Source organism: Lytechinus variegatus, chromosome 3, assembly GCF_018143015.1.
Source record: "Lytechinus variegatus isolate NC3 chromosome 3, Lvar_3.0, whole genome shotgun sequence".
NCBI lineage: Eukaryota > Metazoa > Echinodermata > Echinoidea > Temnopleuroida > Toxopneustidae > Lytechinus > Lytechinus variegatus.
The window spans coordinates 61633432-61777610 of NC_054742.1; the positions used below are offsets into that span (position 1 = coordinate 61633432).

At 36.4% G+C, this 144179-nt stretch overlaps 5 protein-coding genes and 1 long non-coding RNA gene across 7 annotated transcripts; 5 read left to right on the forward strand and 1 right to left on the reverse strand.

Moving 5' to 3' along the window:
* The first annotated feature begins 2723 nt into the window (after positions 1 to 2723).
* LOC121411569 (rab GDP dissociation inhibitor beta-like) lies at positions 2724 to 27790 on the forward strand. The gene is made up of 9 exons (XM_041604363.1): positions 2724 to 2882; positions 9916 to 10023; positions 10514 to 10610; positions 14093 to 14227; positions 17346 to 17544; positions 18508 to 18639; positions 20649 to 20920; positions 24326 to 24525; positions 25327 to 27790. The coding sequence occupies exons 1-9, from the start codon at positions 2838 to 2840 to the stop codon at positions 25462 to 25464; spliced, it is 1326 nt and encodes a 441-aa protein (XP_041460297.1). The 5' UTR covers positions 2724 to 2837; the 3' UTR covers positions 25465 to 27790.
* Positions 27791 to 31761: 3971 nt separating this feature from the next.
* Positions 31762 to 57744, forward strand: LOC121411570. 2 transcript variants are annotated; one of them, XM_041604364.1, is made up of 4 exons: positions 31774 to 31826; positions 41763 to 41966; positions 52385 to 52537; positions 53621 to 57744. In XM_041604364.1, the coding sequence occupies exons 3-4, from the start codon at positions 52422 to 52424 to the stop codon at positions 54690 to 54692; spliced, it is 1188 nt and encodes a 395-aa protein (XP_041460298.1). In that variant the 5' UTR covers positions 31774 to 31826; positions 41763 to 41966; positions 52385 to 52421; the 3' UTR covers positions 54693 to 57744. The 2 variants fall into 2 exon arrangements, with proteins under 2 accessions (XP_041460299.1, XP_041460298.1); XM_041604365.1 differs by lacking the exon at positions 41763 to 41966 and having other exon boundaries at positions 31762 to 31826.
* Positions 57745 to 77113: 19369 nt separating this feature from the next.
* LOC121411571 (synaptophysin-like) lies at positions 77114 to 108275 on the forward strand. Its single transcript, XM_041604367.1, has 6 exons — positions 77114 to 77243; positions 77355 to 77447; positions 101094 to 101206; positions 101709 to 101898; positions 103530 to 103733; positions 107497 to 108275. The coding sequence occupies exons 1-6, from the start codon at positions 77181 to 77183 to the stop codon at positions 107632 to 107634; spliced, it is 801 nt and encodes a 266-aa protein (XP_041460301.1). The 5' UTR covers positions 77114 to 77180; the 3' UTR covers positions 107635 to 108275.
* Positions 108276 to 108856: 581 nt separating this feature from the next.
* Positions 108857 to 109797, reverse strand: LOC121411573. The gene is made up of 2 exons (XR_005969495.1): positions 109582 to 109797; positions 108857 to 109159 (listed from the first exon to the last, which is right to left on the reverse strand). It is a non-coding gene; the product is annotated as an uncharacterized LOC121411573 (long non-coding RNA).
* A 12100-nt stretch (positions 109798 to 121897) lies between these two features.
* LOC121411574 (beta-1,3-galactosyltransferase 5-like) lies at positions 121898 to 124597 on the forward strand. Its single transcript, XM_041604368.1, has one exon. It carries the CDS (start codon positions 122012 to 122014, stop codon positions 123122 to 123124), a length of 1113 nt encoding a protein of 370 aa, XP_041460302.1. The 5' UTR covers positions 121898 to 122011; the 3' UTR covers positions 123125 to 124597.
* A 9082-nt stretch (positions 124598 to 133679) lies between these two features.
* On the forward strand, positions 133680 to 135989 carry LOC121412254 (dopamine D2-like receptor). The gene has a single exon (XM_041605156.1). The coding sequence runs from the start codon at positions 134060 to 134062 to the stop codon at positions 135917 to 135919; it is 1860 nt and encodes a 619-aa protein (XP_041461090.1). The 5' UTR covers positions 133680 to 134059; the 3' UTR covers positions 135920 to 135989.
* The last annotated feature ends 8190 nt before the right edge of the window (positions 135990 to 144179 follow it).

The following is a 144179-nucleotide window of genomic DNA, read 5'->3' on the forward strand; positions in this document are numbered from 1 at the left end:
ATACGCATCTTGTTCATCACAAACAGTGCCCATAAATTTTCAGGACAAAATGCATGAAAGTTAAAAAAAAAATAGCTCGCGCTTTGCACTCGCACTTTTTATAGGACTCATATATGAATCAAGCTAAGAAGTTACTGCGAGGAGTACCCCTTCAAACAAAGAAAAATTAACTTTGAGCGGCTGATTGGCACCGCCCCCTTATTGGCGAAAGCCGGATCTGCCCCTGTGACAAAAACACACGGAGAACCAAATAATTGTTGCCCCCATTAAGGACACCCAGCGCCCCCAGAAAAAAAAACCGTATAGCTACGCCGATGTAGCCCCCCATAATAATATTATATATATATATATGAATTTCATCATTCACGACAAAGAAAGGAGAAGAGAAAGAAAATGAAAAGAAACAGGGTAAAATGGTATATTAAATAAAAGAAATATTATGTAAATATTATTTTGTATTAAAAGGTCAAAACATTGCTCTTTCGTTTTGTCCACCTTGCAGCTAATTTTTGCCCTTCACTTATGTCTGGTCATTTTTTTTACTCACTACGCCACTGACCACCCCCTCCCACAGAGAACAAAATTTGTGTCAGTCCCCCCCCCCCCCAAACCATGAACGCTGATCGACATCCATGATGGTGACAGTGGTGGCCACGGAAATGAAAATGCAAGTGGAATTTTTGGTGATGATCAAATCGGAGGAATTCGGATCTACTTAATATACTGATAACAATCATAACATAGATTTAACCCCGGGGGGGCCACTTCCATTCACGAGTGGATACCATGCGCGACCATGGGGTCTCGAAAAGCACCCTAAACACGTAATTTCCATATTCTGAAAATGCACCCCTTAACAAGTATTGGCGTGTGAAACCCTACCCTTAACAAGTAATGGAAACAAAACGATACTCTTGGCAAATATTCCCTGAAATGAACCCCTAAACAAGCACAGAAATGTTTTATTGTTACGGGTCCTTCGGTCGTCGGCTTTACCTTATTTGGTTTAGTACGTACGACCCCACCTTCTACACCTCGCGCAAATCGGACTCTAAACACGAAGTGTTGGGACAAAAAGGACATCCTTTATAAAACATTTTAATTTTGTTTTATCATCCCCGCAAATTCGACCCTAAACACGTAATCTTCCTAGCGAATTAGAAACCCTTTTTTCATTATTTTTGTGTTTTTGACACCCTTTTCACGTTACGTACGTAACGTGCCCTGTCGTGAAAAAGACATCCTATTTACGTGGTTTTTTGGTCGCGCATGGTATCCACTCGTCAATGTAAGTGGCCCCCCCCCCCCGGGGATTTAACGTTTGCTGGAAATAAGTGAAGAGACGAGAATCATTTACCAACTCTCAGTAAATGGTGTTCTGTGAATCTCTGCGTAAAAAGCAAAGTGGGATTGATTTATAAATGAAAATTTGAAGAGTTACCGTGCAGATGAATGTTCATTGTATGAAAATTAAGAGATCATGTTGTTTACGTTTACTTGAACATAAACAGTTAACTTTGAAGTGAATTGATGTCAAATATAATGAAAATTAGAAAAAAAAATGTTTGACAAGAAATCCCTGCTTTCAAGGGGAGGTGGGAGCACACTTGTGTTAGAATGGCATATTTACATTTTTATCATACCTCTCCGAAGGGGGGGGGGGCACAGACTGCCCCCCCCCCCTGGATCCGCCAATGCCCCGTGACCTTATATTTTTTTTATCGTCTACCTCCTCTTAGTTTTCCTCTTTTTTCCCTCTCCGTTCCATATTGTTTGCACCGCCATGGAGGGCCGTGGCCCCTACGCCCCCTGGATACGCGTATGATTTATTATTAGGCACATACTGGCTTTTGAAGCATTGTACGTTCGCTAAAGACCTCAACTTGCTTGCTTCTTTTCATTTTGACCCAAATGTAGCAGTCCTCCTCTTCCAAATCAGCTTATGCAGAATGCTAAACAATATTGATCCATGACAAGGACTGATTGAGATTGTTATAATTAATAATTATAGGTCACCACACTCTTTCAATATTCGGAACACACACACACAAAATGAAAAAAAAGTTATGTTTTTTTACTCACTGGTCATTTTTTTGGCAAAAATGTGGACAACAAACTTATTCAACCCCTTGCAGCTTTTATTATGTAAGGGACTGATCTCTCGAGTGGTCAGGATTGTACATTTGTATCTTTAAATCCAAATTTACAATCTAGACCATTTTTTTAAATTTTGAAAAAAGTGTAGCCCTTCCTTAGTTCCTTGACCCCCCCAAAAAAAAATTAAAAAATGAAAACATGTACAGTTTGCCAAAATATGGATAGAATGTGGAAATGAAAAAATATCAACAAAAAACCTTTCAGCCGCTTTAAGCTCTTATTATGAAAAAAAAAACTGATCTTACGAGTGGTCAAGATCATGAAGATTGTAAACTTGGAATTTAAATAAAAATCTTCAACCCTTTTCCGGGCTTACTTTCTAAAGTTCTTCCTCTACTGATATCTGTTTATATAGAGATCAGCGGGATTCTCTGATCATCACACTATCGTACTGATGGGAGGGGGCTTGAGGGCATCGACTCCCAAATTTTCACCACCATGCAGACAAAGAGGAAGAATAAAGGAAAATGGGGGGGGGGGGGGAAAATACCCCCGGGGAATGGGGAAAATGCATCTCTCTCTCCCTCTCTTGTCTTGCTTGTCGTGTGTTGCTGCCCTCTATGTTCGTTGGGTCAAAGGTTGTAGGTGACCGTCGACTCGACAAGACCCGGACAAAACCAGTCCAAATCTTAACACATTTTTGCTGTTTACTTCATTTTTTTGACCGAAATCACTCCAATATGGATGAAGAATATGATGCAATAATTCTAGGAACAGGCCTGAAGGTATTGTAACTTTGAACATTTGCAAGTTAGACATGTTTTTGACTTGTGAAATTATCAATGGGCGGATGCAGAGACTGAGAGTGAGACTGAGTGACAGAGCTTGAGGCTCACAGGCACTAACGTTAGCTAGTCGTCAGTGGACGAACACGAGCTTGATCATCCACTTGGTCCTTGGAAATCTTTGATTCTTGCTTTGCAATGGCTGTGGTGCTTGATTGGGCTTGAGCAGAGTGCTATGCTTAAGGTTACTCCATGTTCGCGCACCTGAAAATTTAATTTAAGTTATGATTAAACATGCTAGTAGTAAGGCTAGGCACGGCCGTAGGTAGTCACTGACACTAGATGGCGCTGTCGCGGAAGTGCTCAAAATTTGTACGTAAGTTACGTCCGCTTGTCAATGAGTGAAATCGCATAGCGATGCGATATCGTCAAAATTAAGCCCCTGTCAGTGCGGATGAATATGATATTTTCTCTTTGTGATTGTCCTCCCGTGCGATGAAAAATATGTCATCGTAATGCATAGGACTTTCGCGAGCTACCGAAGTCCTTTTCGTGCCCCAAATTCCATGAAATCTTCCAAAAATAACCATGAAAGTGTCGGTAAGTCAAAAGTGTCGTGAGTTGCTCTCAATTCTTACCTTATTTAGTTGTATTTCTTGCAAAATGGGTCTCGAAGTGTTCTGGATTTTCCGTTGATTGTGAAACTTGAATTGATTTCCTTTCTGTGTCTTGCAGTTAAATTGCAGCGCGGGGAATCGCAAGGGCTGTGGAAGCCCTTCTCAGTGAGGTTTACAAGCTGAGCTGCCCTTGAATTTGGTCGAATTTCGAGCCATTTTAATCGCGCGCACGGGATGATTAATTAACATAACAATTAGCAGATTAGAGATCAAGATTACGTCACGTACGTGCGTACGTGTGATACACAGAAATGAAATAGAACTTGAATCACACGGAATCACAGTCAAGAAATGCTTTGTTTTCTTTGTTTGCTAAATGATTTCCTGAATTTAGAATCATGAATAAACACCAGAGTAATGACATGAAGGAGATAATCATGGTCATATGAGGAATAACTAAATATTTTCTGAAAACGAGTGAATATGATGGGGCAATAATGTGCATGCACTGGAAAATGAACATTCACCTCACTGTCAGTGCCGTGGTGTCAGTCACTCAGACACAGTGCTTTACTGCCTTTTACTGGCATTTTCTTTGCACTGCCGCCGCCACTGGTTTTTCTTTTGCCAACTAGATTAAAACTCATTTATATATTAATATGTTTATTGCAATTTTTGAATAAATGGTAATACAAAGTGGAAAAAAATGAAGATAAAAATAATTTGGACTAAAATATGCCATCACCCCCCCCCCCTCTAAAAAATACACACTATCTTGAATGACTCGTTTATTTAATTTGCATTGAAAAAATAAATAATTGTATTTATGCACTTTTTTATTTCTCATTCTTTCTGCCAGAATATCAGATGCCATCATGAATAACCTCACCTCCAGATTGAACTCCTAAACATCTTGACAATGACTATCTACTGAGATATCTTGCCTTCTTGAGATTGGAAGTTTTAAGTTCAAGTCAGAGTGACCTAAGGCCCTACTAACAAGAAGAATCCAGATTTACATAAAAACAAATCCCACGAAAGATACAAACTGATTTTACTCTTCATGTGTAGTGTGTATGTGAGACTCTGTGTTTGTGTTTATTTTGAGGAGGACCTCCTGTCTCTGTTTTTATTATTTTATTGACTGAATGAATGATCAATACCTAAAAGTGAGAACTGATTTTTGAGGAGAGTACATTAGTGTATGGTTTTGAGTGAATTTGATTTGAGTAACTGTTTTTCTTTATTATTTTTCTCATAATTATTATTTTTGCCTTTTATTTTCTATTTTCAGTTATATATTGTCAGTTACATTAAGTTGAACTTCCAAATTTGATCAAAGTGTTCAATTCTTGGGATAGAATTTTATCAGGTAATAAAACTGAGTTTGATAAATCTAAAAAAGGACACTGAAAAAATATGAACACTTGGAGATGCTCACTAAGAAGAGGAAAAAACATGAAAGGAAATGGAACTTAAGTGGATGTTATAGCATGCCTTTCGCAGATCTCCAAGCACCAGGAATCATAGGCGGCGGAAGTGGGGGGGGGAGTATCCCCCTAAATTTGAGGTGGGGAGGGGACGATTCCATCCCCCTCAATTTTTTGTTGATAACCTTATTTTTTAATTTTTTTTGGCTTGTCAATTTTCAATTTTGTTTCCTGTGTCCCCCCCCAAGATATTATTTGGTCACTATCTTTTTTTTTTCGGGGGGGGGGTCAAAAGATTTTGGCTTCCCCCACCAATGCCAGGAATGTTGATGTTCACCTGAGAGTTGCTGAAGTGGAATCTCCGTTTGTCTGTGAACTTGTTATAGAGAATGATTATTCCAGGACAAGTTAGATGATATTACCCAGCCCATAGCATACATCCCAACAATGGAATGGAGGCAATATACCCCTGTAATACATGAAGTATCATATCTTTAGGTTGGTTTGGAAAGTAAGTCCTCTAGTCAATATTAATGTCTGCCCAACAAAATGGTACTATCTGGCAATTTGGTGGTTCAATCACAAGCAGAAAAAGTTTAGTAAATTGACACTAGTAAGACAAACAAATATAATACAGCCAAACTGTCTGACCCCTTACTTGACTACTGACTTAACTAATTATTGAAAAATGACAAGGGATGCTTAGGCCCTTTGTAAACATTTCATTCACAGACTGAAGCAGATGACTAGAGTTCATACATTCATGAAGATGAAGGAACATCAAAATGATTATTACAATTTAGCAAATATGAATTTATAACACTGTCATGGTTATAAAAAATAATGAATTTCTATCAAGTAAAATGACAATACAATGTAAGACATAACTGCAATAAAGTAATTTCATTTCCAAAAGATATCTTCCGTAATTTAATAACCAAATTTCTTAAGATAATATTTCTTCTGCACAAAGTGTATGAAATGCTCAGTGTAAATCATGCTGTTTATAAATCTCTAGGAATTTTTTTTTTTTCAAAATGAAAATACATGTAAACTTAATCAAAACCAGGGGTGGTGGATCCAGGATTTATCCTGGGGGGGGGCATTCTTTGATGAAAATTGCGTATTTTCATTACATCTTGACTGTAGCTCTCAAAGGGGGGGGGGGGATGAGCTAGATGTGCCCTCCCCCAGATCCACCAGTGATAAAAATCAACATTTATGAAAGATTGCATACCTTATATTCTGAATTGGTAAATTCAATGCATATGTCTACAAAATGAAACTGACATGTTTGGATTAATTGCTTATTTTTGTTTCAAGAAAGAATTCATCAATAACAGCTTAGAGTTATTGAGAAAACATGAAGAAAAAATAATATTCTGATATGCAATAACTATATCTATTTTATATATGCTTTTTTTCCCAAAAATTTAATCCTTGACATGGGGGGGGGGGCTGGTTTAGTAGTCAAATTCACCCCCCCCCCCCGTTAAGTAAAATGCTTTATCAAAATAAGATTATGCTATCATTTATAAATTACTGCATTTTGGAGCCCATTAAAATTCAAAATGAATCATAGAGGGCAGTGCCACACCTTATTCACTGAAATTAAGGAGGGGCATGCACAGCTGAAAAACTATCAGCAGGGGCAATAATTTTCACTGCAATGTTAGATATCCTAAAAAAAATCCTGAAAACACATAATTAAAATGAAATTAAACTCCCAGGAAGTGCCCCTGTATACTATTACAGCCCTTGACCTGTATATTCTCAAGGGGTTCAATAATTCCTTCTCTTCCCTTGTAGAGTCGGTTCGGGTGCGAATGTGTCTGAAAAAAAATAAGTAAAAAAAGGATTATTAGTAAACATTGTAGATAGAACAGAACATATAATTTTTAAAAAATTTAGCAAGCAAAAACAGATTGATCTGGCATTGGAAAATAAAAGGAAATTAATTAACACCGCCCCACCCCCCCCCCCCCCGCATCAACATTTTTTTGTTGTTTGCTTCTGCTTGCAACTTTATAAATTTACCCGATACACCTTTCAAAACTTTTGGCTCCATTATCATGATTATGCCACTGTTCAAGTATTATTTATTTGGAAACCAATGCTAAAACTATAAGGTGAAATGAAATTATATAAAGAAAAAAATATATATTTCACAAAGTATAAAATCATAATGAGGTAGGTCATGTTGAAATTAGACCCTGGACTGGACTAAAAAATAGATCAAGTGTAGTGTAGACCAAATGTAAATTAGACAAAGTGTAGACCAAATGGCAATTAGAATTTTTTTTAAACCAAATGGGTCAAGCCCATTTGGTATATGTATAAAGACTAAAATATATGTATATAAGTTAAAAAATATAATTAAGTAGCCTAGGTTGTGCTGAAATTAGACCAACTGGACATTTCACAAAATGAGAATTAGACCAAGTGTAGACCAAATGGGTTTAGCCCATTCGGCATTAGACTAAATGAGAAGTGGGCAAATTGCATGTGAACCAAATGAATATACATATTTACAATGTGGAACTGCATGATATAAAGCCAATTTTATGTACCAGTATTTGACAAAGTAAAAAAATATATAATTATGTAGGTAATATGCTGAAATTAGACCAACTGGACATTTCACTAAATGAGAATTAGACCAAGTGTAGACCAAATGGCAATTTAGTTGACCAAATGGGTTTAGCCCATTTGGCATTAGACCAAATGACAAGTGGGCAAACTGCATGTAGACCAAATGAAAATACACCAGAAAACACATTTCACAAGTTGGGACTGATATAGAGAGCCGTAGCAGACGACGGAGATGGGTACATGATCTGCGTCCGCAAAAAACGCGCACGCATCTATGTACTAACATGAAAAACAGCATATGGGACGATCTGACTAAAAATCGCACATGCGGGGCTATTTGAGAGTCACAGCAGAGGACGGCTAGCAGACGCCGACGGGCGTGCGCATTTAGCGAGCACATCGTGATCGTTTAAACTATCGATAGTAAGGACAGTGCATAAACAGGGACCCGCGATGTCTATGACTTTTTCGACCCATGTTGGTGCTATGAAATTGCTCTTTTTTGCAGTTTAAATGAATTTTACGTAAGTTTTAAGTGGTTTCACATGACAAATTAGATATTAAGAAATTTTTTGATATCATTCTTGGGGACAACAAACACATTTTGAAATTCTTGTTGTCCTGCCTAGTAAGGCAGCTAGTTAGCATGGTTAGGTTTTTTTCAATTCAACAAATTCTCTGTCTCGTGTTGAAAAATGATTCTTGTCGACTTGAGAGTTGAGTTGAGATGAAGTGCGATGTTGTTTTTTTTATGAGAGAGTAGTAAGGCCTAACGGGGCCTTTTTTAATTTCTTGGATTCGTAAATTTCAGTACTAAGCTAACTAGATCTAGATCTACGTATAGATTACCAAAAGCTTCGGTCTCTGTTATTTGTTCAGCTGAACTCCGTTGGCTTCACTCACCAAATACAGAGACCGAAGTTCTAGCGCGATCTGTACAGGGGACTTAATGGCCATATGTTTATGTACTTAAGATCGGATAAAACGGGGAAGTGAATTTGCGCGACAGCTGAGGTAAGTCACTGTTTTTGTTTCTTTTAACTTGATTTTTCTCCGTTTTTGGCTATTAATGCCAAGAGGGAATATTGTTTTGCATTTTGGTCGCATTAATTTTCAAAATTTTTATTCATTAAAGACAAAAATTGAACCCCGACGGGGGGATTTTGCATTGCAAGTCCCCTAATGGTGGGTGCACGATAGCGAGCCGTCTGTGTACGAGGAGAAATTTTAAAAAATGTTAAAAAACTCCTCGAAACAGACGGCTGCCAGCTGTGCTAAGTGAATTGGTGCACAGACATTTTTTTTTCAATCTGAAAATGACAGCCTGATGTTTTCTCAAGAAAATCGTATATTTCCTTTCATTATTTAAAGGGGAATCCAGCCTTGCTCATAAATGTAGTGGACATTGGAAAGGAGAAAAATAGATAAAACAGAATGGTGAAAGTTTGAAAGAAAGGAGAAAAATAGATAAAACAGAATGGTGAAAGTTTGAAAGAAATCGGACCAGCAATAAGAAAGTTATGGCTGCTTTAAAATTGAAATCCCTATGATTATGTAGATTTTAAATTGGCAACTGGGTTAGTAAATTATGACAAGAGGCAAGGACAACTTTCCCATAGGCCATGTACTTACATGTAATTATCAGGGATTTGTGGTTTTCTCCTAACTGCCCATTCCCCTGGGGCATTAATCTAAATATAACCCTGGTAGTATATTGTTTAATGTCCTCATGAAAGAAAAATAAAATTTGAAGTAAAACATTTGAAAAAATGACATATTGGCCATTTTATGTATTGGAGTACATGGAAGAGTAGTCCTTGCCTTACATCACTGTGACATCAAATATGTGGCCAGTTTGCAGTCTCCATGGATCTAGGGATTACCAATATTCACAACTTTTAAAAAATCATAACTTTCTTATTACTTGTCAGATAGTGTTCAAACTTTCACCTATCAACTTGTCTGATTTTTCTTATTCCCCTAAGAACAAGTGTTTATTTTGGTTGGATTCCCCTTTAATGAGAAATTTGGTACACTTTCTCAAAATAATATAAGGAACATTATTAACTGAAAGATTTTGTGAAATAAGAAAAAAAATTCATGTTCAATCTTAACTCAAATTGTTAGGTGCGCAGACTTGGGGCCCACAATCATGCTTGAAATATAATAAGGTTTCATGAGGTTCAGTCCTGGATGCAGGATCTTCTGTTCCTCTTATGTCCAGCTCCTTGTGATAAACAGTGACATCTGAAGAATTTGCACCGTGTGGGGGAGGAACCTTATAATCAAATTTAAATTCTGCATCACACCAACAAAAATCAAGTCTCTTTTCAACTTGTAATACATCCTTTGACTATATTTTTCTCATTGTAATTAATTATTTGTCTCATCTAGGAATGTGTGCTGAGTGGCATGTTATCTGTAAGTGGCAAGAAGGTACTGCACATGGACAGACAAAAGTACTACGGAGGAGCCAGTGCATCTATGTCACCTCTGTCTGAGGTAATCAGTTGTAAATTTTCCCATTCACAAGCCCATATTTTGAAGTCCAATTTAACTTAGGCCATGGTCTCAGTGCTAAAAAATAAGGGGGAAGCAAAAGATGTCAAAATTGTTTTTTACATTGTATGTTTAACTGTGGTCAATTTCTTCATTCTTTAAGTTAAGGAAACTGTCATGTTTGTCATCCCTAGACAGAGCTTAAAATTTACTTGAGTGTCGCACGAGCTGGTGACATTTAACCTTTACTTTGTACCGTGATTGGCAATCCATAGTTAAACCACAGTTTCAAATCATCGTTTGAATTAAACCCAAGTTTGGAATATATACCATAGAATTAACTGTATAATTGTTCCTGGACAAAGTGTAATGCAACTGACCAGAGATTTTCCATCTCCTATGAATGCTTGTTTAATTATTTAAGTATATTTCAAATATATTTGTACAGTCATATCTTTCATCATTTTTTTTTATGTGTGCTTTATACATGTAGCTGTTTAGCAAATTTGATAGGCCCGAACCAGGAGACAAATATGGTAGACAAAGAGACTGGAATGTTGATCTAATCCCCAAAATCTTGATGGCTTCAGGTAAGAGATAATATACAACACTGGGATAGTGAGCTGATTAAAATAATAAGGCAAATATCAATGAGCATGACATTGAAAATTCATTTGAAATTGCATGTTGAATGTAAAGGAAAGGAACCTTTTAAGATTTTAAAAGTTAGTGACGGTTTGACATAAAACCTCTTATTTGCATGAGGGTTTAATATGAAATTGAGCAAAGCTTTGAAATAAAGCCTAATAATTTTTGTGTCACCTGCATAGCAGAGCGAGACTATTTTCTGCGCCGCTTTTCTGATGGCGGTGGCAGCAGCGTCGACATTGAAATATTAACCTAAGGTTAAGTTTTTGAAATATCATCTTAAAGGACAAGTCCACCCCAACAAAAACTTGATTTGAATAAAAAGAGAAAAATTCAACAAGCACAATGCTGAAGATTTCATCAAAATCGGATGTAAAATAAGAAAGTTATGACATTTCAAAGTTTTGCTTATTTTTAACAAAATAGTTATATGAACGAGCAAGTTACATCCAAATCAGAGAGTTGATGATGTCACTCACTATTTTGTTTTTTATTGTTTGAATTGTACAATATTTCAATTTTTACGAATTTGACGATTGGGACCTCCTTGCCTGAAGCACAAAATGTTGAAATAATGGAATTCCACGTGTTCAGGGAGGAATGAAACTTCATTTCACATGGCAATGACAAGAAAATCAAAATATTTCATATTTCAAAGAATAAAAAAATAATTTTTTCTGTTCCACGTATTTCCATACACATGGTACCAAGTACGGAAAAAAAATCAATGCAACGCCCAACGGTCGGAAAACAGTTGCATACAGGGGTCCATTATGACTACCACCATGTGCAATTTCGAATGTACATGTGTCCCCTACAGATATCACAATTCTGTGATTAAATAATTCGAATTACACAGGAAATAAATCCCTGAGACTTGTCACCTAGCATTGGTGAGTTGTCATTCGGCTTTGCTTTTCAAAACGGCTTATTAACTTCCAAAATAAGTTACCTTATTTATTAATTATAACTAAAAAATCATTTATTTTCTTTTTCTAGGGGATGAGGTATTATATCAGACCATAAATCATCAAAAAAAGCTCAATCTATTTTACAAGGCTGGCGGCAGGCTCACGCATTGGCGCTTTTACTAGCTAGCCAGTTAGAGCTCTGTCTCTGCCAGAGCTCTGGGGACAATTCACTCAGTAAAGGCCTCGATGATGGTGATTTTCTGTTTCAGACAGAGTTTACATTTCATGAATATTATTATTCATATATATATGTATATTTAAGTTCTTAAAGAATACATTCTAACTGAATTTAGACTCCCCAATAGAGAAATGAAATTTTCATGGAGATCTGCGTTTTCAAAGAACTTCAGGAAAAGTTAAGGGATGTGGGCCTTTATTACATGTACATGGCTGAGTACAGGGTATTGTACTGGAATAGATGGAGTGGAAATTAAATATTGAATTCATTTATATCCAGGTCCAACTCACAGTCACACACACACCCACATCCACCCACACACACCCACATCCAAGATTCTAAGCATGAAAAATAACTTTAAAAATCATACAATATTGAACAAAAAGGATTAATTCATTAATAAGTTGTCATATCAGGGGGGAGCTTAAGAGAACACCCTTCCTGGTACGACTGTTACAACAACTTCATCAACAATACAAAACAGAAAAGAGAAGAAAATAGAGACAAAATTTGTCAAAATACAAAACAGTAGCATTTAAAAAGAGTCCCCAAAAATTTGCCCCAAAAATTTAAAATGGAGCCCCTGAAAAAAAAAATTGTCAGTGACTTAAGTTTAAGCCAAAGTCAAAACCTAACTCAAACAGGTTTTGATAACACACAATCTAATTACAAAACATTGTAAAACGATTACAAATACTTCCTTTGGTTGTTGATTGTAACTTTAAAGTACATACATTTCCTCCATCTGTTTTGTTAATTGGACAAAAAGCTCCCCTTGTATGTTGAAGAAGAGCTTTTTGCAGTGCTCCTCTACCGCTCTCCTTAAAAGATCTAGGAGAGCTATTTATTGCTCCCCTCATAATTATAAAACTGAGTCCCTGATTTCTGGTTCATGACTCCCTCTCGGAGACTACATTTACATGTATGCTCTGAAAAAGGGATGGTTAGAGCTTTGGAGCCTAGTTGTTCTTTGGGAGAAGTACCTCGAAGGGGAAGACAAAGTCTGAATGTCCTGGCTGTAGAGGAAGATCTTGTGCCAGGAAAGATCTACAATGGCTTTCATTTTCATGCCTCTGCCCACTGTAGATGTAGGTGGTGCCTGAGGCATTGCGTTTCTAGGTGGCCTGTCTGTCCCTCCGTCCTGTTTTTTGTTCCAAAGATAATGCAAGAACCTTTCAGCAGATTGACTACAAAATGTGGATCATGTATGCCTGTTTTAGGTGTGACAATGACCTGCTGGGTACTTTTTCATGAAAGATGTCAGCACTAACAAGTTGTCATTCTCCGACAGTTACCATAGTAACAGCCAGAGGCCAGTGCTTCTCTGTCAATCAAATACTGAAATAGTCAGCACTGACGATTAAGTCGGTGCTGACAACTTTCATGAAACACCCACCAGATTAGTTTTTAGGGTATGAAGGTCAAAGTTGCGTGGTCTCAGAGGTCATCATTTTCCTTAAAACTCTTGTTTTGGTGATATCTGTCAAAGAACCCTCTGACGTATCAACTTCATATTTGGATCGTAGGAGTGTTAATCTAGGTACTGTTGGATAATTTATTTTTTGTATTTTGAAACAGAAAAAGCAAAGGCAGAATATTGAGCAAAACTGATTCTGACTAAGACAGAAAATGGTCTTTTATCAATAAATTAATCAGGAATGAAATGTAAAATTATTTACGTATAATTTTTGGTTTGCTTTACAGTTAAAAATAATAGGCATTTGTATAGCGCCATCTATCTAGAAATATTCTATTCCGAGGCACGTTTAGGGTTGTTATACCCCGGCTTTAGCTCGAGCTGCCTTCCTTTCAGCGCTCATGCATTTAAGGAATAATCCTGCCGGGTTCCCATTCACCTCATCTGGGTTGATTGCGGCACAATGTGGATAAATTTCTTGCCGAAGGAAATTACGTCGTTCCTGGGATTCAAACCCACTACCCTTTGTTTCAAAGTCAGAAGACTATTCCACTGGGCCACTACGCTCCACAATATATATTTTTAGAATTTTAAATGTTTTTTCTGTGTAATGGTTATTAACAACCTGTGAGAAAACTAAAAATGAAAAGAATACTCTCACTCTCAGTAAGAATTTATTAGCATGAGTTATGCTGTCACTTGTTCCATTGCCGATGGAAACAAAATAATTGTGATCTGATCATGGTACTCCATTATGACAGACTTTTATAATAAGCGTAGAACAAGGGAAAAATCCTGCATGTTTGATCTTTTCCTAGAAAATGCATTTGATTTTCAAATTTTCGTCTCTCCTCATAGGTCAGCTGGTGAAGTTGTTAATTCATTCTGGAGTTACCCGATATCTAGAGTTCAAGCAGATAGAAGGCAGTTATGTGTACAAAGGGGGAAAGATCTTTAAAGTTCCAGCCAATGAAAAGGAGGCATTATCATCATGTAAGTACCATTTCAATTTCATATTTCTAACATATATGAAACATGAGTGATCGCAGCAAGCGATGATTTTGAGGAAAATGCTTGAAACTCCTGATTGTTATTAAGCCATCATACATGTAATTACAGATCTGACAAAGTGTACTTTCACCAAATGTTGTGAAACAAATGAATTTAGACTGAAGCCTGATCTATTATTGTATCCCCCGGAGGATACTATGGATTTGGCCTTGTCTCACCGCGTCCGCCGCTGCCGCAGAGATTTCCTTTCTATCAGCTGCATTTCTTCTCTGATCTTCTTCAAATTTGGCATGAAGGTTGAGTATGGTATAGCGAGGAAGCCTAACGATTTTGGTGTAGGCGGAGGTCACATGGTAAGGTCTAAGGTCATTTTGAGGTCAACATTAAAGTTTACATGCAAGACTCTTTAATATTACACCTTACTCCGCAACCGTAAGTCACTTTCAACCAAACTTGGTTGGTAGATGGACTTGGGGGACCTGCATGTTAGGCTGCAGTCGGAGGTCACATGGTAAGGTCAAAGGTCATTTTCAGGTCAACGTTAAAGTTTACATGCAAGACTCTCTTATGACACCTAACTCTGCAACCGTAAGTCACTTTTCAACCAAACTTGGATGGTGGATGGACTTTGGGGACTTGCATGTTATGCTGCAGTCGGAGGTCGCACAATAAGGTCAAAGGTCATTTTCAGGTCAACCTTACCTGCAACTCCGCAACCGTAAGGTGCTTTTCAACCAAACTTGGATGGTAGATTGACTTGGGGAACCTGCATGTTATGCTGCAGTCGGAGGTCACATGATATCGATTTTGGTGTAGGCGGAGGTCACATGGTAAGGTCTAAGGTCATTTTCAGGTCAACATTAAAATTTACGTGCAAGGTTCTTAAGGCAAGTGTTATTCCATCCCAGTCATATTACATTGAAGTTTCGATACAATTCTGTCGCATGCCCTCGCGAATCACGATATTTCTGGTTAAAGTCGCCCTCGAAATCACCCAAAATCAGGCTTTCGGGGGCGACATAACATAAATATCGCCCCCGAAATTATTGCAGAGCAATAACAACTCAGCGGCCCAAGAGCGCCATATGCTCGAGCTCTACTTAACATTTAAATGTAATAAAAAATCTGCACTCAAAATCATGAACAAGCCTTGGAAATAGCGAGGAGCACAGTTTCAAATTCCGAAATTGCGTCTTTTTTCCTGTACCACATTTTTCCATACACATGGTATGAAAAGAAAAAATAATTTCAACGGTCGGAAAACGGTTGCATGTATAGGGGTCCATTATGCTTACCACCATGTTTAATTTATTATGCACATTTTCCCCTACAGATATCACAATTCTGTGATAAAATCATTTGAATTACACAAGAAATAAATCCCAGAGTCTAGTAACCTCGCAGTGGTGAGTTGTCATTCGGCTTTGCTTTTCAAAACGGCCTAGTAACATCCAAAATAACTTATCGTATTTGCTAATTATAACTTAAAAATCAATTGTTTTATTTTTCTAGGGGATGAGGTAAATATCAGGCAATAAATCATCAAACAAAGCTCCATCTATTTTACAAGGCCGGCAGGAGGCTCACGCATTGGCGCTAGTTAGCTAGCCAGCCTGAGCTCTGTTTCTCTGCCGAGCTCTGTGGGACAATTCGCTCAGTAAAGGCCTCAATGATGGTGATTTTCTGTTTCAGACAGAGTTGACATTTCGGGTATATTATTCAAAACTGCCAACAAAGTTTGATGATTTCTTCATTGTCATGTATATTTAAGTTATTAATGAGTTCATTCTCACAAAATTTAGACTCCCCCATAGAGAAGTGCAATTTTCGTGGAGATCTGCGTTTTCAAAGAACTTCAGGAAAAGTTAGGGTATGTGGGCCTTAATCACATGGCCGGGTACAGGTTATTGAATTCATTTATATCCAAGTTCACCTCACAGTCACACGCACACAAACACACCCACATCCAAAATTCTAGGCATGAAAAAAAATAAATTAAAAAATCATACAATATTAAACAATAAGTAATAATTCATTAATAAGTGAACAGGTATTCCTCAAAATAAAAAAAATGTAGCATTTGAAAAGACCCCCCGAAATGCAAAAAGTAGCCCCCGAAAGGTAGAAATGGAGCCCCCAAAATTTTACAAAAAATTGAAAATGGAGCCCCCGAAAAAAAAAAAGTTAATTTTTTCCCTGGCTGCTCTGTCTTTGATGGCAAATCAGGCAAACTTCTACAGATTCAAATGATATGAGAGTTCTATTTAGGCAACTCAAAAGTAAGACCCAGCAATGCGTATTGTCCACTTTCTATGGTGTATTTTATCTGCTCATGTTCCTTAGGCCCTTTGTAATAGGTTATAGCCCCACAAGGAACTGGCCAGCATCTTGTCTCGGCCAGTACTATCTGTTCACCACATTCAAAGCAGTGGGGGAATGGCAGAAAGCCCCTGTCAAAGGACAAATAGCTCTATTTTGATGTTTGGCTGTAAACATAATTTGTATAAAAGTTTTTACAAACTCACATTTTTTTAAGCTATTTTGGTGCAACATACAAAATTATGCTTGTCTTCAGAACTGCCTACCCGAGCATTGCTTATTTCATCTCATAAGATGCCTGAGACTAGAAGGAAACAAGTGAAGAAACATTGTGGTGAGAGTATTGTGTAACACGAGGGGGGGGCTCATGTCCCCTCCCCCAGCCTAGTTAGCATGAAGAGTTACAGTTCTCACGAGCCCATTTCAGATAAAGATGCGTTTACGTTATACACGAAAACAATCAAATAGCCTGTGATTGTTTAAAATTCAATTTGCGTCAGATATTTTGGTTTGATTGCAAATATTTTTGCTACCTGCACCAGGGGGCCGTTTCATAAAGCTGTTCGTAAGCTAAGAGCGACTTTAAGAACGACTGGTGATCCTTTCTTACGCGCTAAACCGTCGCCAATGAATATACCATGTACTACAAGAAAGGATCACCAGTCGTTCTTAAAGTCGCTCTTAACTTACAAACAGTTTTATGAAACACCCACCAGAACAACTAATCATTCACTTCAGTTGCACCTTTTAAGATCTTTTTGCATTGAAATTACTATTACAGCCCTGATGGGAATCTTTGAAAAACGCCGCTTCAAGAGTTTCCTCAACTATGTGGTTGACTTTGAAGAGGAAAACCCTAGTACCTTTAAAGGAGTAGATCCGGATAAAACCACTATGACTGAGCTATATAAAAAGTATGGTTTGGATGAAAACACACAAGGTTTTGTAGGACATGCGATGGCTCTCCACCGTGACGATGAGTAAGTATATTCAGGGTTCCCATGGTCATGGAAAATCCTGGAAAAATTTTTGGTCCTGGAAAGTCAGGGAAAAGTCAGGGAATTCGGAAAATTTGTGAAAAGTCATGGAAAAGTCATGGAATTGCATAGTTTACCTCTTGGCTATGGCAGCTTTCCATTTTGTTGTGTCTCGCAAAGTTCTCACATACTTAATTATCATACTCTGCTGTGTCTGATTTTGGAAACCGTGCCAGAAAGCAAGTCGTGAAAACCAGCAATTTAGTCATGGAAAAGTCATGGAATTCTGTTTTCAAATTTCTGTGGGAACCCTGATATTTGATGTTTTGTTTTTCCAGTTTTCAATGAGGAACTGATGATTCTGATGAACTGATTCTAAAAGGTTGAATGATATGTCTATAATTCAGATATGTTGTACAGACATACAAAAACATGAATGTTATGGGTATTTGTAAGCATCACATAGTTGCGTCAATTAAATCAAAGGGTGCTTCCTAAAGTTGTGCAGATAGAAGTTTTACAACATATTTTGTACAAATGATTACTGCAGCTCACCGATGATATTTGGAGCCTGGCACACACAAAAATTGCTGCTGCCGCTATTTTTTTTTCTCATGTGATTGTTCTTGTGCACAACATGTAAATCCCCTTTCTCAATTGGTTGTGCGACTGCTTGTAACCGTTGCAATTTTCTTTGGCACAAAATATTTCAGGATTTTACGTATATTTCATTAAACATGTTTGGGAACCTTTGTTGCAAATTTAAAGAAATTTGAAGGGGATCGGATGTAGGATTGTGACAATAGTTGATAATTGGTTATGGATCGCCCCAGTACTCTTATAAAAATAAATACAATTTATGGAATGTTGGTCTTACACACATTGTCAGAATAATGCTGAAAGTTGAATGTTTGATACTGTTTGATGACTTTTTTTTCTTTTTTTTTTTTTGCCTTTTGTCAATAGATACATTAAACGGCCTTGCAAGGAGACAATATTGAGAATCAAGTTGTATATTGATTCTCTTGCTAGATATGGCAAATCTCCATATATATATCCTCTGTATGGATTGGGAGAACTCCCTCAGGGTTTTGCCAGGTGAGTATTACAGATAATTTACATTAAATGGACATTTGCATAACGCCATCTAATCTGTTCCAAGTAGGGCTGGGACTAAAACCCTGGTATCCGCGTCTCGCCTGGAAGCCTTGGGTACCCGGCTAGAAAATTCATTACCCGATGCCTGAAAACGAATACCAGTATAACGTACATGTTTTTTTATTTGTGTTGCGTAGTGTAAGACTTGATTGTAACTCATGACAAAAGTACACAAGTCTCATTTTGAATCTCACCAATTCCCCCTCAAAATATCCATTAATCTAGAAGTTTCTCAAGTGATGATGTGACTGAGATCGTTCAGTCGACGCCATGTTACTTTTGCAGCTTGAGCGTATGAAGCGCCAGCCAATCATGTTCATGTTCCTATTTTCAGTTCATCATAAACCGAAAATGGTAACACGATCGTGATTGGCTGGCTCATTCGATGCTCCAAAACCCGGAAATCAATTGACTTTGTGCATGTGGCGATAGATTCTACAAACTCATGTACACGATGCAATATTGACGCTACTTCGTAAGGTTTTGACGGAAAAGCAAGAAGTAATCAAAATTTGCTTACCTGTGTGGTATCGGTGAGAAAATAGATCCTCTGAGAATACCTTTCATAATTCATATTAGATATAGGAAAGTGGAATTCTAGTTGATTTTTGTACGACATGACAGAGTATTGCAGACTTGTTTGATGGAATACTGAATGGGGCACTAGGAGGCTTGCACTGCGCATGCTTACTATATTTTCATTCATAAATTGGCTTGCGGCAGTGGCTGGATGACATCACCTGTGGGTTTTTTCCACCAGTCATATTTCATGCAACATGATATTCGGGTAACAAGGTACCCGACCAAAAATTACCTTGGGTACCCGAAGACAAAAATACCCGAAAGTCTCAGGCCTAGTTCCAAGGCTCACTATTATTAAAGCCCTGGCGGGTGTTTTAAAAAGCTGTTCGTAGGTTAAGAGCAACTTTAAAGAACAACTGGTGAACCTTTCTTATGTAAATAATCACCAGTGAACATCTAATGGTGAATATCATTTGCCACAAGAAAGGATCACCAGTCTTTTTGTAGTTACTAATAACTTACGAACAGCTTCATGAAACAGCCCCCTGAGCCTTGATTCCAATACGTTTAGGGCAAGGCCCCTTTTCAAAAACTATATTTTGATGTTACAGCTCAAATGGGAAAAGTATCCAAGGCCATTTGAATGGGCATTGAGGCCAATTGAGGGGGAATTCAAGGCCATGAGCTTGGGTGGCCTTGAATGATCAAGCACTGATACTCTGGCTGTAGCTGCCTCTTTCAGTGCCCAATATTTGTTCATCCAATCTGGGACCCGTAACACAAAGGTTAGCAATTAATTGCTAAATAAAGTGGCCTATCAAGATCGTCGTTACGTGCACATTTTGCACCATAGACTGAGCAGGAATCAATCACAACCATGTTGGTTGCATTGTGACTTGGTTCATAACATCTGTATTTCTGCCGCTGGGTCCTGCATAATCACTTTTCAAAACCAAATTTTTCAGCATTTCATATTTGCTGCATTATCGAAGGACAGGTATATTTTCATGGTCAATGAAAAATTGGTCATTGAAATAGTCATCTCTGAAAAATGTGCCTCTAGGATATTAAAGAAGTTTATGGAATGCATTCCAAGACCATATTTTTGTCTCTGAAAGTACGTAGTCTGAATACCAGTGCAGTGAATGGCTTCACTTTGTCAGTGGTGCTCTAGTCATTTCTTAAAGTCACAAAAAACTCTGTTTTATGCCAAATTGGAAGTATTTGGGAGGACCACCTCGGACAATTAAACACCAAATGAGACCATTTTTTTATTTCCTTATTTTTAATGTTTACAGTTCACCATGTTTTGGATGTAGTCTTGGGGCAAGTTGATGTAACCACTTTTTTCATAATTTGTCATTGGTAACATGAAAATCTAAATCATCATTTCCTATATTTGTTTTTTCTGAAATTCTGTTAAATAGACTTTCAGCCATCTATGGAGGTACATACATGTTGGACAAACCAATAGAGGAGATCGTGATAGAAGAGGGTAAAGTCGTTGGCGTCAAATCTCAAGGAGAAACAGCTAAATGTAAGATGGTGATAGGCGACCCTTCCTATTTCCCTGACAGGGTTGAGAAGAGGGGCCAAGTAGTGAGAGCCATTTGTCTGCTCAACCATAGCATCAGTGAAATACAGGCAGTGAGTTCAGGGCAAATCATCATCCCACAGAACCAAGTTGGGCGAAAATCAGGTATTTTTCTTTTTTCTTACAAGCCTTTATCCATTATTCAAGTATTTTTTACTTAACCCTTAACCCTAAAAAGCCGGCTGTAAGACCCCCACCAAAGGTCTGTTCAGTCAGAGTCTCGTGCAATTTTTGATGCCAAGTTTGTAATACCCAAGTACGTGGTTCCAAAATTTTGCAATATTTTGTTAGTGCATGTCAAGCCCAAATTTTCCCCAAAACATGATATTTTGCAAATTCTGTTTCTAGCTAAAATTTATAAATGTATCATATTATTCTTACTAAGGAGCATTCATTCTTTTCATATTATGTACAATTAGAGGTCTTAGCCCCAGATCACGTGAGCAACACAAAAATTACAGAGGTAGAGTGGGATGTGATCTGCTTAATTTTTCCAAAATAATTAGAATTTTTCTATATGAATTGATTATGCTAATTTATGCATATGACAAAAGAAATTGCCCTTATTAATTAGATATGCCCAAAACTGTCAATTTTCTATTCAAAGACATTTTGTAGGATTCTGATTAGCTGTAAAAAAAAGAGAGAAAGTTGGTGTTTTTAATATCTGACACATTCTTGTTAGACTTTTATTTTTTTTACAATGGAAATCTTTGCTGACATTATTCTGATCATAAACCAGAAAGAATTAATTAAGTTTAGTCAGTAAAAGTAGAAATGATGATCATTTTATGTAACCCCAAAATACAGTTTGCATTGTATTTGGAAATGAATTCAATCTTTTTAGCAATTGGGTCTGACATATACTTGCATGATTTCAGAACGGTGTACTTGGGGGTCCAAAACTTGTTGTGGAAGGAGTTGCGCAAGACTTGGAAGAAAGACTCTTGGAATGACGTGGCACCAGATGCTTGGATTAAAGCTTTATCACAACAGGTGGAAGGTGGATTTGCCCCGGGCCTTTTTTTGGTTAAAGAGAAATGCCAGTAGTTGCAGTAAACACTGATTTCATGAGAAAGTCTGTAAAACCAAGCTTAATTGTCAGAATATCATCGAGGATCTAGATCTTGTACAGTTACATAAACTGAACTTTGTGAAATCTTGAAATCTACGCTGAAAAACGTTCACTCTGAAGATCACCAACACAGATAGGCACATGTGGGACAGTGTATTATTATTGCTGGAATAAAGCAAGCCTTAAAATAAGCACCTGTGAGCCGGGGGCAATTTTTTTTTTAAATTGCCCCCGGCTCACGGGCTTTTTACATGAACCGGGGGCAATTTTCTGGAACCAGGGGCAATTTAAAAAATACATATATATAACGGTGAACCACACCGCAAATTTGTTTATAGTAAGCGCAGCTCCTGCAATTTTTTAATTAGTAAATGAATAGCATATGCTAAGTATTAGGCTTATTCAAACATTTAAGAAATCAGATTTAAATGTTTAAGTGTTTTGACACCCTCACTCCACATCCCCTTTACAACCACACACACATGGGTTTATTTATTTTTTGTCTTTAATGAACCATGATCAATGAACCCCCCCCAAAAAAAATATATATATATTTATATATAAATAAATGAATAAAATAAAAAAGAGAGAGGGATGGTCCATCCCTCTCTCTTTTTTTATCATGGAGAAAGAGAGAATTCAGATCAAATAATAAATTTAGAAAAAAAAATAATTTTTAAGGTTTTTTTTATGGTTTGAATCATGGGAGTGGGTGAGTGTTTGTGTGTGATTGTGGCTGTGAGGTGCACTTGGATTGCATATAAATTATGTTAAAGAAATTAAGAAACAAAATCAATAAATAACTCAGTCTATTCAAATTCCAGCACATAGCCACAGGCTATGTACATGTATTGTAGGTTCACGTACCTTAAGTTTTTCACAAGTTATTTGAAAACGCAGATCTCCACAGAAAATGCCTTTCATTCTGGGAGAGTCTGAATTCGGTGAAAATGTATTCATTAATAACTTAAATATTCATCACAATGAAGAAATCATAAAGTTTTTTGACAGTTTTCAAAATTGAACATGAAATCTAAACTCTATCTCAAATGGAAAATCACCATCACTTAGGCCATTACTGATAGAATTCTCACCCAGAGCTCTGGCAGACATGAGCTCAAAACTGGCTTGCTAACACCACACTCAAGTGCACGCGGCGTCCTCTTATTTTTTTTTAGATGGAGCCTTGTTAGATTTATTGTCTGATATTTACCCCTCTCCAGGAAAGAAATTAAAAAGCTACAATTCACAACTATAAGCTAAGTTATTTTGGATTATTAAGGCTCCGTTTTGACAAGCAAGGTCGGCGACTGTGAGGATAAAAGACTTGCACATCGTATGTGCTGTGAACAGGGATTTATCTCCTGTGCAATTTGAATTACTATATCACAGAATTGTGATATCCCGACTGGAAATGTGTGCATTAGAAATTGCACATGGTGAAGTATGGAAAAACCGCTACCGGAAGAACGCGCGCACATGTATTACAGGAAAAAAAAAGACGGACGTAGCTCACTTTTTATGGTACAGAAAAAAGACGCACTTGGCAATTTTAAACTGTGTTTATCGTAAATTGAAAGTTATTTGATTTTGGCTTTACAGATATTTAAATTACATGTATGATATGGCTTCACTGCTCACTCACGGCGGGCGCAATTACCTGGAAAATATTTGCGCCCGGTCGTCAAAATTTTGATGATTTTGGGGCTTCATGGGCGCAATTGATGGCGTTATGAGCGCGAATTTGCGCTCAGCGCCCACTTATTTCAAGGCTTGGAATAAAGACCCGACGGAAGTGACCGAATCCACGCTTATTTGGCTTATTTCTCAGCAATTACACAATTTCTCCCAGAATCCTTTGGCACATATTTTTTATTTATACAAACAGACACTTGGGTGGTCATTATTTTAGATTCTGTAAAAAGTCATTTTGAGATCGTTACCAAAACTGGAATTTATCTTTAAATGACTGGGCTACTGTATGAGCTGTTATTTTGTGTACATAATTTATGATGGGGTCCCAAGTAACGTTTTCGCAAGCTGTTGAATTCACTCACAATCAATTACATGCTGTTAATGCTTCCCCAGCATTTAACAGCATGGAAAACATTACACAATATATGTTGAAATGTGCTTTACTCAATGCCCCCATGGTGACGTGTTTTCTTTTACATAAATATATCCATGTAAGAACAAGTTATTAAGTTTGAAAAGAGTGGCTTGAATTTTACTTTTTTTTTTAGCTTTAGCTATGTAAATTCATTATGTCACAGTTTGATCTGTAAAAGCAATATTGGGTTTAAAAAGTTGGTATAAATGCAAAAATGTAGAATAAAAACAACAAATAAAATGCACCCCCAGAAAAGCCCCCCCCCCCATTTCTAGATTGAATATCCTATAGTGACATAATGTATATTTGTATCGTTCCTCTGCAGACATCTATGTACTGGTGCTCTCCAAAACTCACAACGTTGCAACCGAGAATTGGTATATTGCTCTCGTAGCTACCACAGTGGAGACTTCTAACCCAGAAGCAGAACTGGAACCAGGTCTTAAACTTCTTGGCCCTATCGCAGAGAAGTTTGTATCAGTAGACGATCAGACGGTCCCTAAAGAAACAGGAGAAGAGAGCCAGGTTAGCATAGTTTCTTATGAACATTGGATGGTATTTTCCTCATTAGACCTGGGGAGCATTTCATCAATATTTTCATCCGACAAGTTGTCAGATCTGATATCTTTCCTTGATTGTGATTAGCTGAGAGGCACTGTTCCTATGGTAACTGTCGGATAAACTGGTACTTGTGGGATAAAAGACAAGTCCTTTCATGAAACGCCCCCCCCAGGTTTTAACTGCAGATTAAACATGAGTTTGGTCAGTGTTCTGCATAAAGGTCTGGAAGCCATGGCCTTGGACTAACTAGATGTCTAAGGACAGGGACAAGCATAATTTCTTATGAACATAGAGTGGAATTTTCCAAATTAAACTTGGGTTCACTTGCAGATTGAAGATTTTAGGGATTATCAAGGTCAGAGGTCACATTGGTCTTTATATTCACTAAATATATTCCTGTGTCAAGTCTTGTTTATGTTCCCTTTAAAAAATTCAGCTACCTAAACATTAATTTAAATGTCAAAGCCGCTTTACATCCATTCTGACAGCTATACCTGTCCCTCAGGTACAATTTCATCAATTCCATCTCTTCACACACTTCACTCTTGTGCCATCTTTACTTATTTTTTGCATCTTCAATTTTAATTTCAGTTGGCTTTTCATGGATTTCTGTCAATTTCTTGGTGTTTAAAGCATAAATATCTCTAATATAAATGCACACTTCAACATCTTTCAATTTATTCTACTGCCTTATTTTTCCTGTTGAACCATCAAGTGCTTGAATCAAAAGTCTAGCAATCAACTTCTTGTTTTTGTTCATTTCAGATTTTCGTCACCAATTCCTACGATGCTACTACTCACTTTGAGACAACCTGTGATGACATCCTGAACGTATACCGCAGAATCACGGGAGAAGACTTTGATTTTAGCAAAATAAATCAAGATATTGAAACAGCGGACTAAAAGAGAGTGAGAAGTTCTGTGTTAGTGTTGGTGGAATGCCTTCTCTGTCACCATTATCCAATCAAAAATGATTCAAATCACTTTATTGGTAGCTCTGTGAGATCCATCTCTACACCAGCTTCATTTAAGAGCTTGGTGCCATGCTGATTTAAAGGATTGGCCAAACACCAACACCAAAAGATCAACACCGAACTTGATTTCACGCAATTATGTATTTCAGCTACCCTTCCCTCCCATACTATTACATAGATTCATGCCACTTCATATCCGGGTAACTGTATCTAGCATTAATTGTATATATTATTTGTTATGAATGTACAATTGTGTGGTCATAAATATATTGGGTTAGTTCTTGGTAGTTAGTGAGAATTGGATGAAGAAGGGTAATATAGCCTCACAATTTTATCATGAAGGAATACAAAACATTGTATACATACCAGAAGTTTGATGATAGGCTGGTTAGTTGTGTTACTGATCAATTTGTTAACCCTGAAGAAAATTGCAGAGAACAGATGTACACCATCTAACTTTACTCATCTCTCTGTAACATTATTATACCTTTATGCAGGTACAACATAGTATGATGAAATATACAACACATATTCATACAACTGAAGTATGATGACAGAAATTAATAGAAAGAAAAGAATTTTTTGTAATGGTTGAATGAAAAGCGAATGTCCTGGTCTTCAAGTGGCATGGAGATTTATTGTATTTGATGAATTTAAGTTTTTGGAAATGTTTGTTATCTGCAATATGGTTAGAAAAAAAGTATGTATTTGTTCATGATACATCTTTCTTTTTACCTGAAAGAATGTTTTTGTGTTGAAGTATAAAGAAAATACCTGAACTTTTCTTTTTTCTATTTCATTGTATGTGTAGCCCTTCTGTTAACACTGTATTTTTATGTATAATCTCCTATAAAATAACAGACACATTTATATAAGTATAGAACAAAATTATTTAATAAAAGAATACCAGCATGCAAAAGGATTTTCATTGTTTTATGTGGCAGTCTGATCGAAGAGATCTGACTCTAATTGAGATATTGCAGTCTTTTATTATTATCCAGATATGAACACATGCCTATTTCATATTTGACAGGTTTAACACTGATTATTATTTTTTTCCTCTTAAAAAGGTCTTAGATTTCAGCAATAAAATGGTATAGAATTACTTGTACCAATATTTTAATTATTATATTTTGTAAACCAAATGGAGACATACACTTATCCAGCAACTCTTACAATGTTAATGAAGTCTTGTTTCATGTACAACTGTGCTGTAATTCACACTTATTTGATGTACAGTTTCCTGTGGTTTCATTAAATACAAAATGAATAGTGGTGGATAGTACAATGCAAACTATTTCTATGATTTATCAGATTATTCTAATATAGTAGATTGCATGACTTTTTGGGTGGAAAAAATGTCATTTGTTTTTCTATGATAGGCCAAGTTGTATTTACCAGTTACCACCAGCAGATATACTAAAGAAAAAAAATGTGAGATTTCGAGGAAGTAAATTAGTGAAAAAGTACTATAGATTTTGTGTGGATATAGATAATATGGTAAGTTATGTTTATTACAGATCTCTATTTCATTATATCTGCAGCTCACTTTCGGTCCGCAATTTCTGTAGCACCCCTAAAATAATGATGGTAAATTGGCAAGATTTATTAATACATACATGTACTTGGGAGAGAATCAGATGTGCTGATCCCCTTTGATTTTACATGTAATCACTCCATGATAATCAAACTACTTTATGGTTAGAAATAGAATTTGTTTAAATTTTACATCTTTATAAAACAAATAATGACATCAATTATTGATACCTACATGTACACAGGAAAGAATCAGATGTGTTGATCACCTTTCATTATAATTGCTCCCTGGTAATCATACTACCTTATGCTTAGTAATAGAATTTGTAAGAAATTTATGTGCATGCACAGCTTTATATTGATCAGTAACATCAATTTTTCCACAAGTGCATCTATTGTTATGCATGTCTTGTAAGTAGAATTTTGTAAAGTAAATATATCTTTATTATATTACTGAAGAAAAGGCAAATTATTTTCAAGCTGAAGATGAAAAATAACATTCCCTCCCCCCCAAAAAAAAAAAAACCTGATACAACAACTTAAGCTTTCCTGAGCATACTGCAGTATAAATTTATTAGAGGTCTGTTTGTGGATAGTCGGGTATTAAAAAATAAAAGTTTACATGGAAAAAGTCATTGCATATCAGTGGAAGTGGATTAGAGATCCTACGTGATTCATAAATACATAGTCCTGTTAAAAATAACGAAAGTACTGGCAGATTCATTTACTTTACATTTCTTTTTAAAGAAACTATCCCTCCTTCACAATGTCTTTGTGTGATTGTGATTGTGATGACATATCCTGTCTGTCTATCAAATTTAGTAACACTTTCCCTTTAATTTTTTCTCAATCTACAAGTTATATGGCACATGTGCACATAGGATGTGGATATAATGGATACATGCAATTTTTTTTTCTCTGTATGTAAAGACTGTATTGTTCAGGCAATTATGCTTATGGGTAAGCATGGTATCTCCTTTGCTGATTCTGCCTCCCCCCCCATTTTATTTTCTTTTAGAATTCTGTTTCAAGGATCTCTTTACTCTTTCATGGGAATAGAAGATGGGAAGCTCTATGAATGTTAAAAATCTGTGTGTAAAAATTTAGAAAAAAGTAGAAAAAAAAGTCTATATATTCAGAATTGAGATTGTGAATGAAGTCAATATGGTTTAGGGAAGGAAAAAAAAAAGGTTACCAAATTACCACTAGTGAAAAGCTAAGTAGTATATGATAATAGATTAGACCTCCATGGAGTATTTCTGCTAATCCTTCCTTTAGATGAATATTGATAATCAGTCATGATTGTTCATTGTTTGTTCATAAACGTACTTATCCTGCGATCTGCATGTAATTGTGGCGTGTGTTTTTTTTTTAAGCGTAATTAAAATGTATGACAGATAGATGTTGACTTCATTTCTGTTATGTTCACATAACTGATATGAAATATGATTCTCTACTCGAGATAAATGGTGTAAATTGATCAATATCCTCCCATTTATAACGCTCTGTACATGTATATCTAGATGGATATGTTTTAATTTTACACCCGCATTTACATTGGCGTATATTATAGTGTTTTATTTTCCTCTCTTTCTCTTCGATTTTGGTTTTTCAAAATCAAAGAACATATTGATTCTTGAACTGAATACACATTCCATTTGAGGTACAGGAGATTAATTAAATCATGAGTTGACCTAGAATCATTTGAATTTTTATTCTTTATTCGTTTTTAGCCATGCAAAATGATATTTTCATGTTGCAAAGTAAAAATTTATGTACAAAACTATGAATTTTTGCAAGCTTCAGATATTCATTGTTTAAAATATTCATTGTTTAAAAAATTGGTTTTTTTTACACATAAAGTGTCGAGATTTAAGTTACCTTTTTTGTCTTGAATAGATTATCTTGATACAAAGGACATGAAATATCAGTATCAATTTATCGCTTTTAATATAAATTGGTATAAAGAGTTGAATATAAAAGTAGAGTCTGATTTTAAAATTTATGTTGCGCATACCTTTGGTACAATATTAAAGATAAAATGAAGTACAATTTCATTCTGGTTTGATATATTTCTAAAGGAACACGATATTGCTTTGCAATGCACAATTATGCATAAGTATAATTCAGTTTTACTTGGTCTGATCAATTTAATATCATGTGTCTTGAGTTTAGGTTCATCTATCACTTGGGATAAGAATTATGTTACCGTCTATTTATCAATTAAACATTCAACTGTTATGGGAATATTAAAATAAAAGTGTACAGATGAAACATTTCTCATTTTCTATTTTTCTTTGGAATGTACATATGCTGTGATGTATCTTTGAATATTGAAAATTTTCTGCACCTTCCAGCTTTCATACTGATAATTTTTGAGGTTTTTCAACAGATCAAACTTTCAAAGTTTGTGTATTGCTCCATGCCCTCTTGCCCCCCCCCCCCTTCCATTCTCAACCCCATGATACACCACTGTGTACATGTAAATAGAAGCATAAGATATTTTTTTTTCAAACTTTATAAGTCTATTCTCTATATTCTCTTCCTTTTCTTCCTTTCCATCTTTTCTTTTTTGCACCTTTTTTATATATTGTTTCAGATCCGCTGAAGCTACATGTGGATATGTTTAAAACATTGTATTTGGATGACTTGAAAAAGGAAGGAAATGAAGAAGAACTACAAGGCTCCTTTTGTATAGCTCTTGTCAATTTTTGATAAATTTGGGAAGTATGTTTGTATTTCTGCCCTGTTAGTAACCGATAGCTGGATCTAAAAAAAATATCACTGAGATATGACTGTCCAGTGGCGTACGCAGGGGGCGGTTACAGGGGTTCAAACCCCCTTAAATTTTGTTGACACCCGAAAACCCCCTAAGAATTCAATCCCCCCCAAAAAGAGGTACTAAACAATATAGAATTTGTGGTGAACAGCTTTTTTTTTTTTTGGGGGGGGGTCGTCAACATTTCATTCAGCTTGAACCCCCCCCCCCTTTATAAAATCCTGTGTACGCTACTGTGACTGTCACTCCAAAAAGTTAAGTCAGTTGGAAACAAGATTTAGAAAAAAATGATCGAATTCAGATAAAGGTGCATGTGAGTGAGAAGAGAAAAGTATTTTAAGAAGGAATGGGAGAAGAAAAAGAAAGGAGGAAAGAACTATACAAGATCATAAAAAATGTGATTGGTCTAAAAGTCTTCAGGAGTCCTGATGAAATGAATCAGAAGTGAGCGAGGGAGAGAATTAAGAAAATGAAGTCCAGGATGAAAGGGGTGTCTTTATTGGAATCGACATTACTCATCATCACGCAAAGTTATTCGTAATGATAATTTTTTTGCAGAAAAGTAGAGGAAAAATGTTTTGTTGAAAGTTTGATGAAAACCCATGAGAAGAATCAGAGATTTAAATTTGTGATGTCAAATGCAAGCAGCAGCTCCATACTGTATGTCATATGACATTTATTAATTGAATACCATTTCTTGATGGTTAGCGATGATTGAAAATTATTTTTATAGTAGTAATGAACATGTGTCTTATTATATATGGAATACACAAAATCCTGTTCAATTTTCTTTAAAAAAAATTATGAATAAATGTCATTTTATTGAATTCATATTGTAATATTACTAGCATATGATGTCACATTACCACCAAATCCATAAGTATTAATATTTGTTGGATTGTAGCAAAATTTTTACCAATGTGTTTCTTTTGTTTTTTCTGCTCCTGTTAAAAGTACTGTGCCTCTCACTAAGATGAATCTTTCCTTTCACTCTAAAAAAGAATCATACAAAAAGTCTTGAAATTTGATTGCAAATTTCCAATTGATTCAAACTCTGTTTCTTGTAATAGAAAGCAACATCCGTATCAACCAACCAACAACAAATTTTACATCTGGAATCTGCCATCAAGTACAAATACATTGTTGGCAACACTCTTATAGTCATAAAATAACCCCAGATCAAATACCTCAGACACTGCAGAAGGCATGCTTCTTGGAAAATGGAAGCATGCCATCATGCAGAAAAAAAACAAACACCTTAGCTGAAAGAAATTAGGCATCAATATAAAGTAGAATAAATGTTGAGTTATATTTTGATATAGGTAATGTATTTGTTTTTACAAAGTATTTCTTTATTTGATATGTTGATGAAAAGCCAGTAAAATTTTGGATAAAAATTGCATAATAATGTGCACGTAACATATACATATGGACATGTAGAGTATCCAAATCCAAATATTTAATTGTTCGAAATAGACATGAAATGAAATACTCCGAAAATTTGCTTTGCCCAATAGATCCTAGGCCCGGCAGCTGCTGTGCAGCACCAGATGATCTATAGTATGAGTATGACCTATATAGTATTGAGTTTATACCATGGTGATTATTGATATAATAAAAACAGTAATTCCAATATGATATGAGAAGTTGACGGAATTCATTTTTATCACTTTAAACATGTGTGATTAAAAGGGAACAAAGACAAAAAAAGAATATTTGCCAACCTCTGCCCCCAAAATAGAATTTTCCCAACTTGGCATCCTTTTTACTGGGTCTGGTTGGGTCGAAAACTGCACGAACTACAAGCTTCACCATGGCATATCCATCTCTACAATCGACGACTCTTATAACTCGTCGCGTCGCGAGTTAAGTTTCATGCATTGTGTACAATCTTCGAAATCACGACCTTCTAGCTTGCTCAAGATCTCGCCGAAGAGGAGGACGTGTAATCAAATGAAGGTGTAATTTAATGATCTGTAAGTGCCATATAAATGCGATGAATATTGCAATTTTACTTTTGTATGTCTTTTGTACATGAAGTGAACATTACTTGCCCATTACTGTTAATATTATGTCTGTTCAAAGTTGAATTTTAGTGACTTTAATCATGTAAAGTGATGAGGTTGTGTGACCTGTGAGTAGTGGTCTGTGCTTGATGGTACCCGTGCGGCGGCCGCGGCGGCTGTGTATCTGGGCCTTGCCTTGTCCCTTGGTTGAGTACAGTATTCGCGTGGGGAGGTTCAGGTCCGCTGCGCCGCATAGCCAGAGCCCAGACCAGAGGCTAAGAGCTAGGCCGTGTGTATTGCTCTTGCTGTGTCCACGTCTGTGTAGCCAAGCAGAGACTCCTAACCTAGAGAGTATTGTAGTAAATGTTAGACCAAAAGCTTCAGTCTCTGTTATGTTGGTTGTTCAGCTGAACTCCGTTGGCTTCACTCACCAAATACAGAGAACGAAGTTCTAGCGCGATCTGTACAGGGACTCAATGGCCTTATGTTTATGTACTTAAGATCGGACAAAACGGGGAAGTGAATTTGTGTGACAGCCGAGGTAAGTCACTGTTTTTGTTCCTTTTAACTTGATTTTTCTCTGTTTTTTGGCAATTAATGCCAAGAGGGAATATTAATTTGCATTTTGGTCACAATAATTGTCAATTCTTTTATTCATTAAAGACAAAAATTGAAGAGCCCCGACGGGGGATTTTGCATTGCAAGTCCCCTAAAGGTGCGTGCACGATAGCGAGCCGTCTGTGTACGAGGAGAAATAAAAATAAAAAAAATGTTAAAAAACTCGAAACAGACGGCTGCCAGCTGTCTAAGTAAATGTGTGCTTTGCCAGGAGGCTCCTACTAGATCTTTAGGGGCGTCGTGGACATGGTCTAGTGGTTACGAATCTCATATTTCAATTAGGAAGGGTTATCGCTAATCAGACAGCAATGCCTCATGGGAAAGAAAAGGAGGCAAGCAAGCTAGGGTTAGCCGTGTTAGGGACAGCTAGCTTTCTTGCCCCTTTTTTATCCCATAATGCATTGCAGTTCTGATTAGTGGTAAACCTATTCATAAAATGCCTTAATACCATGGCCCGATTTGACAAAGTTGGTTTTGATAACCCATGGTTGAATCCATGGTTTATGCAAATTTCCTGTATAAATTACGCTTAATTAATATAGCGTGTATAAAAATGTCCATGTGTGTGTGTGTGTGTGTATTTGAGTTTTGTCAGACGTGTATCAATCAGATATGATTATTTACGTCTGGGACCGACCTTTAACGTCACCATCCGAAAGACGTGACCAGGGCTCGAACCTCGAACCTCTGCATCAATTTGTAACTTCCCCACAGCTTGGATTACAGGCGCACGCCACAACGCCCAGTTGTGGCGATTATTGTGGCTGATGCTGATGTGCGTTTTTGTCACGGTGCGCCGAATTGATGCCTATTACCATGGATTGATACGCTACTTTATTCATGAGTCCACTCTTCAAAGAGTGGACTCGTAAATAAAATAGGGTGGATAACCGAGGCAACTGGCGTCAATTTGGCACACTAACAAAAGCGTGCATCAGCATTGGACATTTTTCATACATGCGCCTGATACGCGCTGAATTAAGCGTAATTTATACAGGAAATCAGCATAAACCATGGACCCAACCGTGGGTTTTCAAAACCACCTTTGTGAATTTGGGCCACTGAGACTAGGGATGCTTGAGTTCAAATCTTAGGCTCAGCCATGGCGTGTTTTCCTGTACTTTTCGTCTTCAGCAAGAAATTTATCAATGTTCGTGCTGCACTCAACCCAGGTGAAGTGAATGGGTTGGCTTACCCGGCAGGATTATTTCCTTAAATGCACCAAGCGCCTTTAGCAGCTGGAGCTACAGCTGGGGTAGTATAGTGCGCCATTGAATATGAAACTAGTTAATCGGTGCCTCATTAGTTAGGCATGGCCAGTGAACGTAGAGGGCAGCAACACAGTCCACTCGATACTCGCATACAATTGAAGTGCGTGAACAATTTGGTAGTCATGCCAAGGAAACCATGAACTGTACAATACAACTCATGGAGTAATAGCAAAGTAGAGATAAACTAATAGACTGACAATTCTATATATTCAAATAAAAACAAAAAAATATGCAAACAATGGAATACTAATGTACCACATTTTAAAGATTTTTAAACTAGTACTAATATTGTGTTAATTATTTGTAAATGTTCATTGTTCAGTAAAACAGGATGAAATTCTGTCATGTAAATAAACCAGTCTGCTAATTTCACCCGGACTTATGGACATCCATTCACTAACGTGTGCTTACTCTATGATGCACACGTTCGTGACTGATGTTTACTCTCTCTAGGATCTATAGGAGCCTCCTGGGTCCCGTAACACAAAACTTAGCAATGATCATAGAACATTTTTCTACGATTGATTCCATTGACTACGATGTACAATCAGTCGTGAAAATCAAGAGTATGATTAATTAAAGGCCCCTGGTTACATCTGTGTGACTGTGTAGCATTAGCCAATAACTTTATTAGAGATGGTACATGTCGTAAAGTATAATAAAATGTTATTTGAATCCCCAGACATGCCAGAAAAGATTTTTATTCCTGTCGTATTTTACTCCAAATGCTGGACGCACTTGCCAATTATCGGACACATCAAGCATGTATGTTGTGATCGATTTGTGCAGTTGAAATCATGCTCTAATTATGTTGGATGTATACATAAAGTGTTATGAACATAAAATATGTACAATAAAATGCTTTAAGCGTACTTTATTTTTTTAAATATCCTAAGATGAAGGTACTGGCAATTATGATTTTTTTTAATTGAGTTTGCCTATTAAAAATGATATCGATGAGGTTGTGATACAGTTCTGCTTCTAAATTTTGCTGCCCCCATCGATTTGTTGAGGGCCACACATGTTGAAACCTGGATGTCCACAATTCCACATTGCACTTCAAATTAATTTCTAATGCACATCACTTATCCTTGTTGACTTGACCAAAGTGTGTATTGTAAACTAAGGAATGAATTTGATAAGAAATTAATAAATATCTGTCTTCGCAGTTATTCTGCATGAAACGTGTTGTGCTGAGCACGATTGGTTCTCCTTGGTGTGTAACATGTGTCCTACTATGATCATGTAGTGAACTGCAATGATAATGGGTTCTCAAAAGCAATATTCTTTGAGTTCTATAGATGTCAGGTGCAGTAAGTACTTGAGCTGATTACTTCTATTACAATTATATTCCAGATTTTAATGAGTTGATTGATTGGATTATTGAGTGTCTATACACTATGGAGAGGAGATGTGAGAGTCTTAAAGAGGAAAGCCAGTAAAAAGTAAAGTATGGGGTTAACAAAGGTCCAGGCTTAAAGGACAAGTCCACCCCCAAAAAAACTTGATTTGAATAAAAAGAGACAAATTCAACAAGCCTAACACTGAAAATTTCATCAAAATCGAATGTAAAATAAGAAAGTTATGACATTTTAAAGTTTCGCTTCATTTCACAAAACAGTTATATGCACATCTCGGTCGGTATGCAAATGAGGGAACTGATCACATCACTCACTCACTATTTCTTTTGTGTTTTATTATATGAAATTTGAAATATTTTGATTTTCTCCGAGAAAATCAAAATATTTCTCGTCATTGTCATGTGAAATGAAGTTTCATTCCTCCCTGAACATGTGGAATTCCATTATTTTAACATCTTGTGCTTCAGGCAATGAGGTCCTAATCGTCAAATTCGTAAAAATTGAAATATTGTATAATTCAAACAAAAAACAAAAGAAATAGTGAGTGAGTGACATCATCAACTCTGTCATTTGGATGTAACTGGCTCGTTCATATAAAAATTTTGTTAAAAATAAGCGAAACTTTGAAATGTCATATTTTTCTTATTTTACATCCGATTTTGATGAAATTTTTTCTGAGGTGGACTTGCCCTTTATATTAACGTGAGGAAAGGGCATTAGTGTGTGCGTGTACTCTCATTACAAAAAAAATTCAAATGGAAGGGATGGGGGCTGGGGGAATGAAGTAAAGAGGTCTCAATTTTGTATTTTTGTTTCCAATTCAGTGGGAAGAATGATGGGGGGGGTGCATGGTTCGGAGCATTACCCATGGTTTTTTCTCTCTTTGCTCTGCATGCATATCATTTCTGTAGCCTACAGCAATTGACTTAATTTCTTGATGGACTTAACAGTCTTCTCTGATGACCGATTGCCATCTCTTTACATTGTACATCACTTGAAAGAAGATCACTCGAAATTGGGCACCAATGTCACTGATACAATGATGGCTTTAGCAGAACAATGGATACTCAAACATTTCTCTCACTGTCCCGATCACTGTATTATGGTATTTATAGGAAATAGATATTTTGTGAAGCTGCATATCTAAAAATGTGAATTTGAGACACTGACGATTAGGGAAAGAATTCATGCACATGCATATGACAGTTTAGATAATTTGAACTTGAACCATTTTTTTTTCAGATTGGTTGGAATTTTCACCAAGATTGTGCTGTAAGTACATCTCATGCTTGAGTGAATCCAAACTCTAATCCTTGTTTTCTTCAAATTGTTGTATGAAGCTCTAGAGCTCTGAATTTCTTCTAAATTCATTCAAGAACATTTAAGAAATTTTTTGTCAATTTAAAAAGTTATTAACTTAAAGCTTAGGATCTGCTTTTTCAATCTCGATAAACGTTTTCATTTTGGTTTATTGCATGCATCAAATGATCTCATTTTGAACCACTTAATACATAAATGGTGGTGATTTTTACCTGATTGCTAAGAAAACATGGATGCTTGCAATTTGTAAGCAAGCAACCAGAGGACCGACGGCTTAATGTCCTCTCCGATGGACCTGGTAATGAGGATAATGCCTTACCAAAGGACACTAGCGCACCAAGTGGGAATCGAACCTGGGTCAACGGAATCCGAAACCCCTGCTCAACCGACTGAGCTATCGTGACTATCTTTAACAAAAACATCTACATATTTGCTCCTTGAAAATGATGAAGTTCATGTAGCATGCAATTTGAGGAAAGGAAAAACAAAGCAGCTGCGCTGGGGATCAGAGAGTGCAGGAATGTCTCGATGAGAGAAGTATTTGTTTCTGTTCCAAACCGGAGTCAAGTTCACTTAGGTGTTTATCCTATCCTATAGTGATTTACTGCCTTGTGTCATGACCAGACTGTACACAAATGGTTGACCCTGTGAGCATGATGTTTGGGGGAACTAGCTGATTGTTTTTTGCCAGCTGCTTTAACAGGAGCACTGTGCTAGCTAATCAGACTGGAGTATGCAGAGACCTTGGCTGTGTTCAGTTAAACGGTTTGAAATTCAAACCATGGGTGGTGTTCAAGCAATTCTACATGTATTTTTAATAGTTGGAGAGTGAATGTATTCAAAATGTGATCATGAAACACTCGAATGCAAGTCTGGAGGCCTACATGTACAGATTTATCTACATGTATTAAAGACAATGGAGATGTCAATTATGATTCTGATTAACAAAGAACCTGCTGTTGATGGATTGCATATACTCCAAGTTGTATACTTCAGGTCAGGTGGCTTGTTTGAGGAGAATCTATGTTCATAAATGCTTGAATGCTGTCCAAAACTATCCAGTGTATTTTTTGCATTTGCATGTAGATATGTGATTAAGTCTGCCGTTCTATGGCTTTGAACGAATAAAATTGATTGAACACGCCTGTAGACTCATCACACAGGAGTTTGCAGAGACCTGGTTGTGTATACACAATGTAGGTCCTTGGAAAAATGCCAGATTAACCTTAAACTGCCCCTTCCAATTGCTCTCTTTGTTGAGAACCATGACTTCTTAAACCGTGACCTTGTTCTTGGATGCCATATTTGTTATGCAGAGTTTTGAAGGAAAAAAATCCCACTTCCTCCCCAGGTAAAGAAGAAAAAGAATTGTGAGGTCTATACTGTACATGTAGATGTGCAGTTTATCCATTTTAAGTAGTCTGCTTCCTGTGTTTACACTGTAAAACATATGCCTACTTCTCAAGAATGGTGTAGCCTCCATGTAGACAGGTGCTTTTTATACCTCTGCCATAATTACATGTAGGTCAGGCCTCCACAGTAATGTACAGTACATGTAAGGTAAACAATTTGATCCTGTGTTTATTTAGCATCCTTCCTTGTTAGCATGTATGAACAAAGTCTATAAAAGTATTATTGAAAGGGATCATTCTGGGCCATGCAATAATTATTTAGTGCCCTTTACATGTATATCAAACGTTCATACGGTAGATAAAACCATTTTCATCTTTGAATGGGCCATTAAATGAAATGCGACTTCTATTGATGGATTTTCTAAATGTAACTGTGGGGAGGCAGGTGTATGAACCAAAAAGGCTACTGCCCTGATGATTGTGTACAAGCCATGCTACATTGTGAAAGCCTTTTTTTCCTTTCCAAGACAAGCTCATTGTGAATAAACCGAATCAGACATGCATGCGTGGTGTGTTGATGCAGTCAGTGTCTTTGGAGAATAACAAGAGGTCTGTGATGCTCTCATACACATATGCAGCGTAGGCTCTTGCATAAGAGGTGCTCACTGGCGTGTGAGTCATATGCATAAATCTGACATATTGGCTAACCGCGATCAAATTTGATATCTTTCTACTTCATAGCAAGGCGTGTGTTGGTCCCTGTTCTCTGTTCTACCAAACGATAAATGGGAGGTGTGTTTGCTGTTAACATGTGTAGATGACAAACTTCTAATTATATCATCAGATGTTTTTTATGCAATGTGAACCTAATATACATGTAGGCCTAAACTTCATATGGTTCATGCATGCCTAGATATGTCAGTCATCACAATGCATTTGTTATTTATACTGCATGATTATTTATTTTGACCAATTAATATTTATGCACCTCTGTACAAAAATACAATTAGTACTGATTGACACATGTCACTTTGCATTAAGGAATGTTTATATAGCATTCTGCTGCCCCCCTTGTGATTTTTCTTGGCCATTGCCTGAAGATATTTTCCTGAAGCTTTGCATATACCATCAGAGTAGTAGGTCCATGCATTTACATACATACATGACCATGGTCCAGGCAACCAATATGCAGATAAAGTACGTAATTTCACCAATTGTTTGATAGTCATTGTGAAATGAGTACATTATTTGGTGGCCAAGTACATACATGTTCAGGAAATTTTTATCATTGTTCTGGACTCATTATACATCAATTTTGGGGGCTATGTTAAATTGCTTTTAATTTTCTTTTATGAATAAGATATAAAAAACATTTGATGAATCATGAAAATCTATTGGGGAACATACATGTACATGTGCACATGTTGAGCTGTGAATTATACAGTAGGACTATTAAGTTGAATTGGATATGCTGTGAAAAACGTGTTTGGGTTCTTACATGTATATGGCCTACACCAAAAATGTGTGACAAAGGTCCAATTTATGTATAAACCCATGTATTTGATATCATCATATACATCTGCATGTCCACTATGTTGGTGTTTGTGTGGAAGGAAAGCCTATTTTTTATTGGCAAGAAATTCTAATGTCAGCCATCGAAATGTGTATAACGGGTCATATATTTTTTCCAAATATCCTGGAGGAGAATCAGTGTTTTCTTTTAATCAATAACTTACATTTGTGAATCCAAAGAATGAAGGGACAGGCAAGTCACTTCAAAGTAGGCCTATGGAATTGGGAATTTTAAGGAAAACTTTTACAGTGAAATGACTTCCTCTCGTATGAGTCATTCGGAGATGTTTTGAATGTGCATGTAAGACCTATAAACCCATTGTAAATTGCGTGAATTCTTCAGGGAAGCATATATGTTCATTCATTGATTATTGTTACAAGCTACCAAACTCCTTGTATCTGCATGATCAGAAGCATACATGTACCTGTTCAATGATTATAATGTTCTTATCAGGCCTCAAAATACCTGATACACTGTAGGCCTACTTCATTTGATCATTCAAAGTTCAAACCCAGCCGAACCAGATATAAAGTTTTGCTGTTTTGTGTCTGTAGTTAGACTCACATCCTCCAAGACCCTTCACAATCTTCTTGCCTCATATCAAAAGTTATGATTAATTATACACCATTCCCTATGACCTACATGTAATGGATGAATCCCTGGGGGGGGGGTGGATAAAGAATCTTCACTTTGTTTAAATATGCTTTGACAAGGCCAAAAGACCTGGTTTGGTGAACACTTATTATGCACGAAGTAGTCACTGATGAACATATCATTTACCGCAAGAAAGGATCACCAGTAGTTCTTTAAGTTGCTCTTAATTTACATGCATGAATAGCTTTATGAAACGGCCCCCGGGTATTTTTATCAAATGGGGACAAAATCACCTCACATCATTCACTCTACAATTCTCTTGTATCTTTTGCCCCAAGACGATTGTGAACATAAACGTGATCCTGATATTTCACGTTCTGTACATATATGTGATGTTGACATTATTCGATTCTGACTTCAATTTGATGTTCACAAAGCTAAGGCTAGTTCAATTCCTGTTCAAAGTGTTTGCACATGACTGGTTGATGTTACTCTGACTTGTTGCAGAATTAATGCACATCATCTGGATGATGGATGCAAAGTGCAGTGACTTTCGTTGGCTGTTGCGGGTACATACTCAATATCTGGGTCCCGTATAGATGCATTTAAAGCCAAGGGATCCATTGTAGGACTGATTTTTTTGATTGATTGTATCATCTGTAATGTGCTATCAATTGACAAGAAATTTAAAGGGGTAGTTCTGACAAAAAAAGTTTATGTGACAATAGCAGAAAAAATGGAATGTGTTAGTGAGGGTTTGTGAAAAATCCTAATGTAAAAGATTTTGAAATTATTAGATTTTTAATTTTTGGATTTGTGACGTCATATTTGAGCAGCTTCCCATGTATCATAAATTTAAAATATCAATGTAATTTTCTCAAAAAAATAAAGATGGTTGTTATTGTACCTTGATCAACAGGCAAATAATTTCACACCCACTCCTGAAAGAAGAAAATCTTGAGTCATCCTGAAGCATTAAAAAATGAAATTTATGCATTTTATATTACATGACATACGGGGCAGCTGCTCGTATGTACGTACAATGTCACAAATCAAAAACTTGAAATTCAATTAACCAAATATTTTTCAATGGATTTTCGTCAAACCTCTACCAATTTTTTTCAAAATTATTTTTTCTGTTTTTTTTTACAAGATTTTGTCAGGGTGAACTTCCTCATTAGAAAAATAGTCTCGAGAAAGTGACATTTGGCAATATCCTTGTATATTAATAGGCCTATGTTTGCTATTGAGTCACCTCAATGAAAGAGACCTACATTTTGTGTAAGTAATATATTTGCTTTATACTGGTAGTAGAAAATAATTTTTTTTTTTTTTTTTTGTGATGGAATCAACCCATTCATAGACTTTTTTTTAATTATGTGTTTTATTGGTATTCAAATAATTTACCTACACTTGCACCACTTTTCTCAAACTCACTGCTTTACATCAATGCTTCCTGACAGTTCCTTATACATGTTGTATGCATGTATGAAGGCTTCAGTTTCTGGGATAAGATGAAATCAATAATATATCGATAGTGTCAAATGTATGTTTTGAAACATCATTTTAAGTTGCGAGTGAATCTTCTGGGATCCTCGTAATTTAATTGTTTCAGATGCATATACATGTAACCATCCATTGCACATGAATTTTTTTTTAATACTGCACAGATAGATACATGATGGAATACAGTGAAGGTTTTATGTTGCTTGCCATCTTTCTTTAACGTTCATTTACATGTAGGAAGGGTAGGATACTTGTTTTTCTATGACTGATGCGAATTAAATCAAATTACTGTCAATTGATGTTGAATCCAGGGCACTCTTCAAAGAGCTTTTCCTCCAGGATCCCAGCCTCTCAGATGACAAGAGTTTGAGATGAGATCATGTCTTGAATTTGATGCCTACGATATCAATCTTTGGCCCCTGTCTCAGTTTCACCTGAAATAGAAATTGCAGTTGGAAGTTTGGAACCCCATCGCCTCCTCTGAAGGCCTTTTTTTTTCCAGAGCTCAAAGAACGGTAGGGATTTTAATACTGCTTGATGATATCAAGAAAATGGACTACCCCATCTCAAGTATCTGGTTCTCTGATGAATGTACTGTATATTTCCTATGCAATCCAGGGTTCATAGAAAATTGTGAACTACATGTATTGTTGATGAACCTATAGAATTCAGTTTTGAATATATTTGTAGAAGTTCATTTAAGATCAAAAGAATCTTTTTGGGGGGCTTACTTTGCCCAAAGCATCAGAATGATTGATACCATCGACAAAAGATGCCATGGGAGGGCTGAAAGGAGAAGCAATTGATGAATAATGAAATGTTTTATAGTATACATTATGACTCACTGCAATCTAATATCATCCATAATAATGCCAGATTTCCATAGCCAATTTGAAATGCATCATCTTGAGTCCTAAGCCATCCAAATAGTCTGCAGTTTTCCTCGTACCCTGAATATAACATTTTCGTAATATTAGTTTGTCCACTAGAGTGATAAATAATTTTCTGCTGGTCGTTGAACATGTTGCCAAAATACAATATTAAAGGAGGCACTCTGCTACTCTACATGTACAATGTACATGTCATATCGAGACATTCCTTTTTATCTTTTATTTATTTTTCTTGATCAAATGAGTTTATGAAAATTTACAATAGATTTTCAGTTGTTTTATGAAATGGTAAGAATGTACATGTAGCATGGCCCAAACATGCGGAACACACTGTGAGTGAGAGTGACCTCCTATTGAACAGGAAAGTTTCCCTGTGGAAATTAGAAAAGTATTATCAGGGAATTCCCTTGTAAAGTTGTAAAGTGTTTGATGCATTTGTCATACACACTCTACAAGATTTAGACATGTAGTCTAATCTGTTGAAAAGATACTGATATGGAAAATGCATGCTTTGTGTAAAGTTTATTTAAGTTGGGTTGATCTTTTCAAGTTGCAACTTCAGGCTATAGCCTGGTTGAGGTTTGCCAAACAAACAAAAAACAAATGTGTGCAAAAAACAGGTACATTTACATGTACCTGTAGCTCATTGACCTTAAAATAGGTCAATGAAATACATCAACTAGAATCCCAGGCATACAATATCAACATTGATTTATTTGAATGAATCTGCTCTATCGGTCATGCATCAATGTTATTGCAGAGCTAACAAAAAGTATTTATAATGTCATGCTGCAGTGGGTTATTTGAAAAAGCATTGTCCCGGTTCCTCAAATGATACATGTATGTGAATCAAATATCATAATTCAAACTGTAACAATTCTGAATTCTTTTGACTTCTGGATTATTGAGTTCATTTCTATTTTATTCATGGTGTTTTGTTAAAAGCCATTTGCTCTACTACTTTTGATATCATGTTTATGAAAAGGAAAACATGCCTGTTTTTCTTTATATATTTATATATATAAGTTATTTTGAGCTTCATATCCAAATACATGTACATGGAACTCATACCGACAAAGGACACTATTGTAATAGAAGTTTGATTTACCGGTATTTATTATTTATTATCATTTAGTGTCTTGCTACAATGTATGCTTAGGCTACTTGTATCAATTAAGTTTTGCAGTGCAAACCTTACTCTGCACACCTACCAGGTTCTAGGAAGGTGATATAAACACTATGAAGCAAATATATTTTCCTCTCCCATTCAACAAACTAACTCTGATGTTAATTTACATGAACATCCTTTGAACATGATTAAAATGTCCATGAACCTGGTTGGCTTCATAAAACACACAAACCCTATTGACGTGACATTAATATCTTTTGTCAATAGTCTAACGGATGCTGTACATGTAGCCTCCATGTTTTGAGGGTATCCAGATGTCATAAAGGCTATTAAGATGAATTCTTTTTTAAAGGTTAATTCCGATGGGATTCACCTACTCATTATACCTGTTTTGCGCATGTGTCTGGGGGAGGGAACATGATTACCCCTCATTCCACATGAGCCATGGAAAGGTCATTATGAATGCTGTAGGGACTTTGTAAATTAAAATGTTCAAAGACAAATGGACGCATGTGAATCCTATATGATTGCAACTGCATACAATTTAGAGTTTATATTACTTCAGGCTAGGATAGATAATTGTTGGGAAACTGAAACTGAAAAGATATTCAATCGGGCCAATCCATTCTAAAAAAAATTATTTGATAAACAGTAGCTGATTCACAAAAGTGTATGAATATAATTGGCCATCTAACACTAATTCTAGGGAGGGTAACTACGGTACTGAACTTCCTTTTCCCAATTGGGAAGAAATATCACCAACTTTGGAACTATTTTGACTGGTTGAAGATTTTTACTCTCTCAGGTGATGAATTTGATCCTGTCAGGAAATGTTCTCATAAATGCGGATTTATTTTTAAAATGAGCTGGTCGTGGTACCCTTATCTGGTCAGATATGGAATGTCAGAGATATACATGTACATGTATCCCCTATCCACTGGTAGTAAAAATTTGACCCTCTGATTTCATCCTTATTTTTTATGAAGTTTTTGAAGTGCCACTGTAAAACACAAGTCTATGGGAAATGTTTTATGCTTGTGAAACCTGAAAGAGGGGTATCAGTTTGTAACCTTTCCTTTGGGGCTTGGTTCTTTGTTATAGTCCTGATGTGGCATACATAATTTACACCTCGGTTTGGTGGACTAAGGGGGGAATTCACCTGTCTATAAAGACCACAAAATTAGGTTTCCCTGGAATAGAATTCTCCATTGAAATACATGTGTGTTAAAACTTTAGAAAGGAATCTGTTCATAAAAACACCTTCTCATAAAGACCGTTTTTGGGTGTTATCTGGAGGGTGTTTATTATTGTATAAAGGTTTTACTAATGTTTGTAATCTTCTAACCTCTTTAATGTAAATAGTGTCCAGTGGACCAATCAGAGAGAAAACGAATATAAATAGATAGGCAGCTGTGAAGGTAATGCCCTGGATGCCTGACGTGAGCATGCATTCGCTTCTGATTATGCATAATAATGCAATGAATATTGATTCTAGTATGTAAAAGTCAGGAGGGATTTATCGTCAATGATGGAAATCGTTTCCCTTATTTTCTCTTCAGTGTCTATGAATGTATTAACCAAATGTTTCACCAGGCATTAGTATGACTTTGGTTATGTTGGCAATGCAGTGCGCTTAAGAATATTAAAGGCTACATTTTTATGTACATGTACAGTATGCATGTTGGTGCTCTTTATGACACTGGAGCCTGAGATGCCTTCCGTAATCACTGAAATAAATTTAATTCCTGTGCATTATTTGTTTTAAAAAATGGGTCCTCACCCCTCAGTAGGCCTGAGTCGGTCATGCCAGCACACTGACCTATGTCTGGGGCAATTAAAATTCTGATGTTTCAAGGATCCATTGTCTGTTTAATTCCTGCTGATAAATCATTTTTGAGAGGAATTCTTTTAGTATTCTTTTGATTTGTAAGTTTTTTCTACATGTTAATGTAGGTCATGGCGAAATATAATAATTATCGTTTGGTTTGGGCTATAACAAATTCTGGTCGAGTCACATATCCTACAGAGATACACATGTATAAAGAGCAGCAAGATTTCATGAATATAGCGGGTAGAGTGGCACTATTTAAAGTGTTCTATAGACATTGATGGAGTGAAGGAGACGTATGTTGGTCATGAATGAATTGCTTTTATCCATGATATGAATGAAGAATAAAATGCAGACCTGTATCTGCATGTTTGTATTAATATTGGAGACAGCAGTACTACACCATGTTGTACCCAAAATGGAAAGTGGATGTTGTATGTAATATGTTTTTTTCTGTCAATTGTGAAAGGATCGCTGATTATTTTATTCATTTTTGTTGCAATATGGAAGGAAAGGGATGGGCAATACTTAAAACTATGCATCCACCTATTAATAAGAACATTTGAGGTTAATTCTTTTTTTAATGAAACATGACTTTATTGCATGCTTTGCAGGGCTACATGTATGATGTAGCCTATATCTTCTGAGCCCGAGGTGTTCGTATTGATTTCTGTGGCTGTGCCTGCGGAATATACATTGGCAGGTTAAAAAAAAGATAGGATTCCAATATGTCCATACTTTTGCACCAGTTGATTTGCCATCACAAAATGTTGAGTTTCTGGGCTGTTGACACGCGTCCCATTTATCGTCTGATTATTTGTTCTGCCTTGGAGAGGGGAAGACCGCATCCACAGAGTAAAAGGATTTTGTTTGTCACATTGCGAGTGATGAGGCCCCTAACCTTCCCTCTGAGGAGCCGGCAAACAAATTTGTTTCCACTGGTAGTGATGGACAGACCTTATCCCCGCGTAGAAATGTAAGCCCTGCTATAAGAACTTGTCTGGCGAAGAGAAATTGTGATGTGATAATGGAGAAGGGTAAGAAACCAGGGTGAAAGAAGGTAGTTCTTCATCAGCCAGAAGTTGATCCCGCCCTCAAGATTCAGGTAACCCTATCTCCATCAGCCCAAGAGGGAGAATTCATGCAGCGTGGGATGTGACACTGTGCTACATACCTTGCACACTTCTGGCTCTAGTGCCTGTGCGATGTTGTGTTACTATTATCCAGAATCAAAACTTGTGTGGAGTTCCTCTCCACTTTTGAGCTTTATCCCGGTAATTCACTGAATATGATATTGAAATCTCAGTTTACTTAGAATTGTAATATTGAGATATGGATCCCACAAAATAGTCCACTACTCGCGTCTCGGTTTACTGTAATTAAGCTCAAGGTTTTTCTCATCAGAAATAGCAAAATAATTTGACAATTCAGACGAATGGAAATGGACCTTGAGAGATAAGAGATAGGGATGAGAGAGAGAGGTGAGAGGGAGTTTGTGGTTTTCCATTACCTCAAACAAGGTTGAACTCGACTAGCAGCTAACCCTGTCCCCCTCCCCCTTTATTCTTATAGGGATGGGGTAATAAAGTCCAACATCTTGGAATTTCAATGCATTTTTTTTCTGTTCAAATTTGCTTGAGCTGCATGTAACTGTGATTGGTTGAAATGCTCACCGTTGAGAATTTCAGCACCATTCCGATTCTGGAGCTAATATAAACAGACCTAGATAAAGGGAAGGGATGGAGGGATACTGGAGAAGAAAACTGTGCTAAAGAGCAAGATAAGATAGTCCATCTAGTGGGATCCATGGATAGTGTAAAGATTTCATGATAGTGTGTTGACATCTTAGGCGGCTGCCTGCCTGCCTGCATCACATCTGTAGGGAGATGTGGACAGGTTGACACAAAATCAAAGGAATGGGACTACTATATACATGTTCCTCTTGTTTTCCAGTATTAGGCTTACATACTTCACCATTCTCTCCTTTTTTTTCTTAGCAAGAATTACTGTCTCAGGTACATGTATGTTAGTTCAAGTCAGGGGGGCGTTTCATGAAAGGACTTGTCGGACGTTTTATCCGACAAGTCCCATTTTATCCGACAGTTACCATAGGAACAGGGCCTCTCAGCCAATCAAAATCATGGAAAGATGTCAGATCTGACCACTTGTCGGATGAAAATATTGATGAAACGCTCAACAGGTCTTAAAGAATATTTCCAATAATTTTGAAGAATTTGGTTTCTCTTTTAAATCAACTTTCTTCTGGGGTGACTTGACCTTTAATAAAAGAGATTTTTTGGGGTGTCTATGATCCCCAAATGAAGTCAAAAATAGAATGTGGAAGTAATACTAATCTTAGAAGAATTTTATTAACCATCTATCCCAAAATGAAGTTTGGACTGGAATTTGAAAGTAAAACATTTCTTGTTTGATGAAATGTGAAGTTTTTTGTTGTCTAAAAGCAGATGATGAAATTGGATATGACATGATATTTCTGATAGGTCCAGATGGCCCGAGGAGGAGATGGTATAAAATCAAATGAGACGAGCTGTCATGCTTGGGTTGATAGGCCGTATATACATCTCACTTCTACTCCAAGTCTGCTATCCTTCATGGATTATGTTCATTGACAAGTTTTCCTTCATGAATCATGGTTTAGAAACCTGGTAGGAAATAATTCAAATCTTTTAAAACTATTTTTCGTATTTGGGTGATTGATGAATTTTGGAGGGTTTTTTTCACTTCAGGGGAGCGTTTCATGAAAGGACTTGTCGGACGTTTTATCCGACAAGTCCTGTTTTATCCGACAGTTACTATAGTAACAGTGCTTATCAACCAATTAGAATCCAGGAAAGTTGTCAGATCTGACAACTTGTCGGACAAAAGTATTGATGAAACACCCCCCGGGAGTCACTTTTTGTCTGACAAGCAACTGTACTTAGAAGTATTTCTCATTCTGTTTAAAAAAATGATTTTTAAACTTTCTTGAATATTGTTTGTAGCAGATCTTGGGGCAACTTTAAAAAAGATGGTATTCATAGAAAAAGAAATTGTGGGAATTTCAGGGGCTATTTGGGCTGTCATGAGAGTGAAAATGCCATTGCCCTCTAGCATTCCCTAAGCTGCTACATGCTTTATTATTGTATCCATGCAAATTTTCATTCAAATGTCAAGTTCACAAATTGATTTGGGTGAAAATATAATAAACATGAAAGCATGCATGGTATTTCTAGAAATTTCATCAACATTGGATGTACAGTAAGATAAAGTTAATTTTTTTCGATGATTGTATTTGAAAGTGGCTTGATTTCAGCAAAAAAAAAAAGTGAATAATAGTTTTAATCCCTTCATTCAATTGACAGTAGTAGACATTCCCTGAGCATGGTCTGAATCTGACTTATGTAGTGATACATTTCCTATATCACACTCACTGGGAATATAAGCATAATTTCTATTCAAATCTTTGCACACAAAAAATTAACTACATGTATGGTCTTAAATAGTTTTCCTCAAAGAAGTAAATCCTGGTTATGCAATGTAGGCCTAATCTTTAAAACCTTGTACGGTATAATGCCAGGAGGGTGATTCACAAAGATTAAAGTGTGACGGAAAGTCACAATTAATAATGCCTCTCCACATTTTTCAGATCATGTTCATCATACACGTATGTAGTCATAATAATAGCAAATTTCAGACCTTTAAGGACTCTCAGTGCGCTTTACATACACGCATGAATGTTTAAGCATACATGTTAAGTCATACGTGTACTTAACTTTTTGTGAAATACGTACCTCCAATCTCTTTTTTTCCTTCTTCCTCGGTCACATTTGCTCTATGGCGAGTCGAAAACTGCCATGTTATTCATTTTTATTCAAATCACCTATATGTAACTAGCTGGTACACAAAAAAATGCTAAAACGGCTGTTTTCGACTTGGTGTACGGCCGCTGAAGAGCAACTGTGACAGAGACCTAATTTGCAAATTTCTATTGATAATCAGTTTCTTATTCATAAAATATTCTTTTTTGCTTTTAACACGTTAGTGTTGGGAACATTTGACCTATTTTCGGATGCCAAAGCTGCAAAAAGTTTGGCCCCTACCTTTTTACATACAGTTTACATGTACCCGCATGTACCATCCAGCTTTTAAATCGCTGAAATAGTTTTTAGCCTACATGTTATGGCTGGGAGCCTATGGTGAGAAGTGATATCCCAGGCAGCGCTTCTGTTCCCCCATGGATGTCCAGCTGACCAGACCTGGGGAAATGACTTCCAATATTTAGTCATGGTCTGTGATTTCATTGGTTACGGAAATCTAGCAGTTGCTTGTCAATGACACGACTGGCATCAATATATGATCTAGGATGATCTGAGCAGCTTAATAGTATTTGCCATCTGCCAGGGGACTCTTTAAATTAGGATGAAATTGAGAGAGTACATGTGGCAATGAATATAATGTTTAATCACCCTCATCAGTAACCTGCTTGGTGTACTGTGACCCAGTTCAAGGTTGTAATTAAAGAATCTAAAAAAATTGCAATTTCTGTATTGTACAGAATTTTAACTCTTTTACAGTAGGTCATTATTTGTTGTAATAGTTTTACCAGAAGAGAGTTCAGGCTAGGAGAATAAGTACTGTAGTTATGTTGAAGTCTTTCTTCTTTATTATTATTTGTAATTTGTAACAATACTTAAAAATGGTAAAAATGACATATTGAACCTCCCCCCTCCTCCCAAAAAAGCAAATTAAAAAGAAAAATATAAAAGAAAAGAAGACTGAGAATTTTAATAAATTTCGACCCTTTCTGTGTACATCTCTTTTCTTGATTTCATTAGAAGCTTTAAAAGGGAAGTTAACCCTGACAAAAAGTTTAATGTTGAAATAGCAGATAAAATAATTAAAAAATATTGCCGAAAGTTTGAGGGAAATCCATGAAAGAATAAAAAAGTCAGAATTTAAATCATTTGATTTGTGAGTGACGTCATATGCGAGCAGCTTTCCTACATACGAATGGTAAAAAAAATCGATGAAATGTCATTTTCTCAGAAAATTGAAGATGTTTTATACTGCAGCTTCAGTATATCAATAGACAAATCATTTCACACTCGTTCCTGAAAAGAAAAGGAAAAAAAGGTCATCATGAACCTTTAAGAAATTTAGTGCATTTAATATTACATTAGATATTACATTTAATATTACATTAGATATGGGGCAGCTGTACGTTTATGATGTCTCAAATCCAAAACTTGAAATTCTAATAACTTTCTTAATAAATGGATTTTCCTTAAACCTTCACCAATGCTTTTTACTGTTCTTTCTGCTATTTTTACAACAGTGTTTTCCTCAGGGTGAACTTCCAATTTAATACACATGTACTTGAGTCTGGACTAAGCATGAAGCCCAAGCCTTTGAATGGTTACATGTATAGGCCTCTGCTACATGTAGCTTCTAGTACCCAGATATTCTTTGTACTTTTTGTTTGTTTCTTTTATAGTGCTGATGTGCTGACTTTGTAAAACATATTGCTCTCTGTTATCCCCTTTCCTATGGGAAGATAAGTTCAGTCTTTCCCCTATTCTATGGGATGATACGTATTAAGTTCAGTCTTGAAATGCTTGAATGGAAAGTGAAAATGAATAATAGTGATGTACTGAGTGAGTTCTTTGTGGTGTTTCCTTGGAGAAAGCCTCTTAACACTGCTGTTCATACTGCATGCAATAGACTCAATCCTGATAATCTCTGAAGAAATGATAATGTAGAGTGCAATGAGAGTTTATATACATGTACCACATAAAATTTAATGGACATACATGTATTGGCCTACATGTATACTTCCAATTGCAAAATCGGCAGCTTATATTCACAATTTAGAAAATCCTAATGGACCACATGCAGAATCTCTGTGTACGTGTAGGCCTCCATAGAGGCCTATATTACAAACTCTTAAAAAACGATACTGAACGCATAGCGATTTACATGATTTTATATTTGGCTAGATACAATGAGCGAATTCAGTTCAGATGAATAATTCTTATGATAGTTAATCATATCATACATGATAATTAGGGAATATTGGATGGCCTTTAATATTGTACGAGCTGAAGAACAATATTGGACTTCATGCGCACAATTATTTATTAACCAATGATAATCTTGTGGGTGGGGCAAAATATTCATTTCGTCCAATATTTTCAATATTGGATGGTTTTCATAGGCATGCACGTGAAAAAAGCAGTTTTAATATTATGTCTCTTTGAAACAATCTCGCAAGATGTCGAAAAGTACATGTATCTGTGCCTCTAAAACCCTACATCTAAATAATAATACTACATAATATAACACTACACTTTACAAACGTTATTTCTTTTAATCTAATGTACACTGTCAGGAAAATAAAAAAACAGATTTCTTTTTAACTTTAACTCTTCAGTTGCTCTAATCTTATTGTCAGTTTATTTTTTTTATCAATATGGGGGATAGATTGCTTTTATAGGTAAAGACTGGATTTGTAGACTTCTGGTAGCTTGTATCCCAATCGTCATGATTTTGCTAAAACGAATTTAGTTTAAACTGGTCCTAAGTGAATTTAACCCTAAATGTCACTAACTTTCAGCAGTGACCAGCATTAAAACCTGACAAACATACATGTAACCCTAACTTTATTAAGTCTGATTCATGAAGCTTACCCTAACCCATACTATATGTCAGGTCTTCTCCTAAACGCCTACTATATGAATAAACTTGCCCTTTAAATCATTGATGTCCTGCAAGATGAGCTGAGCCAGCATATCTTTGGTGTTTATTGTAATTTATCCAAAACTTCAAAGTTCAAGGAGTGAGTTGAAAGGGGTGGAATAAAAAGGGCATGAGTTTATCTTTAGTAATCATGGATCTTCAGATGGTGTGACTTAACAGTACATGTATGTGCCAGAGCCCGTGCTAGTGTGGTACTTACATGTACGGTAGGTACATAAAAGGTAATGGGACTAGTAATAACTAATGAGAAAAGATCTTGCCTTTTGAACATTACATGTACTTTAATCCATTCTTATTGCTTGTTCTCTTTGGTTTCTTTTCTTTGTGCAGTCTGCTTTTCTGAAAGACTTTGCCACCGGCCGTACAGATGCTAGGGAGTTACCATGAAGTGTGTTCAAGTATGAAATCTAAGAGATTCTATGTTGTCATAAGCATAACTGCTTTCGTAGGCATCGCTCTGTGGACGCTCTATCAGCAAGTCAGGTAATACTGAAACCGGGTAGTGACTGTACAAAGACCATGGGAATGACATAATTTAGCTCATCATATGTTGATTAATTTGCAAATAGCGAATAGGCATGAGTGTGATGGTGCGAGATTTGCATGAGGTGAAAGAAAGAGGCTCTATTCAACTACCGATACTCAAGCGAAACGTTGCACCATTGCATGAATATTGAAGAATATTAGCTATTCATGTTTTTACAATGCCTCGGAAGTTAGCAAAAATATGAACATTAACATTTTTTCCTGTGTTTATCTTTGAAACGAAAGCATTATTGAAAGCGATTAGCAATATCCCTCAAACGTGTATCTGATCTATAGCAGCAATGCACATTTAGCCAGTAAGCCCTACGCACATTGCACCTGCATTTAAAAGGGTAATTCAAATAATCCTAATTTTTTATAGTGACGTTACCTTGTTTCTGACCGTGCAACGGTACATAATGGATGGTACGTGAGCAACGATACAAATGTTCGACTTTCATTTTCAACAACAGTTTTCTTACAACGAGCTAAGTAGGCATTGTACAATGTGTTAAGTAGTATGATTTGAAAAACCAACAAATTATTTGCTTTAGGGTATAATATGATATAGTACTCATATTTACTGTACAAGTAATAATACTATTACCGGTAATAATAACAGCATATGTACCCAGGGTAGCCACTCTAGTTCTGAAAACTGTTCTCCTAGTGGGCCCTGCTATTAGTCTACCCTTTAATGTTGTACTCACAAATGAAATAATACACGTAAGGTAACTATAAATTCTTAACATATTGTTTGCATTGTAAATTTTTCTGTCTCATTTCATTGCCATTTATGTTAATTTTTAATAGATATTGTAATTGCAATTAGAAATTTCTACCAAAGTAGTTTGCATGTGTACATGTAGGAGTAGGACATACATGTAAATTTAAATGGTAATATTCATTCAGACACACCTACAGTGAAGTTGCAGGTATTCATTGGTGTAACTGTAGTCAAGACAGGTGCTGCCTTGATAGATGTTTAAATCAATTCATTTGCTCCAATCATTTTCATATTATTGTTTTTCCAATTATCAGCTCTCATCCAGTTGACACATGGAATCACTACAGCGGTAAACGTCACAGGAAAATAACCAGTTTCTCGCCGCAGAGTGAGGTATCTGGAGGGTCATGGCCAGTGGAAAAGCACCGCTTCCTCCCAAACTTCTTTTTACTATGGGACAAGGAGAAGTCTCCCAGGCTCTCGTCGTACAGCGACGGTAACATAATATTCCTGCATCATAACAAGGCAGGGGGTATCAGCATCAGGAAATGCATGCAAGCAGTTGGACCAGAGAGTGGATTGAACGTTTCCAGGAATGTATTCAGCTATCGCTACACAGCACGGGAATTTGACTATTGGAAGCATGCAGCAAGGACTAAGCAGCGCATGGGCTTGTACGGTGGGTATTCTTTTGGAGTCTGTGACGTTATCACGGATGGCCGACCATGTTCGTATTTCACGATGATTCGGGATCCGTACGACCGTGCGGTGTCCGCGTACCTCTATTGCTCCAAGAACGCGAGCAAGGACCAGTTGTGTACTGCCCTCAGAGCAAGCGAGGTGAGCGTTGTAGACTGGGCGATCCATCATGGGAGTTTCTTCTTCCGGCAGCTTGTGTTCAACCCTGCGGTCTGCAATGGGTCCTACGACAACTCGCCGTATCTCAGCAACTTTGATGACTTCCCACACAAGTTCGCTAGCGACGTGATACCATGTTGGTTCAAACATAAAGTCTTGCTCCAACGCATGTTGAGCGAGAAGGAGCGATTAGATCTCCTAAAACATGTCCATGACAACCTAGAGAACTACTTCGCTGTCATAGGCCTCCTAGATAACTTTGATCTCACCATGGGGATGCTTCAGCATGTCTACCATGTACCTTTCAGAGACAGGTGTTCAGATACCCATAAAAACCAGGGAAGGTTTCGGAAAAGGCGCCAAAAGATTGAAGCCGACCTTCTGGTTGCAAAGCTTAAGCGGGAACTGTTGGCGGACCCTCGTGTTAATGCATCGTTGCATGCCGACCTTGTCTTGTATGAGAAAGCCAAACAAATATTCAACAGACAAAAGGAAGTCTTTAAATACCTCACAAAAACAACCTCATGATTTCTTTCTTTATCTGTCCCTTTTTTCGTGGACAAAATAAATCTTTACTAACCTAAACTATTGTACATTTGTTTATTGCATTCATTTGAAATTATGACAAATGAGTAAATTATTTCATCAATTTCTGTATGTCCCCAATAGACTCCCATCTTTAGGGGATGAGCCAAACTTAGTCATTGGGTAGATATGATATTCCTATTTGCATTCATTTGCATAATTCTTAAAATTTATTGAAATTTGATTAAAATAAACAAAATATTGAAATGATTTGTTTATGATGCAATCATTAAGACAGGAGATTAGAGACAAAATTATGTTATATATTCTCAGTATTCTAATCGTTCTTGTTGCTTCAAATTCCTCCTTTTCCTTTACTTATTTTCCTTTTATTTTTACCATCCAAAGAGTGGGGTATGGGATGGGGGGGTAAGGTGTTTGTCTTCTCATTTTATAAATGAAGAAGCTGTGCCATCGTGTTTCTCATATTGAGAAGAAATACCAGAGGCATTGTTTAGAATCACATGATTCATCAAATTCCTTTTGTGTCCGATAACGAGTACCAAATTAATCACGTGTATAGAATTCTGAGGAGGATTGTTGTTGTTGTGTTGTTCATGCTGTATGCTTAATGCATGCAAGTGATGATGAATATGGATGGTATTGTTGTCGTAATCAAAATGGTTGTAATATTGATGTTCTTTGTACTAGACTAGTGTACATGTATGTGCATGTTCTTTTAAATGTCATGAGCAGTTTTTATGAAGTTGTAAGTACTAGATCTTGGGAATTCTAACACAAAAAGACCCAAGATTACTATGACAAGTAATTTGTAAGGCAAACTCACGCAATTGAATTCTCTCAAGATTATGACAATTCAACCAAGAATATTTTGACCCCCTCCCCTTGAGATTGTGTGCATATGTGGAGGATTCAGCTTGTATTATGCATACTCCTAATTTAAATTTATGGTGTCTAATGAAGACTATTAAGGAAGTGTCATTCTCTATTGAATAGTAGATCATATAATTGATCAAGTGATTTTCGCGAAATAAGATGTTGCAATAGATCTTCATCCTTATTTTTTGTTCAATCTATTAAGCAGTTTGTATGACCTGTGTATTAGAATGCCAGTATTGTTCCTCAAAATACATGTATGTCCCTTTTATTCCTTTTTATTTATTCATTTATTTTATTTATTTATTGCATTTTTTTCGAGGGGGGAGAAATCTTCATTTGTATTAGAATATCAGTATTGCTGCCCAAAATATGTTACCTTTCTTTGTAGATTTTGAAGCATTTTTAGACTATTGACACTTCCTTTAAAATATTGAATTCATGTGCAGTACTATTATTGCTCATCCGTTTGTAGTTTTGTACTATGTTATAGCTTTGCTGCCAGTTGCTGTAAATAATGAATACCCCATGTACACTTTGGGCTGTTTACATGAAGGTTTCTGGACTATAATATTGAAATAATTATTTTTTATTATTTTATTTTCACGATTTTATCACCATGTCAGATGATGATTTATATTTGCCAGTATTTTTCCTGTATTCAGTTTCCATTATCTTGTCTGGGTTTATATGTCAGGGAAACAATTTTTGCAACTCATGTAACAAAACATCTCCATTTGCAGTAATTGGCGGGTATGAAATTCTGGCTGGCTCATGATAGTTGACTATACCGTAAAGGAAACCTGAATTTGTCCTTCAACAACATTCAAATTTCAACTTCAGTTATGGAAGGACCCCAACAATCCCAAAACAACAAACAACAACAACTAGAACTATTTCTTGCATTTTCTTCTCTTTGCGCTAGTTATTAAGAAGACATTGGCAAATATAATGTGTTTTTTTTTCATTAAGATTAATTTTTAAGAAAGCAAATGACACAGGATGGATCTGTTGTACTTTTGCTCACTAATGCATTTGGGGTCAAAACTGATGAGAAATGAAACATTTGCATATTGTTGGAATTTCATCTTGCACTTGCATTTCAAGTCAAAAGTGACCATTATATGAATTGGGCTGATTTCAGAAATGAACTAGAATTCATCAGAAATCATGAGCAGAATATCAGATGATTTTGCTGATATATTTTCATTTTAAAGGACTATAATTTTGACAGTATAATTTTCTCTTTTTTTCTTCAAATCAATACTTTCCAGTGCCAGTATTTGAATGGAAGTCCTCCCTGAATTTAAGTTGGTTTTAATTTGATAAAATCATTAAAAATGAGAAAACTATATCAATGAAATCTGACTAAAATCTTTTAAAGAATAATAGTCATTATATAAAGAATATAATAATTCTACTGTTTTTTTGATAGATTTTCATTGAACCTTGGTTGATGGATTTTTCATATTTTCTGTATTTCTTAAAGCCAAATAAATGTCAAGGTTGATTTCCTTATAGTGCTATATTTTCCTAGTGTGTAAATACTTATGATGTTACATACAGCCAGTGCATGTGTCAAAATCAAGTATTATTATGAAATATATTCAAATTAGACAGAATGTCTTCAGTATTGTGATTGAAATCTCTGATATATTAAAACAAATAGCTGTTTGTACATCTTGACTGTGGATGTATTTCAAATATTCAATTTCTTGTCATATTCCTCAAATTTATGGACATTTGTTCTGAAGATGAAGAAAGTAATTTGCATTTATTGATGAAATGATTATATGTTTTGGAATTTGGAGGGTATGTATTAAAGGAAGTGAATAGTCAGAGGTTTGTACTGGTAAATGTAGTACATGTATGCTACTAAAATGATTGCATCTGATTGTCTTAAAGCTAATTTATTTATTGAAAAATCCTGACATGTTTCATGAAGCCCTTTGTCACTAGGTTAAAAAACAGCATGCACTAAAAAAAAAACCACTGATATATACACATATCTGCAGCCATTTTAGAAATTGTCTTAATAAGTCCCTCAAGTGATAAATTCTCTATCTTTTTTAACACTTCATGAGCACTTGATAGATATATCATATTTATATGCATGTATGCTTTCATATTAGATTAGTAAAAGAGTCATATTGAAAGTGTCAAGTGTTCATGAAATTTTTAAAAAATTATTTTAAAAGGATATTCCTCTCTTACAGATGATAAAAAGTGTCCGTAATTAACATGTGGAAAAAACTGTTCAGATTCAATTTTTACAGTAGCAGACTGATGTCTGCTGAAATGGAATTTGAGGGTTTATATTCCATTCATGCTATTAGCTATATGAGTTTTTTCAGCAATGCTGATAATAATTCATGACTCATTTATAATTCAAAAGTCAATTTAATTAGAAATTATCCTGTTGACAGGTGTGTCTACAGTCTGGAATTTAATGATTGAGTGACAAGCATAGAGACAATGATGAGTGTGTTCTGCAAATATAAAAGTATTTGTAAGCTGCATTTAGCTTTGTATTGATGAATTTAAATCCTCACCTAATTGGCCTGCTTTACAGAACCAACATTGTTTTAACATGTAATATGAACAATATAGGAAGAGAGTTCTAGACTCTGTTATTGTCTGTTGCAATGTTTGTTGTTTGGTCAGTGGGTCAGTATTTGCCTACAAACTGACTCAGTGAACCTTGATGGAGACTGCAAGATGTTGACATCAGAGGTTGGCCTGTAGACTTTGACGAATAGTTTTGATTACAGTCTGTAAGATAAAGAAGGATCAAGTCTGCCCCACCCCCCAGACTTAACTCTTGCCCCCCCCTTCTGAGATAATCCCTATAGGGCCTGTAAAAGCAAATGAAATAATATGGTTTGAGAAATAGACTTGTAGGTGTCGACAAATAGTCAAGACAGACAAACATTTGTAATGCATCAGAAGGTAAATCCATACCTCCCCAATCAGGAAATATACCTGTTAGTTTGTACATGTATTTCAATATCCCCATGAGAAAATACCCTCAAATGAAAAGGCACTTTTCCAAATTAAGAGAACCTTTGCAGGGATATCTCCAATGTTGCATACATATTTGCTGTGCGAGGCAAGATATTGTGGCTACTTCTTGAAATGAATCAACCCCCAAGAGACTGCTTATTCCTAAAACTATGAGAAATCTATTTTCTTAGGCAGGTGTGAATGTGCACAATGTCATGGGTATTTTTAGGCATAGACATTGTCTTGCAACTTACAGGTACTTTTTTTTACTGGGGCAGGTGTGAGTACACCCAGTGTAAGGTAGCCTTTTTTTTTTATTTGTAAGGTTGAGCAGTGTCATGGATATTCCCTCTTTTCCTCCATTTATATATTCCCATGTATGCTGTGTAAATACTCCGCAGTGTGAAACATGAATACAACCCAAACAAACCAAGGCTCAAGTTGACACAAGACTTTGGCCATGAATTTCCAAAAGTCTTTGGAAAAAATGACACTGCTTTGAGGGTAGTTTCTTCTGTAAACCCCTCTCGAAAAGTTGAAAAGACCAGGGAATTTATTGAAAGAATGTCTGTTTTGGCTCAATTTTGTATTCTTGAAATGGAGATAATCTTGTATTTATTTACAATTTGTAGTAGTAATACTTTTACTAATGATCCAGTAATATTTGTAAAAGTGATTAACAGGTAGTAGTTTTTTAACACCAGAAGATGTATTAGTAGTGTATTTGATTAACATATTTTGTTGAAGCATTCTTTCTAGTAACCATTTATTTTTAGTTTTTGTCATTTCTAAGTTCTTTTCGTCATAGCTTTCTTTTTTTGTGTGTGGTAATGTCTTGTTTGAATAAATTTATATTTGAGCATTTCTGTTTCAGAGGTAATTGAAAAAGATTAAAATCAATATGTTTTGGCAAATAAGTTTCAGGTCTGTGGTGGAGGTTCTTAACAATACTAACCTCACTTTTTAATTGATATTCGTCAGAATATCATATCATAGATGCATGTATTATAACTTTTTTTGCAATGCTTGATATTTAAGTTAGGTGCACATTTTATCCAAAGTTATTAATTTGGTGCATTTTGATGCAGGATTGAATTCTTGATAGATACATGTACCCCTGTTATTAAAACAGCTATAATGAGTACTATTTTTTTTTTAATAAAGAAAAAATAAGATTTATTGGTGCAAGTAATTCTGGGTTACTTTGATATTTGAAAGATAGGAATTATTATTCCCATCTTTGTTGTTGTTTTGTTCCGTACCACATGTACCATATTCAACAATAGTAACACTGCCAATTCATACGGTATGGTATCTATTACACGTAGTAGATATTGATTGTAGGGTGGATTTATTCTGTAATTGCTAGTCATGCTCAATGTGTGCAATTAGGAGCTGCACATCAGTATTTTAGCAAGAGGCCAGTGTTACCTCTAGCTGGCTTCTTTTTTTTTCTTTTTATTGGTCTCAAAAATCTCTTGGCTCTTTTTTTTTTTGGGGGGGGGGGTGGTAGCATCACATGAGTTATAATAGGGGCAGTCACCCCTCTTTATTGTCCCGCAGTCAATCATGATTTAAATTATTTAATCAGTTGCAAAGATTTTCATTCAGGAGCCAGGATGTTTCAATCGACATCCCTGTTGGTTAACATACCACCTCGTAGACTATCATTCTCCACGTATCCTTTCATGGTTTATGAGAATAAGACATTGTATATACTACCGTGATTCATATACTAGTATTGTGCAGCGAAAGTGTAAGTATGTCTCAATAGTGTGTAATAGTGTGCAAAATTCAGTTTGCACGTATGTATGTACTGTGTATGTATGCATGTGCACCAGAATATACTTCGTTTTAGAAGAATTTCATGATTAACAATATCAAGCTTTACCATAATGTGATGTAGATAATTTTTCATGTACATGGAGCTAACTTTATTCAGCTGTAAATTATATCGTTTGCATATTATACGTGTAAATGTTAATGTCAGTATTATTGTCATTCACTCGGGTATATCGATGGACAAAACAAATTTAATAAATCTCAGTAATGCTCATAAATGGATACTAAATCCCCTTGATTGTTTTCGCATTCCTCCTTGTGACGGTCATGCAGTTTTAGATAGGTAAGAAAAAATACAAAGCAATGATAATGATGGTGATAGAGATGCTTATAATGATGACGATGATGATAATTGATATTACAGTATTGTTGATATTAATGATGGTGATGAAAAAATGGAGATGACGATGGGGATGAAAATGATGAAGGTGATGATGATGATGAAGATGATGATGATGATGATGATTATAATGATGACGATGATGATAATTGATATTACAGTATTGTTGATAATGATGGTGATGAAAAAATGGAGATGACGATGGGGATGAAAATGATGAAGGTGATGATGATGATGAAGATGAATGATAACGAAGATGTGACAATGAAGATGATAATGATGGTGATGGCGCTTCACAGCCACGGTTCGTAGTAGCAGTACCACATAAGATGTATGGCAGACGTTTCACGTAGCAGCGTCGATCAGATTCGCAACATGATACCTGGAGCCTCCATCTAAATCATTGGCCATGACAACGGTAATGATAATGATAGTGCAGGATAAGCCAATAAAACGATGCTGTTAGTACATACTATTATCACTGTAAATTACATACTTCTACTCATTTATACTACTACTCCTACTACCACCACCACCACACGGGGGCAGGGGCTACTAAAATTAATTGGGGCGATAGTCTGTGAGTCCTCCCCCTCTTGGTTTTAGGTGACTAAGCCTAGTGATACAGATTTCTATCATATTCCTGAATTAAAATATAATTAAAAAAAATCGTTATCATGCACATACGGTATGCATGTATATATTTGGTGTTATTCTTTTAAAATTGTTCCAAAGCACCCATAGACGACAATACTCGTTCATTCATAATAAGGCGGTCATTAATCATTTTGACATACAGGCAGGAAGGGTGATATGATAACCTTATCTCTTCAGCGGATAAATATCACTTTGACTTTCAACTTAGCCGGACTGCCACTTCTGAATTAATTCATATACGTTTTATCGTATCATGGGCGTATCATCATGGTAAACATCGACTAAGCTGTAAGACTGATTAAAAAAAAACTTGCGGATTTACTTCTCTGAGACCCATTCATTCCTCCATTTTGACCCACACATTTTTACCCCTTTCTAGATGCCTAATGAAAAGTGTTTTTTCCTCGCAAGCCTTGCTATTCTAACCCAGAATTAGACGCCACGTATCCATGTAATTTAAGTACACGGTACTTCCTATATATTTTGTTGTATTTTATCAACACTTCATACTGCTGAAGGGTCCTTCTCACTCCTTATCAAGAGTAAGTCTACCTACCCTATATCAAATTTCCCAGTTTCGCTCTTTTTGCCCCAGTATTCTCTTATACTCCCTTGTTAGAGGTGATATCTCCTTGCTTATACTGCAACTTTTTAGTCTTCCTTTCGGTTTTGACCCTCACTTCTGAGTAAAATTTATAAATGCACTTCCTTGAAAAGGACAATTAACAAAGCAGTCTCTTAATTTAGGACCTATTTGATTTTATGTTGATGTTTAAATATCGTGATGAAAAACAAAATATTAATTTGGCAAGACTTCCAAAACGTTTGTACATGTAGAATTAATTTCAAATAGGCCTAATATTCAACATGTCCAGATACATGTGACATATTTATTTATTTTTTAGGGGGGGGGGGGGAAGGGAGACTTTCGTGAAAGAGGTCACTGTCTCCGAATATAAATCTGTATGTATCATAATTAAAGCCCCTTTTTTTCACATTTCACTATTCACATCAGTGCAATCATTGAGTCGATAGTCACAAACACGGAAACAATGTCACCAGACAGATCCATTACTCTGTAACTGCGAAGGATCTTTTAACATGATGTGATCATCATGGTCGGAGAAACAAATATCAATCAACTATCCTATATAGTTTGAAGAAATGGAACCACATGGAAATATCCGTTTATAAATATATATGCAGAATGTTTTGGATGGGGCTGTTCCAAAGTATAAAGTTAAAGTTGAATTATGTAGTGCTCTGGGCGAATTAATGTGATATTCTAAAAGAGAGTATTTTTTAAATGAAAAACAATGGGGAAGGAGAGAACTTACCATGGCCGTATGCAACAAAGGGGGAGGGGGCAGTTTCCCCTTCCCCAGTAATTTTGAAAACTTTCATTTTTTTCTTGAAAATTTTCACAAAATTTCACCAAAAAGTGTGCACGAAATCCTTCCATTTCACTTCACAAAATGCCAAAGCAACCCAATGACAAGCTCGGTAGCTTCGCTCTCTCGCTTTTGAGATTTTTCAAAAAGTTTACGCATGCTGCCCCCCCCCCCCCAGCGAAAAAAAAGTCTGCATATGGCCATGGAACCTTCCCGCCACTCACCAAATTTACTAGAATTTAAAAATCACACACGATATTCGATCCGATCGACACCTGAGAAAATCCAATTGATAATTTTTAAGAAGGAAATTCATGAAGATGGAACATCGACGAAGAAGAAGGAGGAGGAGGACAGGGGCGGATCCAGCTTTCGCCAATAGGGGGGCCGAAAAAATGTCACCGGCATATTTTCACCGATCAGCCGCTCATAATTTTTTTTAAAGAGGTAGTCCTAGTAGACAGTCAATATATATACCTTTATTCTTTTAAAACAACATGAATAATAATCTCATAAGCCCTGTTTAAATAGTGCGAGCTAAAATTTTGGGAAATTTCATGTATTTTGTCCTGAAAATTGAACATTCTGGGCAATGTTTGTGATCCTGAACAAGATGCGTATGTAGCTAATTAATTAAAGAAAGTTTTAATATATATTTTAGCCTGATCGAAAAGGGACCTGTTAGGACTGTTTGCAGCTTAGCCATGAAGACAATACATATTTCAACAATCAAATAATACGAGCGCGAAGCGCGAGCCGAAAATATTTTGACGTTCTGACCTAACAATGGAATTCTAAGCACGTTTTTGTAATCATGAATAGGATAGGTATATAACTAAACGATTGATGCGAGCGGAAAAGGGGAAATTTAGACCTTTAAACGGGACACTCTATTCATCCTTTGTAAATCACGAAAACTGGGCAATCGGGTATCTTCCTACATACATTATGAACTTTATCATAGAATTATAAAGGTATACATAACTCAACTATGTATAAACTCAATCAGACCTTGGCTCCGTAACACAAAGGTTTGCGATGAATCGCAAATATGAAAGAACCGCACTGATTGGTCCCAAATGCGCGTGTAACATTGATCTTGATTGGTCAGTTCATTTAGCGATTGATCGCTAATCTTTGTGTTACGGAGACCTGAAATTCAATATTTTGGGAATATTTTTAAAATTTTATGGAATGCACGAAGATGATAGGCACTTGACAGATCAAATAATACGAGCGCGCCGCGCGAACTCAAAATGTTGATATTCAGGCCATATAACGGGCATTTTATAAAGCATGTTTTTTCTAATCAATTTGTAAATCAAACAAAATAATGAAAGCTCGATGTTCGAGTTGATATATGTTTTGTATATTGACTTCAAACTTGATATTTTGGGGCTCTATATCAGCATATTGAGCAAGATATGAATCACCGATCAGGCAATGCGAGCGCGAAGCACGAATTAAAATTTTATACAGTGACATGATTTTATTTTTTTAATTTTCCAACTCCAAGTCTTCTTATCATCTTATTTTTTTTACTCGTCTTCCTCCTCTTATTCTACTTTTCCTTTTCTCCTCCCTTTTACCTTCTTTATTTCTTTAATCATCTCTTTTTCTTTCCCCTTTGTTTTATTTTTTAATTCCGCCAATAGGCGGGACCCGGGCCCCCTGCCCCCTGGATCCGCCTATGACTCCGGAGGAGGAGGATATGGAGGAGAAGAAGAATTAAGAAGAAGAAAAGGAGGAGGAGGAGGTATAGGCGGGCCAGTTGTCCCCAGAAACTTGTATTTGTTAAACCGTAATTTCTAACTTTACAAAACTACAACTTCTTTATACTTTTTTTAAAGCGCGATATCCCACTTTTACTGAAAGCCCTTTTTAAAACATTCTATACATGAATTAACAACTATTCATCTGTGCATCGATTCCATAGCTCGACACCACAATTGACACAAATTCTTTGGTTACAAGTAAAAAGGGGGAATGGAGTATAGTAATTACTAAAAATCAAATTCCACTGTGACACCCCCACAAAATAGATACAAAGAAAAATAACAGATACATGAATAAATAAATAATTAAATAAATAGATAAATGAATAGATAAATCAATAATTAAATAGATAAATGAATAAATGAATAAATAAATAAATAAATAAATGAATAAATAACATCCAGGATTGCCTTCAGCGCGAATAAATTCAAATCAGATCAAATCAATGTCTTGGACAGGAAATGTACATAGAAACCAGCTTTGGGTTAAAGAACAGAAGGATATACTGGAAGGAGTGGAATTGTGGTCTGTATACGTGATTATATACAACCTAAGTTTCCGATTTTCAAGTGCAAATAATAAAAGAGATAGCCTACAGATAATAAAAGAGTTTGCAACCTGAAATGGCGTCTATTAGATTTGGTGTGCCCCCCAGAAAAAAATTGGCAGAGCAAAAAAAAGGGAGAAAGAAGAAAAGAAAAAAGGAAAAGAAGGAGAAAGACAGAAGAAAAAAGAAGAGAAAAATAAGAGGGGGAAGACGAGTGAATGAAATAATGTGAGGGGAAGATTTGCAAAAAAAATCTTTCATGTTACTATATAAAATTTTTGCTTGCACTTCGTGCCAGAATTGCCTGTTCGATGAGATTCATATCTTGCTCAATAGACTGATATGGAGCAAGTTTTGAAGTCAATATATTAAACATATTTTAGCTCGGATATCGAGCTTTCAATATTTTTTTTCATTTACAAATTTAAGTGCTCTGTAAAATGTCCGTTTTATGGTCTACATATCAGCATTTTAAGCTCACGCTGCGTTGTCACATTGTTTGATTTGCCAAGTTCATATTGTCTACGTGTATTCCATAATGTTCCATTAAACAAATGTATTCAGAATCCCAGATTCTAGGTCTAAATCTAAAACATGCGCGATAGCCTGCATGTTGTTTATTCAAAATGTACTTAAATTATCAAGTTTCACATCAGAATATCAATAATTGTCTGCTCACGCTTCACGATCGCATTATTAATGATACCCATATCCTATTAATGACTTACAAAATATGAATAGAGTGTCCTGCTTTTAGGTCTAAAATCTCAATTTTCTTCCGCGCTCTCATCAATTGTTTAGTTACATACCTATCCGATTTATTAATACATAAAGTGCTTAGAATTACCATTTTTTAAGTTGGAATGTCAAAAAAAAATTAGCTCGCGCTTCGCGCTCGCATTATTGAAAAATATACCGTCTTCGTGGGTAACTGTAAGCAGTCCTTAACAGGTCCCTTTTAGATAATGCTAGAACAGTTAATACAAATTTCTGCTCGTGCTTGGTGTTCGCTGTAACCATCTAGTTACATACGAATCTTGTTCAGGATCACACATAACATTGCCCAGAATATTAAATTTTCGGGACAAAGTACATGAAAGTAAAAAAAAAAACGCTCGCGCTTCGCGCCCGCACTTTTTTTTTATAAGGCTTATGAGATTGTTTCATGTTTATGTTGTTTTATAAGAATAAAACTAAGAAGTGACTGATCGGGGAAAATATAGGTGAAGATAATTTCGGGCCCCGTCCCCTATTGGCGAAAGTCGGATCCGCCCTTGTGACACATACACACACATCGGAAAAATGGCCGGTGCCCCCCCCCCTGAAAAAGCAAGGACCCCCCCAGTGCCCCCCCAGGAAAAAATCCTAGGTACGCCACTGTTTATGAGTACATTATGAACCTTCATGGGTGCCATTTTTATCGGACAAGGCTCGAATAACCAATAGGGTCAGAGTTCGTTGCCCGGGGTTCGTTATATCTAAAAAATAATAACAACTACTACTACTACTACTACTACTACTACTACTACTACTACTACTACTACTACTACTACTACTACTACTACTACTACTACTACTACTACTACTACTACTACTACTACTACTACTACTACTACTACTACTACTACTTCTACTACTACTACTACTACTACTACTACTACTTCTACTACTACTACTACTACTACTACTACTACTATACTACTACTACTACTACATCTACTACTACTACTACTACTACTACTACTACTACTACTACTACTACTACTACTACTACTACTACTACTACTACTACTACTACTACTACTACTACATCTACTACTACTACTAATAATAATAATAATAATAATAATAATAATAATAATAACCTCTTATATAGGTGAACTCACTCTTTGCAGTTAAACTTGCATAGCTGGTATAGCAGTGTGGTCTGAATGCCCATCATGCATAGTCATTTTTTTAATATACAAAATAGTATAGGCCCTAGAATTAGTATTATTGAAAAAATACATGCGAGCGAAGCGATCGACCTCGCGCTGTTAAGATGGGTTTCAGTGACTCGGGGAGCGTTTCATCAACATTTTTGTCCGACAAGTTGTCAGATCTGGCACTTTCCTTGATGTTGATTGGCTAAGAAGCAATGTTACTATGGTAACATTCGAATAAAATGGGACTTGTCGGATTAAGCCTCTGATAACTCTTTTCATGAAGCGCTGAATTCCTGTCCGCAAAATTGCCACCATGCACCGATTGGAAAAGGGGGAAAGAATTAAAAATTAAAAATAAATCTTCCTTTGCGTCTCCTTTCCCCTTTTTTCCATTCTTCCTCTATTCTGCTTTTTGCCGTAGGCATTTTGCAAATTCACCGACTATTTACTTCTAGAGCAACGGGAGGGAGGGGGGAAGGGGCACGCACATACCCTCTAGCCACACCCCTTCACCAGTCACTCATTCAAATATAATATACGCGTGCATTACTCATCAATCATTTAGTCTATACTCGCGGACGTGAGCTGAATAGCAGACGTCATTATCGAAGACAGAACGTAAATTTATTGAACCAATTTCTGATCAGACGATGGACGTAATATATTACGTAGCGTTATTTATATAGGTTAATCAAATAAATCAGCATTATAGGGCGTCAGCGATAACTGGGACTTGATTATGTATTTTCTCCAATTCAAGGCCTAAGCCTTTAGTGCTCCTGCTTAGGTTTGTGTTAAAAAATAATAATAATAAAAATGATAATAACATAGATCCGTCACTCAAACACCTTTCTGTGAGTACTGCCTCTATTTTCAATTTCAATCTATACAACCATAAAAGTGTCAATATAAAAACCATATACATATGCAATAGATAATACAAAATGTGGATAGGACCACAAAAGCAACAAATTGCCCCAAAAGACAATAGAATCAAAATTTGTAATAAACAACATCGAGATATAATTAACAAAACATGCAAAATACATCCACAGACGTAAACACAAACACACGCACACAAACCCTGACATTGTTATAGATTTTCGATTAAGTAGGCCCTATACGTACTTTTTTGTTTTAAAACGAGATACGGTTGAGCAATCTTTTTGGGAAGTTGGGAGCTGATTCCACTTTTTTTTATACCGGTAAAAGCTAGTGAATTTAGGGAGAAAGAAAGTCTCACTTTAGAAACATGGAAATTATCTTTTTGTCGAGTACCATATGAATGAATATTAGATTTGAGAGAAAACATATTTTGATATTTAATGAAATATCCCATCTACTTTTCATAATAGGCAACTATGTAAAGTCAACAAAAACTAAAATGCTATACGGTATTTTATATATGCTTTTTTTTAATGTAGCTTTACCATTATTATCTTTTAAAGGTAATCCTATAACCATAGAGCAAATTGCATAAATTTCCCAGTATATCAACACAATCATCTTTTAAAACATCCGTCAAAATAATAAACGATGCATTTAATGTCAAAATGTTAGGACGTACCCCCATCAAAATGACTGATACCAAGACTGAATTACCGAAGCCACTTGGTATAGACGTTTGTTAGTGTGATTAGCAGGGCATGAAATCTATCCATCTTCACATATTATAAACCTCTTTCAATTCTGGAAAACATCGCAGCCAATTAGACTCGGATGAATTTCTGAAATATTTTGCCCCGGGCTGAAATGTGAGAGGGTTCCTCGGTTGAACATTTCTATTTGTCCATTTCATCACCGGCATGACCGGGAAGCAGTATACAGCTCATGCAGTCATCATTCTTTGCAACCTAAATCCAACTAAGCCTGTGTATAGCTTTGGTAAAGGGTCAATAATGTGATTGATAATCGAATATCATCTATTATATCCCTTACTTAAGATTGTTGTATTGAGAGTGTACACAAGGAGAAAAACAATAGTTTTACTACGATAAACGTTTGCCGTGATATAGTTCATTTTCCTTGCTGACGTCACGCATAGTCCATTTTTTCCCTAGGGAAAAAGTGAACTATACGTTTTTTTGACCCCCCCTACCTCGCGATACGCGAGGTGTGCGGTGCGATGCATGCGAGCAGAGCGCTACTCAGCCAAACGGTACTCTCCACTGCATGCCACGGGAAACTTTCGGCGAGCTGCACTAACCAGGTGCGCTCGCTGAACAGACGATCCATTATTATTTTGTCAACTTCTCGACGATTGTTCTATATCAACTTATTAGAAATCGTTTCGCTGTAAATGGTATAAGTGGAAGGGATATAAAACAAATATACAATGACATATTCTCGGAACCGGCTAAAAGTATTCGCACTCAGGAACATCACATAGTACTATTCTCCCTCGGGCCGATGGCCCTCGGGAGAATAGTACTATGTGATGTTCCTTCGATGCGAATAGTTTTAGCCAGATCCTCGAGTGTCATTGCATATTTGTATATTATGACAGTCTTACTGAAGCGTAGAGACCGTTAGATAATTTTCCAACTGCACTTCTCTGAGAAAATTGCAAATATTCAAATCGTGGATATATAGCGCCCTCTCTCGGCGATGCTAGTTTTAAATTTAAAAAATGGGCATTGAAGCACTTATCTTATAAATTTAGTGATTAGATATCCAAAAGTTACAGACAAAGAACATATCTTGAAAGTTTCAGCCCATTCCATGATTTGGAATAGGATTTAATTGAAAGACAAAAACACACAGATATTTTAATTTGATCGGGTGACCCGATCAAGTTAAATTTCCATGTAAAATCGCAAAATTTATCCTGTAAAACACATTTTCATTTCATATCCTCCACATCATAAGTGTTATAGGGCATATCCATTCATATTAGCTAGCAATGAATTGGAATAGTGATAGGTGCATTTTGGTGGATTTACCAAAACTATACACAAGCTTTAACATCCTCATCTGTTCCAATTTCCATCCGCTCTCGCTTTCTTTCCCCTCCCCCTTTTCATTCCACCCCCTCTCTCTTTCTCTCTTCCTTATAAAAAAATGAAGTTCCCAAATTATGTGCGAATAAAAACTATCGATCAGGGGGGCGTTTCATGAAAGGACTTGTCGGACGTTTTATTCGACAAGTCCCATTTTATCCGACAGTTACCATAGTAACAGTATCTCTCAGCCAATCAACATCAGAGAAAGATGTCAGATCTGACAGCTTGTCGGATGAAAATGTTGATGAAACTCTCCCCTGGTTTCTGTAAAAAAAATAAAAATCCATAAATAAAGCTCGAGCGTCCGACCATGCAGGGTAGCCGTACTAAAGCCGTGGTAATAGTATGTAATGCTTAGATACATTGTAAGCGCTACATACATGTTGCATATTATGATTATTATGGCTCTTTCTTTTATTTTATTTTATTTACATGAATCATGACATTGTATTAGTTTAATTGTACCAAAATATCAGTTATTCCAAAGAAAAGTGATTTTATACCTTTGTAGGGGATATAATGACGGTGACGATGCAGAAGATGAATGCGATGGAGATGATGTCTGTTCGTTGTTTGTTGACAAAATGATTGATTAAAAACAAGTAATCGCCCTATTCTTGTTTATATGAAAGAAAAAAATCATATGAGTGCAGAAGAAATACTAACAACAAAACTCCTTATGATAATTAAGAACAAAATACTTTTATAATGCCAGATCAATAAAAAGGGCAAAAATGATCTTTAAAAGAGAAATATGAAATTCAGAAACCAATAACTTTTTCTTTGTTACAAAAGATTGTTCAACGTTATTTGGAATTTATATACTATGGTAGGCGGCAGGATATTGTGATGGGGGGGGGGGGGGTGATCTATAAGTAACGTTAGATGTTTCCTCCATTGAAATGTAAAGTGTGTGGCGATCACCTTTTTATACTTTTGTTCCTTCTATCTTCATTTTGCTATATCCTTGCGAAAATCGTTAACTCCTCTCCCGCCCCTTTTCAATATCGTGGAAATGAAGAGGGAGTGGTCACCCCTATTAACCCCGTGGTACGAATCCTTTCTACGTACACGTTGAGAGCAGGCGCGGTTCTAGACTTCAAATTTTGGCGGGGCTACTGCTTTTGCTTGATTTTTTTATTTATTTTTTAAAAAGTTTTTGACTGTTTTTTTTACGTGTCACTTATTTTAACAGGTTTAAAAGGTACCGGTCATTTTAATCGATTGAATTGAGTTTTTGGAGGTTGTTTTAACTCGTTTTCAACAGTTTACGGTTATTTCAACCGGTTTAAATGGGTTTCTGACCGTTTAAACTGTTTTTTTTTTAATTTTTTTTTTTATAGTTTTCCGCTTACTTTCTCCAATTAAAAATAGTTTCCTATAGTTCTTCTAACCAGTTTAACTTTTTTTAGTTATTTTGACGAGTTTCAAATAGTTTTCCGGTTATTTCAACCATAAGATTTTCCCCATAAGATCTATATAGAGCAAAATTTATATCATGGAAGTGTATCCAAGAAACAAAAGTGGGATAAAACTATAATTTGATTCGCTACTTGGGATCGAAACTGAACCGAAGGTTGCAATTTTGGTAAGCATATCAGTTATTTTTCATGAGATATGAATGCTTATCTTTGAATAATATAGAGCTATGCTTTGTATATGATCATAATTGTGACCATATGAAGCATAGCTCTATTTTATACTTATAAATTTCGTGACGTTGAGCAATATACCGTAGGTTTCAGGAGCGTAAAACATTTCACATAGACTCGTGTGCTAAAGTGGCATTTATTACAAACATAGTTAAAAGTAAGGATGAATTTCGGGGGTGGAATGTTTAATAGATAGGATGACAATCCATATCTGACCAGAAACGGGACCCTCGACCAGCTCACTTTAAAAAAAAATTGGCATTTTTTTTATGACAGATCTCCAGAGGGATTACATTCATCGTCTGAAACAGGAAAATATCCCTAATCCTTCCGCCATTCAAAAATAGTTGAAGAGTTGGCGATATTTCTTCTCAGTTTAGGAAAAGGAAGTTCCATCGTCACCCTCCATAGAATCAGTGTTAGATAGACAATAATATTCATACACTTTGTCAATTAGCTTCATATAAATGAAAACAAAAATGAGAATGGGTTGGCTCGAATGAATTGCCTTCCAGTTGTAAATAGGCCCATCCGAACACAACCACTCAACCTATTCTGTTTCATATTGTTTGCTGTCCTCTATATGCCACGGATTTATATCCCACTTCTCATATTTTTATGCATGTCGAGATGATTTCGATTGACATCCACTCTTTTCCGTACACAACAAAATGCAATCAAAGTATTAAAAAAAATCACAAAGAACTGCGCCAATCGTGGTAATACGTACAAACTAAAAGATATATAAAAAAATGGAGCTGAAGTGACTTTGCTTGTAAGTAGGTCCTATAATATAATGGGAAAGAACGGAGGAGCAAGGACAAGTCCACCCCAACAAAAAACTGATTTGAATAAAAAGAGAAAAATTCAACAAGCATAACACAGAAAATTTCATCAAAATCGGATGTAAAATAAGAAAGTTATGACATTTCAAAATTTCACTTCATTTCACAAAAACAGTTATATGAACGAGCCAGCTAGGTCCAAATGAGAGAGTCGATGATGTCATTCACTCACTATTTCTTTTGTTTTTTATTGTTTGAAATATGAAATATTTTTATTTTCTCGTCATTGTCATGTGAAATGAAGTTTCATTCCTCCCTGAACACGTGGAATTCCAATTTGTGCCTCAGGCAAGGAGGTCCTAATCATCAAATTAGAAAAAATTGAAATATTGTATGATTCAAACGATAAAAAACAAAAGAAATAGTAAGTGAGTGACATCGTCGACTCTCTCATTTGGATGTAACTGCCATGGCTCGTTCATAAAACTATTTTGTTAAAAATAACCGAAACTTTGAAATGTCATAACTTTCTTATTTTACATCCGATTTTGATGAAATTTTCAGCACTGTGCTTGTCTGATTTTTCTCTATTGATTCAAATCAACATTTTTCTGAGGTGACTTGACCTTTAAGGAAAGCCATGTTTGAACGGGAGGCAATCCCCCTGTAACTTAGTTTTCTAGTGTATAGGCAATATGCAACAAATATATAATACAGCGTCACCGTCGTGACGGATGACATCCCCCTTTTTTTGTAATATTATGGAATAATAATTATCTAGCATTTATTCGCTCATATCCATGCTTTCATTTATATATAATAATTATACTTGCTTATAGCGTTTAATACTTACTTTGTCAGAAGTCTCTAAGCGCTCTTCAGTATATGCAGCATAATTACCCTGGCCTTAGCAGTGCAGCTGTTACGCGCGCTGCTTTTCAAGGAACAAATTCCTGCCAGGTACCCATTTACCTCACCTGGGTTGAGTGCAGCACAATGTGGATCAATTTCTTGCTGAAGGAAATTACGCCATGGTTGGGATTCGAACCCACGACCCTCTTTTTCAAAGTCCGGAGACTAATCCGCTGGGCCACAACGCCAAATTATAAACAGTTATATTAGGAAGAAACCATTTCACAGCTACATGCATTTTTCACATAAAGTTAGCTACAAAATCTTCATTTTGCCTAATTTAGACCCTTTCTTGTACTATGTTTGTCATTTTTACCTGACCCTTCTTCGAAGGGTTATTGTCCCTTCACTTTCTATTTTCAAACAATTTCACAGCTACATCTCCAGCATAAAATTCGCAGTATTCCGGAAAGGTTAGGCTACTATTTTTGACCAAATGTCAAAATGATACAGAGGAATGTAGGCATAATTTAACAAATGACGTAAACGCAAAGCGCAAGCTCATATTTTCCATACTTAGATTTTGAGACGTAATATTGTAAGCACTTTAGGTAATATCAAACATGATACATGTCTAATTAAACAAGGAATGCAAGCATCAGCTGGAAATTACTGATAGGCCTATTAAAAGCTTGACTTTTTAAGGGCATTTTAAATCACATGTTGCGTATCTAACCATGGTCCTATTACGAATAGTAGGTCCATGATCTAACTAAACAATCAATGCTAGTGCGAGTTAGGGTTTTTTTAACATACGGGACATTTTTAAGACTGTTTATAGGAATCCATAAAGATGATAAATCGCTCACTAAAGAAATCGGCCTCATGCGAGCAGCTGCCCTATATGTTATGTAATATAAAATGCATAAATTTCGTTTTTTTAATTGGCTCGTGATGATTTTTTTTTTTCTTTTTAGGAGCGCGTGTGAAATAATTTTGTATTGATATATTGAAGGTACAATTAAAACAATTTTCAAATTTCTGAGAAAATAATATTTCAATGATTTTTACCATGCAGTCGTAAGGTATAAGCTGCTCGCATGTGACGTCTTAAAATAATTAAAATTCTAATCACTTTTGAGGTATTCTTTGATGGATTTTCCTTAAACATTCGCTAATGTTTTTAATTATTTTTTTCTTCTATTTATACATTAAACTTTTCGTCAGGGTGAACGTCCCCTTTAAATGCAGCTCAGATTGTTTTAAAAGTCAAATCATTGTAAGTCTATTCCCAGTGGCGTACAGTGAGTCACGGCATGGGGGGGGCACCAGCAAAAATTTCGAGTCACTTGGGGGCGCGCAAAGCGCCCTCAGTTGTCAGGTATACTGACCTAATAGAGACATTTAAGGACATGCAGTGCCATTAAACGGATGTGTATCTCACTGATTAAATAATGCGAGCGCGAAGCGCGGGCTGAAAAATTTTGATATTCAGACCTTAAAAGGGTCATTATGAGCAATTTTTTGTAATCATGTTACGTACATGTCTCGCTAAACAAACAATGCGAGCGTGAAGCACGAGCTGAAATTTTTGTACATATCGACCCCAAACAGGGACATTTTAAGAAATATATTTTAGGAATCCATTAAGAGTATAACTATCTCAGCATAGTCATCTAATGCTAGTACCATCCTTTGCTGATTTTGTTAGAATTACATCTAAACACATGAAGCACTTTTTGTAGTCATTGTAATCATGATTATCATACGCATGTTACTAATCAAATACTGCGAGCGCGAAGCGCGAACTGAAAATTTAAACCTGAAGAGGGGCATTCTAAGGCTTGTTTGTAGGAATTCACTAAGACCTTATACGGTCTTACGTATTTTACTAACCAAATGATGCAAACGCGAAGCGCGAGCTGAATTCTTATATATATATATATAGATATACGGACTATTTTTTAAGGGAATCCATTAAGAGTAAAATATATCTCACCATAGTCATCTAATGCGAGTGCCAAGCGCTTTCTGATTTAGTTATATTTACATCTAAACACATGAAGCACTTTTTGTTGTCAAAGTCATATGCATCTCACTAACCAAATGATGCGAGCGCGAAGCGCGAGCTGAAAATTTTTTATATTCAGATCTGAAAAATTGACATTTTAATGACTGATTTCAGGAATTCATAAAGAGCAGACATCTCACCAGTCAACTAATGCGAACGTTAGCACGGACAGGAAACGTTTTATATTAAGACCATAAAATAGGGCAATCACCTTTAAGTTGTCATGAAAAAGGAGCAAATGTCACAACATAAAATAATAATAACTCGAATTGCGAGGAAATCTATTTGGTGTATATTGATTTGAAAACGGAAGGTTTAAGTACAACAGAATTATAAATCTCGTGAAACAGTCTGTGCGAGCACCAGAGGAGTGTTTCATGAAAGGATTTTATCCGACAAGTCCTGTTTTATCCTACAATTAACATAATAACAGTGGCTCTCAGCCAATCAGAATCAAAGAAAGCTGTCGGATCTGACAACTTGTTGGACAAAAATGTTGATGAAACGCTCCCCTGGAACTATAAATACTTGAACAAATAATGTTTCATAAAGTTATAAAAATATGCTTCTTATATAAAATAATATAATATGATATAACATTATAATGAACAATAATTTCTTCTTTCCCCACTAATTTTCTTTCCCTTTCTCCCTCTTTTTCTCATTTCCCCCGTTTTTTTTTGGTCAGCTGGTTGGGTTTTTATGATAACAAAATGTATTTAGAATGCCCAGATAGCTTGTTCTTTTTTAAAACGTGCTAAAATCATCCATTTTCAGATCAAAATAATAACAATTTTCTGCTCGTGCTTCGCGCTCGCATTTTATATGTATGAAGATACCAAATTTCTCAATTTTCATGATTTACAAAGCATGAAAAGAGTGTCCCGTTTTTAGGTAAGCCCACCAACCACCATCCCCCCGCTTCCGCAGCCCCTGACTGTTAGGACTACCTCTTCTACTGAAAACTTGACAAACAAAAATCAATTTTGAGCGGTTGATAGGGGAAACTTGATATGGGTGAACAAAAAATAATCGCCACACCCCCATTGGCGAAAGCTGGATCCACCCCTGCTTTATAAAAAGGAAGAAGGCAAAGCATAGCTGACAATCATTGACTGGGGTGCACATGCCAGAGTTGAACATGGATATATTAAATTCCACTTTTTCTTTGAAGAGAAAAAAAATATCGATAGGAAAAATTAAAATAGGGGCTAACAGGATTTAACAAAATATTGTCCGGTAAACTTGAAACGGTTGCGAAATGAGTATGGGGCAAAAATTCTATAAGGCTGTGAATGGGCAAAAAAAAATTGCTCTCTACCGTACATACACAACTTTAATTTTGTAATAGATTTTAACATAATATTCAGAAAGTGATATCATAATGTAGTTAGGCCTAGACTTGTACCTCTTTTCTTTTTTAATTGTTTTAGATCGGGCTTATTTTTTTACTTTTTTTTGGGGGGGGTCAATTGCTTCTCAACCCCCCATATCTGTAGACCATCGACAGTTCCTTGAAAAGAAAGGGGAGCACTCCATAGAGACATCAATTAGTAATCTCCATGGAATACCCTTAGTTTACAGCATTTTTTTTCAACCTAATTCCTACCAGCTTCCATATCCCGCGGAGCGAGATGGAGGTAGGTAAAACGGTATTGTAGGACGCCATCTCTTGACATTATCAATACAAGTTATTAGCAAATCCAGAGATTCATTTCGAAGTCAAAGTCGGTTTTTCAAGGTATAGAATCATGGATCCTGCGCTCGATAAAGCCAGTGCTTACCCCCAAGAGCCAGCACCTCCGAACCAAGGAGTAAGTGATTCATTGAAATACCTCATACCAATATATGAATTTATTTAGTGTTTATTTGTCTGACGAAATTGATTTATTCTATTTTGGTCTCGTCTCTTCTTTGCATTGCAGGCTCCGCCAGCTTCAGGAGGCGGAGGTGCCGCCCAAGATTACCGCTTGCGTGTGTTGCTGGAGCCCCGTGGATTCTTACGGGCAATCGAATTCGTAAGTGTTCACATTTTACTCACTATCCTAGGCCTAACTTTTTGGCATAATCGTGATATAGTCCCCAAATCCAAAAGTGGGGATTATTAGAATCACACCTACCAGAACGCATGAAAATCACTTCCTTTCTCCAGAACACAGTCCCCAACTCTCGCACAGCTCTGTAGCAAAATTACACACACAAATGAAACACACTGTATATAAACACTAGGGTTCTCTCCCTATTTACTCGTGATACAGTCCCCACTCAATGGGAAATCAAGTTTGATTTGCACGGCGGTGGGGACAGTTTCAACAGTATATTATACTCGTGATACAGTCCCCACGGCACGCTATAGTATGGATACACAGTTCACTTTGTACGCAGTGGGGACAGTTTCAACAGTATAGTATACTCGTGATACAATCATGACAATCCCCACGCTATGGGATACACAGTTTGTTTTGCACGCTCCAACAGTATATCATACTCGTGATACTGTCCCCTCACAACATAAAATCGTGCTCGTTCAACAAGGGGATGGGGACAGTTTCCCGATGCAATGTGACAAGGATAAAACATTTTAGGGTATGGCTGCGGAAGTTGGGGGGGGGGACTTCAGCCCGTTCTTTTTTCCAAACATAAACGTAAAAATATGACCATAGACCTTATCGCAAATAGATTCACGCAAAGGATCATGGGATCGCAAAGGGGGCAATAGCGCCGCTGTTGTCCGGATGCGACCATGCGAGCGCAAGCAGCCGACAATAAAGTGTACGATTTCCATAGTGTATCAAAATACGATCGACGCCCGCAGCCAACATTTTGCTAACTTCCAGTAAACGCCTCGTCATATTTGTTCCAGAGTCTAAGTTCACTTTTCTTCTTAATCATGGGTGACAGAGATAGATGTGCTGTCTATAGCTGCAAGAATTACCACAGATTTTATGAAGAAAAGTATAATTTTCTTTCATTTTCGCGCACTGTCTGTGCGTGTTTTGAGCTGCGCAGCTGCTGTGCAGTGTGCTTGCATGCACGGACAGTGGGCATGCACTCTCGGCCCGGGGACAGTGTACGTCGGCGAGGCAGTGGAGGAAACTGGTCCCGAATTCCAAGCAAAAATAAAATGATGATCAATAAAACAAACTCAGCAATAGATTTGATTACTTTATTCTAGTTATGTATGTTTGTAATATCAATCGATAGTCAAGAATACATGTTTCATAAATAATTATCTCAATCATGATTTTATTCAGTAGGCCTAAAAACCGAGCTGTGTTTTCTTTTTCTCTCCACAGAGCAGGCTACATAATAGTTGCATATTATTCAGGATTGTGGTTGGACATTCTGAAGTTTTATTATGCTTAGACAAAATAATGAATGAAATAGAAAAATGAGAATAGATGAAAATATATTGAGAGAAAAATAAGATACAAAAAGAGAAAAAGAAATTAATGAGGAAGGTGATCTGTAAGAGAAGTGACTGAATGCGATGAAATAAATTGAAGATGTACATGTTGAAATAAGATTTTTTATCAAAAAAATGGAATATATATCATTTGTATGAATTAAATATCCGTCATCTACTAAGTTTCAGGCAAAATAAAATTACAGAGAGTTGGAGGGGTGTTTCAAATTCAGGGATTTGTTTAATCTGCATGTCATTTTTATATGTCCTTCATTATATAAAAATAAATAAATATGCTGTATATAAATATATATATATATATCAGTATAGCTTATTTTTGATATTCTTTAGATTTGTCTCACCCCCTATATAGAGCTTGTATGATCAAACTAAAGAGCCCTAGTTGCAAAGGAGGACTATATTTGCCCCAAAATAACAACAACTATATAGCTGAATTTATATGGAGATATATGGTCTACATTATGATTCTCATGAATATTCTTTAATGGAAAAATTTGCTATCTAATTAGGATCGCCGACGTGCTCTTTTCTAAAGTCGATTGGCATTGACCCGCAATCACTGTCTCCATTTTCCCACAAAATCTTCCCAAGTTTAGCCCCATAAAACTTTGAAAATTCAGTGAGTATTGAGTTCATACTTTCACTGGGCAATCATGATACATAGATTGTTCTATAAATCCACATTCAAGTATCCAAAGTAATTTGAATACGAAGAAATCAGACTTTTAAAAAAGCGTGGATTTTGAGTGACACTGCACAAAACATATGGCGTTGTATGGCTTCCCAAAAGCCGATTCTGCGTTTGCCCCCTTTCGCATCCCGTGATCCTCTGCGATGACAGACGCCCTCACACGACAGACGCTATTTGCGATAAGGTCTATAGGATTGTAATATGTGCAGCTTCCCACGGCCCCCTTTTGCACCCACAAATGTAATGCACTTTAACCACGAATGTAATAATTTTGAAGGGATTTTTAGCAAATCCTTCTAAACTAAAATCCTATAGAAATGCCTTCATATATAGCACAAAAGTGCAAAGTCTTTTTTTCCAGACCCGGTTGTTTCAAAACTTATGATATAGGTTCAAAGTCTTTTTTTCCAGACCCGGTTGATTAAGAAATTATAATGTAAGCCCAAAGTCTTTTTTTCCAGAGCCGGTTGTTATATAAGTTCAAAGTCTTTTTTTTTCCGAACCCGGTTGTTTAAAAAAATATTTAAGTTCAAAGTCTTTTTTTCCAGACCCGGTTGTTTCAAAACTTATAGGTTCAAAGTCTTTTTTTCCAGACCCAGTTTTACAAATAATTTCTTAAAGAGTCAAAAAGTAACAAAGATCCTCACTCTCTTATTAATGTTAAATAACATGGAAATATAGCGTAGTCTTTCATCCAGACCCAGATCTTTCAAATACAAATGAATACTACTACTAATAAATTAATATTATTATTAATTTAATACTAATGAATTAATATAATTCTTAATTTATTAGTAGTAGTATTCATTTCTATTTGAAAGATCTGGGTCTGAATGTAAGACTACGCTATATTTCCATGTTATTTAATATTAATAAGAGAGTGGGGATCTTTGTTACTTTTTGACTCTTTAAGAAAGGATTTGTAAAACTGGGTCTGGAAAAAACAGACTTTGAACCTATATTATAAGTTTTGAAACAACCGGGTCTGGAAAAAAAGACTTTGAACTTATATAATTTTTTAAACAACCAGCTCTGGAAAAAAGACTTTGGGCTTACATTATAATTTCTTAATCAACTGGGTCTGGAAAAAAAGACTTTGAACCTATATCATAAGTTTTGAAACAACCGGGTCTGGCAAAAAAGACTTTGCACTTTTGTGCTATATGAAGGCATTTCTATAGGATTTTAGTTTAGAAGGATTTGCTAAAAATCCCTTCAAAATTATTACATTCCTGGGTAAAGTGCATTACATTTGTGGGTGCAAAAGGGGGCCGGGGGAAGCTGCACATATCACAATCCTATGGTCATATTTTTACGTTTATGTTTGGAAAAAAGTAGGGGCTGAAGTCCCCCCCCCCCTCCCAACTTCCGCAGCCATACCCTAAAATGTTTTATCCTTGTCACATTGCATCGGGAAACTGTCCCCATCCCCTTGTTGAACGAGCACGATTTTATGTTGTGAGGGGACGGGATCACGAGTATGATATACTGTTGGAGCTATCCCCACTGCGTGCAAAACGAACTGTGTATCCCATAGCGTGGGGATTGTATCACAAGTATACTATACTGTTGAAACTGTCCCCACCGCCGTGAAAATCAAACTTGATTTCCCATTGAGTGGGGACTGTATCACGAGTATATAATAGGGAGAGGACCCTAGTGTTTATATACAGTGTGTTTCATTTGTGTGTGTTATCATTTTGCTACAGAGCTGTGCGAGAGTTGGGGACTGTGTTCTGGAGAAAGGAAGTGATTTTCATGCGTTCTGGTAGGAGTGATTCTAATAATCCCCACTTTTGGATTTGGGGACTATATCACGATTATGCCAACTTTTTTTAGTTAGATCATGGGTAGACCAAAAGGTTCGGTTTCTGTTATGTTGGATGTTCCACTGAACTCCGTTGGCTCCACTCACCAAAATACAGAGACCGAACTCCGAAGTTCTAGCTCGATCTATCTGAGTCTTGAATCTGTAGGCTCTAAGTGTAAATAAGGGTACTCAATGCATGGCCATAATATGTAAATGTATAAAACTGGGAAGTGAAGTTGCGCGAAGGCCGAAGTAATTCACTGTTTTTTCCCCCTTTAATTTTATTTTTCCCCATTTAGGTGCATTTCAGGCCAAAACGGAATAATATTTTTAATCTTTATTTTGGTACAGTTCTTTCTATATAATATATATAGAGAGTGAGTGATTGTATTACCGACCGGCCTTGTATTACCGAATGCGCGCATCGTACTTACGTGTCAGAAAATAATTTCATACGCTCAAAACTTTGCAACATCCTTCCAAAGGAAACTTGAAAAGAAAGATGATGAAAAATGGTCAAAAACACATTTTCAAAGTCTTAATATTCTAAAAATAATAAAATATGGTCAAAATAGCTCTTCGGTTTGAAGAATTTGAGAATATGTATAACCATACAATATTATTGTTTTTTTATAAAATGCGAGGACATATGATGCTAACTTGATATGAGTGAAAATGCCCAAATTCAATCGTAATTGTTATCGGTAATGATCATTTTCTTTTTGATAAGAGAAAATGGTTACATATCAAAACACAAATTGACTCTTCACAATTATTTACACAACTGTTAACAAATTAATTTCAGTAAAATTCACTGAAATGCCCGTATATTTAAAAATAAAGGAATGAAAGAATTAAGGTAGGAATGAAGGACAGAAGCATATTTTCATTGTTATTTTGTCAAGATACATGTATGGTTTATGGTTAGATTGCAACATAGCAAAGCGATGCAACTACCCCCATTGTGGTTGGTCTTGAAAGTTGAAACAGATGAACAACCACCACTCAACTGCTAAATATGGTAAAGTTTCTATTCCACTCATATAAAATGTTCATAATGTTCAAGCCATAGAGTCAATGGCAATAAAACAAAAAGTAATTATCAGTTCATTCTTGGTCCTTAAAATCGAGACTGAGTGATGTGTATCAACATCATTGAAGATATAAGTACCAGCTTTGGTTGCATGTCAATAGGCTTAAAAATAGATTTATTCATACTTAACCATACAGTATATAGGGATGGGCAAATTAATAAGAACTGCCAAAGGATTTTGGAAGAAATTGTATAGTATGGGACTGTACTGAAAAGTAGTGCAGTTGAAGTATTTGTCTTCATTATGAAATCAAAAGAAAATGAAATAGAAAATATAAGAAATATACAATGAACAGAATTTTGGCTCCCCATAATTTTTAGCACAGAGTTACATGTAGACGGTGGTCTAAGTTAAACCCAACTTCAGAATACAGGCCTTGGTGTCTATCTTTCAGGACCATGAAGGTACTGATAATTTATATGTAACAGACAAGATTAAACTGCCTTTATTAAAATGGACTGTAGGAGAACATTTTATATGACTAAAATGTGAATTTTACCACTATTAGTAACTGAGTGGAAGTTTGATGAAACTGAATTTCTTTTGTTTTTCTTTATTTCACGGTCTCTGCTTCAAAATCATCAGCAGGTACTGATCAAGAGGGGTAAAATCTCTGACTCAGGCCTTAACTGTTATATTTTGTATGATCATAAAGCCAACTTACTAAAACCTGAGTCATTCCGTTAACATCAACATAACCAACATATATCGTCCGACAAGATGTCAGAGCTTCAAACTTTCCATGGTTTTGATTACAAATACGCGTGTTTGACTTTTAAACTACTGTGGTAACTGTCATATACATGTAATGACAACTTAGTATGCTCCCTAGATACATGTAGGTTGTCTTGGTAGGAAAGATGGTTTATTTTCAATTTTGCATGCATGCACTAAAAATTCCATACTTTTTCATGTCCAGTTTTGTTTATGCAATCAATTCAGTGCCTAGGATAAGCCATTTTCATGTATCTGCTCGTTTGATAAAGTTGCACGACATTTGCTCTTGGGACAATTGCTCCGGGCTTAATTTTGTGTAAGATGTATGGTTAGGGTTGCAGTAGGGTTTTATATCAGGTTTAGGGTTAGTGTTAAACCCAGGGTTGAAGTTGGTCATTTGATCAGTGTGTAGAATTTAGAGCAGAGCAAATGTCATGGAACCGTTTGATGAAAATGATGTGCAGTAGGCCTGATCAAATTTGTTGCAATAGATTTTAATAATGAAATATAATATTACCAGTAGAGATAGCAATACATCTATATATATATTTCAAAGTGACTGGGGCTCAATGGGATAGCAGGAAGTTTGGATCACCAGAACAAGGACTTGTAGGAAATATGGCACAAACTAGGTGGTTTCAGACCACCTCGAAGTTTGTCAGTTCCAGGTATTTGGCAGTATGAATACTCCCCAGGGAGTGGAGGATGTGCACACATTGTGTGCGGGAATGACTGATTGAATCCGATGACCGGGGTAATAATATATCTGTAAAGCGCTTAGAAACGTCGTTCCGATTGATTAAGCGCTATATAAAAGCGGATTATTATTATTATGAAAGCAAATTACGGTATGCGTAATCTCCCCCAAAGAAAATACCTGCTAAATAGTAGGCCCTTGTCAAAATGACGAGAACGTTCGCGGGAATTTTTCCGAGGTCGCAGGAGGTTTGGAAGTGTGAAGCAAATTACAGGAACTTTTTACCCAGCCTGTACATGAAGTTGGGTGTGGGCGCCATCGATGACTGCTGAGCTAGTGATTTTGAATCTCGCGCCTGGCTTGGTTATCAGACCATACTGCGCATGCTCGTAACTTCAGGAACTTATCCTGAAGGGTATGTTTCAGGAATAATGAACAGGTATTTTTTTTAGCCTGGAAAAAGTTCTTGTAATTTAACATGGATTCTTGTGATCGAGGCGGTTTGAAACCAAACCACCTATCCAGTAAGGATCTCAAATCATTCATTTACATGTATCTAGATTTCATTGTGATTTTGTTGGTGCATTAATGGACACTCGGATGTGAAAGTCACCTGTTAACTTCCTTGGTCAAAAGTTTATGATTGAGTTCAATGTTGAGTAACATCAATATTGCAACTGAACTAATATTTCAATTCAACAAACCTTATGTTAGATAATGTATTAAACTTCCATAAAGATATAAGTTATGCTATAAAGTATTTGTTTGCTATAGTTAGTTTTAATATTATCAAAAAGCAAGGTTGGCGATTTGTTTATATTTTTTAAATTAAAAAAAATCTGAATTATTTCATTTAAATCAGATTAAAAAAAAAATTAAACAATCTTTTTTAAAATAAAGTGCAAAAAACAAAAATATAAACCTTTTAAAATTTTCAAAGACATCAATTTCAAAATCATACTTTTAAGTTCACTACTAAAATTATTCTTAACTATCTATTTCGTACATGTAAATCCAGTCAAAATAGACTTTATAGAAGATATTATAGTCATGAAGATGCTGACATTTTCTGCTGTGTCTGCATCCTTTCATGTAGAGAGCTCCTACTAAGCTGACTCATAAATGTGCAAATGCAGTCCGCCGTTGTCAAAAGATACTAAATAAAGAGGCTTTAATAGGAGGAAATTATAATTTTTAAACAAATTTTCGGCATAACTCCTATATGTATGTGTTTACGATTGCATGCTCGATCTGTAATGAAAATGAGTCAGAAAGAAGAGGATTGAGGGTATTTGAATTCCAGTTCATTGTGACTTGGCCGTGGGCCAGAATAGCCTGGTAAGCAGTAGATGGCAGGTTGGAATCCCACTGGTTCCAACTTTTGTCTGACTTATGATTTTCATTACAGATCAAGCATACAATTTAAATCAACATGATTTTAATCCACTAATCCTGATATCAAGCAACTTCAAAATTTAACTTTATGTTTCAAATTTACATGTGCCAAATTGATTCTTTTTTCTAGTTTGTCTATTGAATTATCAGTAATTCCTTTTTTTATCTTTGTATATTATTTATATTTCATTGTTATATATACCTGTACTGTTTTGTTTGTTTGAATGCCCCCTTTGTAAAACAGCTTTGTAGCTGAATAAGGTTTTTACCGAGAAAATGAATCAATCAATTTGTAATCAATTAACCAGAAATAGATCTAAGAGTCAAGAAAGAAGGAAGTATTCCTTATACCGGTCGGTATGGGTAGAACTTTTCCTTCAAAACTTTCAAGGAAGTATCAACAGAAGATGAGCATTTCATGGTTGAATAAAATTTGAAATGTGTTTTACAACAACTCTTATTTAAGGTTTTTATTTCATTTGGTCAAATAGTTGATTATTAAATAGCTAAACAGTTATTTTTTAGCGGCCTGTTTGAATTGTGTTGAAATGCTTTGACTCATCACAAGTTTCTAGTCAACAACAGATTTCAAACAGCATTTGTGAGCTTTTGTGCTTATGTACAGTGCATAGCATCACTTCTGCTTTTAAATAATGTTAATTAAAAAAAATGTTTTGTACATGTATGAACTATATTGTCGTTAAGCCTATGTATTTAAGAACAGTAGGGGAAGGCGGGGTAAGTTGAGCATAGGGGCAAGTTGAGCCACCAGCCCCAGGCCAATGATGAATGGTCAGACATTGCGGTGATGTCCTGTATTGATGACCCATTACATAACCCTTAAGTTAACCCCACCACATTGTTTTCAACTTTGAAACAAAAAGTACTTTTTTAGAGGGAAAAATACAAATTTCAGCCAAAAAAGTAGAAAAGGGTGTGAAATAGATCAGTGCTGTTTACCCACACACGTCTTTAGATATAATGAAGAAATAAGAACAATATTGTTAGTCCAGGTATGGATTCTCATTTTTTGTCACATACATGATGGATGCATTAAAGAAATGTGTGGATGTGAACATATTGCATGAAGTTCGGACTGGGGTAAGTTGAGCCAGCCGACATGGGGCCAGTTGAGCCAGCCGACATGGGGCCAGTTGAGCCATGGTAATTCTTATAGTAATGTACTGTATACATGTAATAGAAAAACAAACAATCTTTAAAAAGCCATTGATGTGCAGGCAGAAAGGAGAAAAACCACAGGACAGTTATTTTACTTTTAGAAGATGTTTATAGAGAATTAGCAAGTGAAAAGACTTTAAATAAAAAAATTGACATCCTGGTTCTTCCTGCATACATTTTGTAGGGGAAGGCGGGGTAAGTTGTGACAGTTTTTGCTTTTTGCATGTTAGAATTGATATGATTAATAATCTTGTCGAAATAAGTACCTTGCCTTGAAATTTAATTCTTCTGAAATATTTTCCACCTATATATAACTTTCTATCCCCACACTGAAAGTCATCGTGACCTTTGAAAAAAACGATGTCAAATGGCTCAACTTGCCCCATATATGGGGTAAGTTTGAGCCACCTTCTGGGGTAAGTTGAGCCACAAAAACTATGTACAAAATGTATGAGGGGAGAACCAGCATGTCAATTTTTTGTTTAAAGTCTCTTCACTTGCAAATTCTCTATAAATACTAACATCCTTTAAAAGGAAAAGAGCAGTCATGTAAATTTGCTCCTTTCAGCCAGCATTTCAATTGATTTTTATGGTTTGTTTTGTTTTTTAAGATACATTACCATAGGAATTACCATGGCTCAACTTGCCCCATGCTGTTTGGCTCAACTTATCCCAGTCCGAATTTAGTGCGATAATTTTGTATCCATACATTTATTATGCATCTGTCATATAAAAGACTACGACAAGAATGAAGATCCATACCTGGACTAATAATGTTGTTATCATGTCTTTATTATATTTAAAGACGTGTGTGTTTATAAAGCACTTATCTATTTCACACTCTTTTTTACTTTTTTGGCTGAAATTCATATTTTTCCCTCTAAAAAACTACTTTTTGTTTCAAAGTTGAAAACAATATGGTGGGGTTAGGTGTTATGCTATGGGTCATCAATACATGACACCACCACAATGTCTGACTCATTCATTATTGGCCTGGGGCTGGTGGCTCAACTTGCCCCTATGCTCAACTTACCCCGCCTTCCCCTTCATAGTTTTTGTGGCTCAACTTACCCCAGAAGGTGGCACAATTTACTCCACAGATGGGGTAAGTTGAGCCATTTGAGTGATTTGACATGGTTTTTTTTCAAAGGTCGCAATGACTTTCAGTGTGGGGGTAAACAGTTACAAATATATAAGTGAAAAATATTTCCCAAGAATCAAATTTAAAGGCGAGGTACTCACTTCTGCAATATTATTCATATCTAACACGCAAAATGCAAAAAGTGTCACAACTTATACCCCTTTCATAAACCCAATTACTATGAATTAGGCGGCTAATAGCAGCATAATTTGGTCGTAAAATTGGAGGAGGACAAGAGTTATCCGCATTACTCTGATGCTGCTATTATCCGCATAATAGCGGCATCGGGATAAGATTTTGAGTTTATGAACGCATTTCCAAATAATGCGGATAGTTGCCATGGTGCGGTCACAAGGTCACCCTTTTCCAACACAACCGCATCGGAGGGGGCGTGTCCAGTTGTCATGGCGATTATCTGCCTTTTTCAGGACGGGCGCTCGTAAAAATAATGCGGCTTATTTTCGGAGTTTATGAACGCAATTTTTATTGAATTATCCGCATTACTCTTAGGCGGCTAATTGGAGGATAGGTTTATGAAAAGGGTATTACCCTGCCTTCCCCTATACATGATGTAGTTTGCTTTCTTGTGCCTCTTTGATCTTGGCTTCATGCACCTATTGTCCATTCAGATACTGTACATTGTATGCAATGAAATCAAGGATACATGTTTGATGTTTGTTCAACACATTAATAGAGCAGACTTTTTATGTTTAATTGCAGAAACAAAAGAACAAACATCAAACAAACATGCAAGATCGAAGTGAAAACTTTATGGACTTATTGTTCATTGAAAATTTAGTTACAAAAACATGCAATCCTACACAAATTCCTCAAATTAGATAATGCAAGAAACCACATGTACATGTACATGTAATGCCAAGGCCACTTATTGGAATTTTTTGTTTGTCTTAAATGTGATTTTAGTCGAAATTAAAAAGAGTGTTGATACATTACATGTACATAAAGCTTTGTTTCTTGCCTCTTCCCTCCAAAGTGAAGTTAGAAACATCTTTCTGGGTCATCCATTTGTCACATTTTTGTTCTTATTTTTTTGCAATTGGGCTCTGCTGAAAATATAGTTCAGAGGGCAAGTCCAAGAGATCATACACCTTACATTTTTCTAAGATTTTTACCCTATGAAAAATATTTATCAAAACATGTGAGTGTGCTATGATCCTTTAACATTTTGGCTACAATATCTTAGCAATTGTTTTTATTTCTTATATCAAATTCAAGATGAATTTTTCACATCTGAGGGGACATTTCCCTGGACTTGCTCTAGAATGGGTCTAAAGTTCACATTCCAGGTGTTCGCACGAGTTTCTTGAATCAGTATTGCATGTCCATGACTCACTTTACACAATATGTTTATTTTGCCTATGTAAATAAAATCTATCAAAATATACATGTATTCATATTAATGACATCAGAGGTCTCGTGAGAACTCAGGTGATCAAATGAATATGTCATGTTCTATTTTGTGCAGATAGGTCATTGTAATTCTATCTTTATTTGGCCTGTTTGCACATTGTGAAGTCGACAGTTTAATTTTGTACAGTATTTTTTTGCATCACTGAGGCAATTACCCAAACTGCTTGTCTTTCTGGTACATGTACATGCATGCACACTTTCTTCGCATCATTGAGACAATTCCCCAAACTGCTGGCCAATAATTAAGTAACGTCAAACAGTAGGATAAACCCCAACCAGGGAAGTGGGAGTTACTTTGGTATTTATGGAAGCTCACCAAGCATTTTAAATGCCATGTGAAAATTCAATCATGTTTTTTTTTCTGTAGTCTGAATGCAATTTAATCAATTCAATAAAATAAACTCATGATTCAAAGTAAAAATAAAAGTTTCATTGTAAATTTGAGATAAGGTGAATAAAAAAAAACCCTGCTAATTTTGGATCTCCTCATTTTATTCTATTGTGGATTTTTAACCAGAAATGGTGCAAAACCCACTTCATTTGAAAGTCTTGTTGATAGTGGTGTGCAGTGTTAGGGGAAAGTATTTGCAAGTAAATCAGCAAAATTTTTTGCTTTCTAAATATTCAACAACAACAAATTTACAATTACATGCATCTTAACACTGTCTGAAGTGGATTGTCATTCACATTTTAGAGCATAGTTTTAGTATAGAAAACGATTGTGATTGACTTGTTTATTTTGGATAACTTCCAGGTTGATTTCCCAAATTTCATTCAATGTGAGGATGTGCCTCCCACTGACGTTAATACATGTACCCTGTTCCGTTGATACATGTTGTGCATGTTCATTTATTTCATTCATAGATATTTTGCAATATAGCTACGTGTATGGTACTTATATTCTTTATCAGTTTTTCACATGAAATTTGATACAATTTAAATTGATGAAATAATGGTCTTGTGATTGTCTAAATTCCATGAAAATATGGGAGACATTATTTGACATTCCAATGATTCATTATTGATTTCATTATTGATTTAGAATTCAAATTTCACTCACATATTCATCTTCGATCTACATGTATAGACCTCTAACCTGTATTAAAATTACATTTTGAGTAGTGTACTTAATAAAATTGAATGTCCTTTACAAGTGAGCTATTTATGAACTACAATTGAAGTGTTGTCATAACCACCAGTATATTCATTCAGGATACAATTGAAAAATTATATTCCCATTAAATTATAAAGGGCATGTGCTGTAAACATGTCATTGGTATAAAACAGATAGATGTGGAGACCGAGCTCTACTAACATGTCGTTAAGAAATTATGGCACATTTTGAAACGTTTAGCTGATTGTTTTTTCATTGACTATTTCAATATCATTCTGTAATACAACTTTCATGAGTCATGATCGATAAATGCAGCGCAGCAGTTTATACAGACTTTATGGCAATGTGGACCTACTTGTACAGTACATGTACAGTATGAGGCCAAACACATATGATGATGCATGAAAGCAAAGTTAGATTGTTATGCGAATCGGAAACAGCCTTGCATTGATGTACATGTACTTCATCAGGAAAGGCACTAGTCTTATCACTCCTGCATAAATTTTCAAACAGCTTTTTGAAACATCCCCTTGCGTTTAGTCTACACATAACTCCTTGTATAGCCGATATGAATCTGATTCTGATTGCTAGTGTAAATTTAAGCGCAGTCCAGATGTTATCCGGATTCAATTCCTTATTCACAATAATATATACATATAAGGGCAGTGGGTAAAGATAAAGATATGGTATATACAGGGAAATAATACTACTAATAATTGCTGGATTTATAAAGCGCTCTTTGCCAGAGGATACAAAGCGCTGCTATTATTACCTCGGCTTTAGCTCGAGCTACCATCACCGGGAAGCTGCACTTCCAAAATATTGTACTCGTCTCTACCTCTCTATCACCACCATAGTTTTACTGTATGTGTAAAATCCAACATATCAATCTTGATGTACTAATCCGGGTATCTCACCTCTTAATAGTTGTGAAATATGATAGGGTGGTGAATGAGAGAATGCCTCCCTGTATGAAATCTAGCTTTCTCTACAAATGATCGTTGCAATGTACAGATATCTTTCCATCACTTGCATGGTATTATGTCGTAAAAGTATTGTAATCTTGATGGAACCTGGATTCAGCACCCATGTTTTAGTTGTGAATATGAAATGGCAAAAAGAAGCTGCTGAAAACTGCTTACAGTGTATCTAAAAAAAAGAGCCAATGGAGTAAATAAGAGAGTCAAAATGGCGGAGGAAAACAGAGGGTGTTAGGAGCCATGATGAAATCCAGCACTGTCTTAAAAACATCTCCTGTCTTCATATCACACTTGAAGTGCCTCAAGGGTACATGATCTTGAAGGATGGTGCAAAGGGAGAACAAATATGCACGCGTCCATACTCATCCTATCTCGTGTCAGAACTGGGACCTGTTCAGACTGGTGGTTTACGCTGCATTTTCGCATTGCCTTTTGAATTAAAGGGGTACTCAAGGCTGAAAATTATATCTAAATCTAGACTAAAACAAGTAAATGTATTCTATCATGAATTTGCATTAGTTGGGCGGACGATGTCATATCCACATTTTCCTTTTCATAGTTTTATTACATGAAATCATAATTTTTTCATATTTTCACTTTCAGACATGCATGCAAAGTTTGTCTCCCTTGTAACAGAACAAGTTTTAGCATTGCTGATATTTTAGGATGTTCTAAACAATATTGACAAAGAAATCGATATGTTAACTAGTGCAATATGCTAATTATTAAGCTAATTACATGTACATTGCTTATAGAAAATTAGTGTCGTAAATGAATTCCATGACATAGAAAACCTTAAAAGGGCTGTACTATTATGCTTTGGGGTTTTCTGGATTGGCATTCAGCCATTCACAGATATGTTTGCTCATTATGTTAATTATGTCATGATGATTCCATTACTTGAAAATAAAAACTAGTGTCATGAGTGGATTCAGTGTCACAGGAACCCTCATAAAAATGGTCTTATTTATGTTTTCATTATTTCTGGTTTAAGATTAGACATTAGTAGCATATTACATGTTGTATACTATGTAAACATGTTGTGTACATGCTAATTAGATGATTTGCCAATTAAGAAAATGCTAAAGGTTGCCAAAATGGCAACCAAGCTGAATTTACTTCAGTACCCATCTATAACACGAATCAACAAAAATACCCTTGTACTTTTCCAGGTATGTGAAAAATTTCTACTAGACTGTTACACTTATGTACACAAACAGAAAGGAAAATCCTCATATGCAGTAGTGATGGGATTTTTGATAATCATTGAGCTTTTAATGTTAAGAGCTGAAGTGTTGATATTGTCTGCTTATCCTGCTATCTGTGCAGGTTTAAGAATGAAAAAATTGTAACATGTACCTGTATATATGCACGAGCAAATTTGTCTTGAAGGTTAAGGTCAGAGCTCCACCCCCTGTGTGACAGACACTATTAGAATGATGATGGAGCCATATGACTTGTACATGTACTATTCATAGACAGACCACACTCTACTCACATTCAGGGAAAAACAACTAATTTTCATTGCATAGTACAAATCACCCTCATCGTTTAGTTTACATTTGCTTTCTAATGATATAATTATAAAAATTGGAATGAGTGTAAAAACACTAGTCTGAATCGACCTCCTTCACGAGTCTAGTGACTGATGTGTAGTAGGTAGAATGTCCAGACTACCGTTGGCAATTATTATGTATCGCTGATGTTACGAATAAACTTGATAGTATCGTATTAAGGTTAAGTTTATTTCAATATTTTATTATATCATGTAGTTAGAATTAATATTGTGCTCTTCGGAACAAGGCTAACGGACTGTTTCCATGGTTTCGAAAAAGGATTGTGATGGCAAGAGGATGAACTGTGTAGAAAGTAAAAGGTGACGTCTTTTATTTTATCGGGCGAAACTTAGTCGTTTTCTTCTTTTCAACCCTATATGATTTTGATCCGAGATGAAAGTTAATTATCTTGACTATTAGCTGAACTGATTAACCTTTCTACCCAGAGGTGAACTTTTGTCTGAGCTAGTGTTTCAACGCGTTGAATAGTGAGATTTGGATTGGAACCGAGTTTGAACATGTTTCTGCACAACATGCAAATGAACTATTGGGACTACACACACCTACCGGAGTACACTTCTGAGATGTATTATACACAACATTAATGAGAACTGCACAGTGAACGCTGTCAACTAGTTCAACATAGCGGATGAACTTTATGCAATTAAATCGCGAACTGGACTGTGAGTACACCATGAAAACCCCTGAATAAAACTGGAGTGTCGCTGCTAATACCGTATGGGCCCCAACGATCCGCAACATGTATTTTTGGTAACTTAAGGTAAAATTTAATCTAGATCTAGAAGTAGAACTATATAAGCTAAGTCTAAGTAGGCCTAACGTTTTAGGCTTAGATTGAAATAGCGAGTTCATAGTCATAATCCACTAATAGCCGAAATAAAGGTAAAATGCCTTGGGATTGAGTGACGGTCATACAAATTGTAAAATAATGTTCGATTTACAAGTTTATTGAACCTGCTGATATTATAATTAAAGCATGGTGTTGGAAATTGGAAGAAACTTTTGTTTTTTTTAACTTTGTTTACAAGATGCAAACTTTTGATTAAAGGTCCAAAGCAGGACGATTTCATTTTTACTTAACTATATGATTGCTTTAGTGTAATTTTTTTGTGAGTTTGAAGTAGAGATAAATCTCTGTCATAACAAATGGGGGCTTGTTGTCCGGGAGATGAACGTATTCAAGTCAGATCTCTTTGAGTATTGCTTACAATATTGATATTACATGGTGGTTTTCTTTGTTAGCTCATTTTTCTTGATAAACTGACAATATTTCAGTATGGCAGAAGAATTAGATATTGGAAAATTTATGCAGGCCATATCCCTTGGTGAGATCAAGAAATTGAAAAAGAGTGAGTTGAAGACAGTCGCCAGTCACGTGGGCTTGAAGATAGAGTCAAAGCTGAGAAAGGATGAAATAGTTGACATTTTATCTGACCATTTTGGACTCGAGTCAGTAGATCGCAAAGGCAACGGCAATATTGATGTTGAGTTAGCGAAACTAGAATTAGAGAAAGAGAGACTAAAAGTTGAAGCCAAGCAATTAGACATAAAGAAGTTGGAAATGGAATCTAGTCTGAAGTATACTCGGTTTGATTTGGCTAAAGAATCAAGACTGGTGCCAAAATTTTGCGAGGATGAAATTGATGCTTTCTTTTTGGCTTTTGAAAAGTTAGCTAGGAGGTTAGATTGGCCTAAGCAATTTTGGACGCTGCTTATTCAGACTGCTCTTGTTGGTAAGGCCCAAGAGGTATTTTCGTCTTTGTCTGAAAAAGAATCGGAAAATTATGAGTCAGTGAAGGCAGTTATTTTATCTGCATATGAATTAGTACCTGAGGCTTATAGGCGGCAGTTTCGGGAGGCTAGGAAAAAGTCAGATCAAACATACGTTGAGCTTGTAAGAGAAAAGACGATGTATTTTGATCGCTGGGTCGGTGCTTTGAAAATCAAATCTGATTATGAGTCTCTTAGGGAAGCAATGATCTTAGAGGATTTCAAGGGTTCTTTGCCTACTCAGACTAGACTACATGTTGAGGAGCAAGGGATTACCCAGCTGCATAGGGCTGCTGTAGTATCTGATGAGTATGAACTGTTGCACAAGAATAAAGTGGGCCCTAAATTTGAGAGTGTCAAGGAAGGGTCGCTACCCAGGTCAAATGTTAGGTCAGATATGAGCTCTCAGTCCCAGCATGAAAGCAAAGCAGGTGATCCGCAGGGTGCGCGGGGTAAATCTAAATTGCAATGCACGTATTGTTCAAAGAAAGGACATACAGAATCAAAATGTTGGAGGTTAGCATATGATAAACATGACAAGAAGGAAGTGATGTTCATCAAACCGAGTACAACAGAGCAGGTTGGTAGAGAAGTAGACCGAAGAGATAAATGTCGTTTGACTAAGTCTGTTGATGATTCAGTAGAAGGGGCGACTGATGGTTTTCGCAGTTTTCTGTCTCATGGTACTGTGTCTCACTCTGATGGCGAATCTAGGCCAGTTGTTATCCTTCGGGATACTGGGTCGTTGCAAAGCCTGTTAGTTGCAGATGTCGCACATTTGCCTGAGGATAGTTGGACAGGGCTATATGCGCTTGTAAGGGGCATTGGGGAAGGCTATATCTCGGTGCCACTGTACAAGGTATTCCTAGAGAGTGATATTGTTTCTGGGTTCGTTTCAATTGGTGTAGTTTCTAGTCTGCCAATGGAGGGCGTGCATATGTTAATGGGCAATGACTTAGCCGGTGAGAGAGTTAGAGGTTCGCCTATAGTGTCTGATGATCCTGTTTCTGGAGCCGAGACTGAGCAATTGCAGGATGATTTCCCTGGCATATTTCCTGCATGTGCAGTAACAAGGTCACAACTTCGTAGGTCTAAGAGAGATGATGCTGAGTCGGTGGAGTTGAGTGATAATTCGGAGGTCTTGTTGGCGGAAACGTTCTTCCAGGATTTGGAGAGGAGGGCGGACGAGACAGAGTCTAATGGTGAGAGGTATTGTCGCTCATCTCTGATCAAGGCTCAAAACGGTGACCCTTCACTTCAGCGGTTGTTTGCAGTGGCAATTTCTGAGGAGGAAGCTCAAGATAGCCCACAGTGTTTCTACATAAAATCCGAGGTCCTGATGAGGAAGTGGAGGCCTCCGTCAAGACCAGCCACAGAGGAATGGTCGATACTTCACCAGATTGTTTTGCCTCAGTCTTATCGGCAGGAGGTTCTGAGGATGGCACATGAAATTCCGGTAGGCGGTCATCTAGGCACCAGGAAGACCCGGTCTAAAGTTACCAAGCATTTCTTTTGGCCCGGCTTACATAAAGATGTGTCGGAATTTTGCAGGTCTTGCCACACTTGTCAGATGGTGGGGAAGCCCCAACCTTCTTTGAAGCCCGCACCTTTGATCCCAATTCCGGCGTTAGGTGAACCTTTCAGTAGAGTGTTGGTAGACTGTGTCGGCCCATTGCCTCGAACCAAGTCAGGGTGTAAATATCTTTTGACAATCATGGATGTGTCCTCTAGGTTCCCTGAAGCAGTACCTTTAAGGACGATTACAGCGAGGACGGTTTTAGATGCATTGTTGCACTTTTTTACGAGATATGGCCTTCCGAAGGAGATACAGTCGGATCAAGGATCCAATTTTATGTCTGGTGTTTTCAAGCAGGTCATGTCTGAATTGGGTGTTCACCACCTCAGATCCACAGCTTATCACCCACAATCACAAGGTGCAATCGAGAGGTTTCATCAGACTTTGAAGACGATGATCAAAGCATACTGTGCAGATTTTCCAGATGATTGGGATAAGGGTATTCCTTTCTTGTTATTTGCTATCAGAGATGCTCCGAACGAGTCTACCACCTACACGCCTTTTGAGCTTGTGTTTGGACACGAGGTCCGGGGCCCCCTTAAGTTGGTCAAGGAGAAGCTCTTAGAGGAAGCAGGACCTGAAGAGTGCAATATCTTGGAGTATGTATCTAACTTCAGGGGTAGACTTTCAAAGGCATGTGACCTGGCAAGGGAACACTTAAGGATTTCACAGAAAGACATGAAGGTCAGAGCTGATCGGAAAGCCAAGGTTCGAAGTTTTTCGCCGGGTGACAAGGTGTTGGTACACTTACCTATTCCGGGGGAACCTCTGAAAGCAAGGTTCAGTGGCCCTTATGTTGTCATTAAGCAGTTGAACAGTGTAAACTATGTGGTGAGCACACCAGATAGGCGAAAATGTCGGAGAGTATGCCACATCAACATGCTTAAGAGATACTACGAGCGTGAGTCAAGTGCACCAGTGGTGGTGGCTACCATGTCTGATGTAGCTGTTACGGCGCTTGAGGAGGATACAGAGGGGTCGAAGCCCTGTGGTAAAGGTGCGTGTGGGCATAGTGACCTCAAGGAAGCCATACCTCCTAAACTTTCTAATTCTGAGACAGTTAGGGACTTGGATGAAGTCTTGGATTATCTCCCTGAGGGTCGTAGACGTGATATTATTGATTTGATCGGTGACTTTCCTAGTCTTAGCTCTGACGTCCCAGGGAGGACATCATTGGCTGTGCATGATGTGGATGTAGGGGACGTTGACCCTATCAAACAGCATCCATATCGCTTAAATCCCACTAAAAGAGACCAAGTTCGGGCGGAAGTTCAAATGATGCTCAATAATGATATCATAGAACCTAGTAAAAGTTCCTGGAGCTCGCCTATTGTTCTTGTACCTAAACCTGACGGAAGTCAGAGATTCTGTATCGACTATCGCAAAGTCAATAATGTAACAAAGACTGACTGCTACCCACTCCCCAGACTGGAGGATTGCATTGACAGAGTAGGAAACGCGAAGTGTGTCAGTAAGATAGATCTATTAAAGGGTTATTGGCAGGTGCCATTGACAGACAGAGCGAAGGAAATTTCTGCATTTGCCACCCCGGATGGGTTCTATCAATGTAAGGTAATGCCCTTTGGTCTTAAAAATGCCCCTGCCACATTTCAGAGATTGATGAATGAAGTCACAAGAGGTATTGAGAACTGCGTAGTGTATATCGATGATATTATCATCTTCAGCGACACTTGGGAGTCTCATCTATCACAATTGCGCAATCTTTTTGAGAGACTGGTCAAAGCTAACCTGGTACTAAATATCCAAAAGAGTGAATTCATGAAGGCCAGGGTAACGTATTTGGGACACATTGTAGGTCATGGTGTTGTTGCGCCTAGAGATGCTAAAGTTGAAGCTATTTTAGCTTTCCCACGTCCGACTGGCAGACGCGAGATTCTGCGCTTTCTAGGCATGTGTGGCTTCTATCGAAGGTTTGTGCCTAATTTCAGCTCCATAGCAGTGCCTCTGACAGACCTGTTGAAGAAAGGGGTTAGGTTTGTTTGGTCTGAGCGCTGCCAGCAAGCATTTGACTGCTTAAAGGCCATCCTTACTCGGGATCCTGTGCTTGCAGCACCGGATTTTAGCAAGCCTTTCAAGTTGGCCATTGACGCGAGCGACATAGGAGTAGGAGCGGTACTGTTTCAGGCCGATGACAATAAGGTAGACAAGCCTGTCGGTTATTTCTCACGCAAGCTTAATGGGTACCAAAGAAAATACTCGACGGTTGAGAAGGAAACTTTGGGTTTGGTGCTTGCTGTTCAACACTTTGAGGTTTATGTCACTAGCGGTGTTGGGGATGTACAAGTATACACTGACCACAACCCGCTTTCTTTTTTGGACAAATTCAGGGATAAGAACCAGCGATTGTTTCGTTGGAGTCTCCTCTTGCAGCCTTACCCTTTGAAAATAGAGCATATTTCGGGTAAAAATAACATAATCGCGGATGCTTTGTCTCGAGTCTAAGTTCGCGTTTCTGTGTATATACGTTGATATAAACCTTGTGATGCTTGTGAAAGTGTTAAAAAGTGATACAGGTAATAATTGTATGGCTGTGCCATGTGTTATATATTTACCACTTTGTGACTTGTTTTTGATCACAACTATGATGATGATATTACTAGGGAAGTGATAATATTTTGCTTTGAAACAACCTTGTTTTCCTCAGTATGATATTTATCTTAATGACATTTTTTTTTCTTTATGGGTGGAGGCATTAGAAATAGTGATTTTTATTCTATTTTTTTAACAGGAAGAAGCAGAAAATGAAAAAAAAAAAAAAAAAAAAAAATGTCATGAACTTTCCTGTTAGAAAGAGGTGGTTTTCGAACATAAACAAAAGAAAATGTCAAGATGTTACATTTTACTTTCAATTTGTTTAGAGATTTTTACAAAGAAACCTTTGAAGAAGTATATGCGATAAAAGAAAAATGTAATATTACTTAATTTTCAAAACATTTTTCTTTTCTTTTAGGGTGGAGGTGTTACGAATAAACTTGATAGTATCGTATTAAGGTTAAGTTTATTTCAATATTTTATTATATCATGTAGTTAGAATTAATATTGTGCTCTTCGGAACAAGGCTAACGGACTGTTTCCATGGTTTCGAAAAAGGATTGTGATGGCAAGAGGATGAACTGTGTAGAAAGTAAAAGGTGACGTCTTTTATTTTATCGGGCGAAACTTAGTCGTTTTCTTCTTTTCAACCCTATATGATTTTGATCCGAGATGAAAGTTAATTATCTTGACTATTAGCTGAACTGATTAACCTTTCTACCCAGAGGTGAACTTTTGTCTGAGCTAGTGTTTCAACGCGTTGAATAGTGAGATTTGGATTGGAACCGAGTTTGAACATGTTTCTGCACAACATGCAAATGAACTATTGGGACTACACACACCTACCGGAGTACACTTCTGAGATGTATTATACACAACATTAATGAGAACTGCACAGTGAACGCTGTCAACTAGTTCAACATAGCGGATGAACTTTATGCAATTAAATCGCGAACTGGACTGTGAGTACACCATGAAAACCCCTGAATAAAACTGGAGTGTCGCTGCTAATACCGTATGGGCCCCAACGATCCGCAACATGTATTTTTGGTAACTTAAGGTAAAATTTAATCTAGATCTAGAAGTAGAACTATATAAGCTAAGTCTAAGTAGGCCTAACGTTTTAGGCTTAGATTGAAATAGCGAGTTCATAGTCATAATCCACTAATAGCCGAAATAAAGGTAAAATGCCTTGGGATTGAGTGACGGTCATACAAATTGTAAAATAATGTTCGATTTACAAGTTTATTGAACCTGCTGATATTATAATTAAAGCATGGTGTTGGAAATTGGAAGAAACTTTTGTTTTTTTTAACTTTGTTTACAAGATGCAAACTTTTGATTAAAGGTCCAAAGCAGGACGATTTCATTTTTACTTAACTATATGATTGCTTTAGTGTAATTTTTTTGTGAGTTTGAAGTAGAGATAAATCTCTGTCATAACACTGAGCTTACTTTGACCTCCTGTCATTCGTCTGCATATTGTACCTATAGGCTACAGGTGTAGTACACTACTGTAGGTTTTTTTTATCTCTCTCTGTATAAAGGAGTTTAATGAAATGATAGACCCCTCGAGCTGTTCTTATTATATAAACGTTATATTTTCTGAGTAAACTGTAGTTCAAATGAAAGTCAATCTTACTTGAAAACTAACCACGGTTAAATGACAACACCCCTTTCATTTTTTAATAATGAAAAAAAAAAAGAATCATCCTTAGTGAAATTAGTCGAATTCAATCTCATTTGAAGCTGTTAATTCAATCAAAATTGACAAGCACTCCCACATTTTTTCTTATGAAGTGTATACTATGCCTGGTACATGTATATTATGCCAACAATTTGTCAAATGCACTCTGACTCAAATTCATTTGTTTCAAATATGTTGCTACTTGATGAATGTTTGTGATGTTTTAATTCTTTACATGACGTTTTCTTTTCTACACTAGAGCAGTTTTGCTTCAAGTGCGAGCCATAATTATGTGCAATGACATCATGTTGCCTGAATAAAGATGTCTTAAGGCCATCTCACACCTTACGACCCGACTGGTCCCCGACTGGCTTGCGACTGAGTGAGGGGAGATGTGACGTGACGTCGAATCCTTATGACTGGATCGCAAGCTCAATCCAAATTCCAGCCAATCAGACAGCAGAGTTGCATGATGTGTATATGATAAACAACGCGCATACCTAGTAGTAAGCGCACTAATTTCTCAGTTGCTATGCCAAAAAGCAAAAAGCGCATGCACACCTTTTGAGCAGATCGGATCACAAGGTGTGCGGTGTCGAGGACTACCTTGCGATTCATCTCCCCTCACTCAGTCGCAAGCCATTCGCAAACCAGTCGGATTGTGAGGTGTGCGATGGCCTTTACATGTAGGTCTACACCAATACACATCTCTTGAAAAAGCCTTGTATTGGGAGCGTGTGCAGTACTGCACATGTACATTCATGAAAATACAGTGTGACAATATGTGAGTTTTGAATATTCTTATATTTTTATTTTGTGTTCTAGATCCTTGCTGTTTGTATGTTTGCCACGACTGCTGGGTATGCCACATCATATTCCTTCTCAACATCATGTTCTCTAGGACACACTTACACAGTGAAGGTTGAATACCCATTCAGGTACATGTACTACTTAATGTTGTTAAGTTGGTCATTTGCAAAGAATAGTGATATTTATTCATTAATTATTTTAGACTGCCTAAACTGTGCTTCGCCTAAAGTTTTTCTGACACCTCTTAATGATGAAGGAAATTTCAGAGGTCATGCAGAACAAGTCATTTAGACAATTAGAAGTTAGACCAACAGGGCTTTACATGTAGATTGAAAGACTGTGAGACTATGTAAGATATTAGACAAATTGGTGTATCTGGACCAAACAGTAATTATATGTGAGCCAACTTGATAGCCATGTACAGTAAGTGTTGAACATTCCGAGTAAAAGACCAAATGGATACAATTTTATAAGAGTATTACTTGTAGTGGTACTTGAAGCAAATTGAATTTAGGTTCCATAAAATACCAAGGAAAAGTGGATTCACTGATACAATGGTCAACTTAAATATTTTGTACAAAGCTATTTACCATGTACCTTGTTGATATTCATTCTTTTTGTCATTCTTAGTATTGAGAGCAGCGCATTGCCTGCACTGTGCAATGCAACGACAGCACCTACAGTGTCCTCAAACCCTTCCGGATCAGCGCAGTTCTTTGTAGCCGTTGGGGTGCTGGCAATGCTCTATACAATAGGTTCAGTTCTGTGGTATGTTATCTATGAGGCTAGGTACCCAGACAAGGAGATCCACTATATGTGTGTGAGTAGTATCAATTTTCATTTTTCAAAGCAGATTAATGTGTGTGCTTTAATAGGGATTTTGACACCATGCAGATTAACCCAGGGAGTTCCGGCCCACACCGGATCCCAGGACTCGTCCGTGTATATACTCTCCAAACATACACTCCAATGTGGGGTAGAATGTTGTCGCGATAGCCCTCCAAATAAAAGGGGAAAAAATTACTTGTGCACTTAACCTCAATTATATGGATGAAGGTCTATCGTGACACAAAATTCCTGACATCGAGGCACAAACTGGACCCTCAAAAAAAGGAAAAGTTCTGTCTCGTTCGTTCTCTTTCTGTCAAAATTGAAAACAAAATGGCCAACCGATACCAAAATGAACGCGACATAGACGTCTAAATTTTCCTTGGGTTACATCCAGATATAAAGTCACCCAGAGTAGAACAAGATTTATGAACAGCAGACATTATGTAATGCCACTTGAATTCTTATTTCACTTTTCCTAAGGGCACATTAAAGCTGTGTACACCTATGTGTTAAACAAAAGACAAGTGTTCTATTTCAAAAGTTTACATTATAGTAATTTGGTGTTGAAGAATGAAAATGTAGAAAGTTATCTTATCTGAAAGGGAAAAATTCTTCTTCATGCTGTCAGGAGTTTATGTCATAGTCAAACCAAAAGCAAGCTACAAGAGATTCTTTGAGATCATGTACAGTATTTCATAGCTGCTGAAAGTTTCGTGTTGTTTACGCTGCATGCTTGAGTGAACCCCCTAACTTCAAGCATCATTCTCTTTTCATCCTTTCTAGCTTTCTCTGAAATTCTTCAGCATTGAGTCAAGCAATTATTTTGCATGTTATTTATTAATCAAAATTATATATTTTTTTAATAAGGCTTGGGATCTGCTGTTTCAAATTTTATTAAAAATTTATGGTGGGCTGTGAGGCAGATATGGTATTGCATGCCATATAGCAGAAGGGTTCAAATGAATGGCAACCAGGGGATAAATTGCACTGGTGCTCTTTGATTTTGCCTCTAAAATGCTCAAACGAGCCATGGAAATTGCAAAAGCGCTCTCTGAAAATCTTAATTCACCGTCATGTTAAAGCAAATCCAATGTAGCTGATTTCGGCAGACGCAATTTTTTGCCCGACAGGAAACAAAGGTCAATCTCATATATCCTTTGTTTTAGTCGGCATTTTCCCCTTTATGGAGAGTATATATACTGACTCTTGCACCGTGATGACACTCCCTGCTTCTGTTTCTTTTCGTCTTGAGCATTCTTCTTGTTCAGACCAACCTTACTACTTTCCCTTTTCACCATATATTTCCATGTAATCTTTGATCTTCACTTTCCTCTTATGCCATCTACTTCCGGATCCAATGCTCTTTTAATTGGTCGATAATCTTCCCTCTTGTAGCATTAATCTTTTTGTTGTAACCTTTTTTCAGGATCTGGTGCTCTCAGGGGAGCATTTCGTGAAACGATTTGTCATTGATTTTCAGTGACTATTTGTTATAAGTTGCTGAAATCCTTGCATCTGATTGGCTCAAGAGCAAAATAGCCAGTGAAAAATCGCTATTTGAAATACTCCCCGGTGTGTTCAGGCTAGTAGAAGTATTCTTTTTTGTTTCTTTATTCGCAGGATCTGGTGATCACAGGTGTGTTCGTACTACTTTTCTTCATCTCATCATGTGCGTGGGCTGCAGGGCTTAATGATGTCAAGTACTGGACTAACTTCAACCACCTAAAGGATAGTCCCACTGTCTACGGTGACGTATGCGGCCAGAATGGTGTCACCTGTGAATCACAAACGAGCCCAAAATATTCATCTCTCAACTTTTCAGTGGTAAATATATATTATCCGATTTGATATCTTTAGAATAGTTTGACGAGGTAGACAAAGAAGTCAAGGTGTTTCAGTGCTTAACATCATAATTTGGTATACATTGAAACCTGTTTATAAAGAACCCATAGCAAGTGCCACAGTGGAATTACAATTGCATTTACTTGTGCGTATCTTAAACTAATACAGATTAAAGAAAGAGGTGAAATAGAGAAAGTAAGAACGTGCTTTTTTTGCCATTGGTGGTGAACGAAAATGAAAGATGGTTAATTTAAATTTTTGTTGAAAAGTGAGGTTTAATCTTCTAGTGTGAAAGAGGCCTTGTCTGCCTGAGGTTGTTGAAATGTATGTTATTCAGTACTGCAGAAAGAGGTTTAATTTCCTAGTGTGAAAGGGTCTTGTCTATAGAGTTTTCAATGCTAATTCAAATTGGACTGCATGCCTTATTCATTCAGCCCAGGATTGGCTTTTGCATTCGGGAATTTTCAGGTGCAAATATGCAAATTAAGTTTGGACATGTTCCTTGTAGTGAAGATGTAGAGAGGCACAATATGTGCAGACACACCCAGCCAGCCAGCTTGAGAAGGAGGACTTGCCAAGCATGGGCTTGGATCCTCAGCAGATTTTATTGGATTAATGTCTTCATTTTTTCTCTTGTTCTGTCTTGCCTTCTAATAAAAAAGTTCTCAAGTTTGAGAGCAGGAGAAGAACTTGTTTTTGAAAGGGCTTTTCATCAGTAATTATGTAGCATACATGTAGTTATAATTCAGTACCACTAATGGCATGTATTCTGGGCCAGGATGCACATCCATCCCATCCTTAACTTTAACGTAGATGACGTTGAAGCCTGTAGAGTGCTGTTCAGCGAGGTGTGGCAACAGCAAGACTTGGTTGTCATTCGTTGATTCTTAGAGGAGTGTGAACTATTCATCAAAGATGGAACAAAATGGTGAAGTAAGGAATTCAGACAATGAACGTGATTGGATCCTTTGAACAATTATATGCGCATATTTTTCGTCGATTATCGTAGAGGGAGTGCGTCATTACTTTAGCAAAGAAATGATTCAGAATAGAGTGTGGTTACTAGTGGGACTGAATACTGATGGTAAAATGCTATCAGATATTAAGGAGTTTGTATTGGATTAAGAGTAGGTTATGAGAAATCAAGATCAGGTCAGTGCAGGATCTGTTATGAACATCTGAGCCTTAGTGGCATGTACTGTTGTGAAACGTGGAAATTGTTTGAAGAATAATGTTATTTGGAGAGCGATATAGTATGGTATCCTTTGGAAATAAAGAATTTGAGTTTATGGCATACCTGATGTGAATATTGTTTTTATTTATTCATTCCCATGTGACAGTGAGACGAGAAAAGTGATCTCTGAGAGCAGGTGGTATTTAAAGATAAATTCCAGTTCTGGTAACGATCTCGAATGACTTTTTACAGAATCTAATATAATGAACACCCAAGTGTCTGGTTGTATGAATAAAAAATATGTGCCAAAGGATTCTGGAAGAAATTGTGTACCGTATTTGCTGAGAAATAAGCAAAGTAAGCGCGGCTTCGGTCACTTCCGTCGGGTCTTTATTCCAGCAATAACAATACACTGTCCCATGTGTGCCTATCTGTGTTGGCGATCTTCAGTGCGATCGTATTTCAGCGTAGATTTTATTATTTCACAAAGTTCAGTTTATGTAACTGTACCAGATCTAGATCCACAATTATATAGTCATACTTAACCTTGGTTTTACAGACATTTTCACAAAATTAGTATTTTACTGCAACTATTATCATTTAGCTTTAAGAGCGAGTGGTCCTTATGGACAGGTTCATGTGATCATAGGACATGTTTCAATCGGGAATAGTATTTAAAAGAAACCAAGTTTACTCATGACCGGAACATGGTATCAGATGCTAAGTCAGCTACTGTACATAGGAATATAACATTGAGCACAAAGGGTGAAAGGTTAGCGATTGATAGCTAATTTGAAAGAATAGTTGTAATTCGTTCCTAGTTAGCCTACTGAGCAAAATATGCATGCAGTGACGATCTTGATAGGCCATTTCATTAAGTGATTAACTGCTAACCTTTTTGTTACATGGCTTAGGTTAGGGGCCCTTTTCAAATTCAAAGGTCATTTTCAGGTCATCGTTAAAGTTTACATGCAAGACTCTCATATGACGCCTAACTCTGCAACCGTAAGTCACATTTCAACCAAACTTGGATGGTAGATGTACTTAAGCAACCTGTGTTTTATGCTGCAGTGGGAGGTCACATGGTAAGGTCAAAGGTCATTTTCAGGTCAACATTAAGTTTACGTGCAAGGCTCTTATGACAGGTGTTATTCCATCCCAGTCATTTCACAATGAAGTTTTGATACAATTACGTTGCGTGCCCTCGCAAATCATGATATTTCTAGTTGTTTTCATAAGTGGGCGAGACACAAAATCGCTTTTGCCTTGTATTAAAAAATACCAAAAAGTCCAAAGACTAACAATGTGAGTTTACAATAAAAAAACATAACAGAGAAAATAAATGTGTATTTCATGCAGTGACCATTATTCAACCAATTACACTAACAAAAAAGAACATGTGTTTCAAAATGCAATAAATGAAATGACAGGCAAGCAGGTGAGGTGCAGGAAAGGGGAGAAAGCATGGCAAAGGTAAGCATGTGAAAGGATGAGAAAAGAGTGGGAAATGTAGCAAAATAAAGGAAAGAGGAAGTAATAGATGGAGGAGGAAAAAATAAAGCTGATCGTAAGTTAAGAGCGACTTTAAGAACAACTGGCGATCCTTTCTTATGCGCTTAACCATCGTCGATGAACATTTTGATGTATATCATTCACCACAAGAAAGGATCACCAGTCATTCTTAACTTACGAACAGCTTTATGAAACACCCACCAGGGCCCATAACACAAAGCTCAGCAATGATCGTAAAAATACTTTTCTGCGATTGACTGCATTGACTACAATCAATCGTGAAAATCAAGTGTACGATTAATCGCTAACCTTTTGTCTGTCATACTGTGTGAGTAAAAAAAAAATGACACCTCACCAATCTTTAAATTAATGAAAAAATATACCATGAACACATATTAATCATATAGGCCTGGGGCCAGTTGCATAAAGCTTTTGCCATAAAAAAACTCTGGCAATTTTTTTGCCAGAATTTTTTAATGTGTAGTTTTTAATGGCATGATTTTGTTTGCCAGAGTTATTTGTTCATTTGCCAGAGTTTTTTTATGGCAAAAGTTATATGCAACAGGCCCCTGAAAGAGTATGTTCTCCCAAATACTTTGATACCATATTTTGACATTTTTTCTTAAATTGGGGATTTGTGAGGTGTCAAGTTTTTTTCTACTCACATGGCAGAAAGGTGGTACTTCTGTCTTATTATAGGTGGTTGCTAAAGAATGTATGATAATTGGTAATTTATGTAATGTTTCTCGTGGAGAATATACTGTATTTCAAGGAGCACGATTTGATGAGACCTAGGCCTTGGTAATTTTCCACAAACCTGGGTCATTGTTCCAGGGTTGAAGTTGTAGTCTGGAAACCATGAATTTTCGGTGGTATTGCTAAATTACTTATTTTCTCTCACAGGATCTTGTAGATTCTCTAGATAAATGAATTTCTATTTTTTTTCGTGTATAAGTATAACAAAGCTTTAGGCATTTGTTTTTTTGTCCAAGTTATTTTGCACATTTATGTAGATGTACCTCTTTCTCATCATCTCTTGATCTTTTTTGTACACTGTAGGTATTTGGTTTCCTCAACACGGTTGTCTGGGGAGGCAACTTGTGGTTCATCGCCAAAGAGACAACATGGTTCAAGCAACGCATGGAGAACAAAGCTGGAGGTGCTGGAAATCCCCCTGCTAATCCCAACACTGTTTAATCCTCGCCCATCTCTCTATAGATAGCGCATTCATATGCCCAGCTGTAGTCCTAGGTTTGTACCAGTTGGTTTGATCCCAGTTTGTCTAATTCTAAAGTTTGCTAAACTCCGCTACTGTCGAGGGTTAAACTCATTTTTTCCACTATCATTTTGGTCTATTTGCCATAATGTTCAATCATCACTTGGTCCAATGTGGGCTATATTGTCATTTGGTCTAATTATCAAATGGTATAGTTGTCATCTGTGACTGTTAGTTCTACTAATAGACCAAGTGGGCATTTCATGAATTCGCTTTGCTGGAAACTAGTAAAAATGTAAATTTGCTTATTAATAATTAGACCAAATGGCTATTTCATAAACTTGTTTGAGATGACGTAGGATCAGGCGAAGCAGGCAATTGATGTAGAAGATTAGTCCATGTATAGCGAATGATTGAATGGATATGCAAAACTCACCAAAGATTGTGTCACAGGACTTCATATATGATCAGAGCCACATAACATAAAGCCTTGCTATCAATTTAAAAAAAAAATGTTAGTGGCCAATCAGGTTCATTGTTGCATGTGCGTATTGTTGAGCATACCTACTATCAACCAATCAGATTCATTGTAAATTTACAACTGGTTGCAATCAATCACATGGCAGTGCCCAATCAAGGTTCTTGTTGTATGCACATATTGATGAGCATTCCCACTATCAACCAATCAGATTCATTGTGTTAAATTTAGGTCACAAGCTTCAGTAAGGATTCTAACCCCCACAATTGAATATTCACTGAAATTTCAGATGGTTGTTAACCCGTAGGGCAACATTGTCTACAATATATTTAATATTTTATAGTGCTGAATATAGGGGGTTATTTATGAAGTTAGTTGATTACAGGGATAGTATTTTATATCATTGTTCCATTTCGTATTAAGTAATAGTAGCTATTTAAGCTAATGAAACTAACTGAAGACCGCAGATTACAGCACTGTGAAATGACAGCTGAATAATACCTCCGTCACAGTTGTTCTATGGCAGGTTAAAAACAGCCAATTTATTTAATTTTATTCAAACCACCTATACAATGCTGGTATAAATTTTTTAAAGCAGCTCTTTTCAAATCGCCGTACGGCCGCTGTAGAGCAAATGTGAATGAGGCATTAGATGGAAAATATCTAACAGTTTGATTACTTCATTTATTTCGTTACATTGCCCTTGGGTTTTTTTTTAACATGAGGTATAAAGGAAACAGAGTATGGATGTAATAGTTGGTATACAGTATTGATGTACCAAAACGAACTACTAGTGATATTATAAGAATACTAGTGATATGAGTGATAATGTATTATTTAAAAACTGCATTTTTTTTAGATAAGCAGTTTGCCTAAACCTCGCTGCTTATTTCTGATTTTATTTATGCCATTTAATTCCAAGTGCTGCAGTTCCACGACATTTGCTCCGGCGACAATTGCTCTGATGGGAAATCTGCACTTTAAGCCAAACACAAAAAGCAACCTCCAAAACTAAATAAACCCTATTCCTTCTGAGATATTGGCCAGAATTCACAAAGGTGGTTTTAAAAACCCACTGTTGAGTCCATGGTTTATGCAGATTTCCTGCATAAATTACGCATATTTTACCATGTTTATTAAAAGATGTCCAATGCTGATATGCCCCTTTGTCACAGTGCGCCAAATTTATGTCTGTTGTAATGGTTATCCATGCTATTTTATTCATGAGTTCACTGTTTTGAATAATGAGTCCAATCTTCAAACAGTAGACTCATGAATAAAATAGCGTATCTAACCATGGTAACGGGCGTCAATTTGTCGCACTGGGACAAAAGCGCGCATCAGCATTGGATATTTTTTATACACGCGCCCAATATGCGCTAAAATTGAGCGTAATTTATACAGGGAATCTGCATAAAACATGGATTCAACCGTGGGTTTTCAAAACCACCTTTGTGAATTCGGGCCATTAAGACCCGAGCAAACGTTTGAGAAGCAAACGTCATGTCACCTCTGCTTGTCCAGCTTTGCATAAGGTAGAGTCAGAACATAATCATTAAGATTTATTTATGATTTGTACATTATAATCTACTGTCACAAATATATTAAAACCTCAATACTACGCCTTCATTTTCTTTTCCAAAAATATCTTAAGTCGATATGCAACACCCATGTAGTTTTTTACTACAGACGAAGCAGCAGTGACATAGTAGCTATCTAGCATCTCTCTATATTTAAGGTGAGGATCATTTTGAGGTGACTAATGTCTTGAATGGAAAATGATGGTTCTGATAACTGGGGTGCTATGGAAAAGTGTTGCCCAATGATAGATGAAGATTGAAATACAAAACCATGGAACATTGCATTGTTTAAACTTTTTTGTTTCATTCAAATCTTAATATTGAATTAACTGGAGTCCATCAGTTTACTGACATCAAATTGAGAAGAGAGAGAGGGAAAATTAAAAGCTTGTCAGAGGTTTACTTGACTGTCTGGACTGACCATAAAATCATGTTTTGAGCTTGTTTTCGGTATTCAAGTTTAGTAAAATCACATCAATGTTACATTATATTATATACACCACATCATGAAGTCTTCTCAAAAGCATGGAAGCGTAAAGGAAACACTTCAAATGTGACTATGTTAGTACTTTGGCCTACAACAAAAGCAGCTCATTTTTTTTATGAATATGCAAGGTTTAAAGTTACATGTAGATCCAGCGTAGATATAGAAGGAAAGAAATACTTCCAAATATTGTAAATTGATTCAATGAAATATAGATGGGTGTACAAATTGTTTTGTCGTGTTTCAGATGTACATGCTTTTATTGTATGATAAACAGCCAATGCTTGGCCTATTGTAAATAATATCTACAGCAGACTTTGTTGCAGTGGTGTATTCATTGGGAGAACTCATGCTGTCATGTGATAAATCATTACAAAACCAGATAGATAATGCATGGTCTAAAAGGGGCTTCATATGCCAAACCTCAAATTTATATTTGGGATTGACATTCTATTTTTTTTTTCTTTTGCAAGTACTTTACCTACAATTGAAATGAGAATTTTTATACATTTCTAAGAAAAGATTTTTGTTCAACTTTTGGCAAGTAATTGAAAAGTAAATTACATGAATTACAATGCAGGTATGTTGCAACAATATTATCCCTACGATTATATATTATTATCTTTACTAAGAAGCTCTTTCTGCAAGTATTTAATGATTTTTTTTGTACTGGAAACGAGATAAGGATAATGATGCTATCAAGACGACATATATTTCTGAAATGCTTTCTTTGTAATCGTGAAAACCATTTCATCATGCTTTTCAGTTACTGTGGTGACTTTGGATCTACGTATGTCATATAAGATTTTCCTGGATATTCTACTGTTAATGGCTGGCAACTTTTCACTGACAATATTGTGTTTGAATTTTTGCCCTTGATTATTCTTTCTTGTTGTTCAAACTTCCTGTCTATCATCTTGCTATTTTTGTTTATTAGTTTCATGTGAAAAAAGTGCAATTTCCATTGCAAAACATAGATAAAATGAAGTAATGTTTGGTTAAATGAAATAGCAAGAACTTTCTTGTGTAATTACTGGGTGACATCTGGGATAGAATTTTGCAATTTCTGCTTTCTATGATTTCGTTAGTACATTTTCAAATGGAGACGAATGCATTGTGACTATCTGCACCTTTGACTGCCGTAATTACCTTCATCATGAAAATCATTGTATCATTTCTGTGCCATTAAGAGATACACTCGATCTTTTCAATCGTAACTCCTGTAGAACAGCAAATGGTTTCCCAAATTTATTAGACTTACAATTGATATCAATTTTACCATTAATTGTATGTTTTATGTAACAGGGTACTGATGTTATTACCTCCTCCATTCTCTTGAAGTTCAAACAATTGCATGAGTATTCCAGTGCCAGTTTATGAAAAAAATTGTTATTTGAAATGTATATAGGCACAATAGATTCTAGCTACTAGAAAAACCTCAAAAATCTATTGTGCCTATATTTTGTTGATATTAAGCAGATATGAAACAATAGCGCCATCTAGAGTCCTCAACTACTCCTACCTGGCCAGTTTCCTGACTTATAATGCTAGTGTAGTCTTGTAATATAGACCCACTTAAATGATAACATGCTTATTAATTACTTAATACATTTATACCGCAATAATTATCTTACCTAGTAGCAAAACAGTTACTTTTTCTCTCAAAACATTTTAGATTCTCTATACAAATGCAATTATAGGTCAATTTATTCTCTGTAGTATTAGTAGATACCTGAAAACATATTTTAAGACTATGTGTTTATAACACACAGTCAATGAAAGACCACACACAGTTCACTACCCCTTTAATAACCATTTGGTATGAATATGAAGGGAGAGAGTATACAAGCTTTTAGTTGTTAGACATGTACAAATACTTCTTATGATCCCAAACATTTAATAAATTGTATATCTGAGTATAAAAAATAATCATACTACCCTGAATGCTATATAAAACTATATAATCATTCAATAAGTCCTTTATTATTTAAGTATTTGTGTTGAATTCTGTTCTTACTCGAAAGAGGTGCCATGAAGATTTTACATGTAATATTTGACAGATACCAAAGTTTACTGAATGAGAATTAATATTCAAATAATTACATGTATTATCATGTGGCATTTTAATGGCCATTCAGTGGTATACTTGTATTCCTTGAATATACACAGTATCAGAATTGTCAGGATTGTACTCGATTTTCCTATCCTTACAAATAAACCAGCATGAGTGCTTTGATGATGAAATTCTTGAATATGAGTGTGCAGTTTATTATACATCTTCTAAGGTATGTATTGATGGAAGGGTTTCGTTTATAATTGATTCTTCCATTATGTTCTGTTTTGTATCCTAATAAAAAAAATAAACCAAAATTCTTGTATTTTCTATATAATGCTGTTTCATTTCTGCCTTTCAAACTGAAGTTGATTGAGACTTTGCAAGCTCTGTGAAAGGGGTTTGATGTTGTATGAATATTTTAAACTTAAAATCTAGCCCATCAATTTTTTTTTTTGGGGGGGGCATTGACCCATGTGGGTGCTAGAAGACCCCTTGGAATGAAGACGGCTGGTTTTGGGTGGGGGGTCTGGGCAATTTTGGAAAATCCTTATTTTGCTCAATTTTGACCAGGTCGCAGGTGGGGCGAAAGACACCAAAATCTTTTCGAAATGGATCCTCTTTATTTTTTATATATTGAACTATTTGGATGCTAGAAGAGCCCTCGGAGCAAAGTAGGCTGGTTTTGGGGGCAATTTGGGAAAATAGTTATTTTGCTCAATTTTGCTTAATTTGGCCAGGTTGTGGGTGGGGCGAGAGACCCGAAAAATCGTTCGAAATCGATCTTGTTTATTTTTCATATATTGACCTATTTAGATGCTAGAAAACATTTCAGAGTGAAGACGGCTGGTTGGGGGGGGGGATTGAGGAAATTTGAGTCATATTTCAGGACATGTTGCATAGTTTGTTTTCGCATGCCTCCGAATTATGTACTACACATATAACCAGACCAGATGCGGCGAAAAAGTAATTATCATCACAATAGCATATTTCCCTTCATGACCTTTAGCTGTGGAGTCATTCGGGAATCATTTGTCTACAAATTGCACGAGATGTTGAGCAAAGTGCATGCCTGACATACTTTCTGCTGGCGGCTTTTAACCTTGTTCAAAGAGATTTTATTTGCTGTTACTCCATCTCATTTGAAACCTCTTCGATAGAAACCAAAATGTTTCTCCCTATACAGTGCGTCCCACAAAAAACGAAACCGAGAATTATCGATGATTTATCATAACTTAATCAAAAATACAATAGACAAACGACCTATCATTGTAAAGCTTAGAATCTCCTCTTTAATTTGTTTGTTCAAAATTTCGAATTTATTCTATCTTGGCGTAAAGCCAAAATAGCTTATTTTTAAAATCATATTCAGACACTTGTACAAATAACCCCTCCCTCTATTGGCCTATTATTTTAATTCATTTCGTGCATAAAGGTAAAAGAGAAAATTATTCGTTTGGAATGGTAATCAGGTGTATCGTACGAGTGTTTGTCGCCATAGCTTTCGTCGACGTCGCTTCTATTAAGGGCTTTATTTCTTTTTATATGAAAATGACAAATTAACTTAAATATTCAAAGGACGGTCGAATGTGTGAATACACCATGCTCAGTAAAATGAAAAGGAAGTGAGATTGGATGTATTTGAATAAGTATTCAGCTGAGTTAAAGTTGTCACTCGTTGGATCTTCGAAAGCTTTTTCGGAGATCTATCCGTGATGCGTATCTATTTTCATCCAACCATGAACAAAATATACTTCCAAATAAATAAATGTTGACTCTAACGTCCAAGCAGCTTACTGTATGTTTCAAACACTAGATATATGGGAGTTCTTATAAACTGCATTCATGATTGTTGATGTATTTGAAGATGAAAATATATTTGTGGGATCGTTCGCTTTCCATCTGCAAGTCATTGTGTTCTTAGCTTGATAAACATTCCACATATAATTCAAAAAATACACACAAATGCAATGTCCTACATGCGTATATACGAATTTGTTTTTAAACATGCATGGCCGAAAAACTTTATGAGAGAAACAAAAATAGTAAAGATGTTTTTTTTATCCCCCCATATATTCCCGTTTTGATGGTTATTCTTATATTGCCTATTGAGGGTTATTCTTATTTATTTATTCTTATTAGAATGTCCCGTTTTCAGTTCTAAACCTCAAAAGAACCCCCGCTTCGATTTGCAATAATCTTTTGATGGATATCTATCTTGCTCTTTATTGAAAACGTCCATTATTTTTTTTTTTTTAGATCGAAATTTTCAGCTCGCGATATTTTTATATATTTAGCTCGGACATCAGGATAAATTAAAGCTGTAGTATTTATACTTTATATCTTTCTTAACTAATAATAAATGTAAAGATTAAGAGCATGCCAAAACTGAAAAGTCAGCAAAAGAGCATGTCAAATGTGCTCTCCTTTAGGATCTTTTTCCGGAGAAAATCTTATCCGAAAGATTCCCATGCAACTTAGCTGTACATTCCTGTACGATCATAGCAGAGTGGATACTCCTATCATGGAATTATTAGTATCGGGGCCACCATATGCATATTCTAGGGCTAGCAGCGTTTGCCACGTGAATCGTTTGTAAATTTTGTGCCATTCTAAATACAGAGATTGAAGAGAGTGAAATGAGTCTGGAGGAGGATTAAGCAAGTTCAAAGTGGAAGTCTTTCCCTTGCCAAATTGACATGGTATCCCAACCTAATATATAGGGAATAACTGTCTATGCACAGCCAGCTTTTTTTCTCCTAGTTTCACTACCATACCTTTAGGACCTATTAATATCGATGACCTTTTCTTATTGTAAACCCCAAAAGGAAAACAGTCTGGTATAGCAAATATATCAGTGTCATCAGAGAAAAATTATATTTGCTTCTACTCACATAACATCTTCGGAAGATAACTGATAGTAGACCATAGAGTTACTTGGTTTATACAACTCTATGTAGTACAGTCATATCTATGCACGCTTCCTATATACGCTTGCGCTTGCCGCACACACAATAGGCAGCGCTCATCAATTTGGCCCTTAGTTGAGCCATGGAACTACTCAAGAGTAGTTGGTCCATGATTTAATGCACACATTCTTATGAAAGTTTGCCAAATGTCCCCATGCTAACCAGCCTACGCCCTTGGCCTGTACCAGTGTGTGCCCCCCCCCCCGGTGCCCCCCTGAAAAAAAATTGGCAGAGCAACAAAAAAGAAGAAAAGGGAGAAAGAAGAAAAGAAAAAAGGACAGAAAAAAAGAAGAGGAAAATTAGAGGAAGACGAGTGAATGAAATAATGTGAGGGGAAGACTTGCAAAAAACCCCCAAGATCTTTCATGTTACCACACAAAATGTTTGCTTGCGCTTCGCGCCAGAATTGCCTGTTCGATGAAATTCATATCTTGCTCAATATGCTGATATGGAGCAAGTTTTGAAGTCAATAAAAAAATATATTTTAGCTCGGACATCGAGCTTTCATTATTTTTGTTTTCATTTACAAATTTAAGTGCTCAGTAGAATGTCCGTTTTATGGTCTACACATCAGCATTTTAAGCTCACGCTGCGTTGTCACATTGTTTGATTTGCCAAGTTCATATTGTCTACGTGTATTCCATAATGTTCCATTAAACAAAATGTATTCAGAATGCCCAGATTCTAGGTCTAAATCTAAAACATGAGCGATAGCCTGCATGTTCTTTATTTAAATTGTACTTAAATCATCCAGTTTCACATCAGAATATCAATAATTGTCTGCTCACGCTTCACGATCGCATTATTAATGATGCCCAAATATATCCTATTTATAATTTACAAAATATGAATAGAATGTCCCGCTTTTAGGTCTAAAATTTCATTTTTTTTCCTCTCGCGCTTCACGCTCGCATCAATTGTTTAGTTACATACCTATCCCATTTATTAATACAAAAAGTGCTTAGAATGACAATTTTTTAGGTCGGAATGTCAAAAAAAATTTGTTCGCGCTTCGCGCTCACATTTTTGAAATATATACCGTCTTCGTGGGTAACTGTAAGCAGTCCTTAACAAGTCCCTTTTCGATACAGCTAGAACAGTTAATAAAAAATTCTGCTCGCGCTTGGCGTTCGCAGTAACCATCTGGTTACATACGAATTTTGTTCAGGATCACACATAACATTGCCCAGAATATAACATTTTCAGGACAAAGTACATGAAAGTTAAAAAAAAAAAATCGCTCGCGCTTCACGCTCGCACTTTTTATAAGGCTTATGGGATTATTTCATGTTTATGTTGTTTTATAAGAATAAAACTAAGAAGTGACTGATCGGGGAAAATATAAGTGAAGATAATTTCGGGCCCCGTCCCCTATTGCAATGGCGAAAGTCGGATCCGCCCTTATGACACATGCATACACACAGACTGGAAAAAATGGTGCCCGGAAAGGTTGCCAGTAGTATAAGGATGTCTATGATGTCATGACGTCATCGTCCATTTATGAAGCCACGCCCCCTGCATGACGTCACGAAGTGACGTCATATGTAAGCCACACCCCAATCCCTGACGTCATAATGGTAAAGTAAATACTGCGAAAGGGTAGGGTAGACATGCCTGGACGGGAAGGGCTATGTATTACAATAAGAGGGTAAATTTAGCATGCAAGAAAGCTGTCTTTATAAAGAGGGGGAGAACACCATCGTTTTATACATTCATTCAGCAACATACACGACAGCGTACGAATATAATTACGGCTGAGCCAGAGAACTCTCAATGGTGTCAAATATTCCAGAACCAGGTGGAGAAGGCAGACCTGCTCTTGGTCATCGAATACATAACGATCGTGGAAGTATTCAGGGACCTGGCAAAATATCCCAGCACGTGGATAGAAGACATGGTCAAGGACAATCCTCAACTGAAAGTTCACCAGGCTGTACAATACCTGGAGCCTCAAAAGGTGGCTCAATATTACTCTCTATTACTCTATTACTGTTGCGAGAGTAATGTGGTTGAAACAAGAGCTGATGGATCCCTGCCTCTTCACAGAGTCAGGTATTGACGACTTTATACGGACAGAAAAGGATTAAAACTCGGGGATCCGTTGAATTGGTCCCTAAGATTATCCTTGTATGAAAAGAAATAACGGTGCAAGCCTAATAAACACCGTTCTTTTCTTAATTCCCCCTTGAAGTTGAATTGTGTTCTAAGATTATCCTTTTGGTCCCTAAGGTTAGGACCCACTTCAAAGAGGCAGGGTTTCTTAAGAACAACATGAACTCCAAACCTATTAATATTTAAATTTGTTCCCAAGATTCGGACGAATTTGTCTCAAACTTTGTTAGGTTTATAGAACCCTTGCTTGGTTGCCTTTCCGTATTAAGCATCTACAGTGCGTCCCAAAAAAAACTATACACTTTTGAAATGGCTGCCAAATAAAAAATGTAGCACTTTGGGGGAAAAGACTTATAGATATGGAAAGCCAATAAAGTCAACTTTCAAATGACACCAAAAAGTTGGAAAATTATTCATGCTTGAGCGAGCACTGCCCACTGAAACAAAGGGTATGCAAATTAGGGTGGGCTGGAATTAGCCTTCCAATTTCTTTCAGATTTTTTGTTTGGTACTTGCAAAGTTGAAGGTTATTTGGTGAATTAAAGATCAGATGTGATCAGTTTGTTGTTTGTGAAAATTTCATACGTTATTAAATTGAAATTTAATGCATGAGTGATCATGAATTGCAATTTTTAGTGCAGCTTTATCATGTGGATCTCAACAATGTGTTCATGACAGTCAGGAGAAGAGGGGGTAATATGACTTAGGTAGGTGAAGTAAGTTGATGGGCTAAAGGTCAACAGAACATTTAGCAACCCCTCCCCCACTTCTCTCCTCCTGAGAGACTAAGCTTGGCTAGGCTGGGCAGGAATTAGCCATACAGTTTTTTGAGAGGTTAGTCCTTTGGAACTTACAAAGCTAAGGGTGTTATGCTATTCATGAGTGAGATAAGTTTTGGTTTTAATAGGCAAATTTCATGAATTACTAAATTGAAATGTAATGCATGAGTGAACAGGAATTGTAATTTTAGTGTAGCATATTCATCTTGTGGACATCAGAAGTGTGTTCATGAGAGTCAGAGTAATGTGATGGTACATGTACCTGTTACAAGCAAGAGGGCGAGATATGCTAAGACTTGGTTAAAAGGGCATTCCTCTTCTTTTTGTCCTTTTACAAATTAAAAGTCATATGTACCCTCCCTCTTCACCTCCATTTCCCAGCCCCCCCCCCCCCCCTCTCTCTCTGTCTCACCTCCTGGATTGTAGCCTTTTCAAAACTTAACTGCCAAGTGACCGGTGGCTGATGGTCAGTTTGAATGATTACCAAAAAAATTAATGATTATGATGATTAATGAAATAATTTATTGGAAAAAAATGAATGTTTGATTGATCACATTGCACATTGAATGAGTTGATTTACTGATAAATTGTTGATTAAATGATAGGAAAAAGTTGATTCCCCAATTCAGAATTAATCATTGAATCAACATTCTGCTCTGGACTTTGCGTACATGACAATAGCCATCAGTCTCTCAACAGGAGGGGAGGGCGGGAAAGAGGGAGGGGCGGGGGGCTGAATGTTCTGTTGACCCTTATTCCATCAACCTACTTCTCCCACTTAAATCCTATCTCACCCCCTATTCTCCCGACTCCCATGAACACATTGCTGAGATCCACACGATAAAGTTGAAATGCTGCCTAAAAGAAAGTTGAAATGCTAACAAAAAAATAAAATTTGTGTTCACTCATGCATTAAAGTTCAATTTAATAATTCATGAAATTTTCTTAAGCAACCAAAACTGGTCACGGTTGATCATTAATTTATCACAACGCCCTTAACTTTGCTTGTTCGAAAGGATTCGCCTCTCAAAAACTGACATAAATTGGAAGGCTAATTCCAGCCCACCCTAATTTTCATACCCTTTGTTTCAGTGGGCATTGCTCGCTCAAGCATGAATAGTTTTCAACTTTTTGGTGTCATTCAAAAGTTGACCTTATTGGCTTTCCATATCTATAAGTCTTTTCCCCCAAAGAGCTACATGTATTATTTGGCAGCCATTTCAAAAGTGTATAGTTTTTTTTGGGACGCGCTGTATAGGCCTGGATTTGATTGTTTACCTCGTTGGGTTTCATGCGAATGTTGGTATGAAGAGTATCCATCAACGATCGATATTTTCTGAATGATAGGACAAGAATGGCGAAAAGCAATGGGTGAAGTTATAGAGAGCGGAGGAAAAAAAGCAATTAATTCGTCAGTATCGTCATTTGGTTATTTTCTTCATTTTGATAATTCTGTCATTTCCTCATTATTTGTTATTCTGCCATTTGCCAATCTGTCAATTATTCACTTTCTCGTGCTGCATTTCATCATTCCATCCTCTACTAAAGTACATTATTGGGAAAGGGACATATATGGGACAAGCATCCTTCTTTTCATCATTGCACAATTCGTCATACATGTCATCTTGTCTGTGTTATTTCCAAGCCATCGTTTTTATATTTCTTTTCTTAATGCCGATCAGGCTATTGTTCATTTTCTCGTTCTGTCATTCGGTCATTCCGCCATTTCGTCGTTCAAATCGGCGTCAACGGCGTTGTTTCGTTACTAAAACTTCCCATAATAGTTTCATCGAAAATAAAAAAACATAAGAAAAAAACTAGATGTTCATAATGTGTATATACAATGATTTTTCATCTTCTACTCACTACTTATAATCATGTTCATATGTGCCAGATGAAACAACTATTAAAATGTCATAATATTGGAAGAAATATTCTCTCACCCCACGATCGACACTCGTGTCAACGATTTAACCAAAACAACATTGCTGCCTCGTGATGTTCACACCGATTTTTATACCGAAATCTCCAATTATGGTCATGACACCATTATCTCATATCGTTTCACCATTTTGTCATTTGGACATTTTTATTTTATAGCAATGTCGTCCTTTAACCCCCTCATCATTTTACCTCTTTCACCATTTTCTTCATTTTCACATATCACCAGTCATCATTCGCAAGATCGTGTTTCCTTCCACTCCATCTAGACAAAGTTCAAGAATGAATCGCCACGTATATTTTTGGTCTCTCTATGACAACCAACATAGGTAAAGCACCATGGGGAAAGTTGGCTAAATATAATGAAGAAATTATGAAACACATACAATGCACAAACACCAAGAAACAGAAATCTGGGATAAACTTTGTTTTTTTATTACTTTTTATTACACAGAACACAATGGCATTCACAAGTAAAATGGTATTGTAAAGGGGTTCCAGACACGTGTCAGTTAATTTAATGAATATGCATTTCAGAACGGACTCAACATATAGATTCCGTACAAAATCAATAAATGCAGTATTTTAGTTATGAATTTCTTCGGTTCCTTCCATCTCATCATCATTATCATCATCATTATCCTCCTCTTCAGCTTGATACTGGAATAATCCATCGAACTTCTGGACTTTTCTGGAATATTTGACACCATTCCTGGTCTTCTTTTTCGACAGTTTTTGGAGACATCTTGAGAGTTCTCTGGCTCAGCCGTAATTATATTCGTACGCTGTCGTGTATGTTGCTGAATGAATGTATAAAACGATGGTGTTCTCCCCCTCTTTATAAAGACAGCTTTCTTGCATGCTAAATTTACCCTCTTATTGTAATACATAGCCCTTCCCGTCCAGGCATGTCTACCCTACCCTTTCGCAATATCGCCCCTCTATGGTGTCATAAACATGACGTCACTTCGTGACGTCAGGGATTGGGGGCGTGGCTTACACATGACGTCACTTCGTGACGTCATGCTGGGGGCGTGGCTTCATGACGTCACTTCGTGACGTCATCGTCCATAAATGGACGATGACGTCATGACATCATAGACATCCTTATACTACTGTTGCCCCCTTGAAAAAATAAGGACCCCCAGTGCCCCCCAGGAAAAAAATCCTAGCTACGCCACTGGCCTGTACAAGTGTTCATGAAAACGGCGACATTGAACAAAGACCTGATTATGAAGAAAATTTAAGCCCCCATCACACTTATTCCGAATCAAGCAGAATTGACCGGAATGAAAGGACTATTGTTCGACCACCAGTTGGTCATTTAAATCTACTTCGAACACCGATCGAAAATACCCCTCGAATGATTTGAACATGACCAAAGCCTTCGGGATGGCCAAACGAAATGACAACAATATTTCGAATGCACTCAGAATGCAGTCAGAATATTTAGAATGCGCCTAGAATGTCCAATAATGTAGCACGAATTACCAATCTGACTCCATTGCGGATCATTTTGACTGTGTATGATGATTCACCTGGTCAGTTTACTGAATTTCAACTCCAGTTTGGTGAATGAATAAGGTCCTCCCAAAAATTTCAAGATTTTTTGAATATTTTTTTCGTTCCAGCTTCTGCTTGATTCCGAATAAGTGTAATGGGGGCTTTACAGCTTAATTTACTGTGGGTTAACCCGAAAAGAGGACGAACTGGACTGTGACGGTCCCTTTGTCTGGTGGTTATAGGTGGTCTGATCAAGGAGCTATTTTGCATTGCTTCAAATGAAAAATCAGGTCATCAAATTGTTATTCATTGACGCATATCCCGGTCTCTCTTGACTGCGTTTCCTCTTTGGATTCGGTTTTGTATGAGGATGGTCCATGGTAAGACTGGAACAGACCCGGCAGAACGACTTCGAGGAAATCTTCTCTTTATCTCTCAATCTCAATCTAGTAAATTAATATGCTGTCCAAAAGGAGAACAATAATTTACATCGTTCTTGCTAACACGGTGTGTATATTTTTCTATTTATTCGGGACAACAATTTTGCATCGGGATAGTCCGCTCGACACTCGTTCCAAAAGGAAAGATAAGACGACTACTGCACTAGAGCGCCATGTTACTACTACACAGAGCATACCAGATAATGTTGGTGACGAAGTGAACCCTGCCGCGATCCAAACGCCTTCCTCTGGAAAGGAACTTAGTTGGAGAAATAAATTTCATTGGGAATCCAAAATAGACCAGCATGACTATCGCATCCTCATTAACCCTCGGAATAAATGTAAGCAGTCGGAAAATATAACTTTGCTTATCCTCGTCAAGACAAGAGTGAGTAACATAAAAGAGAGGAATATTATCAGAGAAACGTATGGTCAGGGAATAGTGAAGTATAATGTGTCAGCAACGATTCTATTTCTACTTGGAACAGAAAGTGAATACAATTCAGTTGCACAGGTTGATCTCCAGAAGGAGGCTGATCTACACGGAGATATTCTTCAAGAGGACTTCATAGATACCTACTACAATCTAACCATCAAAACCATTATGGGTTTCAAATGGGCATCGATGTCATGTAGCAATACTTACTTTGTAATGTCAACAGATGATGATTGTATCGTCGACGTCGTTAACCTTGCCAATGATCTCGAATCAAACACATCTTCGACGTTTCTTTCGAATTTTGCTCTGGCCGAGCGAGCTATCAACTGGAAACCACACCGAGATCCTGTTTCTAAGTGGCACACTCCACGGGAATTGTTTTCGGGTGATACCTGGTTACCCTTTCCTCGTGGATACGGTTATGTTGTTTCCAGAGAGGTGGCTCATCTTCTTTACCAAGCTTCTCAGAAGATTGCTCCTCCTGCACCCTGGGATGATGTCTACTGTGGTATACTCTTACATTCATTGGGGATAGAGATGCAAGATATCATAGTTTGGTTTAAGACAAAGCATACACATGCACCATCAAGAGCACCATTGAAGGTTCAGGACCACTATGTGATTGGGGGAAATGGAAATACAATGATCATGATGAACGTATGGACGGCAGTTGAAAATAGGTACCAGAAATAAACACGAAGATACATAATAAGTATATTATTATGATGATGATTTCCCCGGGAGTTTGCTGATTCAAGAAATGTGTGCTACATACTATCAGACTTTATTGTATCAAGTTGCTGAGTTGAATTCTTTTAGCCGAAATATTTATTTTCGCAAAATGATAATGTGATGTCATCAGCAGTCGCACTTGCAGTGCACCGACCAACACCGCCACCATGACCGACGTATTGATCAGAGTTTTTTTTTTTGAATAACCTGTTTACCAGGGCTCTGGAACAAAGTAAATCTTGTTCACTTCCTGGTTGATTTTATATTCCATCTTCCCTTTCTCTCCCGCAAAACTGGACATTTACTGGAAAAGCTTATAGAATTTAGATTTTTAATGAATTTCTACGTCATTTCAATAAAAAGTGTAAAAAATTGATATCATACAGTGGGGATAGCAAAAGTGAAGGTAGGGGCCTACCTGGTTATCCCTTTACAAATAAATAGGCCTACATTTAAAAGTACATATGCACATATACAGTTAAACACTAAAGGAATTTTTATAACTATTGCATTATTGTCATAATCGTCATCTTCGTTTTTAGTATTATCGGAATTTCAGTTGATATTTATAATCTGTCATTATTGATGGTGAATGCCTGTTTTTAATGGAAAATATGATTTCCCATTGCTTCACTAAACTCATTAAAAATAAAAAACGATTTTAACCGCTTAAGAGCTATGATTTCAAAAGTGTATTTTCATTTGGTATAGAAAAATTACTTTATCATAGTATTCAGATTTATCATTGTGTTGAATCCAGCATGCGAACGCATCATTCGAACAGTCATCATTGCACATTCAAAGATTCATGATTGTTATCAGAATGAGTAAGGAAATTGTATTCATTCATGAACAAAGTTGAATTAGTTTAAACTTTGCTTAACGTTATGTAATCCAAATGAAATGTATTTTGAATTTATACAAGAATGTGATCTAAGAGCACGCGTGTCTCAACTGTATGCTGAATACGATAGGCTTGGAGTTCATTTTCTCCAGTTTGGTGTGTAAGAGTGGCTAATTGGTTTTCGGATGCTGCTGAAGCTGAGTAATTTCTTGTCACGTACATGCACCAAGGAATTCCCTGCATGCATGCATAGTCACTTGATAATGCCCATTGTATGATGTGTTCTTGTAAGTCATACAACCGATCTGGGATCGTTTCACAAAAGATGGTAACTTTGTCATTTGGTAACAACAATGGTGGCACAGCCCTGCAACCAATCAAACTCCAGGCTTCCATGGTGGTTACTGCAACGGCAAAGCTACCATAGTAACTTGTTATTAGAATACTTAATATTCATGATATTAGAAATTAGGAGGGAGGTGGGGAGGAGAGGGTGACGAGCTGCTTGATCAATATCAGGCTACCCGCGCGTTATAGGCCATTTTCTCTGTTTTGAATAAACCAATGTCGAAATTTTTTCAAGCCCCCCCAAAACCCTAACCTTTTCGGCTAGGTCCGCGCGTGTCCTTGACCGTCTTCTTTAGTTAAAGGTCAAGTCCACCTCGGAAAAATGTTGATTTGAATCAATAGAGAAAAATCAGACAAGTACAATGCTGAAACTTTAATCAAAATCGGAATGTAAAATAAGAAAGTTATGACATTTCAAAGTTTCGCTTATTTCTAACAAAATAGTTATATGAACGAGCCAGCTTACATCCAAATGAAAGAGTCGATGATGTCACTCACTCACTATTTTGTTTTTTTTTATTGTGTGAATTATACAATATTTCATTTTTTACAAATTTGATGATTAGGACCTCCTTGCCTGAAGCACAAAATGTTAAAATAATGGAATTCCACGTGTACATTGAGGAATGAAATTTCATTTCACATGACAATGACGAGTAAATCAAAATATTTCATATCATAAAATACAAAAGAGATAGTGAGTGATGTCATCAGTTCCCTCATTTGCATACCAACCGAGATGTGCATAATAAGTGTTTTGTGAAATGAAGCAAACCTTTATGATGTCATAACTTTCTTATTTTACATCCGATTTTGATGAAATTTTCAGTGTTATGCTTGTTGAATTTTTCTCTTTTTATTCAAATCAAGTTTTTGTTGGGATGGACTTGTCCTTTAAAAAGGGCCTAATTATTCATAATGCATAGTTAAAGAATAGTCGGGTCAGTTTATCGTTGTATTAGCTGAATGCAGGCATTTGGAATTCTCACGTAAACATCCAGGGCGCTGTTGTACAAAGAGTTACGATTTATCCGATCAGTCGTAACCCTATGGAAATCCATCAGTGTCATAATTTTTTTCTACGAACAATTTGCACAATGTCCTTTTTATGCAAAGAGAAGCGCAATGAATTTTCAAGAAAACAATGAATGTATGAACATACATCATATCTAGAAAATATTTTGAACAAACATGGATAATAGATGTTGACGTTGCTGGCTGTCCATAGTTGCGATTGATCGGATCAATCGTAACTCTTTGTACAACAGGGCCCTGGCCTTGGTTTGCTTTAATAATGTTGAGCTTTTTCTATGATATTTTGAGTTACATTTTGTTGTACTTTGTTTATGTTATTGTTATTATTTTTACTGTCTTTTTGTATATATTATACTTTGTACTCTAGAAAAATGGAATGTTAAATCAACATTTAAAAGGTTGGAGGAGTGACAACCTTTTCCAAATGTTACATCAAACTTTGTATAAAGCTAAATCCAACATTTTAAGTGTTGGGTAGAACCATTTAAAGTGGTAAATGCAACATTTAGAAAATGTTGTCACTCCTCCAACCTTTCAAAATGTTGATTTAACATTCCATTTTTCAGAGTATACGTAATTGTAATGGGCATAGAGAACTACACTAATTAAACATGTTAAACTGCGTTTCATATATGTCCTCTACTATTATTATTGTTATTTATGAACAGTCATGGTTTCATTGATATTTCTATATCTTTTTTTTCTTTTTTTTTAATTTACCGGAACCCCCCCCAAAAATGGGTGAAACTGTGGTTTTAAAGTAATTTTTAAAAGTATCAAGCAACAAGAATATTTCAAAATGTTATCATTCACTTGACTATATAGCTGATAATCAGCCCAACGATTCCACGTCCAACGATCGCACTCACTCACCCACACCACACCCACCCTCTCTTTCACACACAATACTTACACACATGCACTCTTCGCCGTCCAATTTTATTTCCGGGGAGGGGGGGGGTGGTCAGAAAGAAGCCAGGGACAATTTCTGAAGAGGGCTGCTGGTTTGGAGAAAAAAAATACAAGCAAAAAAAAAGGGAAGGTGTTTTGGACTAATTTCTAGATTTAAGCCTACTAACCTGCTTTCCAGGGAATACTGCCTATGGTGTTTAACGTACGCAGTAGCCACAAATTAATCGGAGGGGGGTGGTAGTGTTAGGGGCGCTTCGATGCTCGCTTGTTCTTTTCTGGTCATTGGCCGTTTGGCACACGATTCATTTGCGTCACTTGATGATGGATTGAAGAGCAATTAAAGAACCTATGTTGACTTGGCGTCCGGTGGTTCCTCTTATTCTAGCCGTTACTGTGTACACAGATTCTATTTCTTAATTACCATTGTCAATCACTGACATATGTGGGCTACGACAAAGTCGTCAATCACCAGATTGCAGGCCATAAAGTTGGCTTGTAACATCTCTAGATAGATCACACCAGAAATAGTAATAAAATCATCCGGTCTTTGTGATTTAAGTCGATTTGAATATTGGCGAAACACCCTTTGCTGATCTCTGTTGAAAAAAAAATGGATATAAACATGTGAATATATCTTAACTCAAAATAAGAGGTATATATTAATAGGCTTACGTGTTTTTAAAGGTCAAGTCCACCCTTGAGAAAAATTCATTTGTGTAGAGAAAAATCAAATCAGCGTATAAAGTCTCGCTTATTTTTCACAAACAGTTATATGTACAACTCAGTGACATGCAAATGAGAGAATCGATGATGTACATCACTCACTTTTGATTTTTTATGGAAAGGTAAGAAAGACAAAATTAATAGGAATACAATGGTTTTAGACTATAAGCAAGGAGGATTAAAGATGTTAAACTTCCCTGTACAGGGTAAAGGCACAGAGAATAATGTGGATTAAAAGACTTTTAAATAAAGATGAAGATATGAAATGGAAACGGTACTTTAATTTTGCCACTAAACATTTGGGTGGAGATTTGTTATTTTCATGTAAATATATACCAGGTTTATTGAAAGTAACAGCTTCCAAATTTTACATGGACTCATTAGAAGAGTGGGTAAATATAAGACATATTAGAAGTACAGAGTTTGGGAAAGTGGTGATTTTTAATAATAAGCTTATTCGATATAAAGGGAGTTGTATATTTGATAAGATTCTATACGATAAAGGGGTTTATCGACTGCATCATATTTTGAATAATAACGGTAAACTAAAATGTGATACACATTTTCTTAATTTGAATTTAGATGCAAATAATGTTGAAAAGATTAAGCATATTTATGCCTGTTTACCCGTTAGTTGGAAGAACAATATTGAAATAAATGCAAAGCATAACTCTGGAATCGATTTCAATTTGGGTAAGAAAACGACTAATTTAATGTTTTTAAAATCAAAAGAAATATACGAACAGCTGTTGTATAAAAATGAAATTAAACCTTCTATTTTTTGACAAAATTAGAACGAATTATGATCTTACCAATAAGGAAATAGAAAGTATATTTTTAAGACTAAGATATTGCACACTGAATAGTCGATTAAGGGAGTTCCAGTATAAACTCTTGCATAATAATTTATACACTAACCACCACCTTTTCCGTTTTGGTCTTATTTCGACCAATTTATGCTCATTTTGTGAAAAAGAATAAGAAACTTATGAACATCTATTTTGTACTTGTGAATTTTCAAAATCACTTTGGGATCTATGTGCAAGAAGTTTAAATTTTGAAATAAATAAATTTAGTTGGCAGGAAATTCTTCTCGGGGAAGCAGGAGAAAAGTAAAGGTAAATATCAATTAATTAATCATGTCTTGATTTTAGTTAAATATCTTATTTATAAAAACCGAGAACTAAAAAAACCTCCTTCATTGATTGAAATAAAAAATAGTATTAGGGGGGATCAAAGAGAAGAAAAGAAATAAGCAACAAAGAGGGGGACTCTTACAATCCATTTCTCTAAATGGGAAAACTTAAATATTAGACCATGTATTGGAGCCCAGAGCCAGTTCTCCACCGGATAGGGGATGGGGGTGTTTAAGGGCAGGTCGGGGGGGGGGGGGGAGGGGTAAGGACCAGGGCTGAGTTTGTGTCTGAATTTATTTGGGTGAAGAGGCCGAGGTGATGGGTTAAAAAATATATATGCTGATGGCTTCAATTCGTTTAGGTTTTATTAATGATTTATTTATTTTTGTATTTGGAAAATTTCTCTTGTTTTTTATTTGACACTGAAAAAAAATCAATATGTTGGAATTTTCTGTAGAAGTTTCTTCTTGATGCATATAATCATCATCAATGTTATTTATAATTATGTAATGGAAGATGTCTGACATTGTGTTTTATTGTAACATTCATGAAAATATTATGTTTCAAAGTTCTATTTGTTATATTTTATTTTGTATGTGAATTGAAGTTGCCAATAAAAACTACTCAATAAAGAAAACTCACTATTTCTTTAATTGTTTGAATGATACAATTTCAAATCTTAATATTCGACATTAAAATTAACTGAACCATAAGATGGTAGTACCACATGTTCAGGAAAGAATGAACCTTTGTCTCACAGGACAATGAGGAGAAAATTAAAATAATTCATATTTCATATCATAAAATACAAAATAAATAGTGAGTGAGTGATGTCATCAGTCTCATTTGCATACTGACCAGGATGTGCATATAACCGTTTTGTGGAATTAAGCGAAACTTTAAAAATGTCTTAACTTTCTTATTTTACATCAGATTTTGATGGGATTTTCGGTGTTATGTTTGTTGGATTTGCTCTTGTTATTCAAATCAACTTTTGGTTGGGGTGGACTTGTCCTTGAACTTGTAACGAGGGAAGTTAGGCAGAAATTCATCCTATTTACGACTATGTCCGCACAGGTGTAGACACTTATCATGTCGTGCTTTCTTTCAGTATTTGATTTAAAAGACAAATCCACCTCAACAGAAAGTTGATTTGAATAAAAATAGAAAAATCCAACATGCATAACACTGAAAATTTCGTCAAAATCGGATGTAAAATGAAAAAGTTTACATTTTAAAATTTTGCTTAATTTCACAAAACACTGAGTTGTGCATATCACTGTTTTGTGAAAAATAAGTGAAACTTTGAAATACCATCACTTTCTTATTTTATATCCGATTTCGATGAAATTTTAATCATTATGCTCGTTTGATTTTCTCTTTTTATTCAAATTAACATTTTTCTGTTGTGGACTTGACCTTTAATTTTCTCCTCATCCTGTGAGATCTTTCATGGACATGCATGGGTCAGCAGGTAAAGGGCATCGACAGCAATGTCTCTGTTATCTTAAAGAACAAAAATCAATATATCAACAGTGCAGAAGGACATTGCAGACAAGTTCAAGTTAACTTTTTAAAACTTTGCCATGATAAACAACACTTTGATCATTGTTGGCATAAACGGAAAGACAAGACAATAATTAAGTTCATTTAGAGGTACAAGAACGATGGAGATACTTTTACCACACAACTCCCTTGAAATGCATCGTAAGATATCCATGAGCTATTGATAAATTGATTACATGATCAATCTGTTTCCGTTGCTGATATTGTCAACTATTTCCGATTTTTTTTCTTATTTTCCTTCTTTCAATCTCTCAAGTAACCCAATATTTATCTAATATTCATCGATTATGATTATGCCAGCTAATCCTGATTGCATTATACCTATTTGATATACTGATATCTCTAGTTTAATGAAAGCTCAAGTGAGGGTCCGAGGATTGTTGAAATAAGTAAAAATTAGATAAACGACAAAATGGATATCTAAATTTTATTTGTCAATCGCGGTCAAATTCAGGGCTATATATATAATTTCTTTTTTCTTTTTTTTTTTTGGGGGGGGAGAGCAGATATCCCTCCATAACACGTAGTACTTTTAGTTTTCAATTATAGAATTTTTAATGTTCCCAAATGTCTATACTATAACCAAATTTAGCTTTTTGTACGCCGAATGATCACAGAAAATGAAAAGTGGCGATTATTAACCGGCTTCCTCTCCTCGCTCATGATTTTTTTAATCATGAAAACAATACTAAACAACCTTGAATTATTATGTCTCTATATACGTCACTCTATGTATGATCTGACATGTTGATGAAAAATACCTTTGCATAAGAACAAGGAGCTTCAAACCGAAGCTCCTTAAAGGGGAAGTTCACCCTGAAAAAAACTTTGTTGTAAAAATAGCAGAAAAATTAGTAAAAAATATTGGTGAAGGTTTGAGGAAAATCCGTTGGAAAGTAAGAAAGTTATTAGAGTTCAAAGTTTTGGATTTGTGACGTCATAAACGAGCAGCTGCACCATGTGTTATGTAATATAAAATGCATGAATTTCAACTTTTGTATGGTTCCTGATGACTTAATTTTGTTTTCTATTCATGATTGGGTGTGAAATGATTTGTCTATTGATATGTAAAAGGTACAGTGAAAACCATTTTCAATTTTCTGAGAAAATTACATTTCTTTGATTTTTTACCATTCGCTATGTACGAATGCTGCTCGCATATGACGTCACAAATCAAATAACTGAAATTCTAATAACTTTTTAATTATTTGATGAATTTTTCTCAAACCTTCGGCAATATTTTTTATTATTTTTTCTGCTATTTTTACAATAAACGTTTTGTCAGGGTGAACTTCCCCTTTAATGAGAAGGAAGGTATGGGCGTTCCAGTGCATAACAGATATTACTCTTTTTACATAACGGGGAATTTTAGTTTTTATGTAACGAAGGATGTCTGAGAGGGCTGCTTGTATGACTGAACGTGATAATTGAATTACCATCGTAAAATCAATCTTCAACGTGCAGCTGCGAGTGACCTATTTATGTCTGTGCATTATACGATATTCAAATATAATAGAGAGAGAAATTAGATAACATTTGGCAATACATAACAAAATGTAGTAAAAAATAAAAGCAATTTCATGAAAAACAATAAAAACCGAAAATAGAACTAAGAAAAAAAAGAGACGTAACTTCAAGGGAACTTGGAAACAAGAGAGAGGCAAAGGGACTGTGGGTTGAGAAGGAGATGATACAGGCGTCGTTAACAATGATAATCAGGATGAAGGGTAATAAGTAGGGTTTCATGATGGGCGATTCCATGCTAGAAAAATCAGCCATTTTCACATCATTTTTCAGCCTGCTGTCCAAACGAACGAAGAACTTCATTTTGTTTTGCTGTATTATTAATGTACTTCTGGGTAGACATGCAAAAAAACTGACAACCAACAAAAGTATGTTGTCCATAGGTGAATTAGAGCTTAACATGTTGCGTGTCGTAAGGGACATTTTCTGCGTTCCGTAAGACACACAGCATTTTCACCTATTTAATCATTTTTTTGTGTTGGTTATTATAGTTTTTCACATGACTTCCCACCATGGCTTTATCATTGACAAAAAAAGAGAATATTTTATTGCTCAAGCATTCGGCTAAGAAACTATAAATTGTTGTCAAAATGTCCCACACGACACGTATGGAATCGCCCTGATCGGTTTTTAAGGAAATCAAAGTGATATAAGGAAATATTTCTTTTTCAATATAGTTCCATATTTAATCCTTTGAGCGCTGATGTTGCAATTTTGCACATTCGTACAATTAAATTCAACAATCGTAATAATTAGTTTTCTCCCCTATCTTCAAATTAGATAAGCTAATAAAAAGCAATAATTCTTGGATAAAATCTAGGTATGATGATAATAAGGATAATTGGTGAAATATGGATATCATGAATTGAAGAAAATAACATGGAAACAATTGTCATTTTTATCCCCTAAAAATAATTCAGCATGTAAAGCGTCTTTGGTGTCATGATATACACATATAAGGATTATCTAAAAAAAAAAAACCAGCAACAACAAACAAACCAATTTTAACCATCCATGCGATATATTTTATGTCCATAAAATTCAAAATTAATAAGCTTCGTTAGCAAGCATGATTTGATCACGTAATTTCACGAAGGATCTTCATGCCTGTCGCTAAACTCATTTTAGTCTCAGCATGCTCAATGGAAACAATATCTTCATTAGTTCGCAGCTGAGAGTAGAACAACTCTTCATCTTTTTCCCAGTTTTATCCGAATTTTCCTCCGCATTTCATTTTTTTCTGACAATTATGCGGTTTGAAAAATAATCAGGCTAAACTAATTAGGAATTCGATTGCAAGCCTGCCTGTGACTTCCAGATGATCCATTTTCTGTAATAATAATATTGCAATCATCAAAAATGTAATTGGAAAAAAAATGACAATCATGGTGCATTGTGATCTAGTTCGCAGAGCAATATTTTCCCAATGCACGTCACCCAGTAAAGCATTAATTTTTAATATCATATAAGTGCAAATGCGAAATAGAGACTTATGTGTGGAGGGGGGGGGGGGGGGGGGGGGGTGAGGATGAATTAAGAAAGGGGACGAGAGTAAGGGATAAGAACGTGTATTGTGTATTTGAGTGTATGCGTGCTTCTATGGAGGGATGATGATGGAAAGACGGAAAAGATTTGTTTATTAAACAAGAATAAACAAAATATGAAGAATCAATTATACTGCAGCTGTAGTCGGTATCTTTGTTATATTCTTTAATAATCAATAACAATTCAGTTTGGAGCAATTTTCGATTATATAGGCAATTGAACAACGACAAAATCGAGATCATGATAACAAAAAAAAGTCCCTGAATAATAGATGTACGTCCCTGAATAATACATGTACTATCATAATTATGGTGGTCACTTATTTTTCGTTATCAAACGATATGATCTACTGCTTATATAGGGAGAAGTTCAGGTGATTGAATTACTCCGTGATGGGAATGGCTGAGAAAGCTAAATGTCATTTTTCTCTATTTCATCCATTCTTCACGTTGTTGGGAGGAGGCGGGAAACGAACGACATCACTTAACCGGAAACAGCTAATTCATGCAGCAATAGCAAACATCTACCCACCCTTGCTCATTTGAGTTCAGAACCCTCTCATTCGCGACACATCGCGCGCGGCGTATCCAGAAGACGGCGGATGCCTTTCTTGTATAAAGATTCGCGGTCCAACGTAAGGACTTATTTCTATTTTCAATGATACGTTATGAATCATTTACCAACGACGAGACGGTACAATTGATATATCTATATATTTTTATAAATACAATGATGGGAGAATCAATTGTGGTGTACGCCTCGTTGATGCACATGGATAACCCTACGGATATTACGCACCATTTCGCCTTTTTTTTCCTTTTGGAGTATAGTATTTCATTTGGATATTGTTAAGGGATACGCTTTCATTTCACTAATCATCATATATCGCCGCTAAAGAGGGCACTTTAATTTGCCATCGCACTCACTCTTTCTCCAATCTCTCCCTCTCTCTCTTTTACGGTTGTTAACGAAATACTAATTCACTAACCATTCAGTAAGTATTTCTTAGAAAGACTTGTGAGAGGAAAATGACCCCGCGATTATTGATGTATTGATTTGTTTACACACTTTTATGAAGGAAGATTGGATTTCCTTGCATGCAGTAACTGCTTCACATCTAGTGACTGGATATTCATTTACTGGATCAATTTTTCTGATATAACGTCGGGGTGATGACTGATGGATGAGCTTGTTATGTTTAAGGAGTTTTCTTCATGGCCTGTACCACGTTGAAGCTTTGGGATGTAGAAGTTTCATAAGAGAATGGGGATGTTAGAGGAATCATTAGCTTGGCTAGAGTATACTATGTCAGAGTTTAACAACCAAACCAGCCAGGGAGAATGGAATTGCCAACCAATAAGATATCCGTGGACTTTAATAATCTCTTTATTAATCATGATGGTGATAATGTCTGCAGGCGTTCTAGGAAACGTTCTTGTTTGCGTCAGTATGTATACCTGTCGTTCCTTACGAACTGCAAACAATGCTCTTTTGTTGAACTTGGCTGCTGCTGATCTGTTAGCTAGTTTCCTTTTCACACCGCTACTCTTTACGCTCGTCATTCAGTCGTTGGTGTCACACCAAGCAGTTATGCCGCGGTCTTTGTGTGTTTTGCAGGGCTGGTTGCGGTTCGTTTGCAGCGCAGTTCAGCAGATCACGTTATCGTCGATAAGCGCTCAGCGGTATGCGGCTATAGTTCACCCACTGAAGCGCAAAGGTACCAAAGAGCGTGTCCTCGCAGCAGTAGTAATATCATGGTTAATAAGTGTGTCCATTTCCATAGCGGCAATCTATCTGCATTCTTCGCCAATTTATGAATTATGTCCTTGTAGTTTACATCCTGGGACACCAACAAACTTAGTTGACATGTACCTCCTAGGCCCACTTGGTACGGTATCGTTCATTGTAGTCATAACCTTTTACGCCATGATATTCCGAACTGTCAGGAAACATGTTAAAGAAAAAAGTGGTTCATCACTTGAACGGAGCCGTTCAGACATTACTGCCAACAAGAGAACTTTGGCATTTACCTGCTGTAATATTTGCGGATTCAGAGCAGGCATGAAATCGAATGTTGTTGCACCAATTGATGGAAATAGCTCTATAGGATTGTCGAGGCACGATCTCCTGCAGGGTAGTAGCTCCCTAGAATCCCTAGAATCAACTGAAAGACAAAACACAAGAAACATGTCTGTGCCTGAAATAGCAGACAACACATCTACAAAGCATGGTGTGACTGATACAGAAAACAACTTAATGCCTCACGAGTCTGTAGACCATGATCATGGACCTTCCATACTGCTGGATGATCAAGTGTTAGACAAAGCTGTTCACTTCTCGAGTGAAGCGGCAGATAATAGAGAAACTCGGAAGTGTTCTTTATCATCATTAGAAACCAACAATGATATGAATACAGAAATAAATGATTCTGAACAGGACACAATTGTCAGCAAGTGTCGGGCAAATACAGAGTGTGGGACTGATAAATCTGATGATAGTCAATATCTCAAGTGCGAAAAGCTTGAGGATACGCCAGTGTTTAACATTAAAAGGAGTGAACCGCGGGTGGCTGAGCATGCGACGAAAATGGGAGACAACTCCATTTCAGAGAAAAGCTTAAATTCCCTGATCCAAGGTGAAGATGTCCAAGACAACGGAGCATCTCGTCATGTTCTTCAAGATGTTCCCCCAGAAACTGCCTCATCGGTTGAGGGAAAGGGCGGTTTGACCAATAAGAATAGAGTATGGCTAGCCAGTGAAATCCTAGTGGGCGCTTCCAGTTCCATCCAAGATTCTACAGTGGTGACACAAGAACTATCAACAAAGATTTGTGGTGACGTCTGTATGATGAACCCGAGATCAAGAGAAAGAGGAAGACGAAAAATCGAAGCAAAGACCGCCAAAAGGGCATTGTTCATTATCGCTGCTTTTATTATCTGTTGGTTTCCTATGAATATCGTAACTTACGTTGACATCACCAAGGATCTTCCGGTAGAAGTCAAAATTTTGTTTCTGTCCGTTTCGTTTCTGAGCGCTGTTATTAATCCTATCATCTATACATTCATTAACACGGCATATAGGAACGAGTTTAAACGACTCCTAAAGAAGATATGCCACAGATGACTTAAACTGATTGAATTTGTGGAGCATTGTGGCCCAGTGGATTAGTCTCCGGACTTTGAAACAGAGGGTCGTGGGTTCGAATCCCAGCCATGGCGTAATATGTGCTGCACTCAACCCAGGTGAGGTAAATGGGTACCGGTAGGAAGTAACTCCTTAAGAAGCTGCTGTGTGCGCTCTGAACGCCTAGCTTAGCCGGGTAATATAGGAGCGCCTTGAGACCTAACAAGGTGGATATGTGCGCAATATGAATACCCTATATCATTATTATTATTATTATTATTAAAACGGCTGCATGAAATGAATATCACCAGTGCTAATTAGCGTGTTATGGGTGGTCAAAATGTTAAATTAAATTGATTGTCACAATATCTTACAAATCCTACCTATCATGCTGGTAATTGATCTCGATTATTTGTAGTCCGCGAGATGACATTTAGATAATTGGTGCATAGCAGAGGGGAAATGAAAGAACACGATGACGAAATGAAGTGCTTCATTTTTTTTTCTGGAAGGCCGTAAGATTTAGCGAGAGTAGGGTAAGGGTATACCTTTACCTCGGCAAACCCACAAAGATATATCAGGCTAGCTTTAGAGCTGCTGAAATATTGTTCAAGGTTCGATCTTCGTAAGACTCTGGTGTCGCATACATTTGTAATTCCGAAGCTTCGTTATTCCGAAGGTTCGGATATTCCGAAGGTTCGTCATTCCGAAGGTTCGTATATCCGAAGGTTCGTAATTCCGAAGGTTCGTTAGTCCGAAAACGAAATGAGGTTTGTAGTTCCGAATGTTCGTTAATCCGAAATCGAAATGAGGTTCGTAATTCAGAAGGTTCGTTAGTCCGAAAACGTAATGATTAACGAACCTAATTTCGTTTACGGACTAACGAACCTAATTCGGAACAACGAACCTTATTTCGTTTTCGGATTAACGAACCTTCGGAACATCGAACGTTATTTCGTTTTCGGATTATCGAACCTTCGGAATAACGCCACAAATATTCGGATTAACGAACCCTTTTTACGTTTTCGGATTAACGAACATTGAGGTATAGGCAATTTACGTGGTTCGGAATTAAGAACCTTCGGAATTACGAAGTGTAACCCTCTGGTGTAGATGCTGGGGAGACGACAGGGCAATTCCAATGATATTATGATATTGCATGATGCCTAACCCTAGGCCTAGACTCAACACAAGATGAGTTGATTTAGAAAAATTCGTATCATTTTCTGACAGAAATGCAATATCTTATAAGTACAGAATGGTCAGTGGCGTAACTACGGGGGAGCACGTCCCCCCCCCCATCGGCTGGTCAAAAAAAAAACGACAGAAAAGGAAAAAAGGGAGAAACAAAAGAGAAACGTAATGAGGAAAGTATAAATTATTGTATAGTATATTATGTTATATTATTTATATTTATATATATATTATATTACTTAAGAAATATTTGTCTTCATTACTCTATGAAACATAATTTGCTTAGGGCTTATGTGTTCATTATTCCTGGTGCTTACATGATCTGTTTTCAAGTCAATATACACCAAATATTTTTCCTCGCACTTCGAGTTATTATTGTTTTATGTTGTGGCATATGCTTCTTTTTCAGGACTACTTAAAATGATTGCCCCCTTAAAGGTCTGAATATAAAAATATTTCCAGTCTGTGCTACGCGTTCGCATAAGTGGATTAGTAAGAGCTTTCTGCTCTCCCCGAATTCCTAAAAACAGTCCTTAAAATGTTTCCTTTATTTCTGCTCTGAATATGAACAATTTTCAGCTCGTGCTTCACGCTCGCATCATTTGATTAGTGGAATAGGTTTGGTCTTAAGGAATTCCTACAAACAAGCCTTAGAAATTTTTTTAGGTGTGAATATGAAAAATTTTCAGCTCGCGCTCGCAATATTTGATTAGTGAGATACGTATCATGTTCATTAGTACAATGACTACAACAAAGCTCGTGTTTAGGTGTAATTCATACAAAATCAGCAAACGCTTGGCAATCTCAATAGATGAATATGGTGAGATGTATGCTCTCCATGAGCTCCTAAGAAATATTCACAAATTTCAGGTCGCCCTTCGCGTTCCCATCGTTTAATGAGACAGGTCCATACAATGATTTTAATGATTTGCTTACAATGTCCCTTTTTTAGGTCTGAATATCAAAAAATTTTAGCTCGCGCTTGCTTTATTTGATCAGTGAGATACATATATGCGTTTAATGGCACAGTCCTTAAAATCTCTATTAGTCAGTATATCTGGCAATTAGGCACTCTTCGCACGCCTACTTAGTGACTCAAAATTTTTGCTGGTGCCCCTCATGCCTTGACCCACGGTACGCCACTGGAGTGAAAAAGGGTTACATGAATACATACAATATAGTTATGAGTTATTTATTTATTCATTTACACAGGAATAAAAAGAAACATTCGATTGAGCAGCGCTGTTTTTCATCGATGTCCTGTTGAAACACATATACATAAAAAAAAACATTTCCAGATATAACATTGTATTGGATTAGGACAGAACACTAAGGCCCGAATTCACAAAGGTGGTTTTGAAAAACCCACGGTTGAGTCCATGATTTATGCAGATTTCCTGCATAAATTACGCTTAATTTAGCGCGTATCTGGCGAGTGTATAAAAAATTACAATTCTGATGCGCGCTCTTGTCACAGTGCGCCAAATCGACGCCTGTTACCAATGTAAGGTACGCTATTTTATTCATGAGTCCACTGTTTTTATTCATGAGTCCACTCTTCAAACAGAGGACTCATGAATAAAATAGCGTATCTAACCATGGTAACAGGCGTAAATTTGGCGCACTGTGTCAAAAGCGCGCATCAGAATGGGTCATTTTTCATACACGCGCCAGATACGCGCTAAATTAAGCGTAATTTATAAGGAAATCTGCATCAAACATGGACTCAACCGTGGGTTTTCAAACCACTTTTGTGAATTCGGGCCTATGTGGACAAGACACGCACTCTCTTTAAAGATCAAGTCCACCTCAGAAAAATGTTGATTTGAATTGATATAGAAAAATCAGACAAGCATAATGCTGAAAATTTCATCAAAATCAGATCTAAAATTAGAAAGTTATGGCATTTTAAAGTTTCGCTTATTTTTCACAAAATGTTCTATTAAGTCACATGCAAATGAGAGAATCGATGATGTCACTCACTCACTATTTCTTTTGTTTTTTATTGTTTGAATTATACAATATTTCAATTTTTACAGTTTGACAATGAGGACCAACGCGACTGAACAATAAAATGTTAAACAATGGTAATTCCACATGTCCAAGGAGAAATAAAACTTTGTTCCACAGGACATTGAGGAGAAAATTATGATCTATTGTATTTCATACAATAAAATACAAACAGGACAAAAGAAATAGTGAGTGAGTGATGCCATCAGTTCCCTCATTTGCATACCAACCAGGATGTGCATACAATTGTTTTGTGAAATAAAGCGAAACTTAAAGCTCGTGGATAGTGTTGGTAAAGGTTAAATGTTGCATGAGTCTTTACCATTGAATAGCAATTACTGGTAACAACTGGAAGTGAAATAGACAAAATTGCTTCTTGAAAATGTCAAATTTCGATATAAAGACTGAGAAATAAACTCATTCTCCTGGAGGGAGCTACGTAGGAATTCAAATACAAACCGCCGCGGCACGCCGAGCCGACGAAAAAAAAACCCCGTGGGGATACCCGTGTTTTTATAAAATCGATTAATTTCACCATCAAAACAGAATTTCTGTCCTTGTGCTTCATGTTATATCATTTTTAGGGCAAACACAATCATATTATTCATAAATGAAGTGAAATGAAGACAAACGCTTTTTTGAGAATCTCCAAAACTATCCACCCTCTTTAAAAATATCATAACTTTCTCATTTTACATCCGATTTTGATGAAATTTTCAGCGTATATGCTTGTTGGATTTTTCTCTTTTTATTCAAATCAACTTTTTGTTGGGGTGGACTTGTTCTTTAACTCAAACCCCCTCTCTCTCACCCCCCCCCCCCCCCCCCTCTCTGCACCCCTCATTCTACTTCCCATTCTCATTGTACCTTATCCTCAGTCACACGTAAGACACTCCCACACGCAATCAATGGATTCTCAATAAAAACATAGCCACACACATGAATCCTCAACGGTAAAAAAAATGATAAAAAAGAAGTGGTCTGGCTACCATTCAAATTATCAAATAATTTAAAGGAAAAAATGCATGTAATGGAAAACAGGAGATGAAAAAAACTTCATTCTAATTATTATGCATCTATTATTATCATACTTTTGCAGTCAATGTGACCTAGGCATAAATTACCATTTAATATAGGTGACAAATACCGTGATTACACAGGGACACGGCTCGGGGGTTCGACACGCGAGCCGTGTCGAACACGGCAATTTTATGCTGTGTAAACGCGATCACTGTGATCCGCGAGCCGTGTCGAGCACGGCTTTTTTGATCCGCCAAAATCGTAGGTTTCAACCCGCGAGCCGAGTCAGACTCGGCAATTTTTTCGTGTGTATGGCAGTGAGTCCAAACTTCGCGCGTGTCCAAACTTCGCGGATGGTCATTATCTCCAAAACTAGCCAATATCCTTAAAATCTGACATCATCAATGTGAAAAGCGACCTAAAATTACCCTTCGCTGAAAGTTTCTTTAGGATTAGTCCAGTATTCATGAAAATATTGGCAAAAGATCGGCAAATTTGTCACCGTTAGCGCCCGTTTTGAAGAAAGCAACAAGCATCACGATATCACCATTTTACAAGCAGAAATCCTAAGAAATGTGAGTTAAATGTGGTACTAACCAATTCCATAGCATTTTGCCATCAATCTGATATAAATATTTCACTTTTTGAGCTTGAGTCTTTGTTTAAATCTCCACAAAAGCTTTGGTGCGCGAAGTTAGGTCACACTTTTCTGAACGGTTTTCCAGCACAGCCCGCATTCGCCGATCGGAATAGAATTTTGAGATCGCGATACCGGCGTAACCCCGTGACCTACTTTACATTTTCGTCCATGATTTTATAGTTTATGATCTTGCCGTCAATGTGGTTACTATTTCTTGAATTGGTTTTGTATAAATTATGAATAATTTGTGGACAAAATTAAGCCTGATGAATATTTTTGAAAAGTGCGCGAAGTTTGGACACCCCATCATAAACAGAAAGTCGTGTCGAACCCTCTTGACCTAGGTCACTGCGCGCGCTTTCACTTTTGCATTGTTGTTGTTCGCACGGACAAGATTTGATTCCGGCGGTGAATTTCCCGCCTTTAATTTGCGACGTCATAATTCTTCTTCCGTTCGAGATCCGCGAGCCGTGTTGAACTCGCCTTTTATATGTACGTATAAACGCGATCACAGCATGCCCTCTTCGCAGCGTTCGACCCTGCTTGAGGATTCAACACTCGAGCCGAGTCATGTGTAAACACGGTATAAATAAAGCTGCGCGGGTCCTAAAGCTACGCACCACTCATCGCGCATGCAGTTTTTATTGCAAATGCGCACTCTGTGTGTGGAACTTAACTGTGACTGCGCTGCAGAAAGACGAATGATTCCTATTCAATTTTACCTACAGAGGCTGCAGTAAGTCTCTAAATGCAGAGAAATTAAACCATCAACTTTTGGAGTTATATTCGCTTTAATTTCATTTTATCCTATAATAATTTGAAATATTTTAGAAATTGAGTCACAAGAAATACTATTTTTTGCACGATAAATCGAGTGCGTAGCTTTAGGACCCCTTCTACGTCGGGCGGCAAAATCAAGAGGTGTTCGGAAAACACGGTGGGATTTTCGTATTAGTGAATTTTGCGATATTTTCTTTTTGGTTAATGATCTTGAGAATGTTTGACACAAATTAGTGAAGTAAAATTTGTTGAAATATTAAAATTGGGATAGTTTTTATTGAAAACAAAGTGCGTAGCTTTAGGTCCCCCCATCATACAACATACTTAAGGTTGATGCCAAGGATTATTTGATAATTCCTCTGTTAGTAAATCCTTTGTATATTTAGTCTTTTATGATAAATGATTTTGTATGGATTGTATAGTAAATTGATATCTTGTGAAAATGAAAGAAAATAAATGCGTATTTGAACTAAATTGAATTGAATTGAAAGGAATATTAACATTTTCCAGACGATTTGTACAAGATGTATAAAGAACATAAAGTTTTCAAGCTCGCTGCCATCCATGTATATAACACTGGCTATCAATAATATCTGCAGCTACTGTAGATCTTCTATATTATCTAAAGCGACATGGTGCCTCAATCGATTTTCGTGCGATAGGGGTGATAGCAGTATATTGAGCTGAAAATTCTTCTTTTATTTGGGGAAGAACGAATGGACGGAATTACGAATTTTAACCGTATTCCACACTGATGCGCGGGGTCATACAATGTAAGCGTACTGTGAACACAACGTAAACATACACTGTGAAAGCACTTTGAAACACTGTGAACGCACTTTGAAACACTGTGAACATACAGTGTGAACGCACTTTGAAACACTGTGAACATACACTGTGAAAGCACTTTGAAACACTGTGAACGCATTTTGAAACACTGTGAACATACACTCTGAACGCACTTTGAACACAAAGTCAACACAGTGTGTTACATTGTTTAGCAGGGTTTAATTTACCCCCCCCCCCCCCCCGAGTAAAACCAATCTTTGAAATGCCCCTCCTGCTAAAAAAGATGTCTTATCCTCAATCGGTACGCCATGTCATGTAACCTGAATAATTTCTATTTCGTCTTATTAACTCCATCGCACCTTTAAGTGATTGTTAATTTGACAAGGAACTTGTTTTTCAAAGGTCAATTATTTTCAATAAAATGGGAACACATCAATCTCAATTCTGACTTGATAACAAAACCACAATGAACTGTAGAATATGTCAATTGCTTGTTTTCTATAAATTGTCCCCGTGTTATTCCTTTTAGTGCTGTTTTTTTAACTTTAGCATAAAAAACTCGATTTCGTTTCGTAATTCCCTTTATTTTACGATTTTGAACAAAGGAGAATTTAAAAAACAGATCCAAGGAGCTCAAAAATTATTGGAATTAATTAATAATAATAAAAATAATAGCCATGAAAATTTGTTCACATGAATCAAAGGAATAAAAATTTACTCCTATTTATCTTTCTTTCTTTTTGAAACAATATTCAGATGCATTAAGCAAATGACGTACAGTTTGGGGTCATGACTCTTCTCTCTCCCGAAAAAGGTTTCATGATCAAGAAAATGAAGGAGACCAAATGTAAATTAAAAGGAAAGAACGAATCGTATTATTTTCTGAATTTCGTGTCAATACCTAAAAAATAATATATATTTTTTACTTAAAAAAGTTCTAATTATTTGCTTTCTCGCTCGCATCCCTTTAGACATTTTGCTCCATCAGCCATTTTTCAATTCAAGTAAACATTTATGTTCTTAATTTTCACAAGATATCAATTTACGATATAATCCATACAAAATCATTTATCATAAAAATACTGTAAATATATAAAAGCTTTATTTACAGAAGAAGGGACCCGCCGGGAGAACAGTTTTCGAAACTGAAGTGGCTACCTTGGGTAAATATACCGTTATTATTATTATTAAAATGCGTAATTCCAGTGGCGGGATATGCATGGAACACAAATACAATACAAATACAAAACGGGGGGTTGGGCAAGCCCTTAAAAAATAAAAATGAATAAATAGATAACAAGGACCGAACACTATCGATTTTACAATGTTTTTTAATGATTTATTGTTAATTTGAGTGTGCTGATTCTAATCTGAATGATGCCACACCCGTAAAACCTTTAGAATTTATCGCAAATTTGTAAATTCCAATAGGGCAGCCAAAATACGTAAATTGCCCACGGGAATCACAATATTCCAAATGCCTGTAATTATGACGCATAAGTGAAATACTGTCTAAAACATGTTTTTTTTACTCAATCTTTATAAAATAGCCTCCATAGACCCCTGCATACTCTATTATGTACAATTTGAAAGGCGATAAATAATTTTTACAAGAGTGACTGTAATTGTGATCTATGAGTGGAATAATGTCTGAAAACATAACTGTTAACAAAATGTATAATTTCTTATGTCATGAATGTGATAAATGCTGTATTTTGATGGTCAAAATGGCTGCCGTAGTCTCCTAACTATATCCATGATATCTGCGTATGAAAAAAAGGGACAGTTTTCAAAAAAGTCTATCAAAATTTTGTTTCAAATTATGGT

Excerpts from the sequence above, each read along its gene's own strand:
- LOC121411574 (XM_041604368.1), top strand. The coding sequence starts at position 122,012 with ATGCTGTCCAAAAGGAGAACAATAATTTACATCGTTCTTGCTAACACG.
- LOC121411570 (XM_041604365.1), top strand. The coding sequence starts at position 52,422 with ATGCTAGGGAGTTACCATGAAGTGTGTTCAAGTATGAAATCTAAGAGA. Across the intron at positions 52,538-53,620 it reads ACGCTCTATCAGCAAGTCAG|CTCTCATCCAGTTGACACAT; the intron begins GTAATACTGAAA and ends TCCAATTATCAG.
- LOC121411571 (XM_041604367.1), top strand. The coding sequence starts at position 77,181 with ATGGATCCTGCGCTCGATAAAGCCAGTGCTTACCCCCAAGAGCCAGCA. Across the intron at positions 77,244-77,354 it reads CAGCACCTCCGAACCAAGGA|GCTCCGCCAGCTTCAGGAGG; the intron begins GTAAGTGATTCA and ends TTTGCATTGCAG. Across the intron at positions 101,899-103,529 it reads AGGAGATCCACTATATGTGT|GATCTGGTGATCACAGGTGT; the intron begins GTGAGTAGTATC and ends CTTTATTCGCAG.
- LOC121412254 (XM_041605156.1), top strand. The coding sequence starts at position 134,060 with ATGGGGATGTTAGAGGAATCATTAGCTTGGCTAGAGTATACTATGTCA.
- LOC121411569 (XM_041604363.1), top strand. The coding sequence starts at position 2,838 with ATGGATGAAGAATATGATGCAATAATTCTAGGAACAGGCCTGAAG. Across the intron at positions 10,024-10,513 it reads CTATGTCACCTCTGTCTGAG|CTGTTTAGCAAATTTGATAG; the intron begins GTAATCAGTTGT and ends TTATACATGTAG. Across the intron at positions 10,611-14,092 it reads CAAAATCTTGATGGCTTCAG|GTCAGCTGGTGAAGTTGTTA; the intron begins GTAAGAGATAAT and ends CTCTCCTCATAG.